The following is a 144,179-nucleotide window of genomic DNA, read 5'->3' as shown; positions in this document are numbered from 1 at the left end:
ACACGTTAAAACGTGAACACATGTTAAACCCTGAACACACAGGTTAAACCCTGAACACACGTTAAACCCTGAACACTACAATAAACCCTGAACACACAGGTTAAACCCTGAACACACAGGTTAAACCCTGAACACACAGGTTAAACCCTGAACACACAGGTTAAACCCTGAACACACGTTAAACCCTGAACACTACAATAAACCCTGAACACACAGGTTAAACCCTGAACACAGGTTAAACCCTGAACACAGGCTAAACCCTGAACACAGGTTAAACCCTGAACACACGTTAAACCGTGAACACATGTTAAACCCTGAACACACAGGTTAAACCCTGAACACACAGGTTAAACCCTGAACACTACAATAAACCCTGAACACACAGGTTAAACCCTGAACACACGTTAAACCCTGAACACAAGTTAAACCCTGAACACTACAATAAACCCTGAACACTACATTAAACCCTGAACACACGTTAAACCCTGAACAGATGTTAAACCCTGAACACACAGGTTAAACCCTGAACACACAGGTTAAAACCTGAACACTGCATTAAACCCTGAACACACAGGTTAAACCCTGAACACTACGTTAAACCCTGAACACACAGGTTAAACCCTGAACACTGCATTAAACCTTGAACACACAGGTTAAACCCTGAACACTACGTTAAACCCTGAACACACAGGTTAAACCCTGAACACAGATTAAACCCTGAACACTACAATAAACCCTGAACACACAGGTTAAACCCTGAACACATGTTAAACGCTGAACACTACAATACACCCTGAACACACACGTTAAACCCTGAACACAAGTTAAACCCTGAACACTCAAGTTAAACCCTGAACACTACATTAAACCCTGAACACTACATTAAACCCTGAACACTACATTAAACACTGAACACATGTTAAACCCTGAACACTACATTAAACCCTGAACATCACATTAAACACTGAACACAGTGCCATAAACACTACATTTCACGGTGACTGATGTGTCACTTTCCGTCTGTGCTGTTCCCCACCCCCGACCGCTCTGTGGTTTCACTGCTGCACACGTAAACTCCGGCTCATCAAACCAGACATTTCTGAGAAACACATTCACGTGAAACAGGTAAAACACAGAAGCAGAACTAGTCCACTTTGTCCTCACTTTACAATGCGCCGTCAACACCGAGCGGGGCAAATGAGCCGCCTTCTCCCTCTGCAAGGATTTATGATCGAGCTGCTCTTATTCGCTGCAGTCAGTAAAGGTAAATGTATGGTTTTTGACTTCCTGAATCGTTGTTTTGTGTTAAAGGTGCAAACTGTAATGTTTCTGGTGGTGAGTGCACCTGCTTGTCTCCATGGAGATGTTACTACTTTGTCTGAATGTCTTTCCACAACATAACATCAAGCTTATCTACGCTTATCTCGTCTGTGTAATGTTTTCTAAAGCCTCAGTACATTTGTAGACAAAAAACAGACAAAAATAACAGCATGTTCTTATCATTTTGGATGTTTTTATTGCACTGGGTAAAGTGAAACAAACACATGTTCTCACTGTTGTTCCTTTAACCACAAAGGCCCATTCACACATGCAGCCTGACCTGGGAATTTACCTGCATTTTGCCATAGGCGGGACATTCCCTACTGCTGGGAAGTGTGTGTGAATAAAGCCATTTTCTTTGGTTATGAGCTTGGTTTCCTGTAATTTACACTGATAAATTAAGTCATTTTCATTAAGTTTAATGATGCAGCACATTGGTTAGTGATATAATACAGAGAGACACATTTAAGTGTGAACAGAGCAAACCTGGCAATGTCCTGGGACTGAAGCCTGTTGAATGGAGGTCATGTCATTTATGGCTTTGTAACTCAGGAGAGTTTTAAATTTGTTTCTAAACTCGACAGGAGCCAGGTGTGCTCTCTTCTTTTAGTTCCTGTTAGAAAACCTTTTGAACCAGTTGGAAGCTTTTTATGGCGCTTTTAGAACATGCTGTGTAAATAATATAAAGAAAATGTATTATTATTTATGGAGATAAACAAGTGTTGCACCATAATATTGTGTCAGACCCTCATGAGTGATTCATACACCACAACACTTTGGTTTTGTTTATCGACTGGATGTGGTTTGTACCTGGAGATTGTATCAGCACAACACAAGTTACTGTCCTCACACAGCTGTTTGAAGTAACATCTAGTATTGTGTGTGTGTGTGTCTGTCTGTCTGTCTGTCTGTCAGTATGGTATGGTATATGTAGTATGTATAGTGTGTATAGTGTGTATGGGATAGTATATACAATGTTTCATTTTGTTGTTGGATACAAAAACGTACAGAGGAGATTCAGTATTTGAGTGAAGCCGGTATAATCCCTCATTGCTCCCTGCCCATTGGGCGGAGCCTCTTAATAACAGCCTGTCCTGTTTTAAGTCTCACTTGAAACAAATTTTCTAAATTGAAGCTTTAACCTCCATTCCTGTTTAAAGAAGGTTTTCTCTTCCCCTTAAGTCCTCTTTCAAACCATCTCTTCTCCTGTTTAGAATCTTCACCTCACTTAACCTCAGAGGAGTGGTTTCGCATTTAGTTTATTTTAAAACGGGCAACAGTTTAAGACAAAAACTGGAACACCCTAAGGACAAGACGCCTGCACATACAGAGCAATGTCGTGTATTCTATCCAAAGCAGTGAGGTGGTAAAGAGTGGTACAGATGAGACTAAACACTGCACAGAAGACACTAGAGTTCAGGACTACAGAGCGCCGTGCATCTTCATCTTAAGGCCACAAACCACTCCTCTGAAGACAGGGAGGTGTGAGCAGATCTATATCTCACTGAAAATGTCCCTTTCCTGTTTGTGTTGTGCGTTTGTGTCGGCCTCAGGTTGCAATGGCCCGTCTGCTCCTCAGTGCTTCAGGACGCCCAGCGATAGCACCTTGTACATGTGTAAGTGGACCACGCCCTTCTCCCAACTGCCCCATGTCATCCACATCAGGCACGAAAGCAAAAGGTCAGTCCAAACATGATGGAAACGTTGGTTTGACTCCTCCGCATGACGGTCCCGGGGCGGCTCTGGCTGAACGCGATCGGGGAAAGTCGGTTAAGACTAAGCATGTCGTCGTCTCAAATGTTAGCTTTAGCGATTTTGCTACAACGTGGAAATCCTTAATTTGCTTTCTACACAAGTCTAGCATTAAACTTTGTGAATGAAAAAATAATGGTTTTGGTTAAAAAAAAATTGACATGAAGAGAATTTGACTGAAAACACCAATTGATTCTCACGTGTACTATTTTTTTAAAGCTAGAATATTTAGTTTTAATTATCGTTAAGATGACATTTTTTTCTGTTTTAAGGTGAACTTTAAGTAGATCATCATTTAAAATGTCTAACCCATTATAAAAGGGCCTCTTCATCATGTCGTTGATCTTTGCATACATTTGGCTAACAATATTTAATACGGATGGAATATTGTTCAAAATGCAGTTTTTGTTGTAATACAAGAAGTGAAAGTGTCCAGTCAAGTCATCCGAATTTTCATTTGAGACACAGTATTTCATTGCAAAGTACAATCTAATCAATAGGGGATTCTGGCTCTGGTTTACATATTATTTAAAAAGTCATAAAGAGGGCATTTTTAAGATCTAATTTAATTTTTGAATAAACTAGACCTGACAACAACGAATAACATTGTAGCATAAAAATTAATACTGACATTTTGGAAAAGGAGGAATCATTCAAGAAATTTCAGAGATTCTCCACATTTACGCTTCATTTCGAAAGATAATCCGACACGTTTGACGGAATCTGCACGGCTCATGCATATGCTTCTAATAAACTCAAAAACAAAAACGCATTAACCACATGGGTCCGAACTCTTTGATCAACAGTAAGGAATACCCTGCGGAGGAGCGAAACCAGCTCGAGATTCCGGAGGAGTTTCTGTTTTCCAAGAAGTCGCCGGTGGACATTTGGGTGGAACCGGCCAATATGTCCGACTGCGCGTCGCAGAAGACCAGGGTCACGTTGGAGGACACAAGTCAGTCACAGACCCTGTCCCCCAACACAAACGTACATCTCATGCATTCAAAACATCCAAAACAAAGACATACGGGTCTGTTAAGCGTCATAACTCCACTTTTTTGACATTTTAGTTTGACATGCTTCATCATATTTACATTTTTGGCACATTCACGTGAACTCCTCCCACCAACCCGGAGGGGGGTGATGCAGTCGCTGCATCGGACCGTTGTGGTGAAGAGGGAGCTGAGTCGAAAGACAAAGCTCTCGATTTATCGGTCGGTCTACGTTCTGACCTCACCTGTGGTCATGAGCTTTGGTTAATGACCGAAAGGACAAGATCACGGATGCAAGCGGTCGAAATGAGTTTCCTCCGCAGGGTGGCTGGGTGCTCCCTTAAAGATAGGGTGAGGAGCTTGGCCACACAGGGGGAGCTCGGAGTAGAGCCGCTGCTCCTCCACGTCGAGAGGAGCCAGCATCTGTTCCGGATGCGTCCTGGGCGCCTCCCTGGGGAGGTGTTCCGGGCATGTTCCACCGGGAAGAAGCCGGACGACCCAGGACACGCTGGAGGGACTATGTCTCTCGGCTGGCCTGGGAACGCCTCGGGATCCCCCCGGAGGAGTTGGAGGAAGTGTCTGGGGAGGAGGAAGTCTGGGAATCCCTGCTCAGACTGCTGCCCCTGCGACCCGGCCCCGGATTAACGGAAGAAAATGGATTAATGGATGGCACATTCACGAACAAGGACCACGCCCCCAGCGACGATGCAAAGTGTTTATTGGCGTACAAGAAACCTGAACAACACTAATGTACAGAAATTATGAGGGTTGTGGGCCTCAATACCTTCATCTACGACATAAATTAGAATGATAATCAAAAGAGGGTCGGAGGGAGGGGCACGTAGTCACAAACGCTGATCTATGTGACCTGGATGCCGAAATAGTGCAGCCGCGGGAAGGGGCGTGAAAGGGCGTGAAAGGAGTGTGGTCCTGCCCCCGATCTTAAGATAACATACTTATCTTCATTCACTTCATGAACTTGCGTCAGACCTAAAATTCCTGCTGGAAATCAATTGTGTGCCGCCCCAAAACAGTTTGAAAAAAATGTTTAGATCTATTAATGAAATACACAAGATAAAGTTGACATTTCTGTAATCACACAATGACTTAACATTGCTGATTTTTATGCTTTGTTAAGGTTATTTAAAGTGTATTTATCATCCCGTAGCTTCATTCGCACCCTGGTTTGATTTCCTCCACAGTTAAATACGAGACGCCTCAGAACGTGTCGGTGTCGTGGTCCCGGGACAACCTGACGATCCGGTGGACGGCCCCCGAAACGTCCCCGGCCGCAGTCGAGATCTGGCACCGCGCCGACTCCTTGAAAGCGTGGAATGAAGTAACACGGGCGGTCTCAAATGTTAAAACACGCTTCGCAGCCCTGTACTTTAACCTGCTGTTTGTCCCGCAGATACGTGGGAATACGACCGTTCCGACGCACAACAAATGTAGGTGCCACTTTTATACATTTACTTTCACACGTCCTGATATATTTCTAAGCGACAAACGGCCAAGCGGACAATTTAGTTTGTCGGGAAACTTATAATCTGTTATAACAGGTTCAGGAAACTTCCAGAATAAGGTGAATACGGCTAAACAAATCACAGCGTTCCTTATAGCGACAGACTCCGCCCCTTCCTCTCCTTTTCAGTCCTAAAGCCACTGTCAAGATCAAATGCCTCTCAGTTTGTGTCCGAGCCCTGTCGCTGTGAGTCGTGGCCAGAGTGCGTAACACAAAATGTCTCTCAGTTTGTGTCCGAGCCCTGTCGCTGTGAGTCGTGGCCAGAGTGCGTAACACAAAATGTCTCTCAGTTTATGTCCGAGCCCTGTCGCTGTGAGTCGTGGCCAGAGTGCGTAACACAAAATGTCTCTCAGTTTATGTCCGAGCCCTGTCGCTGTGAGTCGTGGCCATAGTGCGTAACACAAAATGCCTCTCAGTTTGTGTCCGAGCCCTGTCGCTGTGAGTCGGGTCCAGAGTGCGTAACACAAAATGCCTCTCAGTTTGTGTCCGAGCCCTGTCGCTGTGAGTCGGGTCCAGAGTGCGTAACACAAAATGCCTCTCAGTTTGTGTCCGAGCCCTGTCGCTGTGAGTCGGGTCCAGAGTGCGTAACACAAAATGTCTCTCAGTTTGTGTCCGAGCCCTGTCGCTGTGAGTCGTGGCCAGAGTGCGTAACACAAAATGCCTCTCAGTTTATGTCCGAGCCCTGTCGCTGTGAGTCGTGGCCAGAGTGCGTAACACAAAATGCCTCTCAGTTTATGTCCGAGCCCTGTCGCTGTGAGTCGTGGCCAGAGTGCGTAACACAAAATGCCTCTCAGTTTGTGTCCGAGCCCTGTCGCTGTGAGTCGTGTCCAGAGTGCGTAACACGAAATGCCTCTCAGTTTGTGTCCGAGCCCTGTCGCTGTGAGTCGTGTCCAGAGTGCGTAACACGAAATGTCTCTCAGTTTATGTCCGAGCCCTGTCGCTGTGAGTCGTGTCCAGAGTGCGTAACACGAAATGCCTCTCAGTTTATGTCCGAGCCCTGTCGCTGTGAGTCGGGTCTAGAGTGCGTAACACGAAATGCCTCTCAGTTAATGTCCGAGCCCTGTCGCTGTGAGTCGGGTCCAGAGTGCGTAACACGAAATGCCTCTCAGTTTGTGTCCGAGCCCTGTCGCTGTGAGTCGGGTCCAGTGCAGTTTAAATTCTGACCTTTGTTGGTGTTCATTCAGTGTTCTTCCGAGTCGGAGGTTGGACCTTTCAAGTTTGCAAGATCACATGAATGCGTTATCCTGTTATGTCACTGATCTCTCTTACCTTCTTTGTCTCTCAAACAGACAGTGTTACCATGGTAATCCTGGAGAAACTTTCAGCTCAACAGCTCTGGATGAGACATCGATCTACGACAGCCAAGAACCCTCTGTGGAGCGACGGTGCCAAGATCCTCACTCTCCCCATCGGTGCACAACTATTTATTAACACACTACTATGAACATTACTATGAACACTACTATGAACACTGCTATGAACACACTACTATGAACACACTACTATGAACACTGCTATGAACACACTACTATGAACACACTACTATGAACACTACTATGAACACTGCTATGAACACACTACTATGAACACTACTATGAACACACTACTATGAACACTACTATGAACATTACTATGAACACTACTATGAACACTGCTATGAACACACTACTATGAACACACTACTATGAACACTACTATGAACACTGCTATGAACACACTACTATGAACACTACTATGAACACACTACTATGAACACTACTATGAACACTACTATGAACACACTACTATGAACACTACTATGAACACACTACTATGAACACTGCTATTAACACTGCTATTAACACACTACTATGAACACTACTATGCACACCACTAATAACACAATACTATGAACACTACTATTAACACATTACTATGAACACTACTATGAACACTACTATGAACACACTACTATGAACACTACTATGAACACACTACTATGAACACTGCTATTAACACTGCTATTAACACACTACTATGAACACTACTATGTACACTACTAATAACACACTACTATGAACACTACTATTAACACACTACTATGAACACTACTATGAACACTACTAATAACACACTACTATGAACACTACTAATAACACACTACTATGAACACTACTATTAACACACTACTATGAACACTACTATGAACACACTACTATGAACACTACTATGAACACACTACTATGAACACTACTATGCACACTACTAATAACACACTACTATGAACACACTACTATGAACACACTACTATGAACACTACTATGAACACACTAATATGAACACACTACTATGAACACACTACTATGAACACTACTATGAACACACTACTATGAACACACTACTATGAACACTACTATGAACACACTACTATGAACACACTACTATGAACACACTACTATGAACACACTACTATGAACACTACTATGAACACACTACTATGAACACACTCTATGAACACACTCTATGAACACACTCTATGAACACACTACTATGAACACACTACTATGAACACACTCTATGAACACACTACTATGAACACACTACTATGAACACACTCTATGAACACACTACTATGAACACACTACTATGAACAGTACTATCAATAACACTCAAATCAACACACTGTTTAAATATTACGGTTGTGGATATTGTTTTTTTTATAGAGTTTATCAGAGACTCAAAGACGCTCAATACTAAAACTGCAGCAAAGCTGAAACGAACCGTCACACTGAGGTGGAAGGTAAGTCGAGTAGAGTCTTACAGATCAACTTCTCCGACAATATGAGCTGTATTGAATAAACAATACAACCAACAATTCAATCATTTTGACAATAAACAAACACAATCTCGTAGAATATATAGTTAAATAAGGTAAATTTGGTCATCGTGATCATTTATTTAAAAGCTCACTTGTTTGTCTGCTCACTAGATCTTCAGTGTCACATGATCTTCAGTGTCACATGATCTTCAGTGTCACATGATCTGCTGAGTGTCACATGGTCTTCAGAGTGTCACATGATCTGCAGAGTACCACATGATCTTCAGAGTACCACATGATCTGCAGTGTCACATGATCTTCAGAGTGTCACATGATCTGCAGTGTCACATGATCTTTAGAGTGTCACATGATCTGCAGTGTCACATGATCTTTAGAGTGTCACATGATCTGCAGTGTCACATGAGCTTCAGAGTGTCACATGATCTGCAGTGTCACATGATCTTTAGAGTGTCACATGATCTGCAGTGTCACATGATCTTCAGAGTGTCACATGATCTTCAAAGTGTCACATGATCTGCAGTGTCACATGATCTGCAGTGTTACATGATCTGCAGAGTGTCACATGATCTGCAGTGTCACATGATCTGCAGTGTCACATGATCTGCAGTGTCACATGATCTGCAGAGTGTCACATGATCTGCAGAGTCACATGATCTGCAGTGTCACATGATCCGCAGAGTGTCACATGATCTGCCAAGGCAAGGCAAGGCAAGTTTATTTGTAGAGCACATTTCATACACAAGGCAATTCAAAGTGCTTCACACAGCAGGAAAAATGCATTCAAATCACAAAGAAATTACAGAAATACAATAAAATTAACTAAATTAAAAATTATCAATCCAACTGATTTTCTAAACTAATAAAATCACAAACAAAAGAGAAGAGTGCAAAGATAAAAAATTAACTACAATAAAATTAACTAAATTAAAAATTATCAATCCAACTGATTTTCTAAACTAATAAAATCACAAACAAAAGAGAAGAGTGCAAAGAAAAAATCCTTTCAGTCATTTGCGCAGCTAAACAAAACTGTTTTAGCTTAGATTTGAACATTGTCAGAGTAGAAGCCTGTCTCACATCTTCAGGAAGACTGTTCCAGATTTTAGCTGCATAAAACTGAAACGCAGATTCCCCATCTTTTGTCCTGACTCTGGGCACCAGCAGGAGGCCGGTCCCTGAGGTCCTCAGAGTCCGAGATGGTTCATATGGCACTAACATATCCAAGATGTACTTTGGTGCTAGGCCATGGAGAGACTTGTACACAAGCAGAGCTGCTTTAAAGTCTATTCTCTGAGCCACAGGGAGCCAGTGCAGAGATCTGAGAACAGGACTAATGTGCTCATACTTCCTGGTTCTGGTCAGGACCCGAGCAGCAGGGTTCTGGATGTACTGCAGCTGTTTTACAGCTCGTTTGGAGAGGCCAGTGAGCAGGCCGTTACAGTAGTCTAATCTACTGGAGACAAACGCGTGGATAAGTCTCTCTAAATCTGGTTTTGACAGTATATTTTTGATTTTGGCAATGTTTTTTAGATGGTAAAAAGTTGCTGATGTTATTGATTTGACATGGCTATTAAAGTTCAAGTCTGAGTCCATTATTACCCCCAGATTTCTAATTTGGTTTGTAGGTTTTAGAGCGAGATTCTGGAGGTGACCGCTAACACGTTCTCTTTGTTTCTGTGGGCCAAAAACGATTATTTCAGTCTTGTCTGAGTTCAGCTGGAGAAAGTTGTTTTGCATCCACACACTGATCTGTTGGATGCAGTGACAGAGTGAATCCACTGGTCCATATTCACCTGCCGACAGTGAAACATAGATCTGAGTGTCGTCTGCATAATTGTGATAGGACACATTTTCACTGCGTATCAACTGACCCAACGGCAGCATGTAGAGGTTGAACAGAAGGGGACCCAGGACTGACCCATGGGGCACTCCACAGGTCAGAGTCATGTGGTCTGAGACACAGCTACCAATTTCAACAAAGTACTTCCTGTCTTCCAGATAGGACCTTAACCAGTTTAGGGCAGTGCCAGTGATGCCCACCCAGTCCTCTAGTCTCTGTAAGAGGATCCCATGATCGACAGTGTCAAAAGCAGCACTCAGATCCAACAGAATTAAGACTGAGGCTTTGCCCGTGTCAGTGTTCAGGCGGATGTCATTTGTCACCTTGACAAGAGCAGTCTCAGTGCTGTGATGAGGTCTAAAACCTGACTGAAAAACATCTAATGAGTTGTTTATTAAGAGGAAATCTGTGAGCTGTTGGTAAACAACCTTTTCAAGGACTTTGCCCCAAAATGGTAGATTAGAGATGGGCCGGTAATGACTCAGTACTGCGGCATCAAGACTGCTCTTCTTTAGGAGAGGCTTTATGACCGCAGTTTTCAAAGACATTGGGAATGTTCCAGATTGAAGCGACATGTTAACTATGTGAGTGAATGGTGCTAACAAACTGTTCAGCACAGACTTTAGACATTTGGTGGGTAACACATCAAGGCAGCATGTAGATGAACTCAGACTGGTGATGATCTCATGGACAGTTTTGTCAGTTACTGGTGCAAAGTGAGTTAGCTCTAAGTGTCTTGGTGGTTTTAGAGTAATTTTTTGCATTGTGGGATTTATAGCATTTTTAATGCCCTGAACTTTGTCATTAAAGAATAATGCAAACTCATTACACTTGGATGTGGAAATGAGTTCTAACGGCAGCTGAGCTGGAGGGTTTGTTAATCTGTTTACTGTGGCAAACAGGACACGCAAGTTGTTACTGCAGCTTCCAATTATTTCAGAAAAATATCTTTCCCTAGTTCTACATAAGATTAGGTTGTACATGTTCAGCTTTTCTTTGTAAATCTCTTTTTGAACCTGGAGCTTTGACTTGCGCCATTTCCGTTCAGCCCTGCGGCACTCCCTTTTCTGTGCCCTGACCGAATCATCATTTCTCCACGGCGCCTTCTGCTTATTTTTAACCATTTTAGCCTTTATAGGGGCGATGGTGTCCAGAACATTCAAAACACTAGATGTAATAGAGTTCAACAAATAATTTACATTAGAACATGAGACATTTTCAAAGTTTATCATTTCCATAAACAGTGCACCTGTGCCATCACTTATGTGTCTCCTCTGAACAACTGCAGGACCAACCGGAGGTTTGGGAGAAACAGACAGGTCAAAGAAGACACAGAAATGATCAGACAGAGCAACATCGATCACATTAACATTTGAAATATTTACCCCCTTTGTAATTATGAGATCTAGAGTGTGTCCTTTGCTGTGGGTGGGGCCTCTCACATGCTGAGTAAGACTGAAGGTTTCAAGGACAGCATCAAGCTCTTTAGCGTTTCTGTCACAAATATTATCAACATGCACATTGAAATCACCTGTAATGACCAAACCATCAAAGTCTGTGCATATGACTGAAAGCATCTCAGTAAAATCATCAATAAAACTTTGGCAGTGCTGGGGAGGCTTGTGTGGTGGCTGGATCAATGCTCGTTTGGGGCGTAGGGTGTAGACAAAGGATTCACGTTGACAAAGCTCTGCAATCTTTTCAAGGTAGTTTATTTACAGAGAAAGCAGTGTCAAATACAGGGCAGCAGAAAACAGCGCCCTGGGTCCGCTGGTGATCAGGAAGACGAACCTCGTCTCTGGGCGTATCTGGCCTTTATATACTGAAAACGCACAAAGACCGATAAACAATATCTGACAGGTATGACCCTATCCATGTACCAACGGATTAGCCAATGAGAGAGCAAGATGTAAAGGTATCCTTATTTGGGTAGCACCAGGGGAGAAGTTACAGAAATGAGATCATGCGCTTACACAGATGTACACAAGGCATCTCAAGGCCTCACAGCCAATGGAGACATCTCCCATTCGGTAGTTAATCAGATGTGGGCCCCTTACATTCCGTGGAATAGACATTTTGGTAGAAACACACATATTCCTAAAAGCCAGTCTCAGAATGAGGCCTAACTTTGCATGGACCTAGTTTTAATACACTTCACTTGTATAAAACAATGAAGAGAATGGATGGAGACCGTTTTAGCTCCATTTTAAAGGATACATACTCAAATGATGAAAACACCCCAAAAGACAACCTGCGGGTAATTATTTCATCTCTAAAGACAGCACAGACTCCACCCCCTTTTTTGTTTTCTCATGTTTCAGATTCAAACTTAAAGTTGGGTGGAGCAGATTCTATCAGAACTACATTTCCTGTGTTTTTGTCAAGCCATGTTTCAGTTAAAAACATAAAATCAAGATTATAAGAAGAAATAAAATTATTAATTAAGAGAGATTTGTTACATAAGGATCTGACATTTAGCACAGCAAGTTTCAGACTAGTTTCAGTGAGACTGGGCTTTATCTTTCCACAGGGAATATGAATCACATTTCTCAGATTGGGCCTGACTCGCATTTTGTTTTTCCATCTCTGTGATGATGTGACTACAGAAATAGCACTAGGGGGGGCTCTTTTTACATAGGACCCCGGGTTGGTTTGATTTTTAATGTGACAATAAGTCCCGGCAACGCTGAGACCCAGTGCATCCTAGCTATGGGAGATACCAGGTGAAAGGCGAGGTTGGATGGGTGGTGGGGCTTTTGTAGCCAAGGAGAGTTTGGGACCAGGTGAGAGGCGAGGGGGGATGGGTGGTGGGGCTTTTGTTGGTGTAGTCGGCTTGTGCAGGGAAGACATAGCCCTTGCTATATTGGGCGTGAGTGGAGCCATCTTAATGCCTGATTTGATCAGACTTTCAAAATGGCTGGGAAGGCCCATGGGTGAGAGTGGAGAGGAGAAGGAGAATGATGAATCTTTAGTGGGAGTAGATGTTGCAGGGGGAACCCAGGGCTGGTGTGAAGGCAGGGGCGATGACAGGGATGTTGTTGGGCTTGTCACAGATGGGTCCAAGGCCTTTGAAGATTGTTCCTTTGCTGGAGGCGGTGGAGGTGAATGCGGAGCAGCTGGAGCTGAATCCTTTGCTGGTGGTGGTGGAGCAGCTGCTGCTGAATCCTTTGGTGGAGGCTGAGGTTGTGGTGCTTTTGATGTTGAAACATTGGCTCGGTCTCTGGCTGATGGAGCAGGAATTCTTCTCTCATTCCTCTCTTCTCTAACTATCTGCTCAGGACCCTGTCCAGGCCCAGTCCAATGCCTGCGTGGAGCAGGTTCTCTGTCAGCACCCTCACTCCACCTCTGCATAGGTGGGGGCCATTTCTCTTAAACAGGTCCTCTCGTTTCCAGAATAGATAGAAGTTCTCAATGTAGTGTAGTCCTCTCGGGGAACACTCTTTGGACAGCCATGTGTTCAGCTGAAGAAGCCGGCTAAACTTGTTTATCCTCCTGTCGATGTTTGGAAGAGGTCCACTTATGAATGTTTTGATTTCCATTTTATCAAGCACGTCGAATAACTTCAAGAAGTCTTTTTTCAAAACTTCAGTCTGTTCCCGCCACATGTCCACTGCACCCACGTGCACAATCAGCTGTTTAGCTCCTCCATGCTTAGCCATAATATTTGGAAGGAGTGACGTTATCTCAGAAACAGTGGCGCTTGGAAAAGAATGTGTGTTTATCTTTTCATGCGTCACGTGACTTATCGCGCCGTCCCCAACTAAAACAATCTGACCTTGGCTCCTGGCACAGATCCTCCTCGCTGTATTTTGGCCACCTTTCCTTCTTTCCTTTTTTCATTTAATTCCATCTCTGAAAGTGGTAAAAATCTGTTGGTGAGCTGTATTTTAGGCGACTTCACGTTATCTTTGTATCGTTTAGGCTTTGCTCCAAGTTTGTTCCAAGAAACAGCCTGGTCTTTCTGGTTTTTAGACAGTTTCGGAAACGACACAGAGTCACTGCGGTTTAGGTTGAAAGTAGCAGTTTTTCTTGTAAAAAGTGTGCTCTTCTTACCGTCGGTTGACACAGGAATGGTATCGTGAAGAACTTTTTCAGATTCCAAAACAAATATCCGTGTTTTCAGCTCATTCATTTCTTGTTGATATTTCCGACAGCGTTCACAGTCTTTCTCCCTTCTTCTCCCGGACATGTCGCTGGCGTCAGATATGTCGTTAAAACTGGAAAAATGTTCTTAAAATCCTTGGTTTACTTGAAAAAGTCTAAAGCAAAAATGTTTGGAAGACAAAAACTGATTAAAAAGCAAAATAAATAAGGAAAGCAGCGATAGCAAGCGGAGCGAGCAAAAAAGCGTGTGCACTCTTCGGAAGCAGAGGTAGTATATCTGCAGAGTGTCACATGATCTGCAGAGTTTCACATAATCTGCAGAGTGTCACATGATCTTCAGAGTGTCACATGATCTTCAGTGTCACATGATCTGCAGAGTGTCACATGATCTCTAGAGTGTCACATGATCTGCAGTGTCACATGATCTTCAGTTTCACATGATCTGCAGTGTCACATGATCTTCAGTGTCACATGATCTGCAGAGTGTCACATGATCTTCAGAGTGTCACATGATCTTCAGTTTCACATGATCTGCAGTGTCACATGATCTTCAGTGTCACATGATCTTCAATGTCACATGATCTGCGGAGTGTCACATGATCTTCAGAGTGTCACATGATCTTCAGAGTGTCCCATGATCTGCAGAGTGTCACATGATCTTCAATGTCACATGATCTGCGGAGTGTCGCATGATCTTCAGAGTGTCATATGATCTTCGGTGTCACATGATCTTCGGTGTCACATGATCTGCAGTGTCACATGATCTGCAGAGTGTCACATGATCTGCAGAGTGTCACATGATCTTCAGAGTACCACATGATCTGCAGTGTCACATGATCTTTAGAGTGTCACATGATCTTCAGAGTTTCACATGATCTGCAGAGTGTCACATGATCTGCAGTGTCACATGATCTTTAGAGTGTCACATGATCTTTAGAGTGTCACATGATCTTCAGTTTCACATGATCTGCAGAGTGTCACATGATCTTCAGTGTCACATGATCTGCAGAGTGTCACATGATCTTCAGTGTCACATGATCTGCAGAGTTTCACGTGATCTGCACAGTGTCACATGATCTGCTGAGTGTCACATGATCTTCAGAGTGTCACATGATCTTCAGAGTGTCACATGATCTTCAGTGTCACATGATCTGCAGAGTGTCACATGATCTGCAGAGTGTCACATGATCTGCAGAGTGTCACATGATCTCTAGAGTGTCACATGATCTTCAGTTTCACATGATCTGCAGAGTGTCACATGATCTTCAATGTCACATGATCTGCGGAGTGTCACATGATCTTCAGAGTGTCGCATGATCTTCAGAGTGTCCCATGATCTGCAGAGTGTCACATGATCTTCAATGTCACATGATCTGCGGAGTGTCACATGATCTTCAGAGTGTCGCATGATCTTCAGAGTGTCCCATGATCTGCAGAGTGTCATATGATCTTCGGTGTCACATGATCTTCGGTGTCACATGATCTGCAGTGTCACATGATCTGCAGAGTGTCACATGATCTGCAGAGTGTCACATGATCTTCAGAGTACCACATGATCTGCAGTGTCACATGATCTGCAGAGTGTCACATGATCTTCAGAGTTTCACATGATCTGCAGAGTGTCACATGATCTGCAGAGTGTCACATGATCTTCAGTGTCACATGATCTTTAGAGTGTCACATGATCTTTAGAGTGTCACATGATCTTCAGTTTCACATGATCTGCAGAGTGTCACATGATCTTTAGTGTCACATGATCTGCAGAGTGTCACATGATCTTAAGTGTCACATGATCTGCAGAGTGTCACGTGATCTGCACAGTGTCACATGATCTGCTGAGTGTCACATGATCTTCAGAGTGTCACATGATCTTCAGAGTGTCACATGATCTGCAGAGTGTCACATGATCTGCAGAGTGTCACATGATCTGCAGAGTGTCACATGATCTTCAGAGTGTCACATGATCTTCAGTTTCACATGATCTGCAGTGTCACATGATCTTCAGTGTCACATGATCTTTAGAGTGTCACATGATCTTTAGAGTTTTACATGATCTTCAGAGTGTCACATGATCTTCAGTGTCACATGATCTTTAGAGTGTCACATGATCTTCAGTTTCACATGATCTTCAGAGTGTCACATGATCTTCATTGTCACATGATCTTTAGAGTGCCACATGATCTTCAGTGTCACATGATCTTTAGAGTGTCACATGATCTGCAGAGTGTCACATGATCTTCAGTGTCACATGATCTGCAGAGTTTCACGTGATCTGCACAGTGTCACATGATCTGCTGAGTGTCACATGATCTGCAGAATGTCACATGATCTGCAGAGTGTCACATGATCTGCAGAGTGTCACATGATCTGCAGAGTGTCACATGATGATGTTGTCATGTGTATTTTCGGCTGATTTTACACTGGTTTGTTGTGATATCAGAGCGACACCTTAGATTGTTCACATTTCATTATATTCCGTCGTTTCTCCCTTGAAATCACGTCATGTTCCACTTCCCGTTTGCTCCCGGCCGCCTCCATTCAGGAACGTATAATGTATTGATAACGCGAGTTGTTCCCATCACGCGCATTAACGTGTGTTCTCCAGCCGGTTCCGGGCGCCGTGTTCTACCAAGTGGAGACGCACTCTTCCAAGGGCTGCCGGTGTCACAAGCAGCAGGGGAACACCTCCAGAACCTTCTACAGCACAGTCGGATCCTACGCCGCAGTCAACATCATGGTCAGAGCCGTGAACGCCGCCAGCTCCTCCCCCCGGGCCCTCCACCATGTGCGCCCGGAAAACCCACCTGACCTAAAACGTGAGGCTCGTTTTACTGAGCGGTTGGCTTTAAAGTCGGACGACTCATTCCACTCAAATGCAGTCTAGATAGATATATTTAGAGTTTTGCTAAAATAATAGATACATAATAAAATGATGATGATAAAAAAAAATGCACATTTTTAAGTTTATAATTTCACTTCCTGTTTGTAATTGATGACATCACACTAGGCAACCACTGGGCAAACAAGTGCCTACAACAGGTTTTTAAGATTTTCTGATGTCGACTTTATTTGGTGTATTTATACCTATCGTACATATTACATTAGTTTTACACCAATCGAGTAAGTATTTGTGGAGAAAACATTGAACAATTTGTGGGAAATGACAGGAAGTGACATCACACCAGGGACACTCATTCCAGTCAAAGTTTAAGCAGAATTTACTCAAAAGAAACAACTTTTTTGACTCTCTAAACATGAATTTAACAAAATAATGTTGCTCTCATATATCTTTGTCAAAATGGGTAATTTCCTACAGTGATTTCATCAATTACAAACAGGAAGTGAAATTATAAACCTAAAAAATGTGCTATTCTGTGAAAACATTTCTTTTGGCATTTTTGGTTGAACGAGTCGTCTGACCTGTAGGGGGCGCTTTATATATATATATATATATATATATATATATATATATATATATATATATATATATATATATATATATTTGGCACATTCCAGTCAAACATCTCACACGTTGATGATATGTTTGTGTGACAGTGTGTAACGGAACAGCCCTGAGTTCAAAGACAAGTCGCAGCTACAGTGAATGGTATGAACTTCGAGACGGGAAAGTGAAAGAAGAAACGGTCATAATATTAACATCACATAAAAAGTCTGTCAAGGACAAGATTGAAGAAGGTGATAGATACACACACACACACACACACACACACATATACACACACACACACACACATACACACATACACACAGTATTAAGCATTACGTGTGTTTGTGTTGCAGAACTGAAAGAATTCCTTCCCTACATTTATTTTGAACACCACTGCAACAAGAGAGTTTCATACACTCAGAAAATGTGCCTCTATTACAAGAAACAAGGACGTAAGTACACAACAAAGGTCCTCATTTATCTAATCTCAAACATAACCAGATCAGAATAGTATTTGGTCTCATAATCTGAAGGTTGGTGGTTTGAATCCCACTCTTCGTCTCCAGTGTGGGTGTGTACATAAAGTAACGCATTGTAAGGCTACTGTTTGCTGTAACTCGAGCCAACATTTGTGTGTGGGTCGGACGGTAGGCAAATTCGTATTTTTTGTACTTTGAAGGCAAAAAAAAAATAATCTAAATTTTGCCATTTTTTGACTCGGAGTGACCGCCAGGGGTCAGGCTTCAACAGTCCAGGGGTCAGGCTTCAACAGTCCAGGGGTCAGGCTTCAACAGTCCAGGGGTCAGGCTTCAACAGTCCAGGGGTCAGGCTTCAACAGTCCAGGGGTCAGGCTTCAACAGTCCAGGGGTCAGGCTTCAACAGTCAATGACGGAAAACGTCTCTATCAACCCGATCGGGAGACTAAATCTCACGATTTTAAGATATTTCAATCGACCTTTTGTACGCCGCCATCCTTTATTTTGATAGCGAAGGCGAGCGGGGGGAACACGGGCGCCGCCATGTTTGTTGTGATGACGCTGCTGGGTGTGTTTGAATCCCAGAATGCATTGCGTAAGTCAAATTTAAATCAAGTCACACCGTGATAGAGCGTGACATGTACTATGGATAGTTCAGTGGCGCCGAAAGGGGCGAACCAACTTGTAAAATCCAACACAATGACAGTCGCGCTCTGTTATGTTTCAAACGCATGTGGAGGACAGAATATGAAGATGCGACACAGCGATTTGGGAAAGACCGGTCGGTGAGTCGGAGAAATAATTGAAAAATAAAAGATTAGGAAATTTTTTCAACACCTGCTGATATTTTTTTCAGTCGGCTAGTTTCATACTGGGTCGGTCGAGTTATGGCAAACAGACATATTATTTTGCTCAGCCGAACTGGGACACTCCAGCCCATTGTGCACTTTTAAGAATGTTATTGTGCTCTTTCTTATTCTTATTTATGGTATGGTTCATGCGCAGGGGTTATTGTGTTTTCAGCACATTTCAGGTTCAATATTGGACTCAAAAATGTAGTTATTTTGAAGATGTGCACATTTGAATTTGTTTGTAGAGAAACAGTCAAAAAGAGCTGATTTAAAATGAAAAAAGTTTTATTGGACACTTTCAAATGAGCGTGATATGATATGAATGCACATTTGCGATAGATTTGACAGACATTTCAGATTTATTTGACACTTAAACCTCAACTTGTACAGCTTGTTGATGCTCGTTTATGAAAGAAAAGGGCAAGAATCAAAACAGTTAAAATGAATAAAATTTTTAATCCCTGTCATTGTTACAGATTTAACCAAATATCTACTCCGATATTTCCCATTACGCACTCATTTCCAAACAATAACACAACATTTGAAACCTTTCTGTTGCTGAGCAGAGCCCCTGAGTCCCCCTCGCCACTTGAGCCCTTCAGCTGAAAGCCCCGACTCGGCCGCTCTGTCCTGGGAGCCCATCTCCATGGAGGAGCAGCGGGGCCTCCTCACGCACTACACCCTGTGCATCCAGAGCAGCTTGGAGGCTCGGGCAGGTGGGCACAAGCGCAAAGAGACCACCCAAAAGCAATGCCATGGGAAAAGATGCAAAACAGTAGAGATGTAGACAGAAAGATCTATAGTTAATTTACACTCATTTAACACTCAAAGGGCCTCATTTATCAATCCAAGTATAAAGGGAAAAGGCGTGTGCTATTTGTGGGTATGTTGCACTCAATTTACTACGAAAGTGTGTGTTTCTACTACTATAAACGCGAGCACAGCCGTATAAAAAGCTAGAACACATCGTTTGAGGGGTTTGAGTGCTGGAGAATCGGGTAAAAAGATAAGATAAGTTAAGATATGCCTTTATTTGTCCACACAATGGGGACATTTCGGTGTTGCAACGCAATTAGATATATATATATATATAAAGCTTTAATAAAACACTCTTAATAGAAAAACTCTTATAAACAAAACTCCTATAGACAGAACCTCTCATATTCTTAATAAGGAATAGAAAGGGAAAAAAAAGAACAAAAAAGAATAAAAATAAAAAGATCAAATAAAAATACGCTAACTAGACAAAATAATAATAGTAATAGTGGTAAAGTAAACACTCTTATTTACAGCAGTTATATGCACATGGCTATGACATTATTGCGTATGAGTATTACACATGAATATGACATTATTGCACATGATTAAGTCAGTATTACACATGGGTATGACAGTATTGCACATGATTAAGTCAGTATTGCACATGATTAAGTCAGTATTGCACATGATTATGCCAGTATTGCACATGAGTAAGTCAGTATCGCACATGATTTGTCAGTATTGCTCATGATTAAGTCAGTATTGCACATGATTATGTCAGTATTGCATATGATTAAGTCAGTATTGCACATGATTATGTCAGTATTGCATATGATTAAGTCAGTATTGTTCATGATTATGTCAGTATTGCATATGATTAAGTCAGTATTGCACATGATTATGTCAGTATTGCACATGATTATGTCAGTATTGCACATGATTATGTCAGTATTGCACATGGGTATGACAGTATTACCATGTGTTCAAGGCTAACAGAGTTTGTTGTAAAGTCTGACAGCAGCAGGAAGGAAAGACCTGTGAAACATCTCCTTCACGGTGCTGCGTAATTTTTTTTATCATCCGTGTGAGAATTGCGTCCGGTTAGCTGCTTCGACCGCTTTATAAATGAGGCCCAAAGTTGTATTTAGAGTGAGTCATGTTTGAGTCATCTTCATCCTTTTACATTCTGTTGTAAATCATCGACAAACGCACTTCCCCGCAGTTTGCAAAGCGTCTGATTCCCACTGACGTTCTCGTCCGCAGACTGCAGGAACATCTCGTCGTCTCTGAGGAGCTACACTCTGGAGGGCTTGACTCCCAGCACCAAGTACAACATCAGCCTGACGGGGGTCACGGCGGCCGGCGACGGGCCCAAAGCCAGAGTGGTCATCAACACGCCGCCCGGGAAACCCTACAACGGTACGAGCGGGACGCGCCTCGCAGCGTCTGTGACTCGTGACTTCACTTCTTGCTTCTGTCTGTCCGCAGTGGGACTCAGTTTCGGGTTGTTGGTCGGTTTCTTTGTGTTCTCGACGTCCTGTACTTTCATTTTCACAAGGTAAGTGAGACGAACAGGATCTCTAAAAAAGGGGTCGTTCATCCTCACTCGCACTGTTGTAATTCGTCTAGTAGATGTTGGAGGTCAATCGAGAACCAGCTTCTTCAGCAGGTTTTAACAAAATGTGAAACAAAGACATTTTTTTTGTCTTTTTTGTCAGTATTACTCTTCTACTGTCGATGCAAATGTTTTCTAAAATGTTGCTAGAAAGATAGGCTCAGGTTTGAATGGTTGGATGGAAGTTACAATGTTATAATTTATAAACCTTAGGAACAGATTAAAAAAATATTTAAATTGTGTCATTTTTTATAGTTGAGCAAATGTTTTCTCGTCATTTAGACTAAAAAAACAGGTCCTTCCTCCAGTGCCGACCCCGATGATCCCCGGGTTCACAACCATCCAAGCTGAGGTCCAGGTAACACTCTTTTATCACTATTTTACCATTTGAATTCTTCTTAAAGTTGAATTCTGGGGCCATATTTTGCCCCCGGGAGCTTGTGTTAATGCGATTATGCCAAAATATGAGGTGGAGTAAAGCAAACTGAGGGCGTGGTCTGGTGCATTCTGGGAACGGCCAGAATCATAACTGATAAACTTCAAGACTAATGCACTGGAGTCGTGTTACTGCCACCATATGGACGAGATATTTATAATACAACAAACTTCACGGGCATAAATAACACAAATTATGAGTTATAGAATAGACTGTGGAGAGAGGAGAAAGAGCAGACCTGTTCTCTGTATTTTAAGCTTCAAAATGCTCCATGTTTTATTACAATCAGTCACATGTTCACAGAGAAACGAGCCGAAAGAGGAAGTGAATTTAGACACGCAAAATGCACAGAGCGCGGACATGCGGACACACCCGTCTCATCTCTCAAACATGATTTTCAACATTAACAGTTTTGAGAATAAGAAAGTATTTTATGTATAATTGTAATTTGGCCTGGTTTAGCCAATCAGAGCCTATTGCTGGACAGCCCTGCAGAGCTACCTGATGTGTCAAGAACCCGCTGAAACAAATAAAGGTGAATTAAATAAAGAAACAACGCTACGAGGCTGCATTTCAATGACTTATTTAATGTATTTGATTTAAACATTTTGGGAACACATTAAAAAACGGGAAATGAAACAAAGTTATTGCTCACTTCTGTCTTTGCCTGTACATGAGGCCATGACAGACATCTCCCACAGGGGGCGCTTTTGAATGCCACAGTGTCAGTCATTGGTTCAAACGCTCATCACCATATATGGACTGGCACCTCCCACTCCAGCCTCCAGCGGCCAAGTCCAGCCTCTTCACGCCAGCGCTAAGGTCAAAATTGTCACTTTTTCTTTACATTTGAGCACTTGAATTATGTGTCGGCTGAATTCTGTTTCGCAGTGGACTTTGACATGTAGGGCTTTCAATTGTTTGTAGAAACTGAGCTGAAATTTAATTAATTTAAAATTTGTTATTTAGAATGTGTACATGTGTTTTGAGACCGCTCTGTGCCATGTATGTGTTGGTTAAAAGCTCTAAAGGTTGTTCACACTTGCACACCACATCTAAACTGGGACGAAACAGACGAAACCAGAACTAAACCTGGACTAAACCAAGACTAAAAGACTAAAACAGGCCCAAATCAGGTCTACATCAGGACTAAAGTGGGATAAAAGCAAAGTACACCAGGAATGCACCTTTAGTTTCAAATGTAGACCACAACAACACAGAGAAAGTGTCTGAGGTTTAGAAGAATGAAGAGAGGAAAAGTCCCTGCAGCACCTGACAGAGTCCTGGGAGACGACCTCTGACCTCTGACCTCTGATATCAAAGGCTGAACGTCAACTCCTGCTGCACTTCAGTACTAAAGATTTTAGTTTTATGATTAATGTGGCAAATGTTACGATGTCACAGTCATGGACACCAGTGAACACAACCACCAATGTATGTTATATAGTATTGTATGAATATAGTCAAGTAAATACATTTATATATTATTTTTGTATATAGTATTGTGATTTTAATTCACCTTTTCCTTTTATAGATGGCACTTTGAATTACTTTTTGGACAAATCGTTTTCTAAATATACCTTTAACCTATAACTTTGTCCCTAAAACGCCTGATTAAATTCAAACTGAACTGTTTCTGATCCTTTAGAGTACAAACTTGGCTTTTGGCTTTGTAGTTTTGTCCTCTGGTTTCTAATTTGTTTTATTAATATTATTATGTTGCTTGTTTTAATTTTACTTTTATTGACCAGTAATAAAAACTCAGAGCGTCCCGGCCCAAAGGCGGCGGCACAAAAGGACAACAATAACACATCTCACACACAATCGGAGTAAAGTAACCATCTTAGATAAAGAATTTGCTGCTCCATAGCTTTGTTTCGTGTACATTTGAAAGTAATTTACGCAGTCAGAAGCTATGCACAGAGGAAACACACATTTAAAATCCCACTTCAGTCTTTTGGGACTCATCAAAACTCACCAAACATGAGATTTAGTGATATGTAATAGAATAAAAAAGCCCAGGCCATATGCACAAAAAGGATGCCTCTTAAATGTTTCGATGTGTTGGTTGTGTATTTTAGTCTTATTTATTTCTATTTGTGCTTGATAGTTGGTGGACAAAAAGGAACACACGAGTAAAACCCTAACCTAACCCTCCAGGAGGCCCATCTGAAGAAGTTCACTGCTTTATCGAGTTAAAAAACCTACTTCAGATTAACTTAACCTTGCTTTGTCCCAGGACCTGCTGGAAAGGAAGGAGGAAATGCACAACGTGACCCTGGTCCAGTTTCACCCGGAGCGCTGCCCCCTGGAGGACGAGGTGAAGGGCGGGACTCGGGACTCCTCACACCTGGAGGACGAGGAGGACGAGGAGGACGGGGGGAGGTCGCTCACGGGAAGCGAGGACGACAAACAGACGACGAGTGAAGAGGCGACGGATCCCGACAGAGTCCAGCGTGAGATTGCGCTGCTCATTTACAGGAACGGGCTCGTGTTTGACGTGAACGCTGACTCCAGTTAGTCGCCCGTTTTGGACAGGTGTTTGACTTCGTGCGGTTTTAGGTAAAGGTTCACTGTGTCACTTTTATGGTCTGTGTCCGATTTGACTTTATGGGAACAGATTTTATTGGTACAAATGTACATCCAAGAGCGATTCTGCAAAAAAACGTGGCCGTAAAGAGAGACTGAACACATTTGTTGTTATTTATTTTTACTAAGGTGAAAAGGGAACTTTACTAGCACTTAACATACATTTGTAGCTTTAATATTGGTATCGACAAATGTCAGTTATCGGCCACAACGAGACAAATATCGGATATCGTATCGGCTTTTTATTGCCTGAAAATAACCGTGTGACCACCCCCAGTGATGAATGACACTGATGTCAGTATTCATTTCAACCTGGAAATAAAATAAATAAAAGAAAGTTAAATCAGGTTAAATTTGTTTTATTTTTATTAAAGCTTCATTTCTACAGGTTTGTTGACCGTAGAATAATTACTTCAACATTTTTACAATTAAACAGTTCCTTTATTAATCCCCCTTGAGGTAAATTCTCTGTGTTTGTCGTGGCTGCTGTACAGTGCTCAGGGACACATCAGGGACATGTCAGGGGACACATCAGGGACACGTCAGGGGACACATCGGGGACACATCAGGGACACATCGGGGACACATCAGGGATTCATCGGGGACACATCAGGGACACATCGGGGACTGGGAGGATTGTTGTGATTTCTAACTTCTATGTATAATGCTTGTGATATGTATAATGCTTGTTATATGTATAATGCTTGTGATATGTATAATGCTTGTTATATCTATAATGCTTGTGATATGTATAATGCTTGTGATATGTATAATGCTTATGCTTGTGATATGTATAATGCTTGTGATATGTATAATGCTTATGATATGTATAATGCTTGTGATATGTATAATGCTTGTTATATCTATAATGCTTGTGATATGTATAATGCTTGTGATATGTATAATGCTTGTGATATGTATAATGCTTATGCTTGTGATATGTATAATGCTTGTGATATGTATAATGCTTATGATATGTATAATGCTTGTGATATGTATAATGCTTATGATATGTATAATGCTTGTGATACTGCTGCAGGAGCAGTTTCATGTGATGAAAAGGCCACTGCAAAGTCCAGGAAGAGCCATGCACCGACCCACTGACCAAGAGCCAGTTTTAACACTAAAAGCTTTGGCCGAGTTTTGTCTGGGACGATATCAGCAAAAGTTAAATCGAGGGAGGGGCAGATGAGACTGGGTCCATCTTAAAGATGGGAAAGCTCCACACATAAGGTGGAGACGTCGACCAGAGAGTCGTGGTAAAGATGTGTGCAGAGGCAGATAGCGCGCTGATGTCTAGGGACGGTCAAACATGGGAAAGAATCAATCTAATAGCGATGTGCCCGTCCCGGAGACGCCTGTCACGCTGGCAATGTCAAATAATTATGGGAAAGAGTGTCCGGAGTGTCTGCCAGTGTGGGCCAGCTTGGTCCAGTGTGGGCCACTATGGGCCAATAGATCTGGTTTTCCATCTGGTGGATCTCAAATAACGGAAACTTTGTGATTTTAATCTATCTTTTTTCCTGTTGTGTGAAGTACTTTGAAGTGCCTTGTGTACGAATTGCACAAATAAACTTGCCTCGCTTTGCCAATTGGATGACATGGAAACTACAGAATGCTAAGACATTCCATGTTGGTTTCCACGTCATGTCACAAGGTCATGATGTCACAATATCATGATGTTCAAAGATATAATCTCTTTGAGCTAGTCTAAGACGTACAACTACACGTTACCGACTACGAAAAGTCTGAGGAATAAAGTCCGGCGGTAATGCAACAATTGGATGCCAACCGCCATAAAACAACAACAACAACAACCGCCATAAAACACCAAAGAAGAAGAAGAAAAATAACACCAACGATATAGCGTGAATCACATACTTTGAAGACGTACAACTACAGTAGGTGGCGGTAAATGCACCCTTTCAGTTGGCTGCCAACCGCCTTTAAAAGTAACACAGCAACAACTCTCTTTCTCTGCGGTATATCGTAAACCACATACTTTGAAGACAACTACAGTAGGTGGCGGTAATGTAACACGTGGATACCAACAGCTATAAAACACCAAAGAAGAAGAAGAAGAAGAAAATAGATCGCGGTAAATGCACCTTTGCAGAAAATTTGAGAAATATAATCATATTAAATACAGGAATAGTCAGTCGTGCTAATAAACAAACGCATGTGCAGGGGCGGGGCTGTCATGTGCTTCCACTCACGGGTGAGTGTGACATGCACACTTTTTAAAAAGGGACTAACAGTCGCTTGAGTTGGCGAAAAATCCTCTATTATTCCTTTAAATATAATGTAATAATGATTAACCAATGAACTCACAAATATATTTAAATTGTTCCGAAATTTATCCAAATAAACCCGTTTTCCCCTCACTTCTGCTGCTGAAGTCAGTGTTTTTAGTGGCCTCTACTTACTCAGAGTAGAATAAATATGGATGAGAGTCAAAACGTTTTGTCCAGATGATACAACTGAATCTTTTTCTACAATGGAACACTCATGGACAAAGGAGAGATTACACCGACTTGTTTATGAGTGAACCACAAGTTTGTGAGAAATATGTCTGCCAGTGCCTTACTGAGTTGACCGGGTAAGCCAATTTCCTTCATGAATGAATAGTTTAATCTGATTTTTCATTAATGAACATGCTTTTTACTTCTCTGTGTAGATGGTTGTTTTTGCACAAGCTCCGAATCATTTTGAGAACTTTTACCAGTGCCACGTGACGCTGCGCCACCTTCAGTCGAATAATGCAATGTCGGACTGTCTTTTCTTTAGTCAAACACAGAGAAAAGTGTTAAGTTTTTATAACCAAGAATGTTCATATGATTCACTTTATTGCACACATTCCTATAAACATAAAAACATGAGCCAGATCCTTGTGGAAAAGGATGATTTTAACACATCAAATTCTTGAACAAAAAAAAACAACGACGAAGCCTCTCAACCACTACATTATTATCTATCAACTAAACACGTTTGTATTGACATTTCCTCAAAACTATAACCTCTGTGTATTTCAAAAGTCTTTCTCTCGGGTTCAACGGCTCTTTCCTGAACGTGCGGATGTGGCGCCCCCTCGCGGTCCGGCTGTGCAAACGCCGCCGCGCGTCACAGACATTAGCTCCGTTTGACAGCTCGTCATCACCGCCGTGTTTACCCCCGGAGCCGCCGTGTTTACGCCCGTGACCGCGGCTTCTGCTCCCGGTCCGACTCAAGACGCGTTTAAGTGTCGATTTTGTTTAATTCCACCGCCATGACGAGGCCGCTGTGGCTCGTAACGCGTTTTTGAGTTATAAAAATGCCACATGCACGTAACGCGGAGCTAGAAGATGGCGGAGTCGGACGGCGGCGGTGGCGTTGGGGATCTCGCTCCGACATTTTCCCCGAACAGGTGCGTGAAGCCCCGGGTCCAGCGGCAGACGCTCGCCGCTCCACTGCGTTAGCCCGCTGTTAGCCCGCTGTTAGCCCGCTGTTAGCCGCTGTTAGCCGCTGTTAGCCTCTCCAGCGTTTCCCCTGTGCGCGGGTTCATTATAAGCCGCTTTAAGTGCAGTGCATCGCGGTGTGGAGGACACGAGAGACGCCGGTGGAGTTGTCCGGGGCCTCGGGACGGGTTCGAGCACCTGTCCCGGGTTCCAGCACCTGTCCTGTGTCCGAGCACCTGCCCCGGGTTCGAGCACCTGTCCCGGGCACTGTCGGGTCTCCTGCAGCCATTCAGGCCCCTGTCCCGGGTTCGAGCACTTGTCTCGGGTCTCTAGGAGCACTTGTCCCGGGTCTCGAGGAGCACCTGCCCCGGGTCTCGAGGAGCACCTGCCCCGGGTCTCGAGGAGCACCTGCCCCGGGTCTCGAGGAGCACCTGCCCCGGGTCTCGAGGAGCACCTGTCCCGGGCACTGTCGGGTCTCCTGCAGCCATTCAGGCCCCTGTCCCAGGTTCAAGCACCTGTCCCGGGTCTCGAGGAGCACCTGTCCCGGGTCTCGAGGAGCACCTGTCCTCGAGGAGCACCTGTCCCCGGTCTCGAGGAGCACCTGTCCCGGGTCTCGAGGAGCACCTGTCCCGGGCACTGTCGGGTCTCCTGCAGCCATTCAGGCCCCTGTCCCAGGTTCAAGCACCTGTCCCGGGTCTCGAGGAGCGCCTGTCCGGGGTCTCGAGGAGCGCCTGTCCCGGGTCTCGAGGAGCGCCTGTCCCGGGTCTCGAGCACCTCTCCCCGGTCTCGAGCACCTCTCCCGGGTCTCGAGCACCTCTCCCGGGTCTCGAGCACCTCTCCCGGGTCACGAGCACCTCTCCCGGGTCACGAGCACCTGTCCCGGGCCTCGTGCAATGATTCCGCCGCTCATTCTCCACACATCATGGGTTATTGATGGTGAGCGAGGGCGGTTTGGTGTCGTGTTGCGTGTCGTGTTGTGTATCGTAACCGCGTCCCTCTCCCGTGTTGTGTGTCGTTGCAGTATGGCTAACGAGAACCGGACGCTGCGCTGCACCTTCTCCGCCCCCAGCCACAGCGCCGGTCTGCTCCGGGGCCTGTCCGCGTTGAGGGACAAGGGACATCTTCTGGACGTGGAGCTGTCCGTGAGCGACGAGCGCTTCCACGTGCACAAAGCCGTGCTGGCCTCCTGCAGCGACTACTTCAGGTCAGTCTGAAGTCTGTCAATCTATTTCAAACTAGGAATGTCATGAAACCAAGTTATTCTGAGAAGAAACGAGACGATTTTAATGTTTATTGTTGAGCGATTATTCACATTTGTTTGCCAAACTATCTTCATTTTTCTTTCTTTTATCTCATACATAACAATTCCTCTTGTAAGTTATGAGATCAAATTGTCTGAACATGAGAGAAATAAAAAAAAAAAACCATGAGTAGATTTTTTGGTATTTAATTTGAAATAAATAAATATGCTTCTAATATTCTCACAAACCTGGTGTTTTAGTTCTTACTATTGTATGTGAGCCAAATTATTATTATTATTATTATTATTATTACTGCTCGTCTCCATTTAAAACAAATTGAAATAAAAACAAAGAAAAATATTAAATTATAACTAGTTTAGCTACAGTGTGTATTTATCAAGTGCTTTAAAAATGTAAATGGCAAAAGCTTTTCCATTCATTTCACTTTTAATCTTTATCAAATGAAGTTGGCCTGTCACAATAATGATTTATATCCAATTAATGTTCAGTACTTTAGAGATTATTTAATGCACCCGGACCCTTTCTATTCAGCTGTAAAAGGATGAATTGCCTTTACGTTTATATTGTGTACATATATCAGTGTTGCATATAAACTTTAATTTACCATATTTTCTTGACTATAAGTTGCACCAGCCAAAAACTGCATAATAGAGAAGAAAAAAACATAAGTTGCACTGAAGTATGAAATGCTGTTGCAAGTGTGAAAATAACAAATAATATCACACAAGTCGCTCCGGAGTATAAGTATAAATATAAGTATATAAGTCATACCGCGGCCAAAACTTTGAAAAAAGGTGGAACTTATGGAGGAAGAGGAGGAGGAGGAAGAGAGGGAAGAAGATTAAGAAGGAGAAGGAGAAGAAGGCTCCATACTAACGCTGCAAATGCATAACTCTTAACCAGAATCGATATGAATAATGCTTTTCATTCATTCGTTTCCCTGTATATGTTGCTGACCTCGTTGTGTGTTGCAGGGCGATGTTCACGGGCGGTATGAGGGAGTCGAAGCAGGACGCCATCGAGCTGAAGGGCCTCTCCGCTCGAGGCCTCAAACACATCATCGACTTTGCCTACAGCTCCGAGGTGACGCTGGACCTGGACTGCATCCAGGACGTGCTCGGAGCCGCCGTGTTCCTGCAGATGAGTCCTGTGGTGGAGCTGTGCGAGGAGTTCCTCAAGTCGGCGATGAGCGTGGAGACGTGTCTGCACATCGGGCAGATGGCCACCACCTTCAGCCTGTCTTCCCTCAAGGAGTCCGTCGACGCCTTCACGTTCCGCCACTTTCTCCAGATTTCCGAGCAGGAGGACTTCCTGCACATTCCCACGGAGCGCCTGGTCTTCTTCCTCCAGAGCAACAAGCTGAAGAACTGCAGCGAGCTCGACCTGTTCCACGCCGCGATCCGGTGGCTTCAGTTCGACGAGCCCCGGCGCGGTCAGGCCTGCGACGTCCTCTCGCACGTGCGCTTCCCCCTGATGCGCTCGTCGGAGCTGGTGGACACCGTGCAGAAGGTGGACATCATGGTGGAGGACGTGCAGTGTCGGCAGTTTCTCCTCGAGGCCTTCAACTACCAGATCCTTCCGTTCCGGCAGCATGAGATGCAGTCGCCGCGCACGCTCATCCGCTCCGACGTGGTGTCTTTGATCACGTTTGGAGGAACGCCGTACACGGATCACGACCGCACGGTGAGCTCCAAGGTCTACCACCTCCCCGACATCTCGGCGCGGCAGTTCAAAGAGCTGACGGAGATGGAGGGTCGGTGTAGTCACGCCTGTGTGGCCGTGCTGGATAACTTTGTGTATCTGGTGGGTGGGCAGCATTTCCAGCACCGCAGCGGAGAGGGGGCCGTGGACTGCTGCTTTCGATTCGACCCGCATCTGAACCAGTGGCTGCGGATCCAATCCCTGCAAAAGCCGCGGATCCAGTTTCAGCTGAACGTGCTGCACGGGAGGCTTTATGCCACCGGGGGGCGTAATCAGGGCGGCAGCCTGTGCAGTGTGGAGTGTTATTGCCCAAAGAAGAATGAGTGGAGTTTTGCAGATCCACTGAAGCTGAGGACTTGGGGCCACGCTGGGGCCACGTGTGCGGAGAAACTCTACGTCTCTGGAGGTTATGGATTGTCTCTGGAAGATAAGAAAGCTCTGCACTGCTACGACCCTGTTACTGACCAGTGGGAGTTTAAAGCTCCCATGACTGAGCCACGCGTGCTGCACTCTATGATCAGCTCCCGAGGGCGCGTGTACGCTCTGGGAGGACGCATGGACCACGTGGACCGCTGTTTTGATGTTATGGCTGTGGAGTATTACAGCCCTGACCACGACCAGTGGACGTCTCTCGCTCCGATGAGAGTGGGCCAGTCTGAGGCCGGCTGCTGCCTCCTCGACCAGAAGATCTACGTCATTGGAGGCTACAACTGGCACCTGAACAACGTCACGAGCATCGTGCAGGTCTTCAACACAGACTCAGAGGAGTGGGAGAGGGACATGCACTTCCCAGAGTCCTTTGCAGGTATTGCCTGTACACCAATTATACTTCCACAAAGCCAGTGCAAAGCCAGCTGTCAGACCGCTCCACTGTGAACATGTGCTTCTGCTGAACATCTGTCACCACCAGACGCTGCAGCAGCTTCCAATGTGTTTCCTCCGATACACGACACACACTGCAGTGTTCTCCTTTAGGGCTCCAACAGCTGAACATAAGTACAGCTATTTCCACTCATGAGAACAGCAGGACCAAGAGTTTAGGTGTTGAATCACATACGTTAAAAACACCAGTTCATTCATTTCCCACTTACAAATGATGGAGGCATCTGACATGTTCATGTTCATTAGGGAGACAGAATCTTTAAAACAATATAGAAATCACATTGTATGATGTTTAAATAATTTATTTGTATGTTATTGCTGCAAATAAGTATTTAATCACCTTTGTTTACCATTACAGAGGTCATAGGTTCCCTGTAGTTCTTCGTCAGGTTTTGCCTCCACACGCCTCCACACAGATCTTCTCTAGATCTGTCAGGTTTCAGGGCTGTTGCTGAGCAACAGAGTTTCAGCTCCCTCCATAGATTTTCTATTGGATTTAGGTCTGAGACTGGCCAGGCCGCTCCAGAACCTTGATATGCTTCTCACAGAGCCACGCCTTGTTTCTCTGACTGTGCTTCAGGTCATTGTCATGTTGTCCCAGACTCCTCTTCAATGCTCTGAGGGAAGAAGTCACAATGCAGGACCACATTCAGCCCTTTCCAGCCTTGTGGAGGTCTACAGTTTAGTCTCTAGGGTCTTCTGACCGCTCTTTGGTCTTGCCCATGGCAGTGGGTGGAGTCTGACCTATTGTGGGGTGGACAGGGGTCTTTATGCAGCTAACGAGCTCAAACTGGCGCTACTCATTTAGATGAGTAAGAGGTGGACTTTTTAAAGGCAGACTAACAGGTCTTGCTGATTGGCAGTTGTCTAATGTACTTATTTGCTCCAATAACATAAAAAATTATAATACAAAAATAAATTAATCATGCAATGTGATTTTTGGATTTGATGTTGGATTCTGTCTCTCCCAGTGGAAATGCACCTACGATGAAAGTGTCAGCTCCCTCCATCATTTCTTGGTGAGAGAACTTGAAAATGGCGGGCTGTTCAAACGTTTTCCCGCTGAACCTCCAACAACCGTAAGAAACAGCGACTTCTTTGTCCCCGACTCGGCCCTGGGGCAACCCGACAACGGTGTGGCAGTTACTCCGTGCCTCCCGCGTCTCTCGACCAAACACTCTCCCGCGGTTCTCCTCATCGCACAAGCACAACATCAGCCGAATGCAGCGGGATCTGAACCACCAACCGCCCAGTTACAAGGCGACAGCTCAACCTAACAAGTCTTTTGTCTCGAAAGGCTTCATTATGCTACGTCCTCTTATATTTGTGACGGTAAAAGACGAAGCTCGTGACTGCTAAAGGTCGAGCGTAAAATAAAGTTATGGAGCAACAATAAACAATGGTCATAAAGAACAATCCACTCAACGATTAAAACCTCTTACATATTTATGGAAATGTCTTAAAGAAACGTTAATTATTTGAGCGTACTCGAGTATTCGCAGACTACTTGAATAGCTGTTTTCGTTTTTATTTTACGCATTCGTCGTTGATCGCAGGGATCGCTACAGCTTTAATGTTTGTCTCGTCGATCATTTCTTGGACGTGCTGATTGTTTTTGTACCTTTATGCACCACACTTTGAACACTTTACGACACGAAGCTCGATAGTATTCCATAAAGGTGTCGCCGCGACGACGCGCACTCGCTCGGTCAACTGCACAAACGACATACTTCAATCTAAAGCCCCGCGTATTCGTCTCGCGTGTGTCGGAAATGTGTGATGTCGTTGTCGGTCATAATGTTGTGACACGTTTAGTCATTTTAAAGGTGCACTGTGGAGCTTTTCTGGCGGAGGCTCGTCTTTATTGACCAAATCTGAATAGAATATCTCAATATGAAAGCGCAAGGTGGTTTTGCCGACTCGGACGCATGTGGGTGATGTCAGAGCCGGGTTTGAACACATTTACTATTATATTTTATGTTATTTGTTGATTTAAATTAGATTATAATGGACTCTTTCATTTTTTTTTTCGTTTTGATGAAGGAATAATCCTGTTTTTTAGGTTTAACTGAAGAAATTTGTGCAGAAATGTAGACCCAACAATAGTTTTTCACTATTTACAGGTACATTGCCAACAAATTATAGTTATTATACTTTTACTGAGGTTCAAATAAAATGTTATGGTTCAAAAGTTACATTTTCTCCATCCTTTATAATATGAAAGCAAACCAACTTACACGTTGTTGATGCCAAGGAAAAGGCTCAATTTGCGACACCAATTTTGATATTTTTGATGACCCTGACCATACTGTTTTCTGATTTGAATGAGATTGATGTCCAGAATGAGGGGAAACGTTCTAATGAATGTCAAATCTTCTACAAACTACTTTTTTTTTTTTTTTAAATGTAAATGATATCCAAATTGACCTTGTTTTTAATCTGAAATCATTCCAACTCAGTCCGAGGCGATAGATACTTTTAAAGTTTATTGTGGAACAAGGGAGACACCAGAGAAGTGAGTGTAAGTCCGTGTATGACTGTACTGAACTGTGGACTACAGTGTGTGTTTGTGTGTCTGATGTGTGTGTGTGTGTGTGTGAGAGTGTGTTGGTGGTGGGTGTGTTGAGGTCCGTTGTGTTAAACGTGTTGAGCGGTGGGCTCAGTGTGCGTTCTGTTCGCCTCAGTGTTTGTTTGTCTGAACCTGTTGCAGAAAAGCACATTATGACTGAAGTGCAATATTAAAACAAAAGTGAACGAGGAATGTAGAACTGTATAACGCTGTGTATCCTTTATTAAAGATGTCTCTTTGAACCCCGGTGACCGGCTCATTCTGTGTTTACACCTTAGTCCAGACGACTTTGTTAGAATTGTCCAGTTTTCAGACTTCACTTTTCTTTTGCTACACAAATGCACGTCTTTTGTTTTATAAGTGCTATTATTTTTGATAATTCCTAACTTAATACTACTTTAACTACTACTAAATACTTTATTGAAACAAAAAGAAAATGACTTTAAAAATATAAAAATAAAAATAAGCTAACAAGACTAAATAACACTAACATAATGGTAAAGTAAACTCTTATTTACAGCAGTTCTATGCACATGAATGTGACATTATTACACCTGAGTATTGCACATGAATGTGACATTATTGCACATGGTTAAAGTCAGTATTGCACATGGGTATAACAGTTTTGTTTTGTAAAGTGAAAAACAGAACTAGTTATTTTTTAATATATTTTTTTAAGATTCTTTGGCTCGTAGGCTTTATTGGTCAGGAGTGGAAAGTGTGAAATGGGGGATGAGAGATGAGGGTCCTCCCATGCAGTAAATGTCTGATTCAAACTCACGACACTGCGACCGGCTGCACTTGGAGCCTGGCATATGTGTGCTGTGCCTTAACCACTCCACCACCGGGCAGCACAAAACTAGTTAATTTTAAACTCTTTACAGCTCCACATGTTTCACATGTGACGCTCACTTACCTAATGCATTCTGAGCATCCTCAATATTCACAGAGTTTATATGCAATCTCTGAGCTCAGAGCGACTTTAACTGTCACGGTGAAGGTAACAAACACTGACATGTTAACACTGCACTTTGTGCTTCTTAAAGAATAAAACATCTTATACTTAAATGCAGAGAGTGTGCTGTGGTCTCATTTTGACCCAAATAGATGCTTTTATAATATATCTGTACTGGGGCAAGACAGACACTTTATTACATGGAAAAAATGAATTAGTTCAGTTTAAAACAAACCAAAATATTTCTGAAACTACCCTCGCATCATCGACTATTGTCAAAGAAGGTTTGATTTGTTGTTATTCCGTGAATAGAAACTTATAGGCACTTTCGTTGGGGAACTAAATTGCTCCATACTTATTGCAGATTTCCTTTCTATCAAATGCAAGTATCAAGAAGCAGGCTGCAGCTTGCTTTGTGTGGAAGTGAGGTTTTGTCACCTTTAAACCACATATTTACATACTTGCACAGGTCAGTAAACTGACCTTAAGTTCATTAATGAAAAAACATATAACTGCTGTTCGTCTACTGTGTAAGGCCCACAGCCCCCGTCTTCTATCCAACCTCTTAACCACACCTTTAATAAAGTACACAGTCATTATTGCTTATTTATTATGTTTTCAAATCAGTTTTAATCACATTTACATGCAGTGTTCTGGCATACAATCTAATCTATATGTATAATACTACACAGATCACAACTGGAAGGAGCATGTTACCAAAAGATACAAAATGCTTTTAGGACCACAGGAATGCTTCAAAGCCCTGGAGGTCTGACTCGAAGTGCACAGGCAGAGCCACGTTGTTGCATTTGATCCGGATTTTGGTCGTCTGGGTCTTGCCCTCGTATTTACAATGAGGGAATCGGGGACTCTTATTCGGCTCAATCACTTTGCACACAGTCATTTAGAACTGTCCACGGCTCAAGTACATTCCCTCTTTATCTTTGATTTGATTTCCATCGTTGCAAACATCAATGACATCTTGTACAGCTGCTTGGATGAATGTGTTGGTTTTCTTGCATTTAAGGCCTTCTTTATTAATCCTTTTTGTTTTGAGCATGTTGAAACACTCATTGACATGCATTGCCTTTTTGATGATATGCTTCATAGAAAAATTTCGGAATTGTTCGTAGGGTTTAAGTGTGACTTTTTTTTTTTCAGCAACGCACTGGCCGTCATCAGGACCAACAGCAGGAAGGAAATCTGCCTCATCATCTTTGTGCTGGTTTTTATAAAAGCCTGGAATAGATTTTGTAACAATTAACTGTGAATATTATGCGTTTTTCCAAATATAGCATTGATATTAGACAGAAAGGTATACAATAAAATAATACAAAAAAAAAATAATTGTGCTTACCTATTTAAATGGTTGTTCTGAAGTTAAATGCTGGGGTTTTGGAATGCTCTGTTTTTATAGCAAGACCCACGTGCAGTTCAGACCACAAACGCTGACGTCAACCTTTCCTCCTCTGATCCACTTGTGGTCTACCTAGTCATTTTACATTATTTGTATTTTTCGTTTTAACTATCGCAGGTCAGGATGGGACAAACTCACTCAACATCTGAATTTAAAAGAATTTTATTTGGGATTCTAGATTTTGTTTTGGGCCGTTATTATCAAATGAAAAAAAAAAAAAAAAAAATCGATAAAAATCTAACAAAGGCAAAACAGAATTATTATTAGATATTGTTGTGATTATTATTTGGATAAGACAGCAGACTTACTCTCTACATCAGGCATGTCCAAACTAGGGCCGGGGGCCAAATGCGGCCCTCAGACCAATTTGTGTCGGCCCTCCAGCTTCCTGCTATGTCGGCCCAAACAACAAAAAGTAGTACTTTTCATTGGGAAATTGGGAAAATTCAGGCATATTGATGTTATACCAACCTAATATTAATGTTCCAAGTCTAATTAAAGGTGTGGAGGCTCATCGCAATGACGTCAAATGCAAAATTTTTGAATGATTCACTTTGTCATTCAACAAATTTGACATTGTCAAGTTGTTTGTGGCCCTCTGCCCCGTTTAAGTTTCAAAATGCGGCCCTTGGTGAAAAAAGTTTGGACCCCCCTGCTCTACATATTGTACTGCTGAACTGAAGTGTAATGACTTGTAGACTTTATTCAGGGGAAATTCTTTTCCACAAACACAAATGCCTTTACTTTTGCATGGTGAAGACATGTGTTTCCATTGACTCTAGACAAATGCCTTCACCATTCAAAAAGAGTGGCAGATTTCTTATTGTGCATAAAGCAAACCTTTTTCTCACGTGAAAATAGCTACTGCTTCATGATACTCACATTTGTAGCCACTTTTCAACCACATCAATTCCGGCTGACTCATGCACTGCAGTTTCAGGATCATGTTGGTTAACACAAGTCAGGCTCCCATGGTACTTAAATATTCATTTTACAACAACATTTACAACAACATATATATACATAACATTATTTAAAAAAGCAAACTGTAAGAAAAAAATCTCGTAGCAAAATTCTCACAGTAATTCATGTATCTTTATTGTCAACGCAGCAGTATTCAATAGAATTTATAGATAACCACCACTAAGAAAGGTTAACAAAGACAGAGCTGGTGCTTGTAACAGCTATGCAGCAAGATTAACACAAAATCTTGTGTGATGTGAAACTGTTAAAAAGCAGTTACTGGCAGTAAACTTATGATATGGGCCTTTCTTAAGATTTTTATTTTTTTAATTTAGTTTTTATTTTGTATATATATATTTTTTCAGATTTTGTCAAATCTGAGGCTGACAGACAGGTTCTATTTTGTACTTCACAGTGATTTGGGACCATTTTGGCAACATTTGCGCCAGATTCTGAACTAAAACTTAAACTAAAAAGCTTAAACCAGGGTGTGACAGCTGTGTGCAATGGTGCTTTGTTTAATCATGGACAGAGGTCACCTCAGAGGAAACCTATGTTTAGAGAAAAGGAAATAGAGTCATTAGACAACAACGAACAGTTGACTTTGGTCTGCATTTAGCAACAATAAGATGGAAAACTGAACAATGACAGAAGGACACAGAAACCACCCCAAAACCAAATATTTGAGGACAAGAGGAGATGGGCAAAAAACATAAAAAAGACAATTTGATAAAAATGTTGTATTGCTGGACAATTTACCTACATTCATCTACACTCATGATCGGGTTGAAGCCTGACTCCTGGACTGTTGAACCTTGACCCCTGGACTGTTGAAGCCTGACCCCTGGACTGTTGAACCTTGACCCCTGGACTGTTGAAGCCTGACCCCTGGACTGCTGAAGCCTGACCCCTGGACTGTTGAAGCCTGACTCCTGGACTGTTGAAGCCTGACCCCTGGACTGTTGAAGCCTGACCCCTGGACTGTTGAAGCCTGACCCCTGGACTGTTGAAGCCTGACCCCTGGACTGTTGAAGCCTGACTCCTGGACTGTTGAAGCCTGACCCCTGGACTGTTGAAGCCTGACCCCTGGACTGTTGAAGCCTGACCCCTGGACTGTTGAAGCCTGACCCCTGGACTGTTGAAGCCTGACTCCTGGACTGTTGAAGCCTGACTCCTGGACTGTTGAAGCCTGACTCCTGGACTGTTGAAGCCTGACTCCTGGCGATCACTCAGAGTCAAAAAATGGCAAAATTAGTATATAATTTGTTTGCCTTCAAAGTAAAAAAAACAAACAGACAATGTATTTGGGGCAGCCTTATTATAGATCCATAATAATAAGGTGTTATTATAGATCCATAATAATAACATGTTATTATAGATCCATAATAATCACATGTTGTTATAGATCCATAATAATAACATGTTATTATACATCCATAATAATAAGGTGTTATTATACATCCATAATAATAAGGTGTTATTATACATCCATAATAATAAGGTGTTATTATAGATTCATAATAATAAGGTGTTATTATGGATCTATATGAATAAGGTGTCATTATGGATCCATTTGAATAGGGTGTTATTATATATCCATATGAATAAGGTGTTATTATGGATCATATGAATAAGGTGTTATTATGGATCATATGAATAAGGTGTTATTATGGATCCATATGAATAAGGTGTTATTATAGATCCACATGAATAAGGTGTTATTATAGATTCATATGAATAAGGTGTTATTATAGATCCACATGAATAAGGTGTTATTATATATCCATATGAATAAGGTGTTATTATAGATCCACATGAAAAAATGTGTTATTATAGATCCACATGAATAATGTGTTATTATAGATCCATATGAATAAGGTGTTATTATGGATCATATGAATAAGGTGTTATTATAGATCCACATGAATAAGGTGTTATTATATATCCATATGAATAAGGTGTTATTATAGATCCACATGAAAAAATGTGTTATTATAGATCCACATGAATAATGTGTTATTATAGATCCATATGAATAAGGTGTTATTATGGATCCATATGAATAAGGTGTTATTATGATCATATGAATAAGGTGTTATTATGGATCATATGAATAAGGTGTTATTATGGATCCATATGAATAAGGTGTTATTATGGATCCATAATAATAAGGTGTTATTATAGATTCATAATAATAAGGTGTTATTATGGATCATATGAATAAGGTGTTATTATGGATCATATGAATAAGGTGTTATTATGGATCCATATGAATAAGGTGTTATTATGGATCCATAATAATAAGGTGTTATTATGGATCATATGAATAAGGTGTTATTATGGATCATATGAATAAGGTGTTATTATGGATCCATATGAATAAGGTGTTATTATGGATCCATATGAATAAGGTGTTATTATGGATCATATGAATAAGGTGTTATTATGGATCATATGAATAAGGTGTTATTATGGATCCATATGAATAAGGTGTTATTATGGATCCATATGAATAAGGTGTTATTATGGATCATATGAATAAGGTGTTATTATGGATCCATATGAATAAGGTGTTATTATGGATCATATGAATAAGGTGTTATTATGGATCATATGAATAAGGTGTTATTATGGATCCATATGAATAAGGTGTTATTATGGATCCATATGAATAAGGTGTTATTATGGATCATATGAATAAGGTGTTATTATGGATCCATATGAATAAGGTGTTATTATGGATCCATATGAATAAGGTGTTATTATAGATCCACATGAATAAGGTGTTATTATAGATCAACATAAATAAGGTGTTATTATGGATCCATATGAATAAGGTGTTATTATATATCCATATGAATAAAGTGTTATTATAGATCCACATGAATAAGGTGTTATTATATATCCATATGAATAAGGTGTTATTATATATCCACATGAATAAGGTGTTATTATAGATCCACATGAATAAGGTGTTATTATAGATCCACATGAATAAGGTGTTATTATAGATCCACATGAATAAGGTGTTATTATAGATCCACATGAATAAGGTGTTATTATAGATCCATATGAATAAGGTGTTATTATGGATCCATATGAATAAGGTGTTATTATGGATCATATGAATAAGGTGTTATTATATATCCATATGAATAAGGTGTTATTATGGATCATATGAATAAGGTATTATTATATATCCATATGAATAAGGTGTTATTATGGATCATATGAATAAGGTGTTATTATGGATCATATGAATAAGGTGTTATTATGGATCCATATGAATAAGGTGTTATTATGGATCCATATGAATAAGGTGTTATTATATATCCATATGAATAAGGTGTTATTATATATCCACATGAATAAGGTGTTATTATAGATCCACATGAATAAGGTGTTATTATAGATCCACATGAATAAGGTGTTATTATAGATCCACATGAATAAGGTGTTATTATAGATCCATATGAATAAGGTGTTATTATGGATCCATATGAATAAGGTGTTATTATGGATCCATATGAATAAGGTGTTATTATGGATCATATGAATAAGGTGTTATTATAGATCCATATGAATAAGGTGTTATTATGGATCATATGAATAAGGTGTTATTATATATCCATATGAATAAGGTGTTATTATGGATCATATGAATAAGGTATTATTATATATCCATATGAATAGGGTGTTATTATGGATCATATGAATAAGGTGTTATTATGGATCATATGAATAAGGTGTTATTATATATCCATATGAATAGGGTGTTATTATGGATCATATGAATAAGGTGTTATTATGGATCCATATGAATAAGGTGTTATTATAGATCCACATGAATAAGGTGTTATTATAGATCCACATGAATAAGGTGTTATTATAGATCCACATGAATAATGTGTTATTATAGATCCACATAAATAAGGTGTTATTATATATCCATATGAATAAGGTGTTATTATGGATCCATATGAATAAGGTGTTATTATGGATCCATATGAATAAGGTGTTATTATGGATCATATGAATAAGGTGTTATTATGGATAATATGAATAAGGTGTTATTATAGATCCACATAAATAAGGTGTTATTATATATCCATATGAATAAGGTGTTATTATGATCATATGAATAAGGTGTTATTATGGATCATATGAATAAGGTGTTATTATGGATCATATGAATAAGGTGTTATTATGGATCCATATGAATAAGGTGTTATTATGGATCCACATGAATAAGGTGTTATAATCACAACTCACAACTTCCTCAAACTGAACAGTGACAAAACAGAGCTCCTCCTCATTGGCACCAAATCCACTCTCAATGAAACTGGTCCCTTTTCACTCACCATTGATACCTCGACCATCACCCCCTCTACCCTGGTACGCAATCTCGGTGTCATCATGGACCCCACCCTCTCCTTCACTCCCCATGTCAGCCACATCGTCAAGACCTCATACTTCCACCTCCGCCGCATCGCCAAAATCCGACACTGCCTCACCCTCCCCGTTGCTGAAGCCCTCATCCACGCCTTCATCTCCTCCCGCCTCGACTACTGCAACTCCCTCCTCACTGGCATCTCCTCCCATTCCCTCCATAGACTCCAAATGGTCCAAAACTCCGCTGCCCGCCTCCTCACCCACACCCGGTCCCGTGATCACATCACTCCTGTTCTCCGCTCTCTCCACTGGCTCCCCATTAAGCAGCGCATAAACTTTAAAATACTCCTCCTCACCTTCAAAGCTCTTCACCACCTGTCTGACCTCCTCATCCCCCACCGCCCCTCCTGAGCCCTCCGCTCCTCCTCCACTCTCACCCTGGCTGCACTAACATCCCACCAAAACTTTTGGTGACAGAGCATTCTCCCGAACAGCACCCCGACTCTGGAACTCCCTCCCCCAACCTGTCCGCCACTCTCCCTCACTCGCAACATTTAAATCCCGCCTAAAAACATACCTCTTCACCCAAGCCTATGACCTCCCCCACCCCTAGGCTCCTCTACCCCACTGTCTACACTTCTACCCCCTGTTACATCCCCATCGTTTTCTTTGTACTTTTTTCTGTCTTGTTTATTTTATCCGTTCTTTTTTCAGACTGTGTATATTGTGTACTGTACGTGCTGTCCCCCCCTGTCTGTAAATACCCCCCCTTTTTGTATATGTCAAAGCGTCTTTGGGTCATTGAAAAGCGCTATGTAAATAAAAGGTATTATTATTATTATTATTATAGATCCATATGAATAAGGTGTTATTATAGATCCATATGAATAAGGTGTTATTATAGATCCATATGAATAAGGTGTTATTATAGATCCATATGAATAGGGTGTTATTATAGATCCATATGAATAAGGTGTTATTATAGATCCATATGAATAAGGTGTTATTATGGCTCCATATGAATAAGGTGTTATTATAGATCCATATGAATAAGGTGTTATTATGGCTCCATATGAATAAGGTGTTATTATAGATCCATATGAATAAGGTGTTATTATGATCATATGAATAAGGTGTTATTATGGATCATATGAATAAGGTGTTATTATAGATCCACATGAATAAGGTGTTATTATGGCTCCATATGAATAAGGTGTTATTATGGCTCCATATGAATAAGGTGTTATTATAGATCCACATGAATAAGATGTTATTATGGATCCATTTGAATAAGATGTTATTATAGATCCATATGAATAAGGTGTTATTATAGATCCATATGAATAAGGTGTTATTATAGATCCACATGAATAAGATGTTATTATGGATCAATTTGAATAAGGTGTTATTATAGATCCATATGAATAAGATGTTATTATGGATCCATTTGAATAAGGTGTTATTATAGATTCATATGAATAAGGTGTTATTATAGATCAATTTGAATAAGGTGTTATTATAGATCCATATGAATAAGATGTTATTATGGATCCATTTGAATAAGATGTTATTATGGATCAATTTGAATAAGGTGTTATTATAGATCCATATGAATAAGGTGTTATTATAGATCCATATGAATAGGGTGTTATTATAGATCCATATGAATAAGGCGTTATTATAGATCCATATGAATAAGGTGTTATTATAGATCCATATGAATAAGGTGTTATTATGGCTCCATATGAATAAGGTGTTATTATAGATCCATATGAATAAGGTGTTATTATAGATCCACATGAATAAGGTGTTATTATGGCTCCATATGAATAAGGTGTTATTATAGATCCATATGAATAAGGTGTTATTATAGATCCACATGAATAAGATGTTATTATGGATCCATTTGAATAAGATGTTATTATAGATCCATATGAATAAGGTGTTATTATAGATCCATATGAATAAGGTGTTATTATAGATCCATATGAATAGGGTGTTATTATAGATCCACATGAATAATGTGTTATTATAGATCCACATGAATAATGTGTTATTATAGATCCACATAAATAAGGTGTTATTATATATCCATATGAATAAGGTGTTATTATGATCATATGAATAAGGTGTTATTATGGATCATATGAATAAGGTGTTATTATGGATCATATGAATAAGGTGTTATTATTGATCATATGAATAAGGTGTTATTATGGATCCATATGAATAAGGTGTTATTATGGATCCACATGAATAAGGTGTTATAATCACAACTCACAACTTCCTCAAACTGAACAGTGACAAAACAGAGCTCCTCCTCATTGGCACCAAATCCACTCTCAATGAAACTGGTCCCTTTTCACTCACCATTGATACCTCGACCATCACCCCCTCTACCCTGGTACGCAATCTCGGTGTCATCATGGACCCCACCCTCTCCTTCACTCCCCATGTCAGCCACATCGTCAAGACCTCATACTTCCACCTCCGCCGCATCGCCAAAATCCGACACTGCCTCACCCTCCCCGTTGCTGAAGCCCTCATCCACGCCTTCATCTCCTCCCGCCTCGACTACTGCAACTCCCTCCTCACTGGCATCTCCTCCCATTCCCTCCATAGACTCCAAATGGTCCAAAACTCCGCTGCCCGCCTCCTCACCCACACCCGGTCCCGTGATCACATCACTCCTGTTCTCCGCTCTCTCCACTGGCTCCCCATTAAGCAGCGCATAAACTTTAAAATACTCCTCCTCACCTTCAAAGCTCTTCACCACCTGTCTGACCTCCTCATCCCCCACCGCCCCTCCTGAGCCCTCCGCTCCTCCTCCACTCTCACCCTGGCTGCACTAACATCCCACCAAAACTTTTGGTGACAGAGCATTCTCCCGAACAGCACCCCGACTCTGGAACTCCCTCCCCCAACCTGTCCGCCACTCTCCCTCACTCACAACATTTAAATCCCGCCTAAAAACATACCTCTTCACCCAAGCCTATGACCTCCCCCACCCCTAGGCTCCTCTACCCCACTGTCTACACTTCTACCCCCTGTTACATCCCCATCGTTTTCTTTGTACTTTTTTCTGTCTTGTTTATTTTATCCGTTCTTTTTTCAGACTGTGTATATTGTGTACTGTACGTGCTGTCCCCCCCTGTCTGTAAATACCCCCCCTTTTTGTATATGTCAAAGCGTCTTTGGGTCATTGAAAAGCGCTATGTAAATAAAAGGTATTATTTTTATTATTATTATTATTATTATAGATCCATATGAATAAGGTGTTATTATAGATCCATATGAATAAGGTGTTATTATAGATCCATATGAATAAGGTGTTATTATAGATCCATATGAATAGGGTGTTATTATAGATCCATATGAATAAGGTGTTATTATAGATCCATATGAATAAGGTGTTATTATGGCTCCATATGAATAAGGTGTTATTATAGATCCATATGAATAAGGTGTTATTATGATCATATGAATAAGGTGTTATTATGGATCATATGAATAAGGTGTTATTATAGATCCACATGAATAAGGTGTTATTATGGCTCCATATGAATAAGGTGTTATTATGGATCATATGAATAAGATGTTATTATGGATCCATTTGAATAAGATGTTATTATAGATCCATATGAATAAGGTGTTATTATAGATCCACATGAATAAGATGTTATTATGGATCAATTTGAATAAGGTGTTATTATAGATCCATATGAATAAGATGTTATTATGGATCCATTTGAATAAGGTGTTATTATAGATCCATATGAATAAGATGTTATTATGGATCCATTTGAATAAGATGTTATAATGGATCAATTTGAATAAGGTGTTATTATAGATCCATATGAATAAGGTGTTATTATAGATCCATATGAATAAGGTGTTATTATAGATCCATATGAATAGGGTGTTATTATAGATCCATATGAATAAGGCGTTATTATAGATCCATATGAATAAGGTGTTATTATGGCTCCATATGAATAAGGTGTTATTATAGATCCATATGAATAAGGTGTTATTATAGATCCACATGAATAAGATGTTATTATGGATCCATTTGAATAAGATGTTATTATAGATCCATATGAATAAGGTGTTATTATAGATCCATATGAATAAGGTGTTATTATAGATCCATATGAATAAGATGTTATTATAGATTCATATGAATAAGGTGTTATTATGGATCCATATGAATAAGATGTTATTATGGATCCATTTGAATAAGGTGTTATTATAGATCCATATGAATAAGGTGTTATTATGGATCCATTTGAATAAGGTGTTATTATAGATCCATATGAATAAGGTGTTATTATGGATGGATGGAGCGCGTGCTTCAGGAGCGGCGCGTGCGTGCGTGTTGACGACACAGAGGCCTGTTCGTGCGTAGCGTGACATTCCATTGAGAAGAAGAGGGAAAGATGGCGTCCTCTAACAATCCTCGCAAATTTAGCGAAAAAATCGCTTTGCATAACCAGAAGCAGGCGGAGGAGACCGCGGCGTTTGAAGAAGTCATGAAGGACCTGAACATCACCAGAGCTGCTCGGGTGAGGAGTCTTCTCTCTGTTTACATTGTGCAGTTGCAGCGCTGTTTGCTCCAACAAACGCTGCGGAGACACATCTGAGGCTGGGATGCTAAGCAGCTAAAGTTACTAACGCCTTAAGCTGCAGCGATGCTGCTCAGACACATGTTGTGATCACTGTCACTTGTTAAACAGCTGCTTTTTAAGCCCTAAGCTTCTCATCACGCGTAAAAGCAGCAGCGTTAGCTCCATTAGCTCCTCCGTGTGTAGATGAACCAGGATGAACAGTGCACCTGTGCAGATCCGTGCAGACCTGTGCAGATCCGTGCAGACCTGTGCAGACCTGAGCAGATCTGAGCTGCTTCTGCTGATTTGAACAGCAAACACTCAGCTCAATCACGGCCACGGCTAATCATGTTTGCCTTAACTGTCACTTAGTCACTTTGTCAGCCTGAAAGTGCATTAAGCTGCTCTGTCTGCCCTGGATCGGCCCTGGATCTTCCACACACTGCTTTATAATGAGCAGTTTTATGAAGACAACTAAAATGAAAACAATTACAGTAAACACATGGTTATTCTTTCACTTTTTAATTGCGTTGTTCATAATATTAACAATAATAATACTAGTAATACTATTATTATTATTATTAATAATAATAATAATAATAACCTACAAAAAAAAACACAACATTGTTTTGTTTATAATTTGTCAAATTAATGGGATCGTTCAGATATTTTGTCTGATTCAACAATGTGCCATTTTATTACTTTTAAAGTGCATATGACAGGTTATCATATTTTTCTAATTATGACTTGGTCTGATTGCAGTTTGTGAAGAAAAAAACAAGTGAAAATTTGAAATGTACAGGAAGTATAGCTGACTTCTATAATGGAATCGCTCTGTGATGTCATCAAAAAGCGACAATACATTAAAAAAAAAATTACACACACAGGTAACACCATTTTTGGGCAGTTTAAGCCTTCATTTAACTAAATTAAGATGTTATAAGGTATTATTATTATTATTTGTCAAATATATACTATGCTGCACATTTTGTTGGTTTTTGACCTTTGTTTACAGTGGTTGTTTACGTAAATTTTACAAGTACAGTTTAAAAAGTAGGCAAATCTTCTGTTAAATCTTAAATAATATCACGTTTGCTACGTTTTAGTGAATTGTGTGATCCAACGTGTCGTATGCACTTTAAGTCATATCTCGCACTATGAATTCAAGCAGGGACATCTTTTAGACTCAATATTCATCGTGATTACAATTTCTTTGCACTAACAGTAACATTGTTCTTAATTTTGTATAGTATATACACATTTGAGCAGGAGAGCGGTGAATAATTAACATCTACAAAAGCTCATTAATGATACAACTTAAGTGTGTAATTCTGCTTTTTAATTTATTGCAGCACATTTTTTAAGGGTTTTCTGTGATTATCCTGTCTATGGGTTATTGTCACTGGCATAAAGTAGTTTCATACTGCACTTGTCATCAGGACAGGCCTAGCAACAGGGCTGCAACTAACGATTACTGTAGTAGTTGATGATTATTACTATAGTACATTCTGGCTTTTTAAATATATCATGAACCAGGTCTATTTTTTGGACGATATATTGAACTAAAAATACTTAATTTTGCATCTAAAATGGCCACGATTAGTATTTTTTGTTTTTTAGGATTATATTATATTGACATCACGATTATTGATTACCGTATTTTCTGGACTACAAGTCGCTCCGGAGTATAAGTCGCACCAGCCAAAAAATGCATAATAGAGAAGAAAAAAACATATATAAGTGGCACTGGAGTATAAGTCAAATTTATGGGGAAAGTATTTGATAAAATCCGAGACCGAGAACAAACTTTTTATCTTGAAATGCAGTTTAAAATAATAACAGATGAAAGAACATGGTGAATAGGTGTACGTATGCTAACGCTAACACCTTCAGCTACATGACGCACAGACAGAACTGTGGTAAGTGTCTGGTATGTTAACGTAACATATTAACAGTTATTCAGATAACTATAGCATAAAGAACATGCTAACAAGTTTACCAAAGCATCAGTATTACCCCAAATCACTAAATCCATTGAATTCTTCTTCCTCTGTGTCACTTCTAAACAACTCCACAAACTCCTGAGGTAGAGGAAGTACAGATTCAGTGTGAAAATAACGAATAATATCACATATAAGTCGCTCTGCAGTATAGGTCGCACCCCGGCCAAACTATGAAAAAATTTGCTACTTATAGTCCGGAAAATACGGTAGCCTAATAATCTCGACATCCCTACTGGTTTGTCACGGTTAATTGTTGCAGCCCTAGGGACATGAAAGTAACAGTAAAAGAACATTTGAATGCAACTGCCTGTTTCCTAACCTGTTTCTTTTAAATCTAACGTCTGTACATAACCAGGATATGTTTAGTGTCAGTCTTGTCCCATGTTTTGGTGGAAGCGGCGCCATTGAGGCTGCGGGGCAAAGGGTCGACCCGGTCACGAAGGGGCTTTGTGGTCTTGCGTCTTGTTCCGGTCATCCATGTCACTCCCCTCCGTGAAGGTGCCGCCGTTGCCGTGTGACGTCGCGGCGTTACACGGACGGTCGGACCCTTTTCCATCTCCGTTTCACATCGCGACCATGCGCCGTTATTTTTTCCGCTTCTTAACTGTGTGCCCGCCATCATTTCGTCCGTTTCGCCCGTTCGCGGAGCTGTCGGCGGCTCGGCTTATCCTCCTCCTCCTTTCCTCGTCTCGCTTCGTTTTTCCTTTTCTGTTGCGTTTTTTTTGTGTGTCAGTCTGGTTTGTCATTCACTCATGCTTTCACGCGATTTTACTTTGCACAGTTGCAGTTGCAGAAGACCCAGTATTTGCAACTAGGGCAGAATCGTGGACAGTACTATGGAGGCTCACTGCCCAATGTCAATCAGATTGGAAATGGCAACATTGACCTGCCTTTTCAGGTGAGCCCGCAGATGGTAATCAATGGTTTGTTATTTTATACGTTTGTGCTGGGCGATATGACAAGAGTAAAACCCCCGTAACGATCAGTCACAATTTTGATTTTGTCTAATTACAGTAGAAACGAATCCCGATTGTACGAATACCGATGATACAAATGGCTGTCAGCGTTTATTTAAATTCTAATGAAGGGAAACGATAGAGACTTTTGATGATTGTCATTTAAGGCGAGACTCTACAGGCAGAACAGGTGTATTTTCTTCAATCTTTTTGCTTTTTTGGTCAGTTTGCTCTCTCAACTTTTAAGATTTTACATGGAAACAAATAAAGATGTTTTATTATTTAATTTAATCAACTCACATTGCTATATTTATATGAGAGTATAACTTCAAAGGTCATTTTCTCAAAAAGCATTTTTCTCCCTGATTCATGAAAGATTTAGCCTGACTTATTAAAGTTTTAGCCTGATTTATTAACGTATTAGCCTGATTTATTAAAGTGTTAGCCTGATTTAATAAAGTGTTAGCCTGATTCATTAAAGTTTTAGCCTGATTTTGATTTTAAAAACTGGCTCCATCCACTTTTATATATCCCAAATATGTGCAATCGCGGTACATTTTTACACCCAAAATACCTTATTTTGCATATGAAAACATTACATGGATTTGGGTTTTTCCATCACGTAAACTATGAATAGCTTTCAAATTGATATAGTTGAATATAAGATAATTGCCTGTTCGCCTGCAGAGTCTCACCTTCACACAACAAAATAGTCAAACGTCTCCCTCCAAAGTGTGAAGAGCACGCTTCTGCTGCCAACAGAGTGACTGTAGACCCCCGATCACTGACCACCGTAAACGAATAACAGAACCCCCTATCACTGACCACCGCAAACGAATAACAGAACCCTGATCACTGACCACCGTGAACGAATAACAGAACCCCCGATCACTGACTACCGTAAACGAGTAACAGAACCCCCTATCACTGACCACCGCAAACGAATAACAGAACCCTGATCACTGACCACCGTGAACGAATAACAGAACCCCCGATCACTGACTACCGTAAACGAGTAACAGAACCCCCTATCACTGACCACCGCAAACGAATAACAGAACCCTGATCACTGACCACCGTGAACGAATAACAGAACCCCCGATCACTGACTACCGTAAACGAGTAACAGAACCCCCTATCACTGACCACCGCAAACGAATAACAGAACCCTGATCACTGACCACCGTGAACGAATAACAGAACCCCCGATCACTGACTACCGTAAACGAGTAACAGAACCCCCTATCACTGACCACCGCAAACGAATAACAGAACCCTGATCACTGACCACCGTGAACGAATAACAGAACCCCCGATCACTGACCACCGTAAACGAATAACAGAACCCCCGATCATTGACCACCGTAAACGAGTAACAGAACCCCCGATCACTGACCACCGTAAACGAGTAACAGAACCCCCGATCACTGACCACCGTAAACGAATAACAGAACCCCCGATCATTGACCACCGTAAACGAGTAACAGAACCCCCATTACTGACCACCGTAAACGAATAATAGAACCCCTGATCACTGACCACCGTAAACGAATAATAGAACCCCTGATCACTGACCGCCGTAAACGAATAATAGAACCCCCGATCACTGACCACCGTAAACGAGTAACAGAACCCCTGATCACTGAGCACCGTAAACGAATAATAGAACCCCCGATCACTGACCACCGTAAACGAATAATAGAACCCCCGATCACTGACCACCGTAAACGAATAATAGAACCCCTGATCACTGACCGCCGTGAACGAGTAACAGAACCCCGATCACTGAGCACCGTAAACGAGTAACAGAACCCCTGATCACTGAGCACCGTAAACGAGTAACAGAACCCCGATCACTGAGCACCGTAAACGAGTAACAGAACCCCGATCACTGAGCACCGTAAACGAGTAACAGAACCCCTGATCACTGACCAACAGAACACCCGATCACAGACCACCGTAAGTGAGTAACAGAACCCCCCAATCACTGACCGCCGTAAACGAGCAACAGAACCGCCGTAAACGAGTAACAGAACCCCCCGATCATTGACCGCCGTAAACGAGCAACAGAACCGCCGTAAACGAGTAACTGAACCCCCCGATCATTGACCGCCGTAAACGAGTAACAGAACCCTCGATCACTGACCACCTTAACAGAACCATCGATCACTGACCGCCGTAAACGAGTAACAGAACCCTCGATCACTGACCACCGTAAACGAGTAACAGAACCCCTGATTACTGACCAACAGAACACCCGATCACAGACCACCGTAAGTGAGTAACAGAACCCCCCAATCACTGACCGCCGTAAACGAGTAACAGAACCCTCGATCACTGACCACTGTAAACGAGCAACAGAACCCTCGATCACTGACCACCGTAAACGAGCAACAGAACCCTCGATCACTGACCACCGTAAACGAGCAACAGAACCCTCGATCACTGACCACCGTAAACGAGTAAAAGCCCTGCGTTCGTGCAAAGCAGGACTGACGGTAAATTGTGAACGGCTCGAAACACAGCGCTCAGTCACGTCCCAGCTGATGCCCGGAGAGAGGAAGCCACCGTTTTAATTATGAGCGCGTCACTCCCACGCGAAAATCCGGTCGCTAAATTGAAAGTATCATCGCTTGTCATGGCTTTCCATCTTTGAACACATTCGCCAACTCGAGCATCAGTATCAGAGACTCGCGGTGACACATCTGCACCATTGAACGCCGAGAAAGCCCCGTTCCCACTGCACCGGCCGCCGTTCCCCCGCACGTGGCTTGATCTGGAGTGTTTTCGCGCAGAACTCGGTGCTGGACACCAGTCGGACCACCAGGCACCACGGGCTGGTGGAGCGTGTGTACCGGGAGAGGAACCGCATCACCTCCCCCCACCGAAGACCCCTCTCCGTGGACAAACACGGACGCCAGATATCCTTTTACGCAGACGGACGGCGAGCGCGCCAGGTGGGGTGCGTGTTGGAGGGCTTTACATCGCGAGGAGGGGAAAGAAAGATGGGGAAAAGTTTCAAAGGTGATCGTCTTATTTAAACCTATTGTTAAAACGAAACTAAACAAATAAACCTTTCCACGTTAAGTTTGTGATCTATAAAAGAAATGAGCCAAAAATGGTTCTGAAATTGAGGTTTGTGCTTGGAGGCTTTTAGAGCTGAGGCTGAAGGTTGAGAGTTTGTATTTTTGTCCCTACGCAGACTTTTTAGTAAGAATTCCAGCTAAAGTCTTTATAAACGAGGCCACAGGACACTTCTGTCTGAAAGTCACTGTCCGTCTGATGGAGCTGGTGTGAGCAGCAACATGTCATAGAATTTACCATAGAATTTACAAACATTTATACCATAGAATTTAAAAAGATTCATACCATTGAATTTAAAAAAATATATATACCATAGAATTCAAATTCATATAATATAATTTAATTTGATACGTTTGAATTTAAAAAAAGATTTATATCATTGAATTTTAACAAATTGATACCTTTGAATTTAAAAAAGATAAAACATGTGCTGCAGGAAGAGTCGTTGGACAAAGCCCGGCCTGAGCTCTGACCATTGACTTGTGAGTTTAAGCTTAGGCCATTTTAAACTTGTTTCTTGGCTTTTTAAGGCCGGGTTCAAGTCCTGTTCTAAAATACTCAGGAGAAAAGCCGCCATCGTGTTCTTATGATGATCTGCAACGAGTAAACAGAGCATTATGAATATTGTCACCAATTAAAATCATCTTATTTTGATAATAACTGGATCACACATAACAAGAGCTTTTATTACAAAGAGCGTGGAATTATTAAATCAAAACTTTAATCATTTTCTGAATTTCATCTACAATATACTTTAATTCGAGTCATATTTTAACATTTAACATTTATTTTAATTGAAACCTGAAGATACCGTACAATAGAAATAATCATTTGGCAAAATTATTGAAATATGGTTTGTGGCAGCGCTATTGCTCAGCTAATATAATTTTTGGGGGATTTTAGTCAACCAATTATGTCTTAAGTCGACTCTAGGCCTAAAAACGTAAAAAATATGACCAAAATGTTTAAATGACTGTACCGAAAAAAGATAAGACGCAAATTCTCTAAAACCGTCCTCCAAGCACAATTGTACGAGAACAAATAGATTTAGCGAGCAGCAGCGAGAGGCCGTGAAACGCAAAAGACAAATCTATTCCACGGCGAGGAGAACGAGCGCGCCACCCGTGTAATCGGACCCTCGCCGCGCTCGTCCGGAGGTAATGGCGTGAGACGACCCGGAGCGGTGTGAAAATGTGGATCAATCTGTCGTCCATTCTTCTGTAGCGACCTTAACCTGTGCCACATCGACAGCTGCCCCTACAGCTCGGTTTACCTCTCGCCCCCGCCCGACACCAGCTGGAGAAGGTACCACAACTGCACACACCGGACCACACAACTGCACACACACACACACTCACTCACACACACACACACACACTCACACACACACACACACACACACACACACACACACACACACACACAGAGAGACACACACACACACACACACACACACACACAGAGAGACACACACACACACACACACCTATTTGCAGGCGTTCCGAGCGTCTGGGCGTGGTCAGAGTCTGAAACCACTTCCTGTCCGTAGTTTGGTTGCCGCGGTGATTTGGCACTGTTTTGGCTGACTCCTCTTTCTGGCTCAGGACCAACTCGGACTCGGCTCTGCACCAGAGCGCCATGAACCCTAAACCTCAGGAGGTGTACGCGGGAGGGTCCCAAGAACTGCAGCCTAAACGGGGTACGGGCACAGAACTATCTATCTCTTTCTTTCTTTTTTCTCTTTGTTCTTCACTTCTTGTCTTTCTTTGTCTCTTACTTTTTCTCCTTCTTTCTTTGTTCTTCACTTCTTTTCCTTCTTTCTTTCTTTCTTTCTTTCTTTCACACAGCGTGACCGGTCCATATTTTCATGAAAATAATATGTCACCTTCATCCTTTAAAAGAGCTTAGAGTTAAGAAGCTTTATTTTAGTTCTGTCAGTAAAACGTCTTTATAGAGTTTGAGATAGTGATGTCATCAGTACGGTGCTGATAAGTGGCACTGATTGAGAGGACTGGATCAATAATTCAGCGATTACACCACGAATCGGGCGTGAGATTGGCCGGGATCTGCTCACTCTGTCTCGCGGTCACCGTTCTATTTGCGGCGGCAGAAATCTGGTGCTCCCCTGCCCTGGGCGCGCCTCCCCCGGCCTGGCCTGGGCGCGCCTCCCCCGGCCTGACCTGGGCGCGCCTCTGTGTTGACTGTGTGTTTCTGTGCGTGTTCAAACTGTTCCTCTGTGTTGTGAACCAGTGCTGCTGCTCACGGTGCCCGGGACGGACGGCTCAGAGTCCGACAAAGACAAGGATGGACAGGAACAGATGTGGGACGACAAGAAGGTAAAACGCGTCACAGTTTAAAGGAGACACATTACACACAATCGAAACCGTGATATTTCCTCATTATTAGATCATTTGGTCGCATTTGGAACAATACTTTCGGTTTTAGCCTCCGATCTCGCCTCGCGTGTGTTTATTCTCACAGGAAGTCAATGGATCCTTGTCTGTTATGAGGTCGTTTTCGGTCATTTACAATGAACAAAATGTTAAAGAATGATTCACTTGTGTTTATGAGTCTTCTTTAATTGAATATTTAACATGTTTGCTAATCACTAATCACATCCCACAATCATATTTATACTGTGTACCCCATATGTGTGCCCCATATGTGTACCCCATATGTGTGCCCCATATGTGTGCCCCATATGTGTACCCCATATGTGTACCACATATGTGTACCCCATATGTGTGCCCCATATGTGTACCACATATGTGTACCCCATATGTGTACCCCATATGTGTACCCAATATGTGTGCCCCATATGTGTACCCCATATGTGTACCCCATATGTGTGCCCCATATGTGTGCCCCATATGTGTGCCCCATATGTGTGCCCCATATGTGTGCCCCATATGTGTACCCCATATGTGTGCCCCATATGTGTACCCCATATGTGTGCCCCATATGTGTGCCCCATATGCATTGATTGTTATGGTGATCAGCTAAAGTTTGAGTCTTCCTCTTGATTTGACGTGTTACATTTGAATATTTTGTCTCTAGGACGACTCATCAGAGCAGAACACGTGTGACGTCCCGGGAATCAAGTGAGTACTTATAAGTATCATGTAGGGTTTTCAAAAGTACTGCAAATCACATACTAATCGATACTATAACTAGGATTGACACTAGATACTCATTTTGTATATTGACACTAAAGAAACAGAACAAAATGTGACTCTTGAACAGGTCAATTTAATGATCAGAACTAGTATAAGACCCCATGGTATCATAAAGAAAGTGATTTTGTTTCATATTCAAATTGTATTTTTACAGTCATTGTGGCATCAACATTGGTCACTCGTCCTTCACGGTTTGCTGCTTGGTTTGAGCCCACTTTAATAGACTTGTTTGGGACTGGCTCTAGTTCTAGTTCTAGTACTAGTTCTAGTTCTCCTGTGAACATCCTCTTTGTCTCTGCAGTATTTTCCCGTCGCCGGACCAGGAGCTGAACCCGTCCGTGCTCCCCGCCGCCCACAACAGCGGAGGCTCTCTGCCAGACTTGACCAACATCCAGTTCCCGCCGCCGCTGTCCACGCCCCTGGACCCGGACGACGCCATGGCCTTCCCCTCGCTCAGCGCCTCCAACAGCACAGGCAGCCTCACCACCAACCTCACCCACCTGGGCATCAGCGCCGCCAGCCACGGTAACACAGCCCTGACTTCTACAATGGCATGTGTGTCCCAGGACGAAGTAGGGGTCTCATTCAGGCAAGGCACGTGCTTTACAGAACAGGAACCAACTTTATAGCACACGAAGGCATTGAAATCACAATACAAACTTTAAAGTCTATTCTCTGAGCCACAGGGGGCAGTGCAGAGACCTGAGAACAGGACTAATGTGATGGTACTTCCTGGTTCTAGTACTTCCTGGTTCTAGTCAAGACCCGAGCAGCAGCGTTCTGGATGTACTGCAGATGTTTTGCAGCTCGTTTGGAGAGGCCAGTGAGCAGGCTGTTACAGTACCGTATTTTCCGGAGTATAAGTAGCACCAGCCAAAAAATGCATAACAGAGAAGAAAAAAACATAAGTTGCACTGGAGTATGAAATGCAGTTGCAAGTGTGAAAATAACAAATAATATCATATATTAGTCGCTCCGGAGTATAAGTATATAAGTATAAATATAAGTATAAGTCGCACCCCGGCAAAAACTATAAAAAAAGGTGCGACTTATCGTCCGGAAAATACAGTAGTCTAATCAATGAAGACAAACGCATGGATAAGTCTCTCCAAATCTAGTTTAGACACTATTTTTTTTGGTTTTGGCAATGTTGTTAGATGGTAGAAAGCTGCTGATGTTATTGATTTGACGTGGCTGTTAAAGTTCAAATCTGAGTCCATTATTACCCCCAGATTATTAACTTGGTTTGTCTATTTGTCTCTTTGGGTTGTTCGTTATGGTCTGCCATTCTTTTTATGGTCAGACAGAGTTGAAACAAAACCTGTGCATTTATTCATTGCTAAAACATTATATTCTTACCGCTAGTGGAGTCGCCTCTCCACAGATCTGACCTTTGACTTGGTCCTGTGGCATCACCGGCAAAACCTAAATGCTATAATGTGGAACATTCCAGGCAAAGCGGTAACCTCTCCACAGAGACCAGCAGGGGGCAGACTTTCCACCAGAAAAGTGACTTCATGATGATTGTTTCATATTTTCTGTTGAAGGCATCTCCCCCTCTCAGCCAAACATGAACGTCACGTCTCAGCGTCGCCAGCCTCCAGTGGTGCCTCTGACCCTGACCTCTGACCTCCAGCTCCAGCAGTCGTCCCAGCAGCTCTCGCCCACCCTCACCTCCCCCATCAACATTCCACAGGTAAAATATAGTTATTCAGCCCTAAAATGAGTCACGTTTGGTCTTGATTTGATCTACTTTTTAGTGCTGCTGCGATTTATTGAACCCCCCATAACAAATCATAGTTTTATAACAAAGACAGTGGAATTTTTTAATAAAAATGTCAAAAAAGAATTAAAAAATGTTTGATTTTCATTGGTAATACAACACTATTCATAAATATTCTCTATCTGTCTATAATCTCATAATTTCTCAACCTTTTATTTCGTTAAATAGAAATAGTTTGACTAATTGTTGACTTCTGGACTTCGTCGTTAGCTGCAGCCCTATAATGGAACCTCTAAATTCTACAAAATAACAAATGGGTCATTCCAAAGTAAAGCGTGTGGTCCGCTCTCTGTGCAGGACTCGCTGACCCTGGAGCAGCAGCTGTCCCAGTTTCCTCTGTTCACACAGCTGACCCCGCAGGCCCAGGCCCAGCTCCTCAGTGACCTCCAGAAGCAGCAGCAGAGCCTTCCCCCGGGCATCCAGCTCATCACGCTGCCCACACCGCCCTCCACCGGCTCCGCCCCCGCCAGCAGCCCGTCCCCTGACAGCCAGAGCCAGACCACCGCCAGCATCAGCATCAGCTCAGTAAGACAACGACACCCAAAGAGGAGACGCCGTGTGCTTGTCCAAGGATCCCTCGTTTCAATTTCCTGTTATAGGCGCCATTTTGAAGACTTTTCGTAGAATATGTCACTCCTGAAAAAATAACCCACTGTTTGTTGTAGTGGTCTAAAAGTAGGCTAATTATCCATATTTTCCCTTTGCATTGGCTATAGATATTTCAGAAGCACTAAACAGCACAGTAATAGGATGGAAATCACATGGCAACCAAAAGTGTAATTGTTGTAATTACGTGGTAACATTGTACTTTATTTCATGTTAGTGTGAGTTTACATTAGACGCCCGAGAAGTCACTGAAGTCAACATGCAGCAGACAGAATTTAACAACACAAACTGTATTTTCCGGAATATAAGTCGCACCAGCCAAAAAATGCATAATAGAGACGAAATGCGGTTGCAAGTGTGAAAATAACAAATAATATCACATATAAGTCGCTCCGAAGTATATAGTAGTATATAGTATATAGTATAAATATAAGTATAAGTCGCACCCCGGCCAAAACTATGAAAAAAGGTCGACTTATAGTCCGGAAAATACGGTAAATATAATTTAGGGTCAGGGGTTAGTCTATATACAAGTCTATCTTCTTCTGGCACGACAATCAAAGGCAAATTGTAAACGATTTAACATGATGGTATGTTAGTATACATCGTGTTTAATTAATTAAAACTGTCCTGGAGCGAGACGGTTAAACCTAACTCGTTTAAATGATAAAAAAGAGGCCTCAAAATGTGCATTCATCTAGTTCCCATGCAGTTTGTGTCCTGATATTACGCTGCTGTCATTGTGCTGCAAATTGAAATGTGACCGATATTTCTCTGTATTTGTAAGACGTTTGACGTATGACTGTTTCAACCTGAGACACTGAAGCTAATACTGTGTGTGACAGACGCGTTTGTCGCGCCGCTCTAGCTAACACTCTTCCCTCTACTGCAGTACCGCAATCAGACAGGCTCCCCCGCCACTCAGTCGCCAACCTCCCCCGTCTCCAATCAAGGCTTCTCCCCCAGCGGCTCGCCTCAAGTAAGGGCCAGCCTCCGAGCTTGTGCGCTGCTTTGGGGAAGGGCTGCGCTCCTGGGGGGCTACGCTAACCGCTCGCCGCGTGCGCTAGAGCCCGGCTGCTTCATTCTGTTGTCCGCAGTAACCTCCATAGTCCCGGCCGCAGTCATGTTCTTGCTCCATCACGGCTGTTGCGTGTTCGCTGTGTGCATGACCAAAAGGGCTCGGGTTTTACCGTGGAGAGCTGCGACCGCCGACGGCAACCGATCCTCCCTCAAACGGCTAATGAGGATGCTGCTATGTCACGTTTAAGTGTTGTGGTCACTGTGAGAATCATTGTATTGACACGATGACAAAACGACGGGAACATTTACCAGAAAAACAATGGCATTACGAGAAGGATCAGATTACAATAATTAGATCTGATTGTTGTGTGTTTGTTCACATCAGGGATAAATCTACTGTGGCAAAACAGTTTTTTTCACGTGGAAAAGAAATCGGGTGCTGCCCCTTTAATGCTAATGTAAAAATTTGCAGGTGTGAATCATCAGAAAGAAATCAGATTACCGTATTTTCCAGACTATAAATCGCACCAGCCTAAAAAATCCATAATAGAAAAGAAAAAAAACATACGAGTCGCATTTTTGGGGGAAATTCATTTGATAAAATCCAAGAGCAAGAACAGACATTTCATCTTGAAATGCAATTTAAAATAGTAACAGATGAGAGAACATGGTGAATAGGTGTACGTATGCTAACGCTAACACCTTCAGCTTCATGACGCACAGACAGAACTGTGGTAAGTGTCTGGTATGTTAACGTAACATATTAACAGTTATTCAGATAACTATAGCATAAAGAACATGCTAACAAGTTTACCAAAGCATCAGTTTTACCCCAAATCACTAAATCCATTGAATTCTTCTTCCTCTGTGTCACTTCTAAACAACTCCACAAACTCCAGAGGTAGAGGAAGTGCAGATTCTTCTTCTGCGTCGCTTAGAGCCTAGAGCGCCCTCTTGTGGTTGTCAGTGTGAAAGTAACAAAATAATATCACATAAGTCCCTCTGGACTCTATTCATCACATAAGTCCCTCTATTAATATTGGAGTTCTCGACCTAAATTCTTTTATTGACAATGACTCTTGGATGAGAGTCGAAACGTCTATTTTTTCTAACTGAGTCCAGATGACTACAACTGAAGCTTTTTTCTACTATGGAACACGCCTGGACGAATGAGGGATTACACCGACATAAGTCCCTCTGGAGTATAAGTCGCCAAAACTATGAAAAAAGGTGCGACTTATAGTCCAGAACATACGGTACTCACATCACATGTAACTGTTTGTATGACATTTCATTCAATAATCAGAAGTCAGGTTTCTTTAAGTTCGTTTAGTCAAATTTATACAAAGCACACTTTTAGTTTATGGGTTATTGAAATGTCATATAAACGGCTCCATTTGATGTGAGTAATCAGATTTCTTTGGCTGGTACAGGAAGCAGATTAAAACATGATGGTGCTACTAATACCGGGGGGGAATGCAATTCAAAACCGTAATTGAATAAAAAACAAAAACATATTTTTATGCCTGGTTGGTCCTGGAAGAGCACTTTTAATATCACACACATTAATGATTTAGAAACTGTTGTCGTCCCAAAGAAACAGCATTTAATGAAATTCATGATGATTCATGTTCTGGCTTGTGGTTTAGAGAAGGATCGATACAGAAAATAGCACTGTTCCAGCACCAGTGTCGATTACCAGAAACTGTAATATCTGCACTGAAAAAAATGACACGTTTCCAGCTCTTGTTTGGACAAATCCCCATTGGCGAAGCCTCCGTGTCAGCTTCGTGATCCACGGTAAAGCCCCGCCCTCCGCACAGTGTTCCTCCCGCTCGGTGGCGGTGCTTCCTCTCATTGCAGACACATGTTTTTTTTGGGTTCGTCTGTGTCGCGAGGTGTTTTTCCATCACGTTCGCAGACATGGTCAACACTGCGCGCTCCGCCGCCGCTGCAGTAAGCTGTGCGCGGCTGTGTTACGTCTGAAGCGGCGCGGCGGCGGAGAGCGCGGGGTTACTATGGGTCGTGTGCGATGGAGAGAACACCCAGAAGCCCCACTCGGAAGCAAGACGGCACGTTTACTCTGTCCAAGCTCCACATTCATTGTCATTTTTCTATTTGAGTTTCTAAATTATGACTCGCTTTGTCGTGATGAGACGCTTCCATTCTGCGCCTTTTATTCAAACTAACAAACACTAATCAAGTATTGTTTAATTGAAAGGTGATGGCTGTATTCTAGTGGTTTAAAATGGAACTATAATCACGGCTGAACTTGAAACTGAACCTGTGATTCACTGTCATCGTGTTCTGGGGATTCATCAACGAGAGCGCTTTAGGGTTGGATTATGTCTTTGAATACTTTCAACTTCAGGGCCATTTAACCCACAACAGTCGAGTCGTGTTCCCTCTGACAACGGGCCTTATGCATGAAGCCTTTTAACACGCTTTCACTACCAGCTAGGGCTGCAACCATTACTCGAGTAAATTGAATAATTCGATTACACAAAAGGTTCGATTATTATTTTATTGCCTCGATGATTTGTTTAATTTACAAATTTAATTAAAAACACATGAATCTGTGGTGCACGGAGCTTCCGTTTCACACAGAGCTTGTCCCGCTCGGACCTCCAGCAGCTAAAGCACGACAGAGGACGGTTTAAACTCACGAGTGCGACCGGGAAGAGTATTGTTGTGTGAAAGAGCACGGTGTCCTGAGCTGCCACTCTAACCACCCGAGCCCCCGCGTCCTCGCCCTGCCACAGCGCTCCCCCACACAACAACTCTGCTTCCCAGTCACACTCGTACGTTTAAAATACACTGCCCTCTCCTCTGCTGCGCCTTGAAACAGACGATATATCCATGGAAACAGCAGGAGGACCGCGACCATGTTATAATAATCTGATGTGAAACAGACAGTCACAGAGGCCAAAGTGAACAGCACACGGAGCCAACGCCGCAAAACGGCAAAATGCAGCCACCACTAATTATTTTACAGAATGTACAAACAAAATTAACCGATTACTCGATTAATCAAAGAAAGAATCGATAGATTACTCGATTACTGAAATAATTGATAGCTGCAGCCCTACTTCCTCCTTTTTTGCATTCACAGAATTCGTCCAAAAAAATTCAATTTGATTGTTTCAGCATCAACAAGACCGGCTTAAAGGTTGAATAGAGGATTTTTTGCCGATTTGAGAACTCGAGCGACTCTTAGTCCCTTTTTTAAAAATGTACATGCGTATACTCACCCGCCACCCTCCTGTTCTCTCCAAGAGGCCGCCGTGCATGAGCACGCAACAGCCCCACTGCTACACGTGCCGACGGATCGCATCATCTCTCGTCTCCACAGATTTCCGTCTCTTCTGAGCTCAAACACAGTCTTTCTCTGTCGTCCCTCAGCCATTTTTGTACTTCGCAGTCTGAAGCGTGGAGCTACACTGAAGGAACCCGCTAAACACACACCGGCATATCAACCATGCATGCGCAGCCAGGGAAACATGCTGATATCCTGGGGACGACGCTGCAGGTGTGCAGTAGCACGCGGGGAATGATTGACGTGTGGGAGAACTACTCGGCTGTCCACGCCACCAGGAAATGAGACTCGGATTGCGAGCCAAAAATCCTCTATTCAACACTTTTATTCCCCCAAAAAACGCAGGCTTTTAATAAGGATCGGCCGTGGACGCTCTGTGTAAAAATGATTAAAATAAAACAATAACAAATCTAACCTGTATCATCAGCTCATGTCGATGTGAGTCTGCCTTGTTCACCCTGCTGAGGTCACTGCTTTGGGATGGTCCTGCTTTGGGACGGTCCTGCTTTGGGACGGTCCTGCTTCTGTCTGCCGTGCCTGTTCCGCTCAGCGCTCGTGTGTTTCTGGCTCGTCTTCTCTAACAGTGGCGTTTACCCCTGCAGCACATCCCGGTGGTCGGCAGCATCTTCGGAGACTCCTTCTACGACCAGCAGCTGGCGTCGAGGCAGACCAACGCACTCTCGCATCAGGTCTCACACACACGCACGCACACACACACACACCACTCACCACACAGCACACGCACACACACAGCACACACACAGCACACGCACACACACACGCACACACACACACACACACCACACACACACACACACACACCACACACACCACACACACACACCACACACATACACACCACACACACACACACACACACACCACACAGCACACGCACGCACACACACACCACTCACCACACAGCACACGCACACACACAGCACACACACGCACGCACACACACACACACACACACGACACACACAGCACACACACACACACCACACACATACACACCACACACACACACGCACGCACACACACATACACACCACACACCGCACGCACACACACAGCACACGCACACACGCACGCACACACACACACACACCACACACACACACACACACACACACACACAAACACACCACACACATACACATCACACACACACACACACACCACACACACAGCACACACACACACACCACACACCACACACCACACACACATACACACCACGCACATACACACCACACACACACACACACGCACACACACATACACACCACACACCACACAGCACACGCACACACACATACACACCACACACACACACGCACACACACATACACACCACACACCACACAGCACACGCACACACACATACACACCACACACACACACGCACACACACATACACACCACACACCACACAGCACATGCACACACACAGCACACGCACGCACACACACACACACACCACACACACACACACACACACCACACACATACACACCACACACACACACGCACGCACACACACACCACACACACACACACACCACACATACACCACACAAACGCACACACACACACACACAAACACGCACACATACACACCACACACATACACACCACACACACACACGCACGCACACACACACCACACACACACCACACACACACCACACAAACGCACATGCACACACACACACCACACAAACGCACATGCACACACACACACGCACACACACGCACATGCACACACACACACACACACGCACATGCACACACACATATACTCACCACACACACATATACACACGCACACACACCTACGCACACACACACACCTACACACACACACATACACACACACACACACCTACGCACACACACACACACCTACACACACACATACACACACACACACACACACACTCGCTGCAGAACTTTAGCAACAATACAGAACAATAGGGAATGAGCAAATGCCGCAGCATCAATGCACAATATAAATAATTGTGTGACTAATCGACAGAATAATCTAAAAAGTTGACTATTAAAACATTAGTTGCCCTTTTCCTCCTAATATTTATGAACAAACAGGTCTAAACAAAGCAGTGGTTGGTGATACTTTTTACTGCAACATAATATCAAAAGAGTATTATGTGATATTTTCCCTTTTAGTCCATTCACTTTTTGCATGAGACTTGAAACACAACATGACAAAGCACATTTTTGCAAATATATGTATATATATGGATTGAAAAAAGATTATCTAGGAAAATAAGTACTTTTCTGAATATTGTACAATTTGTCTTTCAGAAATTAACAGTTTTCTGATCTCTGCGTCGTGTGTTTTTTGCAGCTGGAGCAGTTCAACATGATCGAGAGCCCCATCAGCTCCAACAGCATCTTCAACCAGTGCTCCACCCTTAACTACACCCAGGCGGCAATGATGGGCCTGACTGGGAGCTTGCAGGACTCGCAGCAGCTAGGATACAGTAGCCATGGCAACATCCCCAACATCATCTTAACAGGTACCACCTGAGACCAGCTCATGATGTTAGCATGATGTAGCAGCGGCAGCAGCGGCGGCAGCAGCAGCGGCAGCAGCAGCATATATCTGGTGTTCTGCAGTAGTACTGTAGTGTGATACTGTGATATACTGAGACACGGTGTTGTTCATGGTGTATTGCAGTGACAGGAGAGTCTCCTCCGAGCCTCTCCAAAGAGCTGACTAACTCTCTGGCTGGTGTGGGCGACGTTAGCTTTGACGCAGACTCACAGTTTCCTCTGGACGAGCTGAAGATTGACCCTCTCACCCTGGACGGACTGCACATGCTCAATGACCCCGACATGGTGCTGACTGACCCCGCCACCGAGGACACGTTCAGGATGGACCGGCTGTGACATGTTACGCCCCGGAACCAGGAGCCAAAACAGACAAACTTCTGAATGGAGCAAACCGCAGGGCAGGACGACCCCTCCCTCGTTGCATGGCTGTCCAGCTGTCCGACCTCGCCCTCTCGACTCTGAGAAGCTCCACCAAAAGACAACAGGGAAACGCGTCCAGTGGCTTGTCCGGGAATGGCCTTGCTGTCGTGGAATGAGATTGGTCGCTCAGCGCTTTGCTAGCCTGCTGTGTTTACAGTGTACCATTACATGCCACATACTCCAGAGTATTAGACTTTGTTTCTGTCCACTTCAGACTGGTTTCTGTTGAGTGCTCGTAGCAGAAGGCTTGAAGACTTGAGGTACGAGCCAGTTGTGTCCAAAGCACAGAGCACACAGCTGGAGGGAAAGGACCTGCCAGCAGAGGGCGCTTTACCATGGTGCCGTAACGTCGTTCACACACAAAGCTTTATTTTTTACAACCAAATGTTATTTTCATCTGTACTGTATGTTTGGGTGTATTTATATGTTTATTTATTTGTTTAATATTTTGTATTCATTTCATGATTTAAATGCCAAATGCTTTGTGTAGGCATTGTGTGAACTTGCACTGATGTACTTTGTGTGTATTTATGAATTCTTACATAGTTAAATATGTGTTTGTTAAGCTACTTGGTTTACAAAGGAGTGTAAAAGTTCCCCATAGTTGCTCTTGGTGTTAAATGTGCCATTCTCTGAACTGGACGTGGTCGGTGTGGGCATTGCAGTGGTCAGCAGGGGGCGCTTTATGCCTCTTGACTTAACTTTTTCTGAGAAAATATCAGGTATTTCTATTTCATTAGAAAGCTAGAAAATCATGTTCAAACCCATGACTGGTGTTTTTAAACGGAGAAACGCTCAAATCTTTGGTCTTTTTAAGTGGTCACTGTGAATCACCTGATTTTGCCTTACATGAGTGCTCTACTGTTCTTAATGTGACTGCGTATTACGTAACTTATTGTACAATTTTCTTGTATCTTCAAAAAAAAAAAAAACCTTTGGTCGTTGTGCTTATGTTGTGAAAGTTTTGAGGAATCAATGTACTGTATTTTGTAGCGGTACGGTTTATAGCCAAATTGTTGTTTTTTGTTTGCTTTTTCTAAAGTGGGACAGAAACTAAAAAATGACAGAGGTTTATCAAAGAGTATTTGAAAGAGTGTGAGGTGCAATTATGGGGACGCTTTTAGCTCCTTTACAGGGAATCTCTCACAAAACTGCAGCCACGATCAGTATCCGACGCCTTTCAGGGACACAACTGCACATTCAGAGTTTATGGAAAATTCTAATTCAGATTTTGAACATAAAATGTAGTATTTAATCTGTTTGACTATTGGAACAGACAAAAGCTCTTATGGTATTGAAATGTACACAAAGATATTGCTGGGCCTGTACCTGACTTTCAATTCCTCTGGTTCAGGAGGTTTTACTACTGCCTTTTACTACAAACAAACTGAATGATATTGATCATAGTCAATTCTGTCTAATCAGAGCTGATGTGGGATGAAAACCACATGGAAACGGCTCAGACAGTGTTTTCTCCACAAAAAGTACAGGTACACCAGGTACAGGCCCTTTTACTTGCATTACAGACCCTTACTGACCCTTTTACTTGCATTAAAGACCCTTACCGACCCTTTTACTTGCATTAAAGACCCTTACCGACCCTTTTACTTGCATTAAAGACCCTTACCGACCCTTTTACTTGAATTAAAGCCCCTTACAGACCCTTTTACTTGCATTAAAGACCCTTACCGACCCTTTTACTTGCATTAAAGACCCTTACCGACCCTTTTACTTGAATTAAAGCCCCTTACAGACCCTTTTACTTGCATTACAGACCCTTACAGACCCCTTTACTTGCATTACAGACCCTTACAGACCCTTTACTTGCATTAAAGACCCTTACAGACCCTTTTACTTGCATTAAAGCCCCTTACAGACCCTTTTACTTGCATTACAGACCCTTTTACTTGCATTAAAGACCCTTACAGACCCTTTTACGTGCATTAAAGACCCTTACAGACTCCTTTACTTGCATTACAGACCCTTACAGACCCTTTTATTTGCATTACAGACCCTTAGAGACCCTTTTACTTGCATTACAGACCCTTTTACTTGCATTACAGACCCTTACCGACCCTTTTACTTGCATTAAAGACCCTTACAGACACCTTTACTTGCATTACAGACCCTTTTACTTGCATTACAGACCCTTACAGACCCTTTTACTTGCATTACAGACCCTTACCGACCCTTTTACTTGCATTACAGACCCTTACCGACCCTTTTACTTGCATTACAGACCCTTCCAGGAGCGACACAGCCTGGTACTCATGTAAACATTCTACTCATTCATTTAAATGAGGCAGCAAATAAAAAAAAAACACAAATTTCGACGTTTGTAGAGCGCGCACAGATGGTTGTTGTTTACACGTTTGTCATTTGGCAACAGGTATTAAAAGTCTAATGTTTTCCAGCTCCAGTTTAATGTAATGTTCACTAATATTTGCAGGTTTTGTGGCGCTCGAAACAAAACCGCTGTGGCCCGCTACGTTTTTGGTGAATTCTTGTGCGTAAACGTTTATCACGCAGCTGTTAGCATGTACGTTGCTAATCGCTAGTCCAAAGCGAGGCTCCGGCGTCTCTCACGTCGGGCTCGAGGGGTCGCCACAACACCCCGTACTTTTCGTAACCTGCTATGTTTGGAGGCTAACGCTAACGAGCCAGCGCACGGAACACTGGAAGGGTCTGTAGATGTTTTTACTGATTTCGCACACTGCACGATATTGGCAAACGCTGCGGCGCCGCACATGTTCTTCTGCCGGTCCCGGAGCAAACCGCCGCCGTGGCCTTTTTTGTAAGAGTTTCCCTGAGCGTTGTGTGAAAACAGTCGGATCACGTCTGACGTATTTGTACCGTTTGTGACTAAAGTGACAGCTCGGCACAGAAGGAATCACCTTTGCTCCGCCCCTTCGAACGCTTTTCTGTGCTTTTGGTTTTTGTTGGCCTTCAACACCTCTGCGATTCCTATGCAAATATGAAAAAAAAGCTCGGAAAGGAAATGTTTTAAAGTTGGAATTGTTGTTTTTTGTAAGTAAAGCTGGATTCGTGCTTGTGCGGTTTAGAAATCCATTTACACCGTGACGCTGCCAAATTTGAAACGTTGAAAGGTGCGCCGACTTCCTCTAAACATGCCGTCTACAGTTTATTCTATCACAGGAGTTTTTGTTGCTTTATCTTGGCAAAGGACAGCTCACCAACTAATCAGAAAAGTTACATAGTGCACCTTTACGGAAAAAAAACAAAGTGATTTTACAGGGTCGAATTGTAGCGTTTTCAGTGTTATTTTCTTACAAACTCCCTGTTTCGCCTTATTTTTTAAATACTTCTTGTCTTTATATCATGTTATTTATGTCATCGCACATTTAATTTGCCTGTTTTGTTCCGTTTCGTTCAGCATATGAGAGAATAAGCATATTTCTTCTTCTATTTTGATTTATGCGACAACAGCAAAAAGAAGAAGGGAAGAAGTGCGTTAGCTGAAGATTAAGGGAGTGAATCGTAAATGTAATCTCCCTTTTACATAGAAATACATACGACAGTCTTTGTTGCGAGTGCAGTTTGGATTAGATGCATGGTCAGGTCATAGAGATTCCGAACCGTTTTGAGAGATTCAGCCAGTTTCAGACGATGGGCAAAGGCGTGTTTCCGTTCGGATCGACTACTGCCCTCTACAGTTTCATTTTGCCTGCATTACTGGGGGACTTTTCCCTCATTTTCTTTCTTGCAGCATGACTCGTTTTGTTCCGGGGTCGTCGTGCTTTACGGGTTATTGTGTCGGCGGCGTAATGTCCGTCACGATCCTTTCCATCTCTAAGGGTCAAATCGTGGTCGGGCTGTTTTAGCTTCAGTGGTGCTTTTGACAATCAACGAGAAACAAAGAGACGCACGGATCCAGCTTCACTTTGCACTTTGTTTTTTTCTACCTCTGCTTTTTGACCACGTCTGACGCTAAAGGGATCGTTTTGCAGTTTAATGAGACCAATTCCCTCAAGTACTCAAAAGACGCGCCATGCAACGCCTGATTCACCCGGCATTTTTCCAATTACAAGTCTTATTATTGCTCAAAAACACAGATTATTCTCGTGATCAGGCTCTTCTTTCCACAGATCTGACCTGTAATGCTTAAATTGCGTAATCTGCATCAGAAACGTTATGTAGTGCAACTTTTAAGATCTTTATTTGAGCTTTGGTCCATTCTTATGTCAATATTTCCATGTTAATATAGTGCTTATACTAAATTTTATTTCCAAAACTACAATCGCATAATCTCAAGAACACGTTTTCTTACTTAAAAGCACTTTAAGCTTAGTTCTCATGGGTTTTAATCTACCAAAGCGATTGATAACATATCCTTTAGTGGTGAAAAGATGAAAATAAAACAGATTTAAACCTAGTCAGAACCATTTAAATTTGAAGGCAAACAATGAAAAAAATTGATTGAGCGATTACGTTTTGCAACTTTCTTTAGCTACAAAATCTACCTGGACGATTGAGGGAAATGCAGACAATTAAACCTGAAAACAGAGCCACCAAGACGTCTTTTATGGGATTATCTGACTGAAAAACTGAAGGAGAACTCATTACAAAACACAAAATCATCCCTTTACGTTTGAACTTGCTATTGTTACACGTTTTGTCGTTCTGATGTTGTACTTTGTGCACATACATGGAGTACAATGTGTTTCTGAAGGTTTGAATCCCCCAAAATCCTAGATCCACATCCCTCCACTGCTAATATAGAGACATATTGCGCTAAATCAGCCACAACACGGGATACTCCTCACCGTTAGCTCGATTCATGCATATCTGTGTAACCCTGTGCTCCGTTCCGCAGTTTTCAACAGGAAGTCGATGGACCCGTTTCTGTTATCGATTTACAAAGTGATTTACAACGAAGAAGATGTAAAATCGCTGACAGTTTGTTGCTCAAAAACAGAAAAAAAGGCATTATGCGTGCTCTTCGAACTGCCTAAACACTCCTGCTCAGCCTGTACATAGCCTAGCATGACTTCGAACCTCGCGGTCAGAAACGCCGAGAAAAGGCCCGTTTCGGTCATCGTGCGCTTCAGTTTCACGCAACATATCGCTCTAGCGCATGCTCGACGTCGCATCCTTCCGCCTCCGCTGATAAACGAATGTATCTCGCGTGCTCTCGGACCGTCCCGTTGTAGCATACCTCCGCAGCCCCCATCGGTTCGACGGCGCGAGCCCGCGAATCTCGGGCCCCCGTGGTAGTCCTGTAGCCGCACGACTCCGCGGACCACGTATACGGGGTCATCGCTTTGCCGAGGTCCGTTTCTGTTGCAGCGTGTCGTGTGGCCCTGGTTCACCGAGCAGATCCAAGTAAACGTACAGATGCAGGATGGTAAAGTCGCACAAGACTACTGAAAATGTGCACCGTGGTAGGTAAAAATCGAGCAGATATCATGAGGACAACCTCGACCAACTCTAATTGCCGTAAAAGTGGGACGATTTGGGATCTTTGGTGGAGAGTGGAGGGACAAACAGATCTTTGTTCTACAGTTTTTCCATCCCATTCAGGCCTGTGTTGAGTACTTTTTCTGAAATGAAATAGGATGCGTTCATTGCTAGGAAAAAAAGGCTCGGCATATCCTGTTTCTTATCCAATTTCAAAGGTGTGATGGGCTGGAAATGTGGAGCAGAGGCCTAAAGGTGGTCACTACCTACACTTACATCTGGAATATTACAGTAGTAGTAGTTGCTTTAGAAGGATTTAGAAAGTGTACCGCCGTTTTCAGATCAGAGTTCAGTTTGTTACAGGATATAATCGATAAAACTGATGAAAAAATAAGCAAAGATACAACCTTGACTTTAGGTTTTCTCTCCATTTACCCTTAGACGACTCACTGTCCGTTGTCGAGAATGTCCAGAATGTGAAATACTAAAGCTAATATCAAAGCAAGATACTAAAAATAAGTCTAATTTTGAAGGTTTAGAATCAGTCATGACTTAAGACAAATGACTTTACAGCTCAAAATACAAAGAATTGACATTTCTCATGTTTAAACAAATTAAAGCGTATTGAAACTGCGCTAACCTCTTTAGAAACGTGTTCAGAGTTCGCCTCATGTCCAAATGTCCTAAACCGGGAGCTGCTTGTGTGAACGGGGCCCCTCTCCATCGCGCTCGTGCCGTGCCGTTCGTCCTGTAGTGGCTTTGCACTTTATTTGTCGGGATCCTGGACCGCGAAGGCTCCACCCGACGTGAACGCTGACTGTTCGACACCAGATTAACCCTCTGCAGATGTTCTAAAAGAAAAAAGAGATAGAAACCCTATATTTTTCATTCATTTTGAAGCTCTATTTTGGCTTGTCTCGTGTTTGTGTGGATATTTTCGGCGATGCAAAACTACAGCGGAAAGGGCTTACTCCGGCGCAGCGTCCGCTCGCGAGGCAAAAGGAACGCTGCAAATTTGTCTTTTCTTTTTCGTTTGTCCCTTTTTGTTAAAGTGAGTGACGCTCGGTCGGCCTTAGCAGTTCGACTCGTCTCCATACTGCCATGAAGTGAGATCGGCATCGTTTAGGCGAAAAGCTGGAGTAGTTTATCACGACTGCAGATGAATTTTGGCAGCTAATTAATCGTCCGGAAACGTGAAGGCATATGACTATATTCCGATAAAGTTGTCGTGTTGAGATTGTCTCTTGATCGGTGAGAGACTTGTAGTCAAAGAGCCAAGGTTTAGTCTTACGTAGAGCAACTTTTGACAGCAGCACGGTGTAACTTTTGCCCCTTTTCGACGCGACAGTCGGACTGGTCTCAGTGGTCAGGGATTTAAAGGTGCACTGTGTCACTTTACTGATAACGTCTCGTCTCAGCGGAGAAGTTCTTTTCTTTTATACCGTATTTTCCGGAGTATAAGTTGCACTGGACTATAAGTCGCACCAGCCAAAAAATGCATAATAGAGAAGAAAAAAACATATATAAGTCGCACTGGAGTGTGAAATGCAGTTGTAAGTGTGAAAATAACAAATAATATCACATATAAGTTGCTCCGGAGTATAAGTATATAAGTATAAATATAAGAATAAGTCGCACCCCGGCCAAAACTATGAAAAAAGGTGCAACTTTTAGTCCGGAAAATACGGTATCTCGCATTAGTCGAGTACAGGTGTTCAAGACAGTTTAGTTTTATTTAGTTACATTACATTTAGTTACTTATTGATTTGTCAGGAACCATATACAAACACATTAATCTCATACAAAATATGCACAAATAAGTTAAACCATTGCAAAGTTCTATAAGAGTTTATATATCAGTTTATAGTGAAGAAAACATTGAATAATGTACGAATGCTCGACAATTTAACAGCGTAAACGAGTGTAGGAGAACATCTACAGTGTTAACTGGACTGATGCTGGCGCAGTTGATCGTCTAGAATCGCCTCTCCGCAGATCTGACCCGTAACTTGGCCCGGAGACTCGTCGCCGTGGACACAGACGCGTTCGACGACACCAGCGTTTGCACTTTCGACGCTAGAATCGACACCAAATCCGATTTCAAACAGACAAATAGACGCGCAGTTTACATCCCGTCGTTTCGCGGCCGTGTTTTTGTCGATTTCGCGATGCAGCGCCATGACAACAGTGTAATATTCTAAATGTGTCCAGCCGTGTAGAGCAATATCAACACCATAAATTAGAAAACGTGGCATTGACACTAGTGGAATCGACACGTGAAAAAGTACACAGTGCTCCTTTAAAGAAAAAAAAATTGTCCCTGTTCTAAATAATAAAACTTTATTGCTTCGTTCATACGTTTTATACCTTTTTTTTTATTTCTTTTGTCAATAAAAAGCCACTGTATTTGCATAATCGCCTAAAACAGAGCGTCTTTTACCTCCGTCTCATCAAAAGAGGCGCGTCCGGGCACAAAGTTACGCAGTGCTGCTTTACTGTGCTAGGCAGTAACGTGTAGTGCTATAGTCCAAGTCGACTCCTGCAGTTTTAAGCTTCACACGTGTTTTCGTCCCTTTAACGACAGGGTTTTATAAGCGACTCCTCCGACAAGTAAAACCATCTATAGAAAAGTTAAGTTTACGTTCCACTTGAAGCTTGTAGTGAGAATAGCATTATATCATTGTTGTCCTGTAAGTCGTAGTAAAAAAAATCTGTAGGTATTTCTTTGTTGCCATGTGAACCTCCTCCCGTGACCATACGTTTAAAAGAAAATGTCGATTCAATTGAATGTTTAAGACAGGTTTTTCTCTGTGGTTACAAACGGCGCTGATTAAAAGCTGTCTGGTGTCATTTGACGACGTAAAACGCAGCCCGTCGCTGTGGAAATGCATGACGTTTCAAAACCCCGTTGTATATTGTCTTTGCTATCGTTTCTATTTTGTAACCTGTATTTCCAAATGCAAATTTAAAAGATTATTTTGGATATGTGCATGCCTGTGAAATGTTCAGAATGTTGATTTCCACTAAAAGCTGTTGAGTTAAAACGAGAATGCCGTTTGCCTTGATGTTGCGTTTTGCACGAGACATTCACTTCATTTCATTTATTCTTTGGTCAGCCGGACGTTACAATCATGCATTTTGTCTTTTAGTTTATGCCTTTTATGCCTACCATTAAAAAAGCAACATATTACACAAAAACTACATTACTAACATTACAATTAACCCATTACTATCCTTAGAATTGTTCTTCTTTTACATAACTATACTTTTAATTGTACTTTTGAACATTTAGTCCTGCACATTGACTGGAATCTGGAGTAAAGTTGTTTTTAGATCTGAATTATTGGGAATTTATGGAAAAAAACATGGGAATATCACTTCTGGGGGTTGTCTCTGAACATGGAGTGATGAAGAGTCTCAAAACAACTTGAGTGTGCGCAGAAGGAAAATAGAGGTAAGATATCTGCTTTCACAATCACAACAGAAAGAGTAACGGCATCAAGACGTTGTCATGGCCAGATGTGACCACTAGGGATTGACGAGGAAGTGGATTTGAGCGACAATTATGACATCCTCAAACCGATGATCGTGAGCTGCATCTGAGCACATACGATAATGTCCTTCAACAGAAAAGTAAAGAGGAAAAGGACGACTAGGACTGAAGTCACAGAGCTGGATGATTGACAGAAGTTCAGGTGTCCAATGAGAGCACAGAATAACCCAGCAGCCTCCTGCAGACCAATAGGGATGAACCGGTCGAAAGTGTGCAGCTCTTGCTCATTCTGAACACGTGACAAAGTTCCGACACTGGATTTAGCTTGTTTTGTATTTTTTCGTGCAGTTTCACTTTACTCCATCCATTAAAAATACCAGTTTTTGTTCATTATACATTTTTTTGTTCTCATAATTACACTAACTGCAAATGCTACGTCAACACAGCAACTCTTACAATTATTCTTCATATTTGCCTTTATTTCAGTCATTTCTTTGACCTGTTTTCTCTACTTTTACTTTAATAATATAACGTTTTAAATAAGTACTCTTACTTCAGTAGAATGTATGGGTATTCACCTCTGCGACATACATTTTACTGATAGTTAAAGATTTGGTTATTTCAAACATTTATATTGAGGTAATTAGTCTCCTAACCGATCCTTAACTTATATTTGTTTGCTAATGCTAAGTGCAAAAATAACTGTAACGGTAAGGGTTTACAGCACGTTTTATCAAAATTCACATTTATTCATGAAACAATTTCTACAAAATCCATAGTTTGAAATGAAAAACATTTTTGAAATACAGCTTATACAACTTACTCACACATATTGTACAAATAAAGGCAAATATTGATACAGATCTTTTCTCCGCGCACACGTTTACATCTGAATACACTTCAGATCAGGTCCGGCCCTCAGACTGCCAACCGGACCTGTCGGGCTCTGTACGTGTCAAAGTCCAGTGGAAGAGTGTCTGAGAAGAAACAAGGGACAATCAACGTCAGTACGGCACAATGTGGAACAAATGCATACTTTTACTATCAAAATACTCTTCTGATCAAAACCTGAGCCTGAACCGCCGACCTTCTGCTCGTATCTGACACATCCACAGACAACAGTAGTCGGAATGGAACAGACTAGTGGGTAAGAAGCTGACGTCCCAGAGCAAATTTGGCCACCATTTTCCAGTTGGTTTGAAAGAAGAGTAAAAGCGGCGATTTTTGTATTAAAAAAAAAAGAATTACTCTTTGAACAGAAATGGTGGTTTACCGGTGGTTTACAACTATGTTTTGACGCCTTGTTCATTACCAAATACAGGGTTGACAGGTGAAACTAAGGCAGTGTAAACAAATCCATTAAGGAAACCAATATCAGGAAACTCCTCCCTGAAGGCAGGGCTTATGCAGCTCAGAGTAGCATAGAGTTCTCTGACCAGGTCCTCAGATTGAGAATGAGTTTTGGGTTGGGAGTCAAAACGTCTTGATTTTCATAACAGTGTCCGGATGACCACAACTGACCACATTGCTGTCATTTATGTTTTTTGTAGCATGATCTGATTTAGAATCAAGTGTGTGTGTGTGTGTGTGTGTGCTCACCATTGCAGCGGTATCGGAGGTTGGCCCAGATGATGTTTTCCTGTGAGAAGCAGAACACTCCGAGTCGGCCTCCTCGCATCGTGGCGTCAATAATGACCCCTGTGTCTGCCACCATCTGTGTCCCTTCATAGAAACGCACCCTGGACACACGGCAGAGCAAAGGGAGTGCAAATGTGTCCCTCTGTCACTCAGTGTTCACCTGATGTGTCCCTCTGTCACTCAGTGTTCACCTGATGTGTCCCTCTGTCACTCAGTGTTCACCTGATGTGTCCGTCGGTTACTCAGTGTTTACCTGATGTGTCCCTCTGTCACTCAGGGTTCACCTGATGTGTCCGTCGGTCACTGTGTTCACCTGATGTGTCTGCAGTCACTCAGTGTTCACCTGATGTGTCCGTCGGTCACTGTGTTCACCTGATGTGTCTGCAGTCACTCAGTGTTCACCTGATGTGTCCCTCTGTCACTCAGTGTTCACCTGATGTGTCCGTCGGTCACTGTGTTCACCTGATGTGTCCGTCGGTCACTGTGTTCACCTGATGTGTCTGCAGTCACTCAGTGTTCACCTGATGTGTCCCTCTGTCACTCAGTGTTCACCTGATGTGTCCGTCGGTTACTCAGTGTTCACCTGATGTGTCCGTCGGTCATTCAGTGTTCACCTGATGTGTCCGTCGGTCACTGTGTTCACCTGATGTGTCTGCAGTCACTCAGTGTTCACCTGATGTGTCCGTCGGTCTGTGTTTACCTGATGTAGCCGTCGGCTGGCCTGTGCTGGAGGAACCACTTGTACGAGGTCTTGTCCTTCCAGCCCACATTACGAGCGTCCTTCCACAGCAGTTTGACCTGGTCTGAGGTGTCGCCCGTGTGCCACAGGGCGTTCCTCAGGTTCTCTCCAGGCCCAGTGGTGGACTTCACCGCCTTTTCAACAGCAAAATGACAAAGGGGACAACAAGAAAAGATAAAAATGAATGGTATGTGTATTAAACTCAATGGGTGATACAGATAATTGCAATATTATGGTTGGTTGAAGTTGCTGTAGATAAACTAAAATGAGCAATTATGTGATGTTTTTTTATAATAGTAATTTAAAGCTAAATCTATATTAATCATCACATTGGTTTTACCTTGAGTTGGATGCCTGGTTCAGCCACAGCTCTGAAGGGATTGGCCTGCCAGTAGATCTGCTCCACCTGTTTCCACATGACCACGTAGAAGCTGGAACTGTCCTGGTATCCGAAAATAAACCCTGCGTAGTCGTCGTCTGTGACCGTATTTACATGAAACGTCCCTTCAAAGTCCACACCGCTAAACGCTGTGTAACCTGGACACAAGATGGAAGAAACAACGCTCACAAGTGTCCACATTTCAGGTCTGCATTGACAGTCCCAGTGAAGGTGTAATTTATTCTTTCCTGGTCCTGGTTTAGTCATGGTTTAGTCCAGGTGAAGTTTGTTATGACGCAGCCTAAATAACACCACTGTGGCTAGTCTTATTAACCATATTTTCATATTATACTTAAACACAAATACTTTCGTTGACAAAATTAACAGTGAATTGATAGCTAAAACTAACGTTCAAAAGTAAAAATCCAGCTTACCAACAGCCAGACCAGGATCACTGTTCATGGTCTGTACAATCTCTCTTCCCTGACAAAACAACAGATACATTCTTTAGATACTAGTTTCAATTCAACTTTCCAAAAATGGCCAAAACTCAAAGTATTCCTGGACCTGGTTGAGGACGACCCAGTTGGGATCGATCTGAGCGTCTCCCTCTGGGTCCAGCACCACGGTCTGATACTCTCTGAAGTCTGTGAGTGTGACCTCTGCGTTCTCAGGGCAAGCGTCTATGATGTCGATGATGGTGTCGTTGTCAAAGTCCAGCTCACACAGATCTCCCACTCCATTGCCTGAAAAACAAGTTATTCTCAGTTTATTCCAATAGTAAATGTAAGTTCAGAAATCCCTGTCAAGATCTTGAGCAAAGGATTCTTAAACAGAAGAACCAAATGGGAAGATTAGCTCATTGTGAATGTTTTGGGGTTTATGGGGTAAAGTGTATTAACTAAAGGCCATATATCAAAAAAAAAAAAAGCCAAAACAGCTGCAGTACATCCAGAACGCTGCTGCTCGGGTCCTGACTAGAACCAGGAAGTACCATTAAATTAGTCCTGTTCTCAGGTCTCTGCACTGCCCCCTGTGGCTCAGAGAGTAGACTTTAAAGCTGCTCTGCTTGTGTACAAGTCTCTCCATGGCCTAGAACCTACATCTCAGACATGTTAGTGCCATATGAACCATCTCGGACTCTGAGGACCTCAGGGACCGGCCTCCTGCTGGTGCCAGAGTCAGAACTAAACATGGACCGGCCTCCTGCTGGTGCCAGAGTCAGAACTAAACATGGACCGGCCTCCTGCTGGTGCCAGAGTCAGGACTAAACGTGGACCGGCCTCCTGCTGGTGCCCAGAGTCAGGACTAAACATGGAATGGCCTCCTGCTGGTGCCAGAGTCAGAACTAAACATGGACCGGCCTCCTGCTGGTGCCCAGAGTCAGGACTAAACATGGACCGGCCTCCTGCTGGTGCCAGAGTCAGGACTAAACATGGACCGGCCTCCTGCTGGTGCCAGAGTCAGGACTAAACATGGACCGGCCTCCTGCTGGTGCCAGAGTCAGGACTAAACATGGACCGGCCTCCTGCTGGTGCCAGAGTCAGGACTAAACGTGGACCGGCCTCCTGCTGGTGCCAGAGTCAGGACTAAACATGGACCGGCCTCCTGCTGGTGCCAGAGTCAGGACTAAACATGGACCGGCCTCCTGCTGGTGCCAGAGTCAGGACTAAACATGGACCGGCCTCCTGCTGGTGCCAGAGTCAGAACTAAACATGGACCGGCCTCCTGCTGGTGCCAGAGTCAGGACTAAACGTGGACCGGCCTCCTGCTGGTGCCAGAGTCAGGACTAAACATGGACCGGCCTCCTGCTGGTGCCAGAGTCAGAACTAAACATGGACCGGCCTCCTGCTGGTGCCAGAGTCAGGACTAAACGTGGACCGGCCTCCTGCTGGTGCCCAGAGTCAGGACTAAACATGGAATGGCCTCCTGCTGGTGCCAGAGTCAGAACTAAACATGGACCGGCCTCCTGCTGGTGCCCAGAGTCAGGACTAAACATGGAATGGCCTCCTGCTGGTGCCAGAGTCAGGACTATACATGGACCGGCCTCCTGCTGGTGCCCAGAGTCAGGACTAAACATGGACCGGCCTCCTGCTGGTGCCAGAGTCAGGACTAAACGTGGACCGGCCTCCTGCTGGTGCCAGAGTCAGGACTAAACATGGACCGGCCTCCTGCTGGTGCCAGAGTCAGGACTAAACATGGACCGGCCTCCTGCTGGTGCCAGAGTCAGGACTAAACATGGACCGGCCTCCTGCTGGTGCCAGAGTCAGGACTAAACATGGACCGGCCTCCTGCTGGTGCCAGAGTCAGAACTAAACATGGACCGGCCTCCTGCTGGTGCCAGAGTCAGGACTAAACGTGGACCGGCCTCCTGCTGGTGCCCAGAGTCAGGACTAAACATGGAATGGCCTCCTGCTGGTGCCAGAGTCAGAACTAAACATGGACCGGCCTCCTGCTGGTGCCCAGAGTCAGGACTAAACATGGAATGGCCTCCTGCTGGTGCCAGAGTCAGGACTAAACGTGGACCGGCCTCCTGCTGGTGCCCAGAGTCAGGACTAAACATGGAATGGCCTCCTGCTGGTGCCAGAGTCAGAACTAAACATGGACCGGCCTCCTGCTGGTGCCAGAGTCAGGACTAAACGTGGACCGGCCTCCTGCTGGTGCCCAGAGTCAGGACTAAACATGGACAGGCCTCCTGCTGGTGCCAGAATTAGGACTGAAGATGGACCGGCCTCCTGCTGGTGCCAGTCAGAACTAAACATGGACTAAACAGGGACCGGCCTCCTGCTGGTGCCAGAGTCAGGACTAAACGTGGACCGGCCTCCTGCTGGTGCCCAGAGTCAGGACTAAACATGGACTGGCCTCCTGCTGGTGCCAGAGTCAGGACTAAACATGGACCGGCCTCCTGCTGGTGCCAGAGTCAGGACTAAACGTGGACCGGCCTCCTGCTGGTGCCCAGAGTCAGGACTAAACATGGACCGGCCTCCTGCTGGTGCCAGAGTCAGGACTAAACATGGACCGGCCTCCTGCTGGTGCCAGAGTCAGGACTAAACATGGACCGGCCTCCTGCTGGTGCCAGAGTCAGGACTAAACAGGGACCGGCCTCCTGCTGGTGCCAGAGTCAGGACTAAACGTGGACCGGCCTCCTGCTGGTGCCCAGAGTCAGGACTAAACATGGACCGGCCTCCTGCTGGTGCCAGAGTCAGGACTAAACATGGTCCGGCCTCCTGCTGGTGCCAGAGTCAGGACTAAACATGGACCGGCCTCCTGCTGGTGCCAGAGTCAGGACTAAACATGGACCGGCCTCCTGCTGGTGCCAGAGTCAGGACTAAACATGGACCGGCCTCCTGCTGGTGCCAGAGTCAGGACTAAACATGGACCGGCCTCCTGCTGGTGCCAGAGTCAGGACTAAACATGGACCGGCCTCCTGCTGGTGCCAGAGTCAGGACTAAACGTGGACCGGCCTCCTGCTGGTGCCCAGAGTCAGGACTAAACATGGACCGGCCTCCTGCTGGTGCCAGAGTCAGGACTAAACATGGACCGGCCTCCTGCTGGTGCCAGAGTCAGGACTAAACATGGACCGGCCTCCTGCTGGTGCCAGAGTCAGGACTAAACATGGACCGGCCTCCTGCTGGTGCCAGAGTCAGGACTAAACATGGACCGGCCTCCTGCTGGTGCCAGAGTCAGGACTAAACATGGACCGGCCTCCTGCTGGTGCCAGAGTCAGGACTCACCGTCTCTGTCCTCCTGCAGCGGGTTGGGCACGAGCCTGCAGTTGTCCGGCCCTGGAGGCAGCAGGTCCGGGATGCCATCGTTATCGTCGTCATCGTCGCACTCGTCTCCTTTTCCGTCCTTGTCCGTGTCCAACTGAGAGCTGTTGATGACGGCGGGGCAGTTGTCGTTGGAGTCCTGGTGTCCGTCCCCGTCGCTGCACAGGCCAAAGGTCTGAGTAAACGCCGCAGGTGAGCTAAAGGTGCGTGGGTCGCGTACCTGTCCTTGTTTGTGTCGCAGGGATCTCCAATCAAGTCGTTGTCAGCGTCAGTCTAAAGAGATCAGGATCGTGCTGTTACACCTCATCTAACAAATACACCTCTATTTACATGTTAATAATAGAGCTGCAACAATTTAGCCACTAAATGTGACTGGTTGACATTAAACATATTCGTAATCATATGAATTGACCTGTTCAGGATTAGGGACATAAGGGCAGCTGTCACAGGCGTCTCCCACTTTGTCTCCGTCTCGATCCTTCTGGTCCTTGTTTGGAACTCTCATGCAGTTATCCAGGTGATTGGGGATTCCTATGATTAAACACCGGATCGATCAAACAAATAAACAAACAAACAAACAAACAAACGTATATACCGTATTTTCCGGACTGTAAGTTGCACCTTTTTTCATAGTTTTGGGATATTATTCATTATTTTCACACTGACAACCACAAGAGGGCGCTCTAGGCTCTAAGCGACGCAGAAGAAGAATCTGCACTTCCTCTACCTCTGGAGTTTGTGGAGTTGTTTAGAAGTGACACAGAGGAAGAAGAATTCAATGGATTTAGTGATTTGGATGTTCTTTATGCTATAGTTCTCTGAATAACTGTTAATATGTTATGTTAACATACCAGACACTTACCACAGTTCGTTGTCTGTGCATCATGTAGCTGAAGGTGTTATATAATACATTTCCCCCCAAAAAGCGACTTTTACTACAGTGCGACTGACATATGTTTTTTTCTTCTCTGTTATGCCTCTTTTGGCTGGTGTGACTTATACTCTTCAACAACAGAAGGCTGTGTACAAACCATCTCCGTCAATGTCCTCGTCGCACTCGTCCCCGTATTTGTCCACGTCCGTGTCCTTCTGGTCGTTGTTTTTGACGGCGCGGCAGTTGTCGCAGGCGTCTCCGAAGTCGTCCTCGTCGATGTTCCGCTGGTCCACGTTGGGCACCAGCACGCAGTTGTCCTGCATTCACGTCAGATGTTTTCAAATGAAGTCAAAGTGGCTAAAGTCTTTTCACTGGACTGTGTTTAGTCTCCGTCATGATCCTAAAAGCCAGACAGCGTAGCATTCAAGTACATTACAGGCGATTAAATAATATCTCCATGAAGGGCTGTGTAACCCTTCATTTGTCCAGGAGGAGTCTATAGCAGAACAGCGGTATCTCACAGGACAATGGACCCCTCATGAATCTGGCCCCGGTTCTGTGGAGAGCCTGTTTGCTTTCGGTATTTTTAAGCCACATAAAGAAATTAAGTAGTTGTCATCAAAATGAAAGTAAAAAAGGTACTTCTGAAAATAACTACAATCTCTTTTGTGTATAAAACGCTGTAGAATTGAATCGAGATGTATTTGGACGCACCTGAGTGTTGAGGATCCCGTCTCCGTCTGCGTCCTCGTCACAGGCGTCTCCGATCCCGTCTTTGTCCGCGTCCTCTTGTCCAGAGTTCGGGACGGTCAGACAATTGTCCTGTGGGACCAGAACACAATTTTTCTATTAATAGACCAATATTAGTTTTCCATTTTTAAATCACGCATTTTTTTCTTTTCTTTTTTCTTTCTATTCTCTCCTGTTTAGTTTTGTAGAGAAAACTCACCTTGTTGCAGTTCCTCTCGGGGCAGGCCAGCTTCTCGTCGGGAAAACCATCGATGTCGACATCGGGGCCGCAGAGGTATCCGTTCCCGGCCCAGCCAACGCCGCACTGTGACCGGAGCATGGAAAGACTCTGGCGTGTAAGTGCTAAAGCAGACACTCAAACAGCCTGACACCGGGTCGGAAAGGTAAATATATCAGAGAGCTACTTATGAAACGGGTCTAACCGCTTCAGGGTTGGAAACGTCATCCTGAATAGCTCGTGTTCACATGACGGTTTAAAAGAAAGAGGGCCCATAGAGACTGAGGTGTGAACTTGCAAAGACTCGAGTCAGACCTGAGACTCAAAGGTGCCGTCTATCCATTTTCTACCGCTTGTTCCCTTTTGGGGTCGCAGGTGACTGGAGCCTAGCCCAGTGACTTCGGGCCTTAGGCGGGGTACACCCTGGACAGTGGCCAACACAGAGACATAATTGACTCTCACATTCATTCACAAGGGCCAATATAGCACATACATGTCTTTGGACGGTGGGAAGAAGCCGGAGAGCCTGGAGAGAACCCACGGTAACACGAGAGAACCCACGGTAACAGGAGAAGACTCCACCCAGAGAGATCATGTGATGTTGGTCTGGTCCGGGAATCGAACCCATGAACTCCTTCTTGGGAGGCAAGAGCGCAAACCACCTTTGCCACCGTGCACAACGTTCTGTATCACGTCCATTTGAAACCATGCAAAACAGGAATTAAATCAAGTGTAAATGAAGGTGAACTGGCCTGGCACTCGATGGCTCCCTCGCGGTGGACGATGCACTCTGCGCTGGCGTGACACGGGTTCGGTTGGCCGTTTCCACAGGCTCGCTCGGGTTTACAGCCTTTTCTCTGGTCCCCGATGTATCCGGTTATACAGGGGCCGCACCGGTACGAGCCCTGAGACACAGACACACACACACACACACACACACACACACACACACGGTTTGTGTTTAAATGGTAGGATTAGGTTCAAAGTTCACATTTTAAACACCTCCGGGAGCCTTAAAACATGAGAGAAGAGTGAAATATGAACTGCTGGACTAATACAAGAATCACAAGCCTTTCAGCACATGTTTATAGAGGTACAGAGTTTGCAGATTTTACATAATAAGACAGAATGTTTAGTTGTTTGCAGAGGAATTATGTTACTTAAATATTGTCAGTCCTGGCATTATATCACTACTTGTTAATACACACAGTATTTCTTCGTTAAACCGCTTCAATACACACATTTTAATCATGAAAACAGTGAATATGTCAAATGTATTGCATGAACTAGATTCCTTTCTTGGAACAAGCAACAAATGTGTAAAGCTTTTACAAAACTATTTTATCAACAAATATTCTGCGATAAATCAATACAGCAGCCCATGATATCAATACTGTACCTCCAAACAGTATCACGGTATATTTATATTTAGATATTTTATCACACCTCTAAAAGAGTCAGTAAAGAGTCTTTACTGCCTTTTACGCTGTGTTATATAAAACGTTTGTATATATTTCTTGAGCAAACGTTACTCACGGGCGTGTTGAGGCACACGGAGTTCTGCACACAGCCGCTCCGGTCTGGAGCCTTGCACTCGTCTATGTCCAAGCAGATCTGAACACAGAGACATGAGACATGAGACAAGAGACAGAGACATGAGACAGAGACATGAGACAGAGACGTGAGACAAGAGAGAGAAACAGAGGCAAAGACAAGAGACAAGAGTTAGAGACAAACAGAAACAGAAACAGAAAGAGAAACAGACAGAGAGAGACAGAGACAGAAACAGAGAGACATTAGACAGAGAGAGAAACACAAACGAGACAGAGACATGAGACAGAGACAGAGAAAGAGACATGAGTGTGGATGAGGAGCAGGGGGTTGTACTGTGCGATGAAATGGTCCAAGAGCTGTTTATTTTGGCCGTTGGGAAAGAGTGTCCATTTGTCATTTCAGTTCAGCAGTTTTCAATTCAGTTTAAACATCTTCTACAGTAGCAAGTAAGTCGCTCTTAAATTAATCTTTACATTGTATATTTTTAATAGCAAAATTTGTCTTTACTTCAGAAATGATACTTTTTCATTTTTCTATTGATAAATAATGCCACACACATTTCAACCTCTTGTATCCGTGATCTTGTCCTTTCGGTCATCACCCAAAGCTCATGACCACAGGCGAGAGCAGGGACATAGATTGACCACCGCCCCGCCCACTTTTGCCTCTTTTTGCCACTTCCTTTGTAAACTCTGCACTTCCGGTCCGGCGGGAACTCCGTTGGTTTAAGTGGAGAACGAGGGAAAAGTCTCGCGGCTAAAACACGCTATAAAGTAGAATGATTTGTGTAAAACGCCCAATGTTCATGCGACCAACACGTCAACAATGCACCCTGCGTGGCCCGAAAACAACTTCTCTCGAGATCGGCATCTCTCACTTCACTAATCCAACCGGAGGAAAGATCACATCACGGAGCTCATGCCAACGAAGCCTCACGTGACCATCGAGCGATTGTGTGTCGTGTGTATTGTGTGTGTTGTTGTGTGTATTGTGTAACGCTGACCTGCTTGTTGGTGCGTGCGTAGGCCAGCCCCACGCCCTGCACCTGTGGGCCGGCGAAACCCGCGGGACACGAGCCGCAGCGGAACCCAGGGGCCGTGTTCACGCAGCGGACGCCCATGTGACACGGCATCACGGAGCACTGAGCACGAGACAAGTCAGTTACACACAGCATGTGACCAGTACTTCAGTGAGTATCTAGTCATAGTACTTCTCTTAGTATCATTTATCACTCAGCACTACTTTTTATCATCTTCAACTGGGATTCGGTTTTACCACAGATAATATAATAAACTATGTAATCAATATTAAAACCTTCGATTCAACTCGTACCTCGTCGATGTCGGTGCAGTGGGAGCCGTTGCCCTGCGTTCCCTCAGGACACGGGCCACACTTGATCCCGTCCACGGTGTCCACGCACGGCACCCCGGGGTGACACGGGTTCGGGTCGCAGGACGGGCGCGACTGGAGTCCCCCCATTCCTACGCAAATCGTTTAAGTCAAAGTTATAATCAGGCTATGGAGTTTGAGCTATTCCCTACAGGTCGGACGACTCATTGAACAGAAATGCAGTTAGGATAAATATATTTTTGATAGTTGATATATATATATATTTAGAATTTTGAAAAAGAAAAAAAAAAATCAACCCAGAATAGCACATTATTTAGGTTCATAATTTCACTTCCTATTTGTAATTGATGATCACACTAGGAAATTACCCAGCAAAAACTCATCTAATGTCACTTTTTTTTAATTTGACCAATAAAAATAAATGAGAGCGACTTCATTTTGTTGAATTCTTGTTTAGAGAGTCAAAAAAGTTGTTTCTATGTACAAATTTTGCATAAACTTTGACTGGAATGAGTGTCCCTGGTGTGATGTCACTTCCTGTCATTTTTCTACAGATTTGTGTACTTTTCTCCACAAATACCTGCTTGATTAGTGTAAAACTATAATTTATATGTACTTTATTTGGTGTATAAAGTCAAAATTAGAGAATCGTAAAATCTTGTCATAGGCACTTTAACTCACCACAGGCCTCACACTCCATCACGGTGTTCTTCAAGAAACCGATTTCTTTTATCTGAAAATATAAGAGACAAATACAGATAAAAAACAGATCTCAGTTTTTTATATTCTTGTTAATACCATGCTATACACATATTTAATTTAATAACAGAATCATCATCATTTGTTTTTGCCAATTAGCTCTTCAAATCATACAGAAACATTTAAACTTCAATCTTTTGACTTGCCTGTTCCTTTAGCAGCTCCTTGATCTCAGCCAGTGCCATGTTTGTCATTTTAATCTGATTAATAATCTCTCCATCTGAAAATCACAAGACGTCAGGTGTTATTGAGCGCTGTACAGTCTGTTTACGTATAATACTAGATATCCATGTAGTTCCTGCAAGTTATCAGCATATTTTGAAAGACCTGGGTACTTGTTATATGTAAATACTCATTGGATGCCTGTTAATTATTTATTTTATTTATTTTATTTATTTTATTTATTTTATTTATTTTATTTATTTTATTTATTTTATTTATTTTATTTATTTTATTTATTTATTTTATTTATTTTTTAATTATATTTTAAAAATATATTTTTTCCCCCTCTTTATTTCTATTTATACAGAACACAAAAGAGAACATGAACTAACGACCAGCGAATATAATAAAAAAAAAACTAAATAGAATAAAGTCAAATAAAGTCACAATTCCTGTTATTTCTAAGACTGTTTATGGTTTCGCTTGTGCTTCTTCCTATTCGCGACCTGAAAGCCGCTGCGTTCACGTGACATTTGCTATTCGTTTGTCCCACGAGTGCAGATTTGGGGAAGCAAGCGTTCAGTTAAGCTGCTCCCACAGCTTGGATTTGACATTTTTCCGTCCCGAAGGCTTTATTTGACAGAACGTGTGAAACGAGGAGAGACATTTAGCTGATGGAGGGTTGGAGCACGAGGAACGCTTTGCACACTTTGAACTGAGGAGTTTTCGCTCTATGAAAAAAAATAAAGACGTCAAGCTCAGTCTAAATTCAGAATCATTAAGTTAAATAAATGATTCTGAATTTAGACAGAGCTGATTTGGGAAATGTGTGCAGGGAAAATACAGAAATCATTGAGATTTCCAGCACAAAACCAGCATATCCATTTATCTCTCATTATCAATCAATCAATCAATCAATCAATCATCCCGTTAGACTGTCCACTCATTTGTTTCTACTCCAAACATTACAGAAACATCTTCAGTTTGAATTTTACTCATTTTAGTCGGGCGTTTTAGCACAAATAAGCCCTTAACTTTCCACAAAATAAGAAATGACTCTTACAGAAGTTGTACTGTGTCGTAACCAAGTGGAATTGATGTGTTTTCTGTGTTAAACGTCACATAAACAACAATTTTGATTAAATGCTTGGGATATCCTTAAACACATTCCATGGCAATTGCACTGAATCAATCGACCAACAATTTATTCAATTCAATCTGTGTTTTTATTGCTCCAAAAACTCTTTAAAATGAGCCACACCAGAGAAGTGACATGGTTCTGGTTTACAATCCTTTCCTTTGTGCGTTCAGAAGTCACAGTTGCAGTCTTGGCTGGAATCTCAGAGCTGTGCGAAGGAGCCGCTTTCTATAAATTGTGGTTTGGACGCGGCTTCAGGTCCTCGGTCTTCACACGCGGTCCCCCCAAACCCCCTCCCCCAGGGGCCCCGGCTGGCTCAGGCCCTCGGAGTGTAAGTGTGGGAGTCCGTTTATTGAACATGAGTGTGTGGAGGTGATCGCTCTGAGCTCTGACAGGCCTAGACCGCACGCCCACGCACTGAACGCACTGAACGCACACTGAACGCACTGAACGCACACTGAACGCACTAAACACACACTGAACGCACTAAACACACACTGAACGCACTGAACGCACACTGAACGCACTGAACGCACACTGAACGCACTGAACGCACACTGAACGCACTGAACGCACACTGAACGCACTGAACGCACTAAACACACACTGAACGCACTGAACACACTGAACGCACACTGAACGCACTGAACACACACTGAACGCACTGAACGCACACTGAACGCACTAAACACACACTGAACGCACACTGAACGCACTGAACGCACACTGAACGCACTGAACGCACACTGAAGGCACTGAACGCACACTGAACGCACTGAATGCACACTGAACGCACTGAACACACACTGAACGCACTGAACGCACACTGAACGCACTGAACACACACTGAACGCACTGAACGCACACTGAACGCACTGAACACACACTGAACGCACTGAACACACACTGAACGCACTGAACACACACTGAACGCACTGAACACACACTGAACGCACTGAACACACACTGAACGCACTGAACACACACTGAACACACACTGAACACACTGAAAGCACTGGACAACCACTGAACACACACTGAACACATTGAATGCACACTGAACGCACTAAACACACTGAACGCACTAAACACACTGAACACACTAAACGCACTGAACACATCTACTACAGACGTTGGCTTCGACTAAAGGTGCATTGCGTAACTTTTCTTTTTTGTTATCGTCTTCAACGATTTATAAATGTGACACAGAAAGCGCTTTTTGTTGTTTAGCCCAACTTAGCAGAAAGCCGGAGGGCCAATAAAAATTGGTCTGAGGGCCGCATTTGGCCAGAGATTGGACACCCCTGTCTTAAAGGAATAATAGAGGACTTTTTGCCGATTTGAGAACTCAAGCGACTGTTAGTCCTGTTTTTAAATATGCGCCTGTTGTTTCCAAGAGGCCGCCTCCCATCAAACCTCGTGCGTGAGCAGCAACAGCCTCGCTGCTACACGTGCGTTTGTTTATTAGCGCGACTGCATCATCTCTCTTCTCTGCAGATTTCCGTCTCTTCTGAGCTCAAACTCAGTCTTTCTCTGTCGTTGTACTGTAACTGAAGAAACTCACTAAACACACCGGCATATCCACCACGCATGTGCAACCAGGGAAACGTGCTGCTATCCTGGGGACGAGGCTGCAGGTGTGCAGTAGCACGCAGGGAATGATTGACATGTGGGAGAACTACTCGGCTGTCAGATTGCTCGCCAAAAATCCTCTATTATTCCTTTAAGACATTGTGCTTCTTAGAGTTAATAATATCTTATGTTTGGTAAAGATGTCGATGTAATCCCTCATTCATCCAGGAGTGTTCCATTGTAGGAAAAAGATTCAGTTATAGTCATCTGGACTCAACTCTTCAACTCTCATTCAAGAGTCATTCTCAATCTGAGAATGACTGTAAATGTGTAAATGTGAACTTTTACATTTTAACTCTGTGTAAAGCACTTCGAGTACTTGTCTGTGTGGAGTACATGTCTGTGTGGAGTACTTGTCTGTGTGGAGTACTTGTCTGTGTGGAGTACTTGTCTGTGTGGAGTACTTGTCTGTGTGGAGTACTTGTCTGTGTCGAGTACTTGTCTGTGTCGAGTACTTGTCTGTGTCGAGTACTTGTCTGTGTCGAGTACTTGTCTGTGTCGAGTACTTGTCTGTGTCGAGTACTTGTCTGCGTCGAGTACTTGTCTGCGTCGAGTACTTGTCTGTGTGGAGTACTTGTCTGTGTGGAGTACTTGTCTGTGTGGAGTACTTGTCTGCGTCGAGTACTTGTCTGCGTCGAGTACTTGTCTGAGTCGAGTACTTGTCTGAGTCGAGTACTTGTCTGTGTGGAGTACTTGTCTGTGTGGAGTACTTGTCTGTGTGGAGTACTTGTCTGTGTGGAGTACTTGTCTGTGTGGAGTACTTGTCTGAGTGGAGTACTTGTCTGTGTGGAGTACTTGTCTGTGTGGAGTACTTGTCTGTGTGGAGTACTTGTCTGAGTGGAGTACTTGTCTGTGTGGAGTACTTGTCTGTGTGGAGTACTTGTCTGTGTGGAGTACTTGTCTGTGTGGAGTACTTGTCTGTGTGGAGTACTTGTCTGAGTCGAGTACTTGTCTGTGTGGAGTACTTGTCTGTGTGGAGTACTTGTCTGAGTCGAGTACTTGTCTGTGTGGAGTACTTGTCTGTGTGGAGTACTTGTCTGAGTCGAGTACTTGTCTGAGTCGAGTACTTGTCTGAGTCGAGTACTTGTCTGTGTGGAGTACTTGTCTGTGTGGAGTACTTGTCTTGTACTGCAAATACACTTCTGCCAGAGTACGACACATCATTTAGCTGAACGCATCCGATTGAATCCAGAGATGAATGTTCTCACTGGGGCCCCAAACACTCTTCCTCCTCCTCCTCTTCCTCTTCCTCCTCTGCCTCTTCCTCCTCATCCTCTGCTTCTGCCTCATCCTCCTCTTCCTCCTCCTCTGCTTCAACTTCCTCTTCCTCCTCTGCCTCTTTCTCTTCCTCTTCCACCTCCTCTGCCTCCTCTGCCTCCTCTGCTTCTTCTGCTTCTTCCTCCTCCTCCTCTGCCTCCTCTGCTTCTTCCTCCTCCTCCTCCTCTTCCTCCTCTGCTTCTGCCTCCTCCTCTTCTTCCTCCTCTGCCTCCTCTGCTTCTGCCTCCTCCTCTTCCTCCTCCTCTGCCTCCTCTGCTTCTGCCTCCTCCTCTTCCTCCTCCTCTGCCTCCTCTGCTTCTGCCTCCTCCTCTTCCTCCTCCTCTGCCTCCTCTGCCTCCTCCTCCTCCTCCTCTGCTTCAACTTCCTCTTCCTCCTCTGCCTCTTCCTCTTCCACCTCCTCTGCCTCCTCTGCCTCCTCTGCTTCTTCTGCTTCTTCCTCCTCCTCCTCTGCCTCCTCTGCTTCTTCCTCCTCCTCCTCTTCCTCCTCTGCTTCTGCCTCCTCCTCTTCCTCCTCCTCTGCCTCCTCTGCTTCTGCCTCCTCCTCTTCCTCCTCCTCTGCCTCCTCTGCTTCTGCCTCCTCCTCTTCCTCCTCCTCTGCCTCCTCTGCTTCTGCCTCCTCCTCTTCCTCCTCCTCTTCCTCCTCCTCTGCCTCCTCTGCTTCTGCCTCCTCCTCTTCCTCCTCCTCTGCCTCCTCTGCCTCCTCCTCCTCCTCCTCCTCAGGAAATGTGTTTCTTCCATTAGCCGCACTTCGCTCTCCAAAGCGCTCGACAACAAGCCGCGCTCTTAAATCACATCTTCACTTCTCTGCAGCTCAACGACAAGTCTGTTCACTCATCGCGTCGAGTCGAACAGAAATATTCGTGCAAGCCAAGCGGCTGGTTTATCATCGTGTTGAGACGTTAGAAGAAGCGAGCGGCACACCAACAACATCAACAACAACAACAACAACTGTAAAAGTCCTGAAATACCATCTCATGTTCTCAGGAGAAAGATCACGCTGCACATCTCTGTTCTTCTCATCAGCACATTTTGAAGCTTTTTCGACATCTTTCTTATTATTGACAATACACGTGATGATTGTTGCCATCTTCTATGTGATTAATAACTGTCTGGTTGAGGTCATTTGCTCGAGAACGTTTTAAATCACATTTTTGTTGTTCTCAAATAGATTCCGCTTTCCCCAAAAACTGCTCCACAAACAGAACATTTGAAGCTTTTTACTTTTTTTTTGTTTCTCCTCCAAACGGCACCGATCTGACTTTGCAAATGAACTCTTCTGCACTTTTGAGTTCGTCAACGTCGCCGTGGTAATTCCCCCGTTTGTCGCGGTCCGTTTTGTGGTACGTAAAGTCAAAGTTCTCACCTCTCTGTCCCAGGACCAGGCGTTGCGGGACGCTCAGAGCCCAGAGCAGCAGCAGAACGTGCAACATGTTCAGTCCCGAGAGCAGCTCCTCGGCCCTGTTCCTCCGTCTCAGGCTTTATACTCCTCCCCCTCCTCCTCCTCTTCCTCCAGCTCCTCCCCCTCCTCTTCTTCCTCTTCTTTTTCCTCCTCCTGGATCCGTGCCTGAGCTCCCTCCATCCTGTGAAACGACCCACAACTGGACGAGGTATTGCACAACACCAAAACCAGCCTGTTTCCTTGCTCAGTATTACTTGTCTCAGTATTTTATGTTTACGCGTCCTAAATTTCGGCTAATAATTTCAAATCTAGAGATGCAACTAGTGATTATTTCAGATTATATATTCCTTTTGTGCATTGAGACTTTTTAAACACATTATCGACCAAATAAAGGTTGAAATATGGTGAACAAGGCATTTGGAAAGAGAAAATCTACAAATAAAAGTGAATTATTGATTAAAATCCGAAATATTTTTTTGAATATGGAAGACAGGACGTACTTTGTTGAAATTGGTAGCTGTGTCTCAGACCACATGCTCCTGACCTGTGGGATGCCCCCAAGGGTCAGCCCTGGGTCCCCTTCTGTTCAACCTCTACATGCTGCCGTTAGGTCAGGTGGTACACGGTGAAAATGTGTCCTATCACAATGATGCAGACGAGTCAGATCTATGTTTCACTGTCTCATCCAACAGATCAGTGTGTGGATGCAAAACAACTTTCTCCAGCTGAACTCAGACAAGACTGAAATCATCGTCTTTGTCCCACAGAAACAAAGAGAACGTGTTAGCGGTCACCTCCAGAATCTCGCTCTAAAACCTACAAACCAAGTTAGAAATTTGGGGGTAATAATGGACTCAGACTTGAACTTTAATAGCCATGTCAAATCAATAACATCAGCAGCTTTTTACCATCTAAAAAACATTGCCAAAATCAAAAATGGAGTGTCTAAACCAGACTTGGAGAGACTTATCCATGTGTTTGTCTCCAGTAGATTAGACTGTAACGGCCGCTCACTGGCCTCTCCAAACGAGCTGTAAAACAGCTGCAGTACATCCAGAACCCTGCTGCTCGGGTCCTGACTGGAACCAGGAAGTACTAGAACCAGGAAGTACTAGAACCAGGAAGTACTAGAACCAGGAAGTACTAGAACCAGGAAGTACTAGAACCAGGAAGTACTAGAACCAGGAAGTACTAGAACCAGGAAGTACCATCACATTAGTCCTGTTCTCAGGTCTCTGCACTGCCCCCTGTGGCTCAGAGAATAGACTTTAAAGCAGCTCTGCTTGTGTACAAGTCTCTCCATGGCCTAGCACCAAAATGCACCAAATCAACCATTTCGGACTCTGAGGACCTCAGAGACCGGCCTCCTGCTGGTGCCAGAGTCAGGACTAAACATGGGCCGGCCTCCTGCTGGAGACCCTAACCCATGCGACCTAAAACCAGACTGGAAGACATCAAAGGAGTGACTTATTAGGAGGAACTGAATAAACTGTTGATAAATGACTTTTTCAAGGACTTTTCCTAGGAAAGGTCAATTTGAAATAGGTCGATAGTTGTTTAGTATTGTGAGATCCAGGCTTGTAACACCCCAAATCACATTAAACCATGTTCATAGGGACTTGGCAATGTCCCAGCGTCCCGTGTCCTTAGACAAATGTCCCAGCATCCCGTGTCCTTAGACAAATCTGGTGCAGCTTTGTTTAAGATGTTCAAGTTACTTCTCTAATCTGATTTATCAAGTTGAGGTTGTAATGTTATAATGTTATAAATGTTAATCATTTACCCCAGAGACGGGTGAAAGTCTGAAGAAATAAAAGAGTTGAGTCAGTCTGCAGCAGAGCGTCGCACACAGAGGACAGTGATCTGTGAGTCTTGTGATTTTTGTTGAAATGGAGCAGATCTCTGCAGTGGAGGACTACCTGACCTGTCCTGTGTGTCTGGAGACCTTTAAAGAGCCAGTGTCTCTGGGCTGTAACCACAGCTTCTGCTCCAGCTGTCTGCACCACTACTGGGACAAGAACAAGACCAAGAAGTGCCCCGTGTGTCGCAGGAAATCATCTAAAGACCATCCAGATGTGAACTTTGCTCTGAAACAACTGGGTCTTTTCTTTTCAAAGAAGGAGCCGGCTCCAGCAGGAGAGAGGGAGAGGTTCTGCAGCTCACACCCAGAGGTGAGCCCTCTGTTCTGCCTGGACGAGTGTCGCCCACTGTGTCCTGCATGTGAGTTCTCTCTTCACTCTGGACATAAGGTGGTGTCTGTGGACTCAGCCGTGAGTGAACTGAAGGAGCAGCTCCACTCACAGCTCCAGCCTTTGGCCCAGAGGAGAGAGCAGGCCTCAGCCTTACAGCGACAGTATGAGGAAATAAACCTTCACGCGCAGACACAGGTGAAGCAATGTGAGCGACAGATCAGGGCGGAGTTTGAGCGGCTGCACCGGTTCCTCCAGCAGGAGGAGGAGTCTGTGCTCAGAGCGCTGAGAGAGGAGCAGAGCAGACAGGCCCAGACCATAGAACCACAGCTGCAGAAGATCAGGGAGGAACTGTCCACTCTGGAGCAGAACATCCTCACTGTGGAGGAGCAGCTGAAGAGACAGAGCATGGACTTCATCAGAGAGTACAGACACACTCACAAAACCACCCAGACTCTGCTCTCACAGCCCGGCCCAGAGCTGGGACCAGGACTCCTGATAAACCAGGCCAAAGTCCTGGGCAACATGGGCTTCAAGGCCTGGGACAAGATGAGGGCCCTGGTCCACTACAGTCCGGTCCTTCTGGACTTAACCACAGCAAACAGATGGCTCCATCTGTCTGAGGATCTGAGGAGTGTGAAACTTGGAGACACTAAACAACAACAGATCCCTTTAAATCCAGAGAGATTCACTAAATATGCAAATGTCCTGGGCTGTGAGGGCTTCAGCTCCGGCTCACACCAGTGGGACGTGGAGGTCGGGGACCATCCGGACTGGATCATTGGTGTGGCCAAAGAGTCTGTGGACAGGAAGAGAGAGAGAGGAGCTACTCCAGAATACGGACTCTGGTGTTTAATGCTCAAAGGTGGAACATACCGTGATCTTATTGTTCGTAAAATTCTGAATCTTAAGCGAAGCCCTCAGAAGATCAGAGTTCGACTGGATTATGACAATGGGAAACTGTCTTTCTCTGACGCTGAGGACTTGTCTCGGATCTGCTCTCATGAAGTAAGATTCACAGAGAAAATGTTCCCGTTTTTCTCTGTTGGTAAAGCTGGAGACGCTAAAACCAAAGAGATTAGAATATATTCCACTTTAATACTGACTACAACTTAATCATTTACAATGTTGTTTGCTCCAGAATGTTCTGGGACCATTTTGACTTATTTTAATCTTTAAAGTGTAAAAATGTAAATACTTATCATTACACCTTTCAATGCGTTAAATGTAAATGCCAAAATATACAAAAATAACTTTACAAAACTAAAACAAAAAAGTATAAATTTTTCATTAAAAGAAATGTAAATAAATAGTTTTGTCACAAGTTTTAAAATGTGATAAAAATGTAAATTTGTTGTTTTTATCTAAATAAACACCTTTTTGAACTCTGTTGAACTCTTGACATTATATTAGGTATCTTTAGTTTACTTAAGTACATTTTGCAGTGAACACTTTTTACTTTTACTTCATTACATTTAAAAGCAGGTATCTGTACTTTCTACTGCACTACATTTTTGAACTGGACTAAAAAGTAAGAAGTACTTTGTATTTGGTTTGAGGCATTCTTTTTTAGCACATTCACAGTGTCGTCCGTCTAAGGTTTTGGCCTCAAGCAAACAAAAATATACAAAAAAGAAACACATCCGGGTGATGGGGTCGTAACCGTGGAAATAATCCATCTTTATTGTGAGTTCACTTGGGGAGAAGCAGACCGGCCTCCTGCTGGTGCCAGAGTCAGGACTAAACATGGACCGGCCTCCTGCTGGTGCCAGAGTCAGGACTAAACATGGACCGGCCTCCTGCTGGTGCCAGAGTCAGGACTAAACATGGACCGGCCTCCTGCTGGTGCCAGAGTCAGGACTAAACATGGACCGGCCTCCTGCTGGTGCCAGAGTCAGGACTAAACATGGACCGGCCTCCTGCTGGTGCCCAGAGTCAGGACTAAACATGGACCGGCCTCCTGCTGGTGCCAGAGTCAGGACTAAACATGGACCGGCCTCCTGCTGGTGCCAGAGTCAGGACTAAACATGGACAGCCTCCTGCTGGTGCCAGAGTCAGGACTAAACATGGACCGGCCTCCTGCTGGTGCCAGAGTCAGGACTAAACATGGACCAGCCTCCTGCTGGTGCCAGAGTCAGGACTAAACATGGACCGGCCTCCTGCTGGTGCCAGAGTCAGGACTAAACATGGATGGCCTCCTGCTGGTGCCAGAGTCAGGACTAAACATGGACCGGCCTCCTGCTGGTGCCAGAGTCAGGACTAAACATGGACCGGCCTCCTGCTGGTGCCAGAGTCAGGACTAAACATGGACCGGCCTCCTGCTGGTGCCAGAGTAAGGACTAAACATGGACCGGCCTCCTGCTGGTGCCAGAGTAAGGACTAAACATGGACCGGCCTCCTGCTAGTGCCAGAGTCAGGACTAAACATGGACTGGCCTCCTGCTGGTGCCAGAGTCAAGACTAAACATGGACCGGCCTCCTGCTGGTGCCAGAGTCAGGACTAAACATGGACCGGCCTCCTGCTAGTGCCAGAGTCAAGACTAAACATGGACCGGCCTCCTGCTGGTGCCAGAGTCAGGACTAAACATGGACCGGCCTCCTGCTGGTGCCAGAGTCAGGACTAAACATGGACCGGCCTCCTGCTGGTGCCAGAGTCAGGACTAAACATGGACCGGCCTCCTGCTGGTGCCAGAGTCAGGACTAAACATGGACCGGCCTCCTGCTGGTGCCAGAGTCAGGACTAAACATGGACTGGCCTCCTGCTGGTGCCAGAGTCAAGACTAAACATGGACTGGCCTCCTGCTGGTGCCAGAGTCAAGACTAAACATGGACCGGCCTCCTGCTAGTGCCAGAGTCAGGACTAAACATGGACTGGCCTCCTGCTGGTGCCAGAGTCAAGACTAAACATGGACTGGCCTCCTGCTGGTGCCGGAGTCAGGACTAAACATGGACCGGCCTCCTGCTGGTGCCAGAGTCAGGACTAAACATGGACGGCCTCCTGCTGGTGCCAGAGTCAGGACTAAACATGGACGGCCTCCTGCTGGTGCCAGAGTCAGGACTAAACATGGACCCGTGATTCTAATGCATTTTTTTCCTGTGTGTGAAGCACTTTGAATTGCGTCGTGTACAAATTGTGCTCGTAGTTGTCGTAGTTTACAGGTTTTAGAGTAATGAAAGTGCTCAAAATGGCGCCTCTGAACCAGAAGCTGTGATCTTTCCACATGCGACTGAAATGTGAGTTGTGATGTTTGATACACAAGAACCCAAAGCTCCTCACGGCAGAGAGTGTAGGTCTGAGAGCGTCTGTGGCAGTGATCACAGGAGCAGATGTGGACCACATTCCTGCTCAGGTCTGCTCCCCCTGCTCTGCCCCTCGTCTCCACCAAAGATCTGTCCCGTCTCTGTCTCTGTCTCCTTAATCTCTGTCTCCTCTGTCTCCTTTATCTCTGTCTCCTTTATATCTGCCTCCTCCGTCTCCTCTGTCTCTGTCTCCCCTGTCTCCTTTGTCTCTGTCTCTGTCTCCTCCTTCACTTCCGTCTCCTCCTCTCGCATGACACCAGTATTTCCTCAGAATCCTTCGTCACGTTTCAGTTTGGTGGACATCCTGAGTCAGCTTTTTCCCGAAATATGGTTAGATTTTGAACGCAGTGGAATCAAAAGTCTAATTTGAATTGAAGCAATTCACTTTCATGTAACTGATGTAAAAACAGTATTTCACGTCACACCGTTTTGATAATATTATGCTTTTTAAAACGTGTATTTCCTTTATGATTATTGACTGGTTAACATGCTGTCGGGAGCGTATTGTCAGATGTTTCCACGGCAGCAGGAGCCCACTTCCTGTCAAGGCAGAGGAGGTCAAAGGTCACGGGCGCGAGCGTCCTGCTAGCTTCATTTCACGCGCGTCAACGTGCTTTACTGCGGCCACATTTGGGAGGCCTGTGGGGTCGCGGCCTTGCTCTGACCTCTGACCTCTGCGCTCACCTGAAACGCTGGAGATTTTGTGTTACATAAGAGGCGGCGCGGCCTGTCATTTGGCTGTTGCGTTGTAAAGGTGTAATTATGGTAGATGTTCTCAAACTTCAGCAAATAAAAGCTCAACTAAACACAAACGAGCCCTTAAAACGCTGCTCTGGTTTAGCTCAGTTTTAAGCCCAATTTGTATTAAAGAAATCTAGTTTTGTTGATATTTTAATGCTTGTTTTGCCCCATTTTTATCGAGCTTTAATCACACTTTATTCATAGTTTGTTACTCATGATTATTCCTGGTCAAAGTGTCTTTGAAGTGTCTTGAACTAAAATGCAGCTAAGATAAATATATTTTGAATCTTGCTAAAAATGCTAAAAATGTTAACACAGAATAGCAAATTTTTTAGGTTTATAATTTCACTTCCTGTTTGTAATTGATGACATCACACTAGGAAATTACCCAGCAAACACTGGGCAAAAACTCATCTAATGTCACAATCGTTTTTAAATACATGAGAGCGACTTTATTTTGTTGAATTAGTGTTTAGAGAGTCAAAAAAGTTGTTTCTTTGTGTAAATGCTGCATAAACTTTGACTGGAGTGAGTGTCCCTGGTGTGATGTCACTTCCTGACAGTTTCTGCTGATTTTTCATTGTTTTCTCCACAAATACTCACTCGATTGGTGTAAAACTATCATTTAAATTACTTAATTTATATGTACAACAGGTATAAACACACCAAATAATTAGAAAATCCTAAAACCTGTCATACGCATTTGAAGTCCCAGTTTAGTCCTTCCTTGCTAGACCTGATTTAGCCCTAGTTTAGACCTAATTTTTGTGATATTTAATTGAAGAAAGCCAAATTAACTTAATACCAGGTCCATTTCTTATTTTAACCTAAACATGGCATTTGAGGTGATAAAAAAAATTAGGATAGTCGCCTAAATGTCGGTCTATTAATGGTAAAAGTGCATAAAATTAAACCAAAACCATGATGTAAAAGTGGTTAAACATCATCTGTATTAAAACACTGCTTTGACAATGGTTTAATATTAAGATGCGTCACATTCATAAATAAATATAGAATATACATTTGTTTATTCCGAGCCCGCCATGTTTGCTACAGCTGGCAGCCCGGTGTAAACGCTCTCTCTTCTTTCTCGTTTCTTTCTTGTTCACTTATTGTGCTTTATCTCCTATATTTTGTAAATATAGTTAGTATATTTTTTCTATTTTACTGTACGATAGGGACGTGAGCTAGCTCCGAGCGAGCCCACCAGCCCCCCCCCCCCCCCAGCCCCCCCCCCCCCGTGCCCTCCGGCCGCGCTAAAGTACGGCGTGTCGTCGGTACACGTTTATATACACGTTTATATGAAAGAGGAACTTCACGAACGATCGGGACACGCACTGGAATCGCTTTAAATTAACTTGTTTTGACTTTATTCGGCTGGATTGAGTGTTTTCGTCGTGTCGTTGCGATGTGTTTTGGCTCCGGCCCCGCCCCCCGGCCGGCGCCGTACCGCGTTTACACAAAGGAGGAACTCATGAAACTGCGGAGAACAGTCGTCTTACCCGGAGATCGTCACGTTATCCCGGCGCAATACTGACCTAACCTAATACTGATGTGCAATTCTGTCGTATGTGCAATTGCTGTTGGAATTCATGTGCAATTCATGTGCAATTACTGTGAAATTCATGTGCAATCTATGTGCTGTCGTGACACATATTCATGTGCAATTACTGTCGGGATCACATGCAATGGTATTTATTTATTTGTCTATGGGAGTTTTTATTTATTCATAGATCTTCTACTGAAAGTGTTTTTCAGACTTCCTATAAGTGATCTGTTCTTCTGTATCTACCTGCGTTGCACCAATGAAATTTCCCCATGTGGGACAATAAAGGAATATCTTATCTTAGATTCCATCTCTTACGTCCTTCACGCAGCCTACTCACGTGACCGTGCTCGACCAATGGCAGCGGGCACAGCAGTGTTCCACCTGTGCTGGTGTCTCCAATCAAAACATGTTCGCTCTTTTACTCAATCTTATGCTCTATAATCGAAGTACTTTTATGACTAACTTTTAGAGCTAACTACGAGTCCGTGCGGAGTCCATTGTGTCTGACAATACTGAGGACTTAGTGAGTGTTGACTGACGAATTGTGATGCTAGCATGCTAAGCTAGCGTTAGCGTTAGCATGGACGGGCTAACTGTTGTTTGTGTCTTTTACTGTGACTTAATTATGATTGCAAATGCCTTTCACTGTATTTAGCCTGTCCAACCTTTATTTATGCTCGTTATTCAATACTTTTTATTACAATGACTTTTGATTGTACTTTTTGATACTAGGATTTTTTCCCTTATGAACAAATCGCTACAGCCTGATTGCTAAACCGCTCCTTTTTAGTAGTTATATTGTTAACAGCAATGGGGGTTGATTATTTGCACATTATGCATTCACTTATGGATTTATATATTGTATAGAATTTGTGTACACATTGAAACTTGTTGCCTAGCTAACGTTTAGCCCTTTTTTCTGGTCAATTGATTTGGTCCTGTCTCTCCACTGCAGGTCAGGTGCTTATTCGATGTCGAGCTGAGACCTAGTGAGCCTACAATCTTTCTGTTGTTGTAAATTCTTTGCCTGTTTTTCTTCACTAAAATATGTTACCATCACTACTAAAAAGTTTATTATACATGCGTTCGCGGTGACGTCATAGCTCTGGGACTTCCCCATTGCGGCCATTTTGAAAGGGGCACGCGATATACTAGCAACCACCACGACTGCATACTTTTCTACGGCATAATGAGCAACGAATACTTTGATTCTTTAGACGATAAAGGCAAACTAAGGTACACGACAAAGCTATCATTCCTTGGTCTGACAACAGAGCAATGTCCTAACAGAACGCAGGTTTTTGCCATTTTGGCCTCATATATCCTGGATATCGTATGTAGTAGATGTGTGGTTGTGCCCCTTTCAAAATGGCGGACTCGGTTGCTACTGAACAAGTTCCCGGATATACAAACGTATGTATACCTGTCTTAATGATCACACCAGCTCCAGCAGCCAAACCATAGACTTCTTATTACAAACATGGCATATTCTATTGCTACATATGATTCCTGATAGTAACGGAAATACACGCTACAATAAACATAAAGATAAAAAGTCTCACCTGATAAATGATTAAGGAAACACATCTGAAACCACAAATACACATCGTTTTGTCTGATTTTATTCGTCTTTATGCTAAAAGCGTCATGGTTTTTCACATAAGGTTTCGTTCACGTCTGACACTTTTTTTTAGTTTTAAAGTTCAAATTTTCCGTCATTTTTGTCGTGTTTTTGCTTTCTTTGTAAAATGACGTGTGAAAAAGGGGGCGGAGGGGGAAAAACCCGCCGCGAACACGTCCAGACTGAGGCTTGAGTCGTCGCGCCGAGAAATGTGAAATACTCCAATCGTAAGGGTCTCATTCGGCAAAAAAACACACATCAACCCGCCCTTTTTCCCCACACAAGGAACGGGAAGTCCTGTCACGTGACCGCCGCGAGGGCCAATTGGACGCCGCTGTTTCCGTGGTTTGACTCGGTGACGCCCCCTACTCCGCCTTCTTGGTCTTCCTCTTGCGCGCGCCTTCGCTCAGCTCCTCCTTGGTCTTGAGCGGCGAGGGCGGGGCGGGCGCGTGGTGGTGCTCCTCCTCGGCGCCCCCCAGAGCAGAGCCGAACAGCAGGTGGCACACCCAGGACTCGACCAGGGCGAAGGGAGAGCCGTGGGAGTGGCGGGCCGTCATCACTACCTGCGGAGGCGAAAAGAGCAGTCTGAGGTACGCTTTCTTGTGAAAGGCTGCTGCCGGGGCAACGCTTTGAATCCCACAATGTGTTCTATTGTGGTCCTTTGCTACATTTAAAGTCAGAAAACATGAACAATGCTCTATATTAAATCATTTTCTAACACTTTTTTGAGTTTTTTTCTTCTTTTTTTAAACAAATTTTTCAACAAATAGATTTTCTACCATAACGGGTGTAGTATCTGATATCCTAACTATATTACTGTGAACGTTTCTTCTCAAGTTAAACCTCTTTGTAAGTTTGTGATGCTAAAAGTGTATTTTTGGGGCATTTTTGAAGCGCCCGTTGTCGCCCTCTGCGCGTCTGAGCGGAAATGCAGCCTCGCAACATTAACTACCCAAGAAAACTCTGCAAGAAAACTCTTCTTTTATTCAGGGGCTGCTCTGCTCTTTGTGAATAAATTGTTAGAAATGTTTGTTACAAAAACTACAGAAAACGTTTCAAACTGATAAGATTCGTGACGTATGACAGGTTTTTATGATGTTCTAATTTTTGACTTTATTTGGTGTATTTATGTTGTGCATATAAATTATAGTTTTATACCAATCGAGCAGGTATTTGTGGAGAAAACGTTGACAAATCAGTAGAAAATGACAAGAAGTGACATCACACCAGGGACACTCATTCCAGTCAAAGTTTATTCAAAATTTACACAAAGAAACAACTTTTTTTGACTCTCTAAACATTAATTCAACAAAATAAAGTCGCTCTCATATATTTTATATATATATATATATATATATATATTAGATCCGTTTTTTCCCAGTGTTTGCTGGGTAATTTCCTAGTGTGATGTCATCAATTACAAACAGGAAGTGAAATTATCCATCCATCCATTTTCTACCGCTTGTTCCCTTTCGGGGTCGCGGGTGACTGGAGCCTATCCCAGTGACTTCGGGCCTTAGGCGGGGTACACCCTGGACAGTGGCCAAAAAATGGGATAACGTTTGTATAATTAAAAAAAAAAAAATCTAAGTAATATTTAGATTTTTCTTAACTGTGTTTCAGTGCAACGAGTGGTCCGACCTGTAGGGGGCACTTTAATGACATCTTTCGCCCAGCTCATGCTTCAGAATATGATTTTATGGCCTTTGACAGTGATTGGATGCAACACTGCCCTCTGGTGTTTAAACACTGCCCTCTGGTGTCCAAACTGATTGGCTGTCCTCACAAACTGATTGGCTGTCCTCACAAACTGGTCATACCATACCACACGTACATATGTACGTGTATGTACATATATGTACGTGTATGTACATACATTTATATATGAATACATAGACACTTCCTGTTAGGTTGTGGGGGCGTGGCAGTCGTACCTTGGAGGTGGCCATGAAGAGGGTGAAGCACAGGATGAGGGTGCTCTTGCCCACGGGGAGCCAGTGCGCCTCCTGTAGGGTGAACAGAACAGCTCCGTACAGACTGGCCTTGGTCGGGCTGAAGGACGAGACGGGAAGAACACTTAAACTAAATACATTTACCCACAGACTTTTACCTAACTTTATACTGACAAACGATTAAACACACAATGTGGACAAACTGGCTTCAGGATAATAATGATGATAATAATAATAATGCTTTTGATTTATAAAGCTCAATAAGACGCGAAGAAGAGCTAATGAAGAGTGAATTTTTCTTTCATCTTTACTTTGCTTTTTAATCTTCTTTTTCAATTTACTTCTCCTGGAAACTCAGATTATTCATCATTTTAATGTTCATTTTACATTTTTGACTAACCTGACCTGCTCTTGAAAGGTTTTTCCTTTCATTTATAAAACAGTTTGATACATATTTTCCTGTTTTTAAATAACTTTTAATTACTTTGTGGACAAATTGTGCTCTACAAATAAACTTGCATTGCCTAATAACCATAGTTATTCAAGAAAATTGCCTTTATACATTACCCATAGCTGTAGTTTAATTTATATTAACTTTTTATTTTTTCCTCTTCTCTCCTCCTTTTTATCAATTATTTTCTTGGCTTGGATTTTTTTGTAAATTAAATCTAAAATATTAACCATATATCATTGTACAAATTTGAATATACAATTGAATATTCCAAAAACAACTATCTAAACGTGAGAATTTGTGACATTCTTGTACATCGCTTTACAGCTCATTTCATATGTGACCTGTAGGTGGCGCCAAAGCACGTTGAATGGCACAAAGTAGGTTAAACCTTTTGGAATATCTCTGTTTGTACAATAGAAGTGAAAGATTTGTTGAAATGCAATCATTTGAAATGATGATGTCTCTGTGCGTTTTGTCGATGTGAAATGATGATGTCTCTGTGCATTTGTAGATGTGAAATGATGATGTCTCTGCATTTGTAGATGTGAAATGATGATGTCTCTGCATTTGTAGATGTGAAATGATGATGTCTCTGTGCGTTTTGTAGATGTGAAATGATGATGTCTCTGTGCTTTTGTAGATGTGAAATGATGATGTCTCTGTGCGTTTTGTAGATGTGAAATGATGATGTCTCTGTGCTTTTGTAGATGTGAAATGATGATGTCTCTGTGCGTTTTGTAGATGTGAAATGATGATGTCTCTGTGCGTTTTGTAGATGTGAAATGATGATGTCTCTGTGCGTTTTTGAGTGAAATGATGATGTCTGTTCATTTGTAGATGTGAAATGATGATATCTCTGTGCTTTTGTAGATGTGAAATGATGATATCTCTGTGCGTTTTGTAGATGTGAAATGATGATGTCTCTGTGCTTTTGTAGATGTGAAATGATGATGTCTCTGTGCGTTTTGTAGATGTGAAATGATGATGTCTCTGTGCTTTTGTAGATGTGAAATGATGATGTCTCTGTGCGTTTTGTAGATGTGAAATGATGATGTCTCTGTGCGTTTTGTAGATGTGAAATGATGATGTCTCTGTGCGTTTTTGAGTGAAATGATGATGTCTGTTCATTTGTAGATGTGAAATGATGATATCTCTGTGCTTTTGTAGATGTGAAATGATGATATCTCTGTGCTTTTGTAGATGTGAAATGCTGATGTCTCTGTGCGTTTTGTAGATGTGAAATGCTGATGTCTCTGTGCGTTTTGTCGATGTGAAATGATGATGTCTCTGTGCTTTTGTGGGTGAAATGACGATGTCCCTTTTGCTTATGTGGATGAAATGATGATATCTCTGTGCTTTTGTGGGTGAAATGATGATGTCTCTGTGCTTTTGTAGATGTAAAATGATGATGTCTCTGTGCTTTTGTCGACGTGAAATGCTGTTGTCTCTGTGCCTTTGTGGGTGAAATGATGATGTCTCTGTGCTTTTGTAGATGTAAAATGATGATGTCTCTGCTTTTGTGGGTGAAATGATGATGTCTCTGTGCTTATGTCGATGTGGAACAGGTGATGTCTCTGTGCGTTTGTGGGTGAAATGCTGTTGTCTCTGTGCTTTTGTAGATGTGAAATGATGATGTCTCTGTGCGTTTGTGGGTGAAATTCTGATATCTCTATGCGTTTGTGGGTGAAATGATGATGTCTGCGCGTTTTGTGGGTGAAATGCTGATGTCTCTGTGCGTTTGTGGGTTAAATGATGATGTCTCTGTGCTTTTGTGGGTTAAATGATGATGTCTCTGTGCTTTTGTGGGTGAAATGATGATGTCCCTGTGCTTTTGTGGGTGAAATGATGATGTCTCTGTGCTTTTGTAGATGCAAAATGATGATGCCTCTGCGTTTGTGGGTGAAATGCTGATGTCCCTGTGCTTTTGTGGGTGAAATGATGATGTCTCTGTGTGTTTATGGGTGAAATGCTGATGTCTCTGTACTTTTGTGGGTGAAATGATGATGTCTATGCGTTTGTGGGTGTGAAATGCTGATGTCTCTGTGCTTTTGTTGATGTGAAATGCTGATGTCTCTGTGCTTTTGTCGATGTGAAATGCTGATGTCTCTGGGCGTTTTGTAGATGTGGAATGCTGATGTCTCTGTGCGTTTGAGGGTGAAATGCCGGCGTTTGTGTCTGGCTCACAATGACATGTTGAGGATCTCGTTAGTCTCGGGCCTCCACACGCCGCGCAGCAGCTGCTCAAAGTTCGACATGAGAGCGACTCCAGATCCTGCGTAAAAATAGACCCCGGAAAAGATTAGGCACATCGCTGCCCCCACTTTGACTTTCATGTAGTAAGAGAGTAAACAGTGGGACGGGGCGAGGGGCACGTCGCGGTTATGGCTCTAAAAGGAAGGATTCGACTGGAGCTGGATCTGCCTGAAGAATGTTACATAACTGACAATGATGAAGAACCTCAGATGCACATTCTTCTATTATTATCTCAGTTCAAACCTAATGTAAATCTAACCCAACCTGAACTTAATCCTAATCCAGAACACTTCTCTGGCCCTGCTTTAGGACTAGGTTAGGACTAGGTTAGGACTGCTTTAGGACTGCTTTAGGACTAGGTTGGGACTGGTTTAGGAATAGGTTAGGACTAGGTTAGGACTGCTTTAGGACTAGGTTAGGACTAGGTTAGGACTGGTTTAGGAATAGGTTAGGACTAGGTTAGGACTGCTTTAGGACTAGGTTAGGACTGCTTTAGGACTAGGTTAGGACTAGGTTAGGACTAGGTTAGGATAGGTTAGGACTAGGTTAGGACTGCTTTAGGACTAGGTTAGGACTGGTTTAGGAATAGGTTAGGACTAGGTTAGGACTAGGTTAGGACTGTTTTTGGACTGGTTTAGGACTAGGTTAGGACTGGTTTAGGAATAGGTTAGGACTGGTTTTGGACTAGGTTAGGAATGCTTTAGGACTAGGTTAGGACCAGGTTAACAGAACCAGATCCTAAGACCCGACCCAAAGACCGGACTCTAAGAAGACCGGACTCTAAGAAGACCGGACCCTAAGAAGACCGGACCCTAAGACATAAAGATGATTCTCTGCTTGACCTTGTGTGAGTTTGAACGTTTATCTTTCAGGAGCAGGTCTGGGCCCACCAGGCCACATGCTTTAGTGTGATACTCCATATTATGTTGAAGTCACCCACCACTGGCAGCATGTTGGAATTGTAGCTAGCATTTGTAGCTAGCATTGTAGCTAGCATTGTAGTTAGCATTGTAGGTAGCATTGTAGTTAGTAGTTAGCACTCTTGCCTCACAACAAGAAGGTCCCAGGTCTTGTTTATTAACCAACGCTTTGGCCTAATGTCATAAAATCATAGTGTTCACATTGGGCTCATGTTAGTCTTCATATGGACTCAGCTTGGCTCTGTTCTGGTTTAGTCCTGATCTAGTCCAGGTTTAGTTTTTAATCAACTCAAATCATGTGCATTCTCGCCCAGGTTCAGTTCCAGGTTTAATGTGGCGCACTATAAACCCTCTAAATCTAAAATAATGATCTTCTCATTCCACTGTTGGACACCGGTTTACTCTGCGGTCTTGTCTTTCTTTTTGGGCACTTCGGTCTGACCTTTGACGTATCCGACGATGACCATGATGAAGAAGCCGTTGTGGAAGGCGTGGTGGGCGTGGTGGACTCCGGCCGCGATCTTTCGGCAGCGCACAACCTCCTTCAGAGCCACCAGCACCAGCTTCACCGGCAGGAACGCCACACACTTGTAGAACAGGTTCAGAGGGCAGTAGAAGGTCAGGTACCTGCAGGAAACACGCCCAAACCACAGCTTAAATAAACCACCATCACACTGTTATATTAGGAACATTGGGGCGTGGCTTATGTCATTGTTGTTAAAATCAGTTTGAATAAAGCGGATGTTACATGCTTTGTAGTTGTGCCAATTTGGCAGCTGAAATTATGGGAATTATGCAAAGATGAATGGGACAAAATTCCTGTTTGCATAATGGACCTTCTGTGCCTTAAAAACATTTAAAAAAAATAAATATTATTTCTTGGATGCTTTACTTTTCCTAAATTTGTATTTTTTTATATATTTTTTTGTCCAGCCCCCTCTGATCTTTTTTCTTTTCTCTTCTTCTTATGTCGGAAAAGGTTCAGTTGTAGTCATCTGGACTCAGTTTAAAAAAACTAAACGTTTCGACTCTCATCCAAGAGTCATTGTCAATAAGCGAATTTAGGCCGGGAACTCAGATATTTGTACTGTCTGTGGTAAGTCCAGCCCATTGGGCGGGCCTTCCTGAAGAGGAAAAAGTTGTTTGTTTTTCAACAGAAACTTACCCTCTTGTTTCTAACGTGCTAGCCTTTATTGTTTACAATCAGTCCTTTAATGGGCTATTAGTCTCCCTTTTGTTTTTGAGTGGCCCTGGCTCACTCACCCTGAGTACCTAATTAGTATCCGAATGTCCTGGTCCTTTACCTCGCCAGGGCTTCAATAAAAAGGCTAGCTCGTTAGAAACAAAGAGGGCAAGTTTCTGTTGAAAAACAAACAACTTTTTCCACTTCAGGAAGGCCCGCCCAATGGGCTGGACTTACTTACTGGAGTCCAGATGACTACAACTCTTCTTCTTATATTGTTATTTTAATCATGAGATTTATTTATTGAATGTTGTTATTTTTTATTATTAGGCCCGAGCGCCACAAGCTGGCGAGAGGCCTATTAATCTCGTAAGGCCGTGCGAAGCACGGCTGCGAAAGTGCGCACGTAGTGCGCACGAAATCGAGCGCGAAGCGCTCGCCCACTTCCAAACACTCACTAACGTACTCCTTCACTCACGCACGCCCCGTGCATACTAATTAGTATTAGGAAAATGGAACTTTACCGTTTTAAACGGGCGAAGCCCGTGCAAAAGTGCGCACTAAAGGAGCACTTTACATTGAGATGACGACCGCAAAGCGGTCGTCATCCCCATATAAAGCACTCATTTGCGCTAAGTAGCTCACGAATACGTTCCCCATCTCTTGCATGTTCCGTGCATATAAGCATGTAATGCAAAAATTGAACATTATTACTGTATAGAGGGCCAAAAACACAAAGTGGGCGGAGCCCACTCAAAATTAACGAAAGTACCCGTCAGTGACCAGGGACCCACACCATGAGGTAGGAAAGCGCGAGCGCTTTCCGAAAATGTATAGTTTATGATATTTGAAAAATGGGAAACATTGTTTTCGCATCGGAATATTATTAGGCCCGAGCCCCAGCAGGGCGGAGGGCCTATTGCTCCCGCAACGCTGCCGAAGGCGCCCCTGGCAAGTACAGTGAACTAGCCCATGCCGAAGGCATGGATCATGCATACTTACTCCTGCTATGACAGAAATAGTCAACAATTAGTGAATGGGCGTAGCCCATTCACTAATTGTTGACAACAGCAGCGCGAAGCGCTGCATTCCTCCAAAAACCCTCCTGGCATCGTCCCGTACGCGAGAATCTATGCCGCAGGCATGGGCCATGCTTGTATCTGCTCAAATCAATGGAAGTCTATGGGGAGTGGGCGGGGCATCCCGACGGAATAGGGAGTGACGAGCGCGTAAGCGCTCGTAATGATGATTCCACCCCATGGCGGCATGGGGAAGGCTTAGAGCTTTCAAACGATGTATAATTTGTTGTTATAGTGGAAACGGCTATATTGTTTTTGCTAAAAATATTATTATTAGGCCCGAGCCCCAGCAGGGGGAGGGCCTATTGCTCCCGCAACGCTGCCGAAGGCAGCGTTGCAACTGTCTGACCAAACATGCGGGCGCAGCCCGCATGTTTGGTACCCCGTCGCCCCTGGCAAGTACAGTGAACTAGCCCATGCCGAAGGCATGGATCATGCATACTTACTCCTGCTATGACAGAAATAGTCAACAATTAGTGAATGGGCTACGCCTCTCGTGAGGATAAACAAAAAAAATCATTGTGGCCACGCCCCCAAACTTACCCTATGGCCGCCATCTTCCTTTGAAAATGAAAACAAGCTGAGTTAGCCATTTTGTTTACGTCAAACTTTGACGAACTCCTCCTAGGGCGTTTTGCCCACCGACTTCAAAATCGGCGTACGTCCTCTGGACAAGTGGGGCATCTAAAGTTATCCAATTTTTTGAGATACCTTTTACGGTCTGTGTGCGGCGCAGCCGCAAAGTTGGACAACTTATTTTGGAATATTGCAGGTCTAAAAATTGCTCCCATTTGATCAAAACCAGTCCGATTAGGACCAAATTTGAATCAGTTGTTAAACTTTCTAGTTTGGACCAGTTTAGGCTGACAAAATTGAAATGGCAGTGATAGCGCCCCCTACAGAGTGACCTTTAAATTAACATTGAAGGTCAAAAATTAGTTTTACCAAAATTGTCTAAACTTTACCCAAAATTCTATTTTGCCGTCCCGATCACAAAAGCCAATCACAAAAATGCCTAAATTTTTACGCCGTAGTCGTAGCGATGACAGAAACCTCCCATGTTATCCCTATGGGAAAACCACAAAATCTCTCAAATTACCACATTTTTATGTTTTACACTTTAACGAAGTCCTCCTAGTGCGTTTTGCCCACCAACCTCAAAATCGGTGTACGTCCTCTAGACAAGTGGTGTATCTAAAGTTATCCAAATTTTAAGGATAACTTTTACGGTCTTTGTGCGACGGAGCCGCAAACGTTTCCCAGAATTCTGACTATTTGGCCTTCAGAGTGGCCTATAAACAATAGAGTTTTTCCAAATGACATGATATTTTGAACGAAATTCTAATTTGCCATCCTGATCATAAAAGTATGAGAGCCAAAGTCATATTTTGTACGGCGTAACCGTAGCGTTGACAGAAACATCCCATGTTATCCTTATGGGAAAATCGTAGAATCGCTCAAGTCACCACATTTTTACGCTTCACACTTTAACAAACTCCTCCTAGGGCGATTGTCCGATCAAGTTCATATTTGGAGAATATCATCTACACAAGCGGGGCATCAAAACTTACCCATATTTTGATTCTAAGTGCTACGGTCTCTGTGTGGCGGACCCGCAAATATATGTCAGAAATGGGAAAACAGCGAAATCTCTAAAATCACCACATTTTTACGCTTCACACTTTAACGAACTCCTCCTAGGGCGATTGCCCGATCAAGCTCATATTTGGGGAAAATCATCTACACAAACGGGGCATCAAAAGTTATCCATATTTTGATTTTAAGTGGTACGGTCTCTGTGCCGTGGAGCTGCAAATATACTGTCACAAATGGGAAAAACGCCAAATCCTTGAAATGTTCACATTTACGCTTCACACTTTAACAAACTCCTCCGTGGGCAATAGCTCGATCAAGCTTTACTTTGGGAAAAATCATCTACACAAGCGGGGCATCAAAAGGTATCCATATTTTTATTCCAAGTGCTACGGTCTCTGTGCGGCGGCGCAGCAAATTTGACTGACACTTGTGTTCATTTGCACTGGATTGGCCATGTCCAATGTGTCGCCGTCTGTCAAGTTCTTTTTTTATTCAAGACACAATAAGGGCGCCATCTTTATCAAGTCGAAAGCGCAGAGTCGGAAGGCCGGCGGCCCGCGAGGGCCGTTGGATGCCGCTTGCGGCTTTAATTTTTTCTTGTTCTTCTTCAGCGCTTTGATCTCTAATTTGACCCCCTGAACATGCTCAAAAACTCACCAAACTTTGCCCAAAATTCAGAATCGGCGAAAAATTTTGTTTTTTCTGGGCCATTTTTTTTTTCGTCAAAAAATGGCGCGACAGCGCCACCGACAAAAGTCAAAATACATTGCGCCTATGGGAGACGCCCCGAGGTCAACTTTGTTGTAAAGCTACGAAATTCGGGACACGCATTCCTCTCGTGACGACAAAAAAAAAAAATCATGGTGACCACGCCCCCAGACTTACCCTATGGCCGCCATCTTCCTTTGAAAATGAAAACACGCTGTGTTAGCCATTTTGTTCACGTCAAACTTTGATGAACTCCTCCTAGGGCGTTTTGCCCACCAACTTCAAAATCGGCGGACGTCCTCTGGACAAGTGGGGCATCTAAAGTTATCCAATTTTTTGAGATACCTTTTACGGTCTGTGTGCGGCGCAGCTGCAAAGTTGGACAACTTATTTTGGAATATTGCAGGTCTAAAAATTGCTCCCATTTGATCAAAACCAGTCCGATTATGACCAAATTTGAATCAGTTGTTCAACTTTCTAGTTTGGACCAGTTTATGATGACAAAATTTAAATGGGCGCGATAGCGCCCCCTACAGAGTGACCTTTAAATTAACATTGAAGGTCAAAAATTAGTTTTACCAAAATGTTCTAAACTTTACCCAAAATTCTATTTTGGCGTCCCGATCAAAAAAGCCAATCAGACAAATGCCTTAATTTTTACAATGTAGTCGTAGCGATGACATAAACTTCCCATGTTATCCCTATGGGAATACCGCTAAATCTCTCGAATATCAACATTTTTCTGTTTCACACTTTAACGAACTCCTCCTAGTGCGTTTTGCCCACCAACCTCAAAATCGGTGTACGTCCTCTAGACAAGTGGGGCATCTAAAGTTATCCACATTTTAAGGATAGCTTTTACGGTCTCTGTGCGACGGAGCCGCAAACGTTTCCCAGAATTCTGACTATTTGGCCTTCAGAGTGGCCTATAAGCAATAGAGTTTTTCCAAATGACATGATATTTTGAACAAAATTCTAATTTGCCATCCTGATCATGAAAGTATGAGAGCCAAAGTCATATTTTGTACGGCGTAACCGTAGCGATGACAGAAACATCCCATGTTATCCTTATGGGAAAATCGTAGAATCGCTCAAATCACCACATTTTTACGCTTCACACTTTAACGAACTCCTCCTAGGGCGATTGTCCGATCAAGTTCATATTTGGAGAATATCATCTACACAAGCGGGGCATCAAAACGTATCCATATTTTGATTCTAAGTGCTACGGTCTCTGTGTGGCGGACCCGCAAATATATGTCAGAAATGGGAAAACAGCGAAATCTCTAAAATGACCACATTTTTACGCTTCACACTTTTACAAACTCCTCCTAGGGCGATTGCCCGATCAAGCTCATATTTGGGGAAAATCATCTACACAAACGGGGAATCAAAAGTTATCCATATTTTGATTTTAAGTGGTACGGTCTCTGTGCCGTGGAGCTGCAAATATACTGTCACAAATGGGAAAAACGCCAAATCCTTGAAATGTTCACATTTACGCTTCACACTTTAACAAACTCCTCCTAGTGCGTTTGGCCCACCAATCTCAAAATCGGTGTACCTCCTCTATACAAGTGGGGCATCTAAAGTTATCCAAATTTTAAGGATAACATTTACGGTCTCTGTGCGACGGAGCCGTAAACGTTTCCCAGAATTCTGACTATTTGGCCTTCAGAGTGGCCTATAAACAATATAGTTTTTCCAAATGACATGACATTTTGCACAAAATTCTAATTTGCCATCCTGATCATAAAAGTATGAGAGCCAAAGTCATATTTTGTACGGCGTAACCGTAGCGATGACAGAAACATCCCATGTTATCCTTATGGAAAAATCGCAGAATCGCTCAAATCACCACATTTTTACGCTTCACACTTTAATGAACTCCTCCTAGGGCGATTGTCCGATCAAGTTCATATTTGGAGAATATCATCTACACAAGCGGGGCATCAAAACGTATCCATATTTTGATTCTAAGTGCTACGGTCTCTGTGTGGCGGACCCGCAAATATATGTCAGAAATGGGAAAACCGCGATATCTCTAAAATGACCACATTTTTATGCTTCACACTTTAATGAACTCCTCCCAGAGCGATTGTCCGATCAAACTCATGTTTGGGGAAAATCATCTACACAAACGGGGCATCAAACGTTATCCATATTTTGATTTTAAGTGGTACGGTCTCTGTGCCGTGGAGCTGCAAATATACTGTCACAAATGGGAAAACGCCAAATCTTTGAAATGTTCAAATTTACGCTTCACACTTTAACAAACTCCTCCGTGGGCAATAGCTCGATCAAGCTTTACTTTGGGAAATATCATCTACACAAGCGGTGCATCAAAAGTTATCCATATTTTTATTCCAAGTGCTACGGTCTCTGTGCGGCGGCGCAGCAAATTTGACTGACACTTGTGTTCATTTGCACTGGATTGGCCATGTCCAATGTGTCGCCGTCTGTCAAGTTCTTTTTTAATTCAACACACAATAAGGGCGCCATCTTTATCAAGTCAAAAGCGCAGAGTCGGAAGGCCGGCGGCCCGCGAGGGCCGTTGGATGCCGCTTGCGGCTTTAATTATTATTATTTTTCTTGTTCTTCTTCAGCGCTTTGATCTCTAATTTGACCCCCTGAACATGCTCAAAAACTCACCAAACTTTGCCCAAAATTCAGAATCGGCGAAAAATTTTATTTTTTCTGGGCCATTTTTTTTTTCGTTAAAAAATGCCGCGACAGCGCCACCGACAAAAGTCAAAATACATTGCGCCTATGGGAGACGCCCCGAGGTCAACTTTGGCGTAAAGCTACGAAATTCGGGACACGCATTCCTCTCGTGAGGATAAACAAAAAAAATCATTGTGGCCACGCCCCCAAACTTACCCTATGGCCGCCATCTTCCTTTGAAAATGAAAACAAGCTGAGTTAGCCATTTTGTTTACGTCAAACTTTGACGAACTCCTCCTAGGGCGTTTTGCCCACCGACTTCAAAATCGGCGTACGTCCTCTGGACAAGTGGGGCATCTAAAGTTATTCAATTTTTTGAGATACCTTTTACGGTCTGTGTGCGGCGCAGCCGCAAAGTTGGACAACTTATTTTGGAATATTGCAGGTCTAAAAATTGCTCCCATTTGATCAAAACCAGTCCGATTAGGACCAAATTTGAATCAGTTGTTAAACTTTCTAGTTTGGACCAGTTTAGGCTGACAAAATTGAAATGGCAGTGATAGCGCCCCCTACAGAGTGACCTTTAAATTAACATTGAAGGTCAAAAATTAGTTTTACCAAAATTGTCTAAACTTTACCCAAAATTCTATTTTGCCGTCCCGATCACAAAAGCCAATCACAAAAATGCCTAAATTTTTACGCCGTAGTCGTAGCGATGACAGAAACCTCCCATGTTATCCCTATGGGAAAACCACAAAATCTCTCAAATTACCACATTTTTATGTTTTACACTTTAACGAAGTCCTCCTAGTGCGTTTTGCCCACCAACCTCAAAATCGGTGTACGTCCTCTAGACAAGTGGGGCATCTAAAGTTATCCAACTTTTAAGGATAACTTTTACGGTCTCTGTGCGACGGAGCCGCAAACGTTTCCCAGAATTCTGACTATTTGGCCTTCAGAGTGGCCTATAAACAATAGAGTTTTTCCAAATGACATGACATTTTGCACTAATTTCTAATTTGCCATCCTGATCATACAAGTATGAGAGCCAAAGTCATATTTTGTACGGCGTAACCGTAGCGATGACAGAAACATCCCATGTTATCCTTATGGGAAAATCGCAAAATCGCTCAAATCACCACATTTTTACGCTTCACACTTTGACAAACTCCTCCTAGGGCGATTGTCCGATCAAACTCATATTTGGGGAAAATCATCTACACAAACGGGGCATCAAAAGTTATCCATATTTAGATTTTAAGTACTACGGTCTCTGTGCGGTAGAGCCGCAAATATATGTCACAAATGGGAAAAACGCCAAATCCTTGAAATGTTCACATTTACGCTTCACACTTTAATGAACTCCTCTGTGGGCAATAGCTCGATCAAGCTCATATTTTGGGAAAATAATCTACACAAGCGGAGCATCAAAAGTTATCCATATTTTTATTCCAAGTGTCACGGTCTCTGTGCGCTGGAGCTGCACATTTGACCGACATTTGTGTTCATTTGCACTGGTTAAGCACAGCATTGAACATGTCCAATGTGTCGCTGTCTTAGTTCTTAGACAATTGCGTTAGCGCCAACTCTGTAAAATGCAGAGAGCAGAGTCGGAAGGCCGGCGGCCCGCGAGGGCCGTTGGATGCCGCTTGCGGCTTTAATTCTTTCTTTCTTTCTTCTTCTCGGGACCAACCCCCGAAAATGTATAGTTTATGTTATTTGGAAAATGGGAAACATTGTTTTCGCATCGGAATATTATTCTTTCTTCTTTCTTCTTTCTTCTTCTCGGGACCAACCCCCCTATTTTTCACCCAGTGAACATTGACGAAAAGTCAAAAAAATTTGCACACCTCTAAAAATCGTGCCTCTCTACATTCTGGCTATTTCCCTTTTCTAAAATAAAAAAATTTGGCGCGTCAGCGCCCCCAAATGTACCAAAAATGCATTGAGAGATGGGAAATGACCCAAAAAAAATCTGATCGTAGAATCATGAAATTTGGCGCAGAGGTAGATGGTGACAAGAGAAGTAAAAAATATTTTATAACGGCAACGCCGTCCGCCCAACCAAATATCGGCCATATTGCTTCAAAAATGGCTAAACATGACTTCGGAGTTTTTCCAAACGTCGTACTTTTACGAACTCCTCCCAGGGCGTTGGCCCTAAAAAGCTGAAATTTGGTGAAAATGCTACTGAGGAGTGGGACATCAAAAGTTATCCAAATTACATTGATACCTGTCACGGTCTCTGTGCGGCGAAGCCGCAAACTGTAGCTAGAATTTCAGAAATCTCCCATATTTAAAATTTCTGCCGTTTGCGCAGATAAAGTCCGAATTGCGTCAAATTAGAATCAGTTGTTAAACTCTTTGCCCTAAACCTACTTGAAGTGAAATAAATTCATTTGGCGCCACAGCGCCCCCTACAGATTTTATATGGAGGTTAAATGTTTAGTTTTGCGAAATTATATGAAATTTGACACACAACTCAATTTTAGCATCCCCATCAAAAAAGTCAATGAGACCCATGTCATAATTGTTATGGCGTTGCCGTAACGATGACCGAAACCTTCCATGTTATTCCAATGGGGAAATCGCCAGAACATGTTCACACTTTAGACTTTCACAAACTCCTCTTAGGGCGTCAGCCCTATTAATCTGAAATTTGGTGAGACTCATCTTCAGGTGTGGACCATCAAAAGTTATCCACATTTTTATTCAAAGAGTCACGGTGTCTGTGCGGCAAAGCCGCACATTTTGCCAAGAATTCAAAATAAAATTGCTTTTTGATGGTAGAACAAAGGGGAGAAGATGTGACAGCGTCACAGATTCAGCAGTAGACGTAATAAAAGGACAATTGGGGCGCGTTAGCGCCCCCTCCTCTTGCGGCGTGGCGGCGGCGTGGCGAGGGCCGATCATTGCCGCTTGCGGCTATATTTATTATTATTATTATTTAAATTTATTTTCATTTTATTCATGTTAACTATTTTATTATTATATTTTATTATTATTATTATTATTTTAATCATATTTATTATTGAATGTTATTATTTTATTCATTTTATTCATTTTATTCATTTTATTCATTTTATTTGTTTATTATTTTAATCATGTTGATTTATTGAATGTTTTTAATTATTTATACTATTATTTTAATCATATTTATTTATTGAATGTTATTGAATGTTATTGAATTTTATTTATTTTATTTATTTTATTTATTTTATTTATTTTATTTATTTTATTTATTTTATTTATTTTATTTATTTTATTTATTTTATTTATTTTATTTATTTTATTTAATTATTTTATTTTATTTATTATTTTATAATAAAACCATATATTATAAAAAAGGAATTATGCAAACACCTAGGCCTCTGTAAGAAGCTCCAGGTACTGCATGTCTCAAAACTATAAATTTAGAATAACACGTGACATTTCTCAATGACACCACGCGACACCGAGACCCCGAGCGTCATGCACCGAGGCCCCGAGCGTCATGCACCGAGGCCCCGAGCGTCAAACGCCAAGGCCTCGAGCGTCAAACGCCAAGGCCTCGAGCGTCATGCACCGAGGCCCCGAGCGTCAAAACGCCGAGGCCCCGAGCGTCAAACGCCAAGGCCCCGAGCGTCATGCACCGAGGCCCCGAGCGTCAAACGCCAAGGCCTAGAGCGCTCTCCTCACCAGACCGCCGAGGCCAGCAGGATGTGGCTGTTGTGCTGGAAGTAGTCGAGGGGGCTGTGTCCGAGCATCACGTCCGCCAGGATGTAGCTCCCGAAGCAGTAGAGCATCGCACAGAGCCACGAGGCCACGGGGCTCCTGCGTGACACCTCCACCGAGCCTGCAACAGAGGGCGGAGACAGGTGGTACCATTATGTGCTTTAAACAGAGAACAACAGAGGGCGGAGACAGGTGGTACCATTATGTGCTTTAAACAGAGAACAACAGAGGGCGGAGACAGGTGATGCCATTATGTGCTTTAAACAGAGAACAACAGAGGGCGGAGACAGGTGGTGCCATTATGTGCTTTAAACAGAGAACAACAGAGGGCGGAGACAGGTGGTGCCATTATGTGCTTTAAACAGAGAACAACAGAGGGCGGAGACAGGTGGTGCCATTATGTGCTTTAAACAGAGAACAACAGAGGGCGGAGACAGGTGATGCCATTATGTGCTTTAAACAGAGAACAACAGAGGGCGGAGACAGGTGGTGCCATTATGTGCTTTAAACAGAGAACAACAGAGGGAGGAGACAGGTGGTGCCATTATGTGCTTTAAACAGAGAACAACAGAGGGCGGAGACAGGTGGTGCCATTATGTGCTTTAAACAGAGAACAACAGAGGGAGGAGACAGGTGGTGCCATTATGTGCTTTAAACAGAGAACAACAGAGGGAGGAGACAGGTGGTGCCATTATGTGCTTTAAACAGAGAACAACAGAGGGCGGAGACAGGTGGTGCCATTATGTGCTTTAAACAGAGAACAACAGAGGGAGGAGACAGGTGGTGCCATCATGTGCTTTAAACAGAGAAGAAGTGTTCAAACAAGCGCGAGAAACGTGCGTTCTGTGTTTGTGTTTGTCGAGGTTTAAACTACAGGTTACGTTTTATTGAATTATTTTTTCATAAATAGGAGATCCTTTTGCTTGAGAATTGCACCCTTACAAGTCGCAGTTTTGTTGTGCAGCTTTTTTTTTTTTAATCTCAGTCTCGTCTCGGTCCTTGTTCTAGTCCTGGTTTAGTCTCAGTTTGAGCCTGGTTTTTATGTTTTTTTTAATACATTTTACGTGTTTGTGCAGCTGTCAGTCTTATCTCTGTTCAATCTCTGTATCTCTGCGGTTTACTTCTGCTGACACACATTTAGAGTTTATTTACATGTTGTTTCATTGTCACATGTTAGAATCGAAGTGTAGAAAGTACGTTTTTCGTCACTTAAAAGAAGACACGGTTCAAACGAATGCTCTGGAACTGTTTACAATTCACTTTCTTTAATGTTCTTGCCTGTGATGCATCTTATCTCTAAAAGTGGTTCTTCCTGGACAGAGGTCGACCGCACACAAGCCCGACACCAAGTAGATAAACACAAACAGAACAAGCTACTTCTCTTTTAGTCAGTTTAGGTGTTCTACGTTAGCGCTAGGCTGAGCTATGATGCTAACAAGTGGATCTGATCCCTGTGTGTGACGCTCTGCTATTTGCTATTGCTGTGTGAATCGCAAAGAAGCACTTTATTTTTATACATTTTCCATTTTATTTCACCTTTAGGCCAAAAAATAAATAAATAAATAGTGTGTTTCCGGTACATTGAAAAAAAAATCCACCTAGGTAGATCAGATTTTTCAAAATTTTTCAAATATATTTTAAAATCCTCGCACAGGTCTTTCAGACAGTTTTCTTTTCTCAAAAGTGAGCGTGGCCTAATTGGTATGCAGATATTTAATAAAATAGTTCTCTACATCTATACTAGTCTAACCACAGGTAAAGAGCCATTAGCAGACAACGTTTTAGTAATTACCGCTCTGTTGCGGCCGTGGTCCGCGCCGTAGTCGTTGAAAAATGTCTTACAAACTTCTACGTTCACTATTTTTCTTATTGTCACTTGATGATGTGAGCACTTTTCGACAGTCACGACAAATAACTTCACCGCTGAAACCCCGGGCGTGCATATCTCCCATGGCAGCCAGTCTGCACGCTGACCAAAAAAGAGCATCTGCAAACATGAAAGCGCCCATAGGTTAAACAAACCTATCAAAAGTGCAGCGATTTTCATATCTTACGATCCCCACAGATGATTTTTTTCCCCGCAGCTTTTGGATTCGCTCTCACAATTTGACATTCTCGAAACGTACGCCCAGTAAATATGCGATAAAATGGTTAAGATTGGGTTTCACCAGGTCAGTAACCGGCCTTATTTAACCAGGAAAGTGAGATTAAAAACCTCTTTTTCAAGCGAGTCTGTGCCAAGAAGCAGCAAAGATCCACACACGGCGACAACAAATGACAAGTAAAACATGACGAAGCACAGATTATTAAGAAAGAAATTGTGCTTTATAAGATCTCTCTTTTCCCCTCCCACTCCTCCATTGGTCAGTCCTGCTCTGCATGAGTGACAGCTGGAGTTGACCAATCGCAGTGACATGTTAGTTTTTTAGAAATCAGCAGTTAAATGAATGGGTGAATTGTGATGAATCGGCTTCATTAAAGGGCTCTGTAAACGCGCTGTGCATCGTGTGAGTGGCAGTTAAAGCTACAGTTACTATCCTCGTGCCATGCCCAAAGCACACGCAGCAGCACACGCCCTGATAACATCCAACCACGACCAAAGTAAAGTGAAAATGATCCCGACTGAAACTGCAGTTAGAACGTCGTCAAGAGAAACGATGCCGTGCTCGTGGAGAAGGAAAGGACAAAAACACAAAGTCGAAAACGATATCCTGTACTTTGTCGTCAGTACAAGTACATACATTTGAATAATGGAAATGTTCTGGCCCTTGTTTACATTATGATTTCCTTGTTTACATTATGTTACAACCAGGAAGTAGCATCAATAACACAGACAAAAAACTAGCAAGGATCATTTAAAAAATTATATTAAATATTAATCAACCAATATTTTATTGTGTTGTTTAATCTTGTTTCTGTGCCACAGCAGATATAAACATGCACAAATATACAGTTACTACTTGTACATAGTAGTTTTTGAATGAACTGCGCTCGTGGTCGTGTGAGGAGAGTTTGTTGTGATCAGAAAGAGACTGAACAGTTGTCGGACAGCGTCACATGACCCGCCCCTTTTAGTCCACAGGCAGCAACATGACCCGCCCCTTTTAGTACTCAGGCAGCAGGTGCACACCTCTGATTGGCCGGTGAGTATATTTAAAGAGTCATGTGACCTTTGGGTCGTGTGCGCAACTGTTCCTTGTGTGGCAGGTGTGAAAAGTGAATGAATGCTGCAGTGTGAAGCTGGCACATGTGCTGTCAGTCTGCCCTGGGGCAGCTGTGGCTCCACCACGTGTGGAATGAATCACACTTTTATAACTGTCAAGCTTTGAGCGTTTAGAAAAGTGTTTTACAAGAGTGATAATGATAATGATACTGATATTACATTTGTATCACTCCAGCTTTAAGAAATCAAGTCACATTAATATGTTAATAATACACGTATAATAATGTGTCAACATAAACAGACGGATATAAGCGCTTGCATTCAGGTTCACTTTATAGATTGGACTGAAATAACTCCTGAAAAGCTCTTTATTATTTTGTTTGTTAGTACGATTATATTGTGCCCTGAAAAATCCTGATTCTCAATGACCAGATTCATCTTCACGTCCCTGTTGCTCACACAAAAACACCTCTACAATCTCTTCACAACAATAAATATAGTACAATATTCAGTTACTCCTGCCACAGCTGCCCTGAGGCAAACGTCACACAAGTGTGGCACGGTTACGGTCGAGCACAAGATTAATCACAATCGAAATCGCACTTTGAATGGACTCGATTCTTGTAGTGCAATAATTTCCTCCACAAACAACAAACTATTCTACATAAAAAACGTAAACTGCAGTTCAGAAATGTGCAAACGCGCTCCGGAACACGCTCTGGAACACGCTCCGGAACACATGCTCTGGAACACGCTCCGGAACACATACTCTGGAACACATACTCTGGAACACGCTCTGGAACACGCTCCGGAACACGCTCTGGAACACGCTCCGGAACACGCTCTGGAACACGCTCTGGAACACATACTCTGGAACACATACTCTGGAACACATACTCTGGAACACGCTCCGGAATACGCTCCGGAACACGCTCCGGAACACGCTCTGGAACACGCTCCGGAACACGTTCCAACACACGCTCCGAGACGCGCTCTGAAACGCTCAAGTGCTCAAGTAATAATAATAACAATAATATCACTGTAGTAAAAGTAAAAGTACATAGAATAGACTAGTAAAAGTACAAAGAGATGAGAGATGAAAAGCATTTAGAGAAACTACTTAAGTCAAAAATAATCCTAGGCCAAATTGTCTGGAAGTAACATCTGATTTATAACTTGTAAATAAAGTTTAAAACATGTACTTATGCAAAAACACTGTTGTTCTCAAAGGAATGACCAGAAAAGTGGAAAAACTAATAAGAAACACAACACAAAGTATTCGCAGCGGGAGGAAGAGCCAAAGCTTTCACTCTGTTATACTTCAAATACATGAATTAAGAGGGACTAAACGTGACAACGCGTTTATAAATCATACACCGCGATCATTTCCTGTCCTAAACGTGTGCATTGTGGCGCCGTGATGGAGTCGTACGTGCGGCGTCGATCTCCAACAACAGGTGGAGCAGCGATCCGGAGCTTAGTGCAACCCGACGCGGACAAATGCCTCCTATAAATACACGCCGTGCCGGTCGGGCCCCTACGCACAGACCCAACACCTCCACCACCACCTCCGCCACGGTCCCCCCCTCGAACCCCCGACACGCCTCTCGCCTACACCTGCAGCGGGGTTCCAAAAAGGGCGTGTCCAGGTAAAGCTCCTGCGCCGGTCGGGCCCCTACGCACAGACCCTTCACTACTGCCGCTGTCCCCCCCTTGAACCCCCCGACAGGCTTCGCCGACACCTGCAGCAGGGTTCCAAAAGGGCGTGTCCAGGTGAAGCTCCTGCGCCAGTTGGGACCCTACGCACAGACCCTCCTCCACCACCCCTGTCCCCCCCTCGAACCCCCTGACACGCCTCTCGCCGACACCTGCAGCGGGGTTCCAAAAAGGGCGTGTCCAGGTAAAGCTCCTGCGCCGGTCGGGCCCCTACGCACAGACCCTCCACTACTGCCGCTGTTCCCCCCTTGAACCGCCGACACGCCTCTCGCCGACTCCTGCAGCGGGGTTCCAAAAGGGCGTGTCCAGGTAAAGCTCCTGCGCCGGTCGGGCCCCTACGCACAGACCCTTCACTACTGCCGCTGTCCCCCCCTTGAACCGCCGACACGCCTCTCGCCGACACCTGCAGCGCGGTTCCAAAAGGGCGTGGCCAGGTAAAGCTCCTGCGCTGGGAAACGGGGAAGAACGCGGCTGGTTTGACTGGCAAATGAAAGGCAAAACCGGAAAGACGCAGCCGTGCAGTGACTTTGTGATGAAATGACTTATACGTGAACACTTAAAGTACTGATACTGTCACTTTTTGGAAAATAACGACGCGTTTTGAAGCTCCGAGGCCAGAATATTCGCTCTGACGTGAATGAAACGAAACACAACTGCACTTTAGTTTAGACCGATTAAACAACACAAGTTTCACCTTTGACCAGAGCGTGTTGCACTGGAGTCGAGAGTTGTGCAAATAATTTTACGTTTTGGATTGAGATGTTATTTGCGACCGCTTCACATTGAGGACTTCAGCCGGATGCCCTTCCCCGAGGCCGTATGTGGTGAATGTAAAGCCTTTAGACTTCCACAGACTTTACAGATCCACGAGGGAAATTATGTCTTTAGCACTGACATAAAACAAACATTAATAAATCATTAATTCAGCTTAATATTTGAAAATATACTGATAACGATTGTATGTTAAAAAACAAAGGAACATATTACCTATAAAATATCTATAGAATGAACTGAAATGACCATGTCCTCGTGTAATTGTTATAAAATACAGTTGCTACAGAAACATCTTGAGTACAGTTTGCAGTACTATTGGTTACTATCGGTTTACAGTGTAACTTCGCTATGCATATTACACGTTTACGTCTCTATAGCAACTGACTGTGATCTATATTAGGCCTATATTTTAAACCAATAAAACCTGAGGTGGCAGGTTCTCACTCTGCTACTTTTACTTTCACACATTTACTGGAGAGTGGTTTTACTTTTATTTATTTTATTACAAGATCACATGTGAAACCTTTCTTTTTTTTAAATGTCTTATTTTTCCTACAGTATTATTTTCAATTCTACTCAATTTGTTTTTTCTTCAGGTTCTGCCTTGTAATTTTTTATTCCATTTTTTGTTTGTGTTATTTTAATAATTTTTTTAAAACTTTTTTTTTTATTTTGAAAAATAAAAAACTCAGTAGTATGTGACTTTGTTGAAACAGTAATAAAGTGTTCCTCGTCCCACTCTGAGTAAGTCAAGTACAAATTAGGAGGGAAAAAACAATATATCACATTATTTAACCGATTATTAACGCTTCGTCCTTTCAATTACGAAAAATCCAAATTCTAAATCACATCCAGACAGTTACTCTTCATTCTGAGTAAAAGAGCTATTATTTTGAAGTCCCTGTACTTAGAAGTTCCTGCTCGAGCCCCTTTAAACCGTGTTATACCGATTTCCACACATGATTGAGCTGCACATGACCCTTTTTGCCTTTCTGGGTTACACATTGTGGCTCTTTGTTCGACGTCACAAAACCCGTCTTTTCTGCTCTTTTCCCTCCAAACATCACCCAAACCCACCGCTCCTCTTCAGATGACCCGCCGCCGCCTATTTCAGGACGTGCTATTTATTCCCCGCGCTCCGGAATGCGCCTCCTCTGTCTTGTGTTTCGTCCTTCGCCTCAGAACGCCTGCGTCTTACAAAAGAACCCGCGTTTTAAAGCTGTCGAACCGTAACAGAGGTTTTCCCGAGCGTTTTATAAGGCCGCTGTCGATAACCACATCCCCTTTAAGGTCCCGGCCGAGTTAAAGGAGACTTGTCGTGCTGAAACAACAGTAACGCTGCTGCCTCCTCCTCATCATCATCATCATCAGTTTAAGTTGTGTTTCCATCGATTCCTGCATTTTTGAGGAATCGTACTGCCCTGCAACTGAAGCTCCGGGGCTCGTGAAATTCCTGTTTCACCTACCACCTACCTCAACCCCCCCGAGAATATGAGACAAAATGAAGACACAGGGACTAAAAAACATGTAAATGACAGAATACTGATTGTAGGAGGAGTCGATTTACCTGTTTGTATTATTTCAGCAGTTTTGGATCAATATTACGACGTAAAATGATGATCTACTTTTTTCATAATAAAAGCCTAATATTTCTCCTTTAATAAAAAGAAAATACATCAAAAATTATTACTATACACGTAAATTTAGGTATTGGATTCGGACAATTTTGTAAAGATGCGTTGCTGTAGAAAATGAAGTGTTTAAAGGTGAATTTTGGTAAATAAAGATCCAAACTATAGACCAGCAACTATTTTAGTAGCCAGCGATCATTTATGTTGTAAATTTAGGTTTTTAAAATGCATTTATAATCGGTATAAAGTCAAATATGCAGACTGAAGGCTTAGAATGAAAATATTTACTAAAAAATACAAAAAAAGGTTTAATATTGCTAAAAATGTATCTTAATTTCTTCCGTTTCGATTAGACATTTCATCTTTTTCAATAAACATGTTAAGACGTTTTAAAGTCTGTACATTGCACAGAACGACCATCAAACCGGTCACGGGTCATTTCGCATCAAACACTCGCGCACATTCCCATCATTATTATCGAAACCGGGCCACCGCAGCCGCCGCCACTCCACGTACCTGGCTCGTACTTGAGGTACAGGATCGACACGATGTAATAGGCGAGATCGAAGACCGGAAACATCCCCATTTTGGAGAAAGTCCCCGCGATCTCGCCCAGATTGAGCGCTGCCAACACTTCCATGACGCGCCGCTCCTCTTCTTCTCTTTTTATCTCTTTTTATCTCTTTATTTATCTCGTGTCTTTTCTCAATCCGTGTGCGCCGCGTGCGTTGATCCGGATCCCCCCTGACAGCCTGCCCAGTCCACGCCGCCTGCTCCGTGTCTCTCTCACGCCGAAAAGCGAACGAGGCAAGACTCCAGCCGTGCTATTAATACCGCGCTCCGTGTCGTGTCCCCCCCGTGTGTCCCCCCCGTGTGTCCCCCCCGTGTGTCCCCCCCCGTGTGTCCCCCCCCGTGTGTCCGGCCGCAGCAGCTGGACGCGGAGACGAGCAGCTGGCGCGATGCCCCCCGATGCTGCTGTGGTGATGGGCAAAACGAAACGCGCTCCTCCGCTGCGGTCACGCGTCCATCACGTCCGTCCCGCGCGGGGATAGACTGTGGTGGTGTTGGTGTTGTTGTTGTTGTTGTTGTTGTTGTTGTTGCAGGGGGGGGACGATGGAGGCGCCGTGACACGGAGAGAAACGCGCGTACGCACCAAATGTTTGCGTAAATCCAGCTTTGCGCACGCGACCTTAATCCAAGACGTTTGAGGGCAAAAGTGCGCACGCTTCAGATGATGATGGAAAAGCAAAGAAATGAACTAAATACACTTATCTGCAAAGACAAATGCAGATGTAAGATGTGAAATATATATATATATATACTTATACAGAACATGGTTGTGTTATTACATGTCAATTATTATTTTTATTCAACAAATGCAGGAAATTGCCACAAGAGGGCGCCCAACACCACACGATATTTGGAATTGATTTTGTAAAGACTTTTTTTTATTATAAATTATGCTTTTTGAATTGTTGAATTTGCTTTTTTTATCCAGAGCTTTTTATGATCTCAGTACGGATGGATCTGCAGAATATAATTATGTGCAAAGCCGTTTAACATGTGGGACCAAGTCTTAATCAAGTTATTTTACACAAAATTACTGAATAAAGCTAAAATTCTTGCACTTTTCAGGCCTTTATGATTCCTGGTCACAAACACAGAGGTGACGAGGGACACGAGACCCGAGTCAAGTCTCAATTCATCTAAATAGTCACAACTTGCAGCACTTGACATAGAGGAACTGGACTGCATTTTTATACAAGTGAATTTGATATAATTTTAACAACTTTTTAAAACTGGTTGATGGTCTTTGGTTTGTAAGTAGAAATAGAAATAGAAAGTCCTGGTTTGGAGCTGTTTAACTCTCTTTTTTACTAATTTAACCATGAAATGCTGCCTTCTGATGGTTATGCTAGACACTAACAACTCTCGTGCAATACAATTATAACTTTTATTAATATATAGAGTTTCTTTACACTTCATATCAGTTGGACAAATGTAATGAACAACACTAAAACGCATCGGAACAGTCTGACAAAATGGGTATTCCCAACATTTTTATCTAAATATATCTATCTGTCGTTGTCGAGGCCCAAAAAATGGTTCGCAAACTGTAAAATGAGCCATAAAGAGGCAGAAATATCACGTTAGAACCTTATGCTGTGAGTTTATTATCAATGCAGCTGCAGATTATGTCGAATAAAGTCACCAAAGAGAAGACGAACAAAGAGAATATTGACCTAAATACCTCAAACGCATCCTTTTCGAGTAGTTTGTTATTACGGGATGTATTTATGGATTGTATTATGCATGTGTCTCTGTGGCTGAAAGCGTTGCTCCCGTTTGTGACACGAACACAAAAAGCCTCTTTAAACTCCATTCACAATCACTGGGCCATATGCTGCGCTGAATATTCATAACAGACTGTCGAGAGTCGAGCGTCTCCAACGACTCGGGCAAGACGTATTTATCCAGTGTAAATATAAGAATAAGGTGTTTTTAGTTTAAAATATTACAATTTTTTGAGACTTTTCCCAGCGCTTTGGCAAGTTTTGTGTCATTCAATTTCTCCTATTTTTTTCTTTTTAAAATGTGTAACAAACCTCACGATTACAGTTTTATTTATTTTATTTTTCACTTTTATAACTGTTCAAAAGCCCTATATCTCTTTGAACAAAAAACACAAAAAAACATGTTCACTTAAATATTTCTTTTTAATTTTTGGTGTTTTTATGCACTAAAACTCATTTAAAAACACACAAGTCCTTATTGTGCGTGAGCTCGTTTCCATGGGAATGCTGTTCCTTTGGCTATAATATTACACAGAACGGCGTCAAACGTATGGATCGTCGTGGAGAATGTTCAGAAGTAGTTTTATCGTTTTTATTTCCATGGAGTCGTTCATGTGTAGAGCCAGAACGTTGCTTTAAAAAGACATATGTGATGCACTCGGCACTATGTAACCTTTCTGCCTCCTGCTGTCGCCATGGTGATGCTCTTGTGGCGATGCTCTTGCTTTGGCTGGAACGCTCACAGTTTATGGCATGAAACTCATCTATCTTACAATGATTCAATTGCAACGACAAAAAACGATCAAAAAGCATGAATTCTCACTGTGAGCAGGGACGCCTTTCCACAGATCTCGCCTGTAGCTTGGCCAGGGGGCATCACATCTCAGGTTTTTTTTGCAATTACATTTTTTATTTGAACATCGTTTAACAAAAATACAACAAGAACAGAAAAGGAGAAAAAATACAATAATAAAGAACGTAAAAACCCACAAAAAACGACGATTTGGACCAGGTAGAACATAAGGAGTAAAAGTGGAAAATAAGGAGTGGCAAAAAAGAAACCTGGACATGTAGCCATGGAGACGGATGTGTTTATCTAATGCCACATTGCGGAACAATCCAGGCAAAGCAGTGTCCACGACGACGATTGGCAAAGTCACTCAGCACTTGTCTTTGGTAATCACTTTCCTCAGTTCTCTCTCCAAACATCCGGGTCACATCCGGGTCACACGTCGGGCTCATTGAGCAGTACGACCGTGATGGTGATGTCGTCGCGGTAACGGCGGGCGAGGTCGGGGGGCAGGCTGAGCATCTTGACCAGTCGGTTCGGTGCCACGGCGCCGTAGCCGTCGTCCCCCAAGGTGTGTCTCAGCAAGTGCGTGGCGGCGTTGTGGTCCTCCAGAACCGCCTGGACTCGGCCTCTCCGCTCCACCAGGAGGCGCTGCAGCCCACCCAGGGTCATGCCAGCGCCCGGCACTAGAGGGCGCTGGTACTGCAGGCCTGCACACAGAGGAATCCCACGTGTCATATGTGCTTTTTATAAGTGAAAGGAGACATATGAAGACTTTAAGAGAGTTTTCCCTTCTCATTTATATGTTTCACTCATCTTTATTCACCTGCATTCAAAAACGCCGCAATTTGTCAGCAAACGTATTTATTTTATTAAGTCAATATTGCGATCTAATGCGTCGAAAATATAAAATAACGATCCTCTGGTGTCGTAATCAGCAGACAAAAGCATGACATGTCTTTAAATTTACTGTGAATCATAACCACTGACTTTTAAGAGCTTTTGTAGGAGCACTTATATTCCTTGGAGACGCCAAACTGCTAAATTAATTTAAAATATTCCAGTCCAAGCAATAACCAATAACTGAATAAACAAGATTTGCAAGGCGAGTTTAAACTTCTTTTCAATGTGAGTGTCACTTGTACAACACGTAATTATTACAATTGAACTAAACTGGGACTAAAACGGAAACTAAACATGGACAAAGTCAGAGCCAAACCAGGACCAAACCAAGTCTACATCAGGACTAAACTGGGCTCAAACCAGGACCAAACCAAGTCTACATCAGGACTAAACTGGGCTCAAACCAGGACCAAACCAAGTCTACATCAGGACTAAACTGGGCTCAAACCAGGACCAAACCAAGTCTACATCAGGACTAAACTGGGCTCAAACCAGGACTAAACCAAGTCTACATCAGGACTAAACTGGGCTCAAACCAGGACCAAACCAAGTCAACATCAGGACTAAACTGGGCTCAAACCAGGACTAAACCAAGTCTACATCAGGACTAAACTGGGCTCAAACCAGGACTAAACCAAGTCTACATCAGGACTAAACTGGGCTCAAACCAGGACTAAACCAAGTCTACATCAGGACTAAACTGGGCTCAAACCAGGACCAAACCAAGTCTACATCAGGACTAAACCAGTGTGAATGTTCCCGTCTGTCACAACACACTTTGATTCTCTTTGACTCTTTGGTTGCTGGTCTTGGCTGACCGCTCTCTGCCCCCTCTGACCTCTGACCTCTGACCTGTGAGCTGCTGCGCCACCAGCTGCACCACGGTCTGCCGGTGCATGAGCTCCCACAGTCCGTCCGTGGCCAGCACCAGGAACTTGTCCCGGGGGCCGATCCGGTGCCGGGCCACCTCGGGCTCCGCGCTCAGGTACGGCGGCGTGAGGTAGTGCCGCGACAACGTCACGTCCTGGCGCTTCTCGGACACGCGGCTCAACATCTCCGGGCTCCACTTGAAGCGCATGTTCCCGAAGCCCCTGGAAGGAGGGTCAGAGGGAGGAAGAGTAGCCAAAATGTGTACTGGGTAATAAAAAATACAAAATAAATCATCCATAAGATGTTAAAGATGCTCTTATTTAAGGTTAAGATGTAGGTTTTTACTTTATTAATCCCTCAACAAGTTAAATCCAGTCTTTGCGTACAACCACATTTCCTTCTTCAAATGTGTGTAGACTTTCATGGTTTACCGGGTCTATAATCTCACACGGTGTGGTTTGTACCTGAAGGGCAGCAGCTGTCCCAGCAGCCGGTCGTGTCGGACCACCGTGCGCCTCTCAGAGCGGGGGTGCTCTCCCAGGATCCTCTGCAGCTCGTCTTGGTTCTGCGCGTTGTGGTCGTTGGTCAGGCTGTGGGCAGACCAGCTGCCGTCCGCCTCCTGCACCCCCAGCACGGCCCGGCTGTCCCCCAGGTTGGCCACGTGGAGCGTCCCGTTGGAGACCAGCGCCACACAGGCCGTGCACCCGGAGAAGGCCACCTGCAGGGGGGCCGAGCCGCTGCCGCCGCCGCTGCCCCCCCTGCGGCGCGTGGAGGGTGGGAGTCATCAGTTATGTCAGTGTTTAAAAGTCTACACAATCTGCCCTCCTCCGTGTTTTTAATGACTGTTCTGGTGTTACTAAACTTAGGGACATTGGAACTTAGACATCCGGGTTTATTTATTTCATTCATTTATTGTATTGTATTGTATTGTATTGTATTGTATTGTATTGTATTGTATTGTATTGTATTTCATTTCATTTCATTTCATTTTATATTATATATTATATATTATATTTTATTTTATTTTATTTTAATACAGTATTTATATATCGCTTTTCTACCTTCAAGGGACTCAAAGCTCTTCACTAGGTATTGTGGATGAAGTGTCTTGCCTAAGGACACAGTGACGTTCCCTCTAGCGCCCCACTGTGGCCCCTGGTGTTACAGCGGTCTCATTTCAAGTCTAAAATAAAATGCTTCTCCTGGATTGGCTCAGTGATTATTTCACATTTGAAACACCAGTAAAGGCTCCTGTAGTGGACAAAGTGCCACTATTGCAGTGGTAATCCAGTCCTTCAGACCTTACAGCGCCCCCTACAGGTCGGATGACTCATTGAACTAAAATGCAGTTCAGATGAAAATTCACTATTCAATATTCATTTCACTTCCTGTTTGTAATTGGTGACATCACACTAGGAGATTACCCAGCAAACACTGGGCCAAAACACACACATTTTTTTATTTTATTTGACAAACAAAAAAATGAGAGCGACTTTATTTCGTTGAATTCAAGTTTAGAGAGTCAAAAAAGTACTTTCTTTTGTATGAATCCTGCAAAAGCCTTTGACTGGAATGAGTGCGATCCGTCCAAAAAGCTGCTGCTCGGTTTGGAAACGCGATGACATTTCGCCTGCTTTATCCTAACGTCATTGGCTGCCAGTGCGCGTTAGAGGAGATGATAAGGTTATTTTGTGTACTTTTAAACGCTCGTCCACCTCCCTGACCCTTGTACCTCTTATACCTTTAGCAGTGGTGGAAGAAGTACTCACTTTTGTTGCTTAAGTACAAATACAGGAGCAAAAAAAAGTAAAGTATGGCATGAAAAATATAAGCATAAGTGAGCTGGGTAAAAACAAATAATTGAAGCGAAACGACCAAATCAGTCCGTTTTATTTGTATATTTTTATCTGCTGAGGGTCTCGAACAGTAAAGAAAAGTACTTTTTACTTTTTTAGTCCTGTTAAAGAATGCAGTAGAGTGGAAAGTACAGATTCCTGCTCTAGGATGTCGTGAGGTAAAAGTAGAAAAAGTATCCGCTGTTATAGGTAATGAAATAAAGTACATATACGTAAAAGTTTGACTGAAGCGCAGTACTTTTACTTTCCATCACTGTCCACCTCTGACCTTTGGGGATTAGGTGAGCGCACCTTTTGTCATTGGTTTTGAACACTGTTTTTGAGTTTTGCCAGTGATTTTATTGTCTTATGTCCTGCAGTTTTTAAGAGTGATTCATGAATAACCGTGGAGGACTAAAAAATCACATGTTTGGAGGACGTTTTGCTGGAAAAACGTGTTACGGTTTTTCCATCACCTCGTGTCATAAGCCCCGTATTCACAGGGAAATGTTGACCGTGGCCACCAGGAGACAAACTATCACTATCAGGAATATTGGACTGAAAATAACGATACAACGCAGATTGTTTCTGACATTTCTGTCCCACTCAGCTCTGGAACGATGCACGTGGGCCTCAAACCTCCGGCCACGGACACAATAGATGGATACATTCACAGCGTGCGAAACGGACTTTAAACGAATGGAACAAAATGACATTAGGATTTAATTTGGAAATGGACAAATTTGAAAGACTCTGGACAAAGTGAAGCCGTTACTTTCATTCAAACGTGCCGTGATTTTGCTGTATATTTGTGTTTTATTTTCTGGTTTTGTTGTGTTGGGAAAAAAATACCGTATTCTCCAAACTATAAGTCACACCTTTTTTCATAGTTTTGGCCGGGGTGCGAATTATACTTATATTTATACTTATATACTCATACTCCGGAGCGACTTATATGTGATATTATTTGTTATTTTCACACTTGCAACCGCATTTCATACTCCAGTGTGACTTATATATGTTTTTTTCTTCTCTATTATGCATTTTTTGGCTGTTGCGACTTATACTCCGGAAAATACGGTATACATAAATATCCTTGGCATGATATCAGAACTCTCTCGTCACCTTCAGTATAAAACAAAGCTCTGGCTGTGACGGTCCTGACCTGGAGAGGTGGACCTGAGCTTCCACAGAAATGTCGAGGTCCAGACGTTTGAACGCGCTGACCAGCCCTGCGCTCGCCGACTCCTCGTCCTGAAAAACACACAGAAAACCGTCATTCACAGCACGTATTTCCTGTGCGGGTCAAACTGGAGACGTTACTTTCTACTTCGCCCAAAGACTTTTTAAAATATATACAGTATATTGTGGTTATTTTGCCTTGTAGATGTAATCACGCTGCTTCATCCGTGATTAAACCTCTCTCCTCCCAGAACACCACGTGTCTGTTTATCTCCCCATATATAAAAGCAACGCTGATTACTCATTTGTCTGCTATTGGAGACGACGTGATGTAACGGCAGCAGGAGGCGGATTGTAGGCAGCTCAGGAGAGTTTAGATTTATACTCTCATCATTATTATTATTATTATTTTTTCTTATCATTTTTATTATTATTATTATTTTAATACTTTTATTTTTTATATATATATATATGTATTTTTTTCTGATGCCTTCCTTATTTTCTACTTTTCTTTTGCTCCTTTACTTGCCTTATGTTCTGCCTGGTCCAGCTCGTTCTTTGTGGTTGTGTTTTTGTGTGTGTTTTTTTTGTTCTTTATTGTTGTTGTTTTTGTTTTTTTCCCCTTTTCTGTTATTGTTGTCTTGTTGCGTTTTTGTGAATCTATATTCTAATAAAAAATTAAATAATAAAAAAAACGAAATAAACTGTTTTATGCTCTTATTATTATTTTTCTTATATATATATATATATATATATATATATATATATATATATATATATATATATTTATTTATTTATTTATTTTTTCTGATGCCATTTCCTTATTTTCTTCTTTTACTCCTTTACTTGCCTTATGTTCTGCCTGGTCCAGCTCCTTTTTTTTGGTCTTTTTTTAAAAAACGTTATTTATTGTTTTTATGTGTTCCCTTTTCTATTTTTGTTGTGTTGTTTTATTTTATGTTGTTGTGTTTTCTATGTTCTAATAAAAAAAAAAAAAAATGGCAAAAAAAGGGGAAAATGAAATTGTATAATGATTATTATTATTATTTTTTCTGATGCCATTTTTTTGTTTTTATTGTTTCCCTTTTCTGTTGTTGTAGTTGTTGTAGTGTTTTTTTCTATGTTCTAATAAAACATTTGTATTTCTTTTTTAAAGCTACTTTTACTCCTTTACTTGCCCTACTTACTTCTACCTGGTCCAGCTCCTTCTTTGTGGTTTTCTATGCTCTGTTCAAAAATAAAATTGTAAAAAAAAAGGAAACTAAATTAAACAGTTTTAAGCTCTTCCTTCTCACATCGGACTGTTCTCTTGTGATTCCGGCTGATTTTCCCTAAAACGTCTGACTAAAACCAAAGCTGCTTCTGAACCTTTTGGACGATAAACAAACTGCTGGACACGCTGGAGTTTTGGCTGTTGGAGGATTGGACTGAGAGTCGACTGAGCATTTGTTGTTGTCTTGGCAATTCCTCTTTCAGAGTTGAAGCTAATATCTCTAAAAGTTTGATTTGAGGACTTAGTCAGAAATTTAAACATTGCTGATTCGTCCCAAAACATAATAATGGAATTTGACTGAAAAAGCTTGCTAATCTGATTTCTTTCAGATTGTTCACATACGTCTTTATTCAGTTTTGACAAGGAAAGTTATGACAAAAAGAGCGAACTAATGTGACAAAGAAAGTTATAGTTTAAAATCTATTGTGTTAGGGTTAGGGTTGTGTTAAAAAAAATGCAACAGAAAAATCTAATGCGAGTAATCTGTTTTCATCCCGATCATGGGTACTCTGATTACTCTCATCATGTTTGGTGGTTTACGTGTCGTCTGAATAAACCTTGAAATGATAGTTTGAAATGTATTGTATTGAAATTATAGTTTAAAATGTATTGAAATTATAGTTTCGAATGTATTGAAATTATAATTTAAAATGTATTATTTTGAAATTATAGTTTAAAATGTATTGAAATGATAGTTTAAAATGTATTGTATTGAAATGATAGTTTAAAATGTATTGTATTGAAATGATAGTTTAAAATGTATTGTATTGAAATGATATTTTAAAATGTATTCATGTCGTGTGGATGAACCTTGGAAAAGAGGTGTCGATCTCAATAAGTTCTTACAATAAACTCAATAAACAAAATAAAAAAAGAGGTCCATAAATCTAAAGCACCTCCTCCTGGTCCTCGTCCTCTTCCTCCTGCTGCAGCCGGTCCTGCCAGTAGAGTCTGAGGCTGCCCACGGTGTCGGGGCCGTAGTCCAGCTCGCACGGGTCCCGCGGGTGCCGGTGCCACTCGAGGAGCGGTGGCGCGGGCCGGTCCTCCTCCACCGCGCTCTCTGTCTCCGCCAGCGTCCTCAGCGGCAGCGCGGCCACCGTCATGTAGTAGAAGAGCCGGTGGCTGACCGCCTGGGCGCAGGCCGCTCCCGCGTGCCCGTCGAACACACCGAACATGACGCCGCCCCGGCCCGGCAGGCGGGTGGCGGCGCTGCGGCGGTCCTCGCTGGGCAGGTTGGCGGGCAGCATGTTGCTATGGAAACCCAGGACGCCGTGCCACGCTGAGCCTTTCGGGAAAGAGTGGCTGTATTCGTAGGCCTGTAAACGACGTACAGAATAAGTGTTTGTAGTCGTGTTAAAGCTCGTGTACCTGCTTTTCAAACAGCGTCAGGGGTGCTTTAGATTGAAATAGACTACCGTATTTTCCGGACTATGAGTCGCACAGGAGTATAAATTGCACAGGCCAAAAAATGCATAATAGAGAAGAAAAAACATATATAAGTTGCACTGGAGTATGAGATGCGGTTGCAAGTGCGAAAATAACAAATTACATCACATATAAGTCGCTCCTGAGTATAAGTATATAAGTATAAATCGCACCCTGGCCAAAACTATGGCGACTTATAGTCAGGAAAATACGGTAAATGTTTGCTAATCCGATGAAGAGAAGCATGTAGCAATATAATTTTGTCACAAGAAACCCACTCTCTAGGGAGGATATTTTTACTCATTTATGAAAAGAAAAGTTGGGTTAATCCAGTTAAGCTGTTTGTTTGTTTGTTTGTTTGTTTAAAAGGAGATTATGTGGTGATGGAATAATCTGCTGAGGACAAATTGTCTAAATAATTACTGCTGTTGCATTATGGTGACTCCAGCCTGATGATCGCCGCTCTTCCTGCCTCAGGACGCCACCGGCACGTTGTCTTTGGCTCCAAATATAATCACAAAACAAACTGAATAAACTGGTTCTACAGGACGCTCTGGTCAAACAGAAGTGCGTGCGTCTGACTTAGCGGCGCTCTATGGACTGTTCTCACTGTTTTATCTGCTTTGGGGCATTTTAACGGTGTAATCTCACGTTGTCAAACTTAAACCATAAAATATAACTAAAAGCACGTCTGTTTGAGGGAACTTCATCATCATCATCATCATCATCATCGGACCTTTAGTATCTGGTTGACCTGCGCCGGCCCCATTTGGCCGGCCTGGTGCTGTGCGCGGTACTTCCTGTCCCCAGTGCCTGATGGGTAATGTAGTCCGTGCAGTTTGACAGGCGGCGCAGAGGAGACCAGGGAGCAGAATGGACGCCGCTCCAGGAGACAGAGTCCACTGATGGATATGTTCCTTCTGCCCATCATCCTGACCCTGAGTACAACAAATAAAGAGTATTTGCTTTGAAGCTGATACAGACATGGAGCTTACTTCAGACCACGAGGAGCTCACTGGGTCACTGGGTCACTAGCTCACTTCTTTTGTGCGTAATAAACCGAGTTCAGGCAGTGTTGGGCAAGTTACTAATTAATCCTTCTAAAAGAAACTTGATTATGTAGTTCTTGCGCCCCCTCAAATGTACAAATGTAGTGCACGGGTTTAAACAGATATATATTATAGATAGAAGTGCGAGGGAATACTTCATTTCAAAAGTATTCAGGTGTTTGGTACATTATAATTGTCATGGAGACTATTTTGTTATCCAACATTGTGACAATTGACACTAATCCACTGCCTGTATTTTATATTATTTATTCATTTTTTACAGTTATTGCTTTGAAGACACGTTTTTCAGAAAGAGAAAAGCAAAACACATACACACAACACTAATACAAAAAAGACAAAGTACTCTAATTATAATCCCTCCCTCTGTAAGTACCCAACTCTGAGTACAGGAAGTATGAGTGACTCTTTTTTTTAAATATTTAGTACAAGTGCGTCTTCCGCTGCTCGTCTCCATGGAGATGCTGTAACAGGAATGTGCCACAGTATGTCATTCAACTGATATAACTTACTGCGAGTGAGCGGCGTCGCCTCTTCACAGATCTGACCTGTAACTTGGCCTGGCGGCGTCACCTCCTTTTCTTCATGGGAGTTAGATGGACCTGAAAAGTGACGTAGTGCACCTTTAAACCTGCATGAAGAACACGCACCGCACTGGCTCCTGTCCCGTGTACTAATACTTTTGCTCCCGTTACTCGCACAAACTACCTCAGACTGACCTCGCTCGTTTGCTCTCTCGCTGTCCGCTCGCCTCTGCCCTTTGACCTCTGACCCTCAGGACCCGGGTGCCGCTCAGGTGGACGTTGGACGCTCTCTGCTGCTCCTCTCGCACGCCATCTTTGTTTTGGAGCGCGCCCTTTGGAGCGAGTACAAGAGTGCAGTGTAATGAGTAACTTTCACCTGCAGAGGACACGCCCCCACGACGGCTGCCAACTTCTCATTCGCCAGGAATTCACCATGTTTAACCCTCGGGCACTATTTCCAGGCTCTATCTTACGCTGAGAGTTATTTAATAATGCTATAGGATAAGTATATATGACTAAAGTATTTATGTATTTCGTGCACTGCAGAGAAAATAAGTCACGATCTTTCTCTTCAAGTCACTTTTAGTCCCATTGACTTTCCATTATAAACACACTTTCACCATCATTGATCTGATTCTTTATCCACCCACTTTTTATTCACATAATTTGGATTGATTTTATGGATTGTATAAAAGTATATTATTCTCTGATCTAAATTGTGTATTTTCTATTGCTATGTGTATTTTTGAGTGTTGGGACCCCGTGTGTTGGGACCTTGTGTGTTGGGACCTTGTGTTGGGACATTGTGTGTTAGGGACCTTGTGTGTTGGGACCCCGTGTGTTGGGACCTTGTGTGTTGGGACCTTGTGTGTTAGGGACCTTGTGTGTTGGGACCCCGTGTGTTGGGACCTTGTGTGTTGGGACATTGTGTGTTAGGGACCTTGTGTGTTGGGACCCCGTGTGTTGGGACCTTGTGGGTTGGGACCTTGTGTGTTGGGACCTTGGGTGTTAGGGACCTTGTGTGTTGGGACCATGTGTGTTGAAACCTTGTGTGTTGGGAGCTTGTGTGTTGGGACGCTGTGTGTTGGGACCCCGTGTGTTGGGACCTTGTGGGTTGGGACCTTGTGTGTTGGGACCTTGGGTGTTAGGGACCTTGTGTGTTGGGACCATGTGTGTTGAAACCTTGTGTGTTGGGAGCTTGTGTGTTGGGACGCTGTGTGTTGGGACCCCGTGTGTTTGGACCCCGTGTGTTGGGACCTTGTGTGTTGGGACCTTGTGTGTTAGGGACCTTGTGTGTTGGGACCCCGTGTGTTGGGACCTTGTGTGTCAGGACCCGGCGTGTTGGGACCATGTGTGTTGAAACCTTGTGTGTTGGGAGCTTGTGTGTTGGGACGCTGTATGTTTGGACCCCGTGTGTTGTGACCCCATGTGTTGGGACCCCGTGTGTTTGGACCCTGTGTGTTGGGACCTTCTGTGTTGGGACCTTGTGTGTCAGGACCCCGTGTGTTGGGACCCCGTGTGTTTGGACCCCATGTGTTGAGACCACGTGTGTTGAAACCTTGTGTGTTGGGACCTTGTGTGTTGGGACCTTGTGTGTTGGGACCCCATGTGTTGGGACCCAGTGTGTTGGGACCTCTTGTGTCATGACCCCGTGTGTCGCAACCTTGTGTGTTGGAACCCCTTGTGTTGGGACCTTGTGTGTTGGGACCCTGTGTGTTAGGGACCTTGTGTGTTGGGACCATGTGTGTTAGGGACCTTGTGTGTTAGGGACCTTGTGTGTTGGGACCCCGTGTGTTGGGACCTTGTGTGTTGGGACCATGTGTGTTGGGACCCTGTGTGTTGGGACCTTGTGTGTTGGGACCCTGTGTGTTGGGACCTTGTGTGTTGGGACCATGTGTGTTGAAACCTTGTGTGTTGGGAGCTTGTGTGTTGGGACCTTGTGTGTCAGGACCCCGTGTGTTGGGACCCTGTGAGTTTGGACCCCGTGTGTTGAGACCACGTGTGTTGAAACCTTGTGTGTTAGGACCTTTTGTGTTGGGACCCCGTGTGTTGTGACCCCATGTGTTGGGACACTGTGTGTTTGGACCCCGTGTGTTGGGACCTTGTGTGTTGGGACCTTGTGTGTTGGGACCCAGTGTGTTGGGACCCCGTGTGTCGTGACCCCGTGTGTTGGGACCTTGTGTGTTGGGACCTTGTGTGTTGGAACCCCTTGTGTTGGGACCCCGTGTTTGGCCCCCTTGTTTGTCGGGACCTTGTGTGTTAGGACCTTGTGTGTTGGGACCCCGTGTGTTGGGACCTTGTGTGTTGGGACCATGTGTGTTGAAACCTTGTGTGTTGGGAGCTTGTGTGTTGGGACCTTGTGTGTCAGGACCCCGTGTGTTGGGACCCCGTGAGTTTGGACCCCGTGTGTTGAGACCATGTGTGTTGAAACCTTGTGTGTTAGGACCTTTTGTGTTGGGACCCCGTGTGTTGTGACCCCATGTGTTGGGACACTGTGTGTTTGGACCCCGTGTGTTGGGACCTTGTGTGTTGGGACCTTGTGTGTTGGGACCCAGTGTGTTGGGACCCCGTGTGTCGTGACCCCGTGTGTTGGGACACTGTGTGTTTGGACCCCGTGTGTTGGGACCTTGTGTGTTGGGACCTTGTGTGTTGGGACCCAGTGTGTTGGGACCCCGTGTGTCGTGACCCCGTGTGTTGGGACCTTGTGTGTTGGGACCTTGTGTGTTGGAACCCCTTGTGTTGGGACCCCGTGTTTGGCCCCCTTGTTTGTCGGGACCTTGTGTGTTAGGACCTTGTGTGTTGGGACCCCGTGTGTATGGACCCCGTGTGTTTGGACCCCACGTGTTGGGACCCCGTGTGTCGGGGTCTAAACCTGGACTCGATGGAGGGAACAGCAGATCATGAAAGTGGCTCCGGGCCCTTGTCTGTGAAGCCCCTGCAAACGTGTCAGTGATGCTGTGGTCCGCACTGATATGAACACTTCTCACTCTCCCACGACTCTGCTCGGCAACACTCACACACATGTCGCACACACACACACGGTTGCTAGGCGACTGGAACACGGCGCTCACACACAGGAGCCTACAGTGAAAGAGAGAGAGGATTCAGAGTTTAGCTACAGTTTGTCTGTGTTTGCACATGATCCCAGCTCTGAGCTCCATCTGTGCTTCCTCACAAGAAAAAATACATCCCAGGGCAGAGGAAGCGGTCGCCAAGGTTACGGCAGTGATTGACAAAGGAAAAAGTGAAAATACACTACTTTATTACTTGCCTAAGCTTTCTTTTTGTGGCCTTAAATATAATTAATAATTGTATGCACTGCAGCACAGCGATGGTTTTGATTCATGTATTTTTTCCCCAGATGCCCTTCCAAATGCACTAACATGAAACATGCATACTCAGTATGAGATAATCATGATCTGCATTTCATGCTACTATTTTATTAATATTTTGAAGAGTTGTAGAAAAGATGCATTTTCCTTTTAAAATGCCTTGACATTTCTGTCATATTAAGTTCTCAATGACAGTCTTCATTTTATCATCATCTATTTCCAGAAGAATCGATTAGAGCGCTCGCTCTACAATATCTGTTATTGAAACATCCATCCATGTTTTTTCAATAGAGACATTTTTATGAAGAGAACTATTTTAAGCCAGTTGACTATGTCTTTATTTTCTGCCTATCGGCCCATAATGTACTGTACTTTACTGTACTGTACTGTTCTGTACTGTACTGTACTGTACTTTTACTTATTATTATTATTATTATTATTATTTTATTATCATCTTATTTTTGTCTTTATCTTTTTATTTTATTTATTTATTTTATTTTCTTCTCCCTCCATTCCCTATTAAGATATGAGAGGAGTTTAGTAATAAGAGTTTTTTGTTTTGTTTATAAGAGTTCTTCTATTAAGAGAAACTTAAACTTCCTATAATCTGTCCTTTCCCCCTGTATCTACTGTGTCGTAACAACAACATTTCTCCATGTGTGGACATTAAAGGATTATCTTATCTTACTTACTGTACGGCACGGCACGGCACGGTACTGTACTGTACTGTGCTATACTGTACTGTGCTATACTGTGCTGTGCTGTACTGTACTGTACTGTACTGTACTGTACTGTGCTATACTGTGCTGTACTGTACTGTACTGTACTGTGTTGTGTTGTGTTGCAGAATACTTGGAGCTTTGACTCTTTATTTACAAGATCTGATCTTGATTCAGGTATTTGATATAAACATTTGAAAGGACTTGAAACTTGATTTATCAGACTTGTTGGTGACTGACTTGGGACCCATCTTGGGGCTCGTCTTTGGACTCATCTTGGGACCCATCGTGGGACTCGTCTTGGGACTCGCCTTAGGACTCCTCTTAGGACATGTCTTGGGACCTGTCGTAGGACTCGTCTTGGGACTCCTCTTAGGACTTGTCTTGGGACTTGTCTTGGGACTCCTCTTGAGACTCCTCTTGGGACTCGTCTTGGGACTCGTCTTGGGACTCGTCTTGGGACCCGTCTTAGGACTCGCCTTGGGACCCGTCTTGGGACTGCTCTTGAGACTCCTCTTGGGACCCGTCTTGGGACTCCTCTTGAGACTCCTCTTGGAACTCGTCTTGGGACTCCTCTTGAGACTCCTCTTGGAACTCGTCTTGGGACTCCTCTTGAGACTCCTCTTGGGACCCGTCTTGGGACTCCTCTTGAGACTCCTCTTGGAACTCGTCTTGGGACTCCTCTTGGGATTTGTCTTGGGACCCGTCTCGGGACTCGTCTTGGGACTCCTCTTAGAACTTGTCTGAGGACTCGTCTTAGGACTTGCCTTGGGACTTGTCTTAGGACTCCTCTTAGGACTCGTCTAGGACCTGTCTTGGGACCTGTCTTAGATTTGAAGCCACGCTCTTGTAAAACACTTGGCTCCTCCTCTGTTGCTTTGCGTTGTAAATAACTAAACTGAACAAACTTAAACCACATAACACACCTCCTCGCTACGTGTGAACCGGCGCGCGCCGTCCAATCACACCACTCGTGGGGGGCGGGCTCCCGCGTTGCCCGGGCAACCCCAGATGATTGACGCGGAGGCTCCTGCGGCGGCGCTGATGCTTCCTCCTCGTTTGAGCTCCAGGAGGAGACTGAGAGCGGCGCAAACGGAGCGAGGACTCCTCCGGCTCCAGAGAGACTTAAACCCGGGATAAACATGCTCTTTGGCGCGGCATCTGACACTTGAACGCACCCCGAGCCTCTCCCGCGCCGCCCCGGACACTGAGCACGAGCGGGATGGCATCATAAGACCCGGATTCCTCCACAAGGAACGGGGCAATTTGGGTAAGTGACGATGTTACAGTACTTTTATTCTATGATATCTCGCTCTCTCGTTCTCTCTGGCGCGCGACACAAATAGAAAACATGTTGTCAAATGCTGCGTTTGTCAGATTCTCTCTCACGCGGGACTGTCAATCTCATAACGGTTTAAAACGAGCCGGGATCCTTGTCTTATTATACGTCTACACTCGCGCTTGGCGTTCGCGAGCCTCATCATATCTGCATTGGAGGAGGAGGTTAAATTACATAATGCTCCATCTATGACCGTGTCTCCAGCTCTGCGCGTGAAAGTGCGCGTCAAACTGGCCCCAAACGCGCTCAATCACAGCTCGGAGGCGAACTGCGGCTGCTTTTTCTGTTGTTTTGTGTCTAATCTTGTGAGAATGGATGTGTCGCGTTAGAAAAGTGGGCACTGAAGAGTTAACAAGTGGGAGGAGGGCGAAAGAGAGAGGGAGAGACGCGGTTTGATGCAACTAGTTTTCTTATGGAAAAAGTGGGTCAAAAGAGACATTAAAATCACAATTAAAATCAGTTGTGAGAGTTAAGGCTTGGGTTTTGTCAGGAATATTCAAGAAACAGAGTGTGGAGCCGGATCCGCCCCTGTGGCCCCTGTGGCCCCTGATAAGACCCTTTAAAAAGACTAATTTTGATTCACTAAAGGGCAGAATAAGAGTGTAAATCAGACACGGCGCTTCACTGTAAAAAGAGTTCCTGTGTCTTTGTTTTCTTCTAATATGCTCAGTTTAGTCATGTGAGACGCACAAAGCTCTTTAAATGTCCCTCATTCTCACTCTCTGATCAGCTCCTTCCTGTCCCAGCTGCTAAGTTTAAGATCCGTTCAAATAATGCTGATTCGACAGGTGCGACAGGTTTTCCCCGCCCCACTCGTTTCATTGGCTTTTGTCTTATTGTGAGTGACAGGTGTATTTAACCAATCAGACTCTCAGAAGCAGTAATCAATAATGTTTTTTTTTTATCCTTTCCCATGTGGTGTTTGTGAGCTCGCGCCGCCTTCACTGACTCGATAAACTGAGCGTTCTGAGGTTCCTCAGGGAAGGTGCAAGGACCACTCTTGTTTCCGAGCAAATACCCACAAAAGTAACATAAAACACACGTTTGCTGATATTTTGGGTGATTTATGACATTAAGACAGACGTAAGTATGTGATGTTTTAATATATAACACGATAAAAGGACTTTACTAGAATAATTACTCTTGGTCATTCTACTCGACTTCATGACAATATGACTGACCCTAATCCAGCGTGAATAATGTGAATATTATTATGATTTTA

At 43.2% G+C, this 144,179-nt stretch overlaps 6 protein-coding genes across 6 annotated transcripts; 3 read left to right on the top strand and 3 right to left on the bottom strand.

Annotated features, from left to right (window-relative positions):
• The first annotated feature begins 28,978 nt into the window (after positions 1–28,978).
• klhl26 (kelch-like family member 26) lies at positions 28,979–34,547 on the top strand. Its single transcript, XM_072438905.1, has 2 exons — positions 28,979–29,160; positions 30,193–34,547. The coding sequence occupies exons 1-2, from the start codon at positions 28,979–28,981 to the stop codon at positions 31,793–31,795; spliced, it is 1,785 nt and encodes a 594-aa protein (XP_072295006.1). The 3' UTR covers positions 31,796–34,547.
• Positions 34,548–46,485: 11,938 nt separating this feature from the next.
• On the top strand, positions 46,486–66,952 carry crtc1b (CREB regulated transcription coactivator 1b). The gene is made up of 14 exons (XM_072438940.1): positions 46,486–46,662; positions 49,489–49,605; positions 52,459–52,584; positions 53,991–54,052; positions 54,352–54,446; positions 54,998–55,083; positions 55,805–55,848; positions 56,225–56,448; positions 57,471–57,619; positions 58,004–58,231; positions 59,205–59,291; positions 63,251–63,337; positions 65,020–65,191; positions 65,353–66,952. The coding sequence occupies exons 1-14, from the start codon at positions 46,537–46,539 to the stop codon at positions 65,562–65,564; spliced, it is 1,815 nt and encodes a 604-aa protein (XP_072295041.1). The 5' UTR covers positions 46,486–46,536; the 3' UTR covers positions 65,565–66,952.
• Positions 66,953–75,287: 8,335 nt separating this feature from the next.
• comp (cartilage oligomeric matrix protein) lies at positions 75,288–92,229 on the bottom strand. Its single transcript, XM_072438381.1, has 19 exons — positions 92,163–92,229; positions 86,736–86,809; positions 86,512–86,563; positions 85,813–85,961; positions 85,484–85,621; positions 84,463–84,540; positions 83,679–83,831; positions 82,909–83,013; positions 82,674–82,781; positions 82,117–82,276; positions 81,498–81,616; positions 81,306–81,358; positions 81,050–81,243; positions 77,883–78,061; positions 77,750–77,798; positions 77,277–77,473; positions 76,898–77,070; positions 76,159–76,298; positions 75,288–75,536 (listed from the first exon to the last, which is right to left on the bottom strand). The coding sequence occupies exons 1-19, from the start codon at positions 92,227–92,229 to the stop codon at positions 75,478–75,480; spliced, it is 2,247 nt and encodes a 748-aa protein (XP_072294482.1). The 3' UTR covers positions 75,288–75,477.
• Positions 92,230–94,014: 1,785 nt separating this feature from the next.
• Positions 94,015–95,503, top strand: LOC140353472 (zinc-binding protein A33-like). Its single transcript, XM_072438046.1, has one exon. It carries the CDS (start codon positions 94,088–94,090, stop codon positions 95,501–95,503), a length of 1,416 nt encoding a protein of 471 aa, XP_072294147.1. The 5' UTR covers positions 94,015–94,087.
• Positions 95,504–101,576: 6,073 nt separating this feature from the next.
• On the bottom strand, positions 101,577–126,203 carry tmem38a (transmembrane protein 38A). The gene is made up of 6 exons (XM_072438762.1): positions 125,921–126,203; positions 118,085–118,241; positions 107,619–107,803; positions 106,188–106,275; positions 103,532–103,649; positions 101,577–102,160 (listed from the first exon to the last, which is right to left on the bottom strand). Exons 1-6 carry the CDS (start codon positions 126,042–126,044, stop codon positions 101,963–101,965), a joined length of 870 nt encoding a protein of 289 aa, XP_072294863.1. The 5' UTR covers positions 126,045–126,203; the 3' UTR covers positions 101,577–101,962.
• A 2,674-nt stretch (positions 126,204–128,877) lies between these two features.
• Positions 128,878–137,641, bottom strand: LOC140354379 (pyruvate dehydrogenase [acetyl-transferring]-phosphatase 1, mitochondrial-like). The gene is made up of 7 exons (XM_072439373.1): positions 137,556–137,641; positions 136,713–136,914; positions 135,448–135,867; positions 133,262–133,350; positions 130,726–131,019; positions 130,244–130,482; positions 128,878–129,198 (listed from the first exon to the last, which is right to left on the bottom strand). The coding sequence occupies exons 2-7, from the start codon at positions 136,905–136,907 to the stop codon at positions 128,924–128,926; spliced, it is 1,512 nt and encodes a 503-aa protein (XP_072295474.1). The 5' UTR covers positions 136,908–136,914; positions 137,556–137,641; the 3' UTR covers positions 128,878–128,923.
• Between the last annotated feature and the right edge of the window lie 6,538 nt (positions 137,642–144,179).

This window comes from Eucyclogobius newberryi, unplaced genomic scaffold (genome assembly GCF_026437365.1).
Source record: "Eucyclogobius newberryi isolate DKJ021-1_F unplaced genomic scaffold, fEucNew1.0.hap1 SCAF_9, whole genome shotgun sequence".
NCBI lineage: Eukaryota > Metazoa > Chordata > Actinopteri > Gobiiformes > Gobiidae > Eucyclogobius > Eucyclogobius newberryi.
Note: the sequence above shows the minus strand (reverse complement) of the source record. Positions and strands in the feature narration are given on the sequence as shown.

Bases quoted from the DNA above. Each gene is read 5' to 3' on its own strand.
- klhl26 (XM_072438905.1), top strand. From the start codon at position 28,979: ATGGCTAACGAGAACCGGACGCTGCGCTGCACCTTCTCCGCCCCCAGC. The intron at 29,161-30,192 runs GTCAGTCTGAAG...TGTGTGTTGCAG, and splicing joins TCCTGCAGCGACTACTTCAG to GGCGATGTTCACGGGCGGTA.
- crtc1b (XM_072438940.1), top strand. From the start codon at position 46,537: ATGGCGTCCTCTAACAATCCTCGCAAATTTAGCGAAAAAATCGCTTTG. The intron at 54,447-54,997 runs GTACGGGCACAG...GTTGTGAACCAG, and splicing joins AGAACTGCAGCCTAAACGGG to TGCTGCTGCTCACGGTGCCC. The intron at 56,449-57,470 runs GTAACACAGCCC...TTTCTGTTGAAG, and splicing joins CATCAGCGCCGCCAGCCACG to GCATCTCCCCCTCTCAGCCA.
- comp (XM_072438381.1), bottom strand. From the start codon at position 92,229: ATGTTGCACGTTCTGCTGCTGCTCTGGGCTCTGAGCGTCCCGCAACGC. The intron at 84,541-85,483 runs GTCAGCGTTACA...CTCTGTGTTCAG, and splicing joins ACGCACGCACCAACAAGCAG to ATCTGCTTGGACATAGACGA. The intron at 82,277-82,673 runs GTGCGTCCAAAT...ACGTGAATGCAG, and splicing joins ACGGGATCCTCAACACTCAG to GACAACTGCGTGCTGGTGCC.
- LOC140353472 (XM_072438046.1), top strand. From the start codon at position 94,088: ATGGAGCAGATCTCTGCAGTGGAGGACTACCTGACCTGTCCTGTGTGT.
- tmem38a (XM_072438762.1), bottom strand. From the start codon at position 126,044: ATGGAAGTGTTGGCAGCGCTCAATCTGGGCGAGATCGCGGGGACTTTC. The intron at 107,804-118,084 runs GTGAGGAGAGCG...TGTTTCCTGCAG, and splicing joins CTGCTGGCCTCGGCGGTCTG to GTACCTGACCTTCTACTGCC. The intron at 102,161-103,531 runs GTACGACTGCCA...TCGCCTCCGCAG, and splicing joins TCTTCATGGCCACCTCCAAG to GTAGTGATGACGGCCCGCCA.
- LOC140354379 (XM_072439373.1), bottom strand. From the start codon at position 136,907: ATGATGGGCAGAAGGAACATATCCATCAGTGGACTCTGTCTCCTGGAG. The intron at 131,020-133,261 runs GTCAGGACCGTC...CACGCGCCGCAG, and splicing joins GCTCAGGTCCACCTCTCCAG to GGGGGGCAGCGGCGGCGGCA. The intron at 130,483-130,725 runs GTACAAACCACA...CCCTCCTTCCAG, and splicing joins GGACAGCTGCTGCCCTTCAG to GGGCTTCGGGAACATGCGCT.